We start from the raw sequence: 144179 nt of genomic DNA, 5'->3' as shown, positions 1-144179 counted from the left end.
ATTGAATGCGAAATACTCAATAGTCTATGAAAAACATTTTCTTTTTTGTTTTGTTTGCTTAATTTCTTTTATACATCGTTCTAGCTTTATTATAGTACTTGAATAGAACATGTGGCAACGATTAGATAATTCTTTAAATGATATAAATTTTGTGCATTCTGAGTTATAATATGAACGAAATATAATATTGTTAAGTGAGCCTAGAGCCAGTGTGTCGCTATGGTAAACAAATAGAGTGAATTTTAAAGAATGCATTTATTACATTGTGTTTTATGCGCTGTCGGCGAAGTAGATTTAATTGAATCCAATAAGTTTAAATGAAATGCAAGAAAAAGTGCGTATAATATAATATTCCGTACAAGAAAGTCATGTGGTGTACACATCAGATTGTTTCTTATTAATCTATCATTTTTATATCCGGCAAATAACGCGCACCCGTAAATTTTGATCTTATTTTTTGTATTAAAATTTCTTTGCACTTCGATGAGTTCATCATTCTATCAATGGGAGCTAAACTTCTAGTGCCATCTGCAGTGAAGAAGACCCAAAGGATTTGTTTTGAGGGTACTTTGCAGTTTGTAAATTATATTCAAGATTTAGTAATTCAATATACAACAATATAGAAATAATAATATTAGATGTGCAACAGTGAACAAATAATTGAGCCTAATTGGTAAACCTGAAATTTTTTTCAGTCATTTGTGGTCCAAGATTTGTATCCAAGATGTATGTATTTTTTATCCCAGAATAATCGCTTTGCTTTATTTGACATGCCAAAAGTTATTTTTAATAGGATTTATGGCCTCAAAAGCAGTGATGAAAAGTCTATACCTAATGAACGATGCGATTTGAACGATGAATAGCAATGCGAATAGGCAACAGATCGTTTTTAAAGGTTTTCGCTAGCTTTTATTGGATTAATTCCAGAGTATGAATCGATTAAATTTTCATATTCGCCCTTCCTTTCTGAAGAAAATGATCCATTTTCACTATGTGTCCTCAGTACTCGAGAAGGGCTCGATTTTTAATGACAAACCTCTGGAGCAATATTTCTTACTGTCATGGATGGATGTTTGACTGTTAAGTGCAATAATCTCTGATCCATTTCTGGGCGGTTTTTTAGTACACTGAACTTTATTTTAGTACACTGAACTTCATTTTAGTACACTGAAATAAACGAGTGTGAAACATAATAAAACATATGCAAAAGTAAATGCTTTTCAGATAAACAAGCTTAAAATTACTGAAGTGGCACTAATTTATTGCCTGAAACAGTTCTAAGTAGTCACACGCCGACATCCAGAGGATTTTAAGTCATATAAAACTACTTTGAGGGACCTGCTGGAACTAGCTGGCAACAAACTTAAAATTCTGCGCTTTTTGCCAATGAATTTACACACTGCGGTATGGAACCATCATCTTTCCTGTGCATTCTCATAAGCTAAGAGATTCATCCAATTAAGGATTTGCAGTTTTATTTTAGTATTTATATCATAGTGCCTTATTTGAATAAGGCTTTAAATGGACTCTGATGAGCTTTCTCCTTTGATTAAATTTTTTTTCAAGTGATTACAGTTTTTGATCAGATTTATGTACGAATTTTTTCTTGCTCAAAGCAATGTACTTACATTGGTTTTAGCAGAATATTTTTAAACTGTTTTTCACCAAGTGATTCATTAGTATGCAAGACAATATTTTTCAGAATAGTAATCTCGCATTTGAGCCGGAAGTCGTAGCTTTCGCAGTAGTCGTAGCAGTCGCGCGCTAGAGATAAAAATGTTTTTTCTGTACAACGTTGCCATTGTTCGTTTTGAAATCCTTGGGTTTGTTAATAAAAAATTCGCTAAAGTTTTTACAAAATATGTAAGAGATAATAAAACAGATTCCAAATTTCAAATTTGGGCTTCCACATGCCCATATTTGCAGTAGGATTACGTCATTCAAAATTCGATGGCTCTATGTACCGTTGTTTTATCACAATGCGAGAAATATACATACAGTTATGCAGATTTTTCATTATTTAATTTCTTCAAATATAATACAGGACTATAACATTTGGTGGCAACAGTTTGAAAAGTGAAACGGACATTTATAGTGAACCAATGCAAAATCGCAAAACGAAGCAATAGTCCTGTAGGGACAAAGCCTCTTTGGACTAAAAGTCTCCTAGTAAATACCCTTTTCATCATATTTTTAAAAGAAAATGAAGAGTTGCTTAAGGAGCCAGTAAAAATTTCCAAATTTTGTTAAAGATGCATCTTTGATTATTTGAGTTTTAGAGTCCTAAAAAAGAACACAATAATGTATATAACAATAAATTAAAAAAAAAATAAACTATTAAAATCAAACGCTGAGAAATATGCGTTTAAATATTCTAAAACGTAAATATTATAAATGATAAAATAATTTTTATTCCAAATAATTTAAAACGTTAGTTAATTATTAAATTATATTGTCTTATAAAGTAAATCCGAAAGGAAATGTGAGAATAATAAAATGAATGCTAAATTCAAAATCTGTCTTTTGAAAACAGCAGAAAGCTTCTAAAATAATTCTAGTTTCTTTGCAAATAATGCTTTCTAGCAGGGAAAGAGCTATAAATAAAATAAATCTTAGATAAATCTATTCGGGATGAGGAAATATAATAGGACGTATAATGGCGTCCTATTCCCGAAACTGGTGTGTCCAAGAGTAATGTCCACGGAAGAACTGAACTGTGCCCCGTAACTTAACTCATATTTAAGTTTATTTAAATCATAATTAAATCATTCTTAATTTAAAAGAAAACGAAGATTTCGTTTTGAAATCGGTGAAACTTAAAAAAAAAAAAAAAAAAATACCTTTATAACAAATTTCCTTTTGGATGCTGGACTTTTAAAAATCGGCATGAAATGATTAAAAACATCAACTGACTTTCGTAAATTCTACAAAAAGTCAGTAAATTCGTAACAAACTAAGAATAACAAATTTTTTCGCTCTATCAGATAATTAAAACAGTAAAATTCTGATAAATTTAATTTATTTGTTAAGCGAAAATATAAAATAATAACCATAAAAAATAAATCGATTCGATGAAAAGTCATTTCAGTCTTAAATTGAAAGACGTGCGTGAAACGACATGCATTTGACGTGAGTATGTGCAATGAGTACGGGGTATAAGAGGTTATAACAGCATAGTAATATAAAAATAATTAATGAAAATTCATTTACGTAAAATGAAAAAAACAATAGCTTTTACTTTGTTCCCGTATCTTCAGAATTCAAAAAACGGTACAATAGATTTGTGATGTGCAAAATGTGATAGATTTTAGACCAGGCCTCGGCAGCGGGTGACCTGCGTGTCACTGAGTGTCCCATTTCATAGTTTCAAGTGACCCACTTGAATTCCAAACATCAAATATAACACAGAAAGATAAATTACAAAACATAAATATTAAACGACAACTTGACGAATACATAACAAAATTAAAAGAAAAATAATAATAATAACATTTTTTACTACGAAGTTGTAGTAAAAATATGCATTTTCATTTTTAAAAAACAAAAATTATAACAGAATTTCAAGAAGAAATCAATAAATTTGACAACACTAGTCTATAATCTGCATTTCTAAAATCCATATTCGGTTCAGCTTATAAATGCAAGCAAATATTTTCACACATGAAATTTATTTTAAGTAAGAACAGCAACAGCTGAATTGCCAAAAATTCAGATGCTTGTATTTGTGTTAAGACGACTAACTAGACTGACTTGATTAAATAGAGGTCTCAAATTAAGCATCGTGGAAGCCACAGATATCGATGAGTAAAATGAAGTTCATTTTTATGTTTGTTTTTATAATAATTATAATTTTAATTTTAATTTTTACGTTTAAAGAGTATTGTAATTATTTTCTCAGTAAAATTATTCTAACTATTTACCATAGAATGAAACTACTATTGACCCGAAACGTCATCTTTTTTAATGCACATATTTCAGTGATTTTCACCGGCAACCAAAACCCGTTTCCGACGCCTGTTTTACACTACAGCTGCTCGAAGCATCTTGAAAATATTGTATCATTTGTAGTTTCTGATCTTACAGTTTAATCGATTAATATCTGTGCTTCTTGTGCGGCAAAATTAGTATTGAGGTTACTAGCAAGGATCATGGAAATTTTTATCTAAATTCTCACCCAAAAGCATAACACCATCAACTGCATTTGCTAACAAGATTCTGTGGAGAAAACTTACGATCTTCTAGACGATGTTAGTAGGAGACGTGAAGATCATTACCAATATTATTCGCAAATTACTTTCAAGGATATACTCTGATATATTTCACTGATTGATGTTCCATTAACTGATAAATATTCTGTTTGTTTCAGTATTAGTAATAAATTATGAGTGATTTTATTCGCGATATCGTTTAAGTGTTGATAAAAGTTACTCCAACTTGCTCTGACTCCTGAATGCTTAAAATGAGAGCTTAAGATTTGTAATCTCTTTATTATTTTCATGTCTTCCAGACGGGAACGTGGTTAGTGACTGTGACTGCCGTACCGAAGGGCCCAGGTTGGAATCCCGGAGAAGGCGGATGTAATTTATCCGTCACGTCATAGGAGGCAACGGTAGCCCACCTATTAGGTGCCTTCATAATAATGAAGCCACCGCTTCCGACCTTAGTAGTAGCCAATATCTGTAAGTGTCTAGAGCCCACCATTGAGAAAAAATATTATTTCCATTATTTAGCCAAATTTTTGAAAGCAATAAAATGTTAGATTTTTGAAGAACATAACGAACAAAATCTACAATGTGGACTCTTCAACTTTGACAATTAAAAAAATGTCATCGATAATCTTTTTCTCTTTATAATAAAATGAATGAGTTTTGTTTTTCCTTTCAAGACAGTTAAGTAAAAGATGACTAAATTCGTCTTGAAGGCTACACATTTTCATTGCTGCTCTTCAAGAGTGGTAAAAACTTGGGTCGTTACTAGCAGTTCTTGAATGGTAGTTGCTCGTGATAAAGTAATGTATAATAGTTGCTGCGAATGATTCTTATGGTACTCGAAAACAACTTCATTGATCTTTCCTCCTTGTGATTTTATGAATTGTCGTGGCACAGACAGAGATTAAGTGGAAAATGATTTCTTTCAGCAACAATAGTTTTGTTATGGATTAGAGAAACTTTGATGTTGTTCATTCTGTTGGCACTGAAAACTGATTAATATTATTACTGATTTTGTATATACGTAAATAATTTTAGTGAAATCATCTGCGAAATTATAGTACTTTTTGTATAGTGTAACATAAAATATTTGAAAGAGACGAGACTCTGCCGGAAAAATAAGATTGCAGAGGAATGTCTACTTAACAATGAAGTAAGTGGCGTTCTCGCTAAACGTCACGAGGTATTGCGAAGATGGCGATGTTTTTAATGACTAATTTTTGAAGTCAAATTTGGCGATAAATCTCCAAAAGTCGCGTTACTTGGCGATATTTTGGCACGGTCCCTTGATAACTGTGGTTGAATAACTGTAATACACCCCTGTATGTAACTGCAGCCGTATCTGGCCCTTATATATAACTTGCTTTCCAGTAATTGCGAGAAATAGAAAGTACCAGAGATTTCTTGGCGCCCGAGCGAAAACTATGTAAACCTGGAGAACATCAGTTCTCAGTTTTTGAGTTCAGAGTTGACTTCGAAGTATTGAGATTATCCCAGGGTGAGCTTCCGTCTTTAGATGCACTTTGTATTACGCTGTGTTTAACGTTCTTAGTAGTCTGGAGTTTTTTGACTATATATCAAGCGTTATTTATTAAGCATGAAAGGGGGAAAAAACATTTAATCGCTGGATGTCAACTTCATCAATCCTCTAGTCTGCCAATATCAACAGTATAGGTTTTCTTCCTTCAACGAGCAGCATTTTAGCAAATGATCTTTATCCGTCTTAAAATTATTTTAGACATTTATCTTGTACAATTGCGTTAAGCATAAACTTATTGAAATTTCTCCATATATGAAGCGAATGATTCACATTGAAATCCTCCAGTCTCTATAATGTAATCCGTGTGATAATGCTAAATAGAAATGGAGAAAGCCGAAAATATAAAGAAACATTAGATATGAAATATGGTAATCCAAGCAACGAATTTTCTATGAAAGCAGTAAAGGAAATTAAAAGCACTAAGCTTCGAACCACCATTAACATTGGCTACATGCATTGAAAAATTAAATAATTTATCTAAAATAATACAAGAAAATAACAGATGGAAAAAATAACTTGATCCGTCTTTAATTATTTATACTGGGTTCTTAAAGGACAAAACGACTTTATACATTGAAAAATAAAATAACTTGTCTTGAAATAGCTTAAGCAAATTATCGACACAAAAAGAATGTAAAAAACAAAAGGTTGATCCAGCAATCGAATTTGATACTTTCTCTGGTCCGTTACAGAGGGCTCAGACGCTGATAGTTGAGTTATTGGGAGGCAGCGTAGTTTCCTTTCATATCTCGGAAAAATAAAATTTTGGATTATAAGATACTTCTTCTTTTCCGCATTAAAGCTCAATACGTAAAGCCTTAAATCTATCAGATAGAAGCCAAATACTTCTATTTTAAAAATAGCAACCTATAATAACACTTAAAATTACTATATACCTTCTATGAGCTTCACAAATACGTTCAGACATCTCAGATGTATCAGGAAAAATATTTGGAAAAAAGTCTTAGTAAAAGGCTTTTATTTAGAACTTACAACATAATTAATGAACCTTAGCAGAAAAATAATTTGTTATATACATAGTTCAATGGAAATAACAAATTATACAATTCGCTTTACAAAATTCATCTTCAATTTTATAACATTAATAATAAGACCGTAGGACGCCTTATATATCTCGCATAATTCAAAATCGATTAGCAAAACGTTAAAATTTCTTTTATATGGGACTGCTGAAATCTTTGCACCTCCATTTTTAATTACAACCAAACGTGTATATATATATGCATATAATTTATTTACTAAAGAACTATTGATTATATTATCTCCTAATATAAATTTAGTAGAAGTATCAAAAAAGAGGGAACCCATATGTAGGAAGTTAATTAATGCATTTTCTGTCCTTGTATATCTTCATGTACATTTCACATTTTACTTTCCTATTATATATTTCATTTTTAAAATTTTTATTTGATTAGTTTTTGCAAAGATAGCATTGTTATGTTTCTTAATTTTCTCATGTTTATTTCAGTTACTTTGAGTTTTAAATTAATATGCATAACAGCGAAGGTGTTGAGGGATATTTACTCAAATATTTTGTAAATGTTGCTACAGAAATTACTTTTCACTCAAAATTTATAAAGAATCTAGTATTAGCGAAAATGCTTCATTCAGAATGAGTTCTTTGGTACTCTACTTTGGTTATAAATCCCTTTACTTTACGGAACTACAATTTTGGCCTAAATTTGCCAGTTTGGCATTATCATTCTCACTTGAGTAAAAGACGAAACAACTTCGCATTTATTAATTATTGTTCATTGAACGGAAGCTGGTTTGTTCCCCTTTAAAAGTCAACTATTTTCCGATCAATAGCGATAATCACTTGTTTTTAATTTCTTTTTCAAAGTTTGAAATTTTGTTATTTATAATTTAAATTCAAGTCCCCACAAAACGTTTTTTTTTTCCATAAACTACATTGAAGTTACTTTAAAATACAATTTTTGAAATTAAACTTCCTACATATGGGTTCCCTCTTTTTTGATACTTCTACTAAATTTATAAAAGGAGATAATATAATCAATATTTCTTTAGTAAATAAATTATTATTATCTAACTTTGCAGCTATTGCGCAAGTATTAGAAAAACTTGTTTTCAAACTAAGGGAATTTCAGATCATTCAACATTATATATATATATATAATGGTAAGAGGGTGAGTATATATATATATATATACTCACCCTCTTACCCAGCTTAAAAGTCATTACATGGTCTTTATTTTCTCAATTATTGATGGTAGTCATATAGTTCCAGTTACAGAAGTGTTTTAAATAGCAAAAATATTCATGTTTCGGCACTGTTAAATTTAAAAAATAAATTTTAGATAAATAGCGAAATCTAAATATTTTAATGCAGTCTCCAGCTACCTATACTTATGTATGAGAAAATTTTATATTCGTTATGAAATAATAAATTTATAAGGCGTTTGACTCCTGCACGACGACAAAAATTAAGCAGGATATTTAATCACAAAATTTGAAATATTTAATGACATTTTTAACTTGCATTTAGTGATCTGTTATTCAGGCTAGAATAATTCGAGGAAATAAATTTAAATGAAGTGCAGCAAAAAATGTGCCTAATTTAATAGACCGTACAAAGAAGTCGCGTGTACACAACAAATTTTATTTAAGTAATTTTATTTTTATTTTTTTAGTCTCAATGGGTACGTTATCTATTCAATTATTCAAGTGCAAACCGTTTTTAAATATTCACTAATTACTCTTTTACATCCAACAATTCTCTTACGTAAAATCGCTTTAGAATAACTTTGCGAAAACAAAAATCAGCCAAAAATTCAGAAATTAAGTAAAATTTTAATTCAAGTTTAATTTAAAAGATTTGTTTCCGGTCCATTTGATGATGCAAACACTAAAATTCTGATATTTTATCCTGCTTGTTAAACGAAGATGCGTGTGAACAATTGTTTAAATAAAAAAATTCTAAAAAAAAAAAAAAAATCTAAATGTAATATGAAAAATTATTTACATCAATATTTAAAGTTCTCTAAACAAACATGTTTTACAAACGAACCTGAATCCCTGGATATAACGAGAAAAGTTTTTTAATTACGTCCAATTTCCTAGATGCTTAATGTTACCACGTTAATATTTTATGCTATAGCAAAATTTCAAACATAAAAATCAGATATAAAGAACTTAATGAATGCCACCAATTAAAACTTTAAAAAACATCCCAATTGTTTTCCGAATATCTAGTTTTAGATGTAAAATTATAGGCAATAAAAATGGTCATTTTTAGATGATTAGGATAGCGAAAAACTGTGCTTTGCTGTTCTTTTGTGTGAACCCTCATCTTATCTTAAATTCTAAACAAAATCTATGCAAAGCAAGTTTAGTTCCCAATTCTTAAAATTCAAACACGCAAGAAGCGTTTCATCGAACATTGTTTGACGGCGAAATGATCACCGAGCGGAAGAGCTTATATGAGTTTTTGATTCTCTTTTAGTTATTTAATTACGTTGTAAGACAGAGTTTTCCTAGGCTGAAGCTAGGATGAAAGTTTGGAAACTTTTGTTATTCAAGAAAAGAAGTAATGAATAGATTCCTATGAGAGTACAGTAATGCATCAACTGGTAATATTCTGGAAATTTTGGCTTTCAAGAAAAGGAAATTTTATATTTTTATTTTTATCGATTTATTACCCTCAAGTGCTCTCTAAATGTGTGTTCGGAATTGGAAAAAGATCCTCCCTACTGTATTAGTGTAACTCTCTTCACTCAGTGAAAACTTTCTGTATCAAATATTCATTGGTATGTTGCGCTGTAAATATAAAACTTCCCGCACTGAACAGAAGGTAATTTCGTTCATATTGTTTGTTATTCTCTTTTACTGTTTTTGTATTTTTGTGGATAAAAATCATTTTTCATAATCTTAAATGTGTATGCTATAGAATGAAAATATTTCGAAACAAAGATCTGAACGATTGTTTTTATGCAAAATCTGAACTATTGATTTTAACGTATTAACATGCAGTGAAGCTGAAAAGGAGCGAAAAACAAATTTGAAACTTCTAAGAAACAATAATTTAATTATTCCTTAATGGGATTTTATTCAAATATTAAGATTTTCATTTTATTTTTTAGATGTGACAATCATAATCATTTTTTACATTTTTTTATGATATAATCAATTTTTTTAGCGGATCGAAAATAGTTTCATTTTTTATTTTTACGTATATACTTTATTGAATTTTAATTATTTCGCTACTTATTTTTTATTAATCCAAAGGGTTAATTTGTCAGAAAGACTATTAATTTCATTTTCGCATTTAGCGCTGAAATGTCGGTTCACTTTTCAAATTGTTCCTACCTAATATTAGAGCCTTGTATTATATTTAAAGAAATTAAATAATGAAGAAGCTGCATAAATGTATGTATGTTTCTCGCATTGTGATAAAAGAATGGTACCTAGAGCTATTAAATTTAAAATAACGTACGTTTTCACCCGAACATCTGGAAGCCCAAATTTGGAATTTGGAGTTTGTTTTATTATTTATTTCATATTTTGTAAAACTTTAACGAATTTTTTATTAACAAACTCAATTCAAAGCGAGCAACAGCAACACTGTACGAGGAAAAAAACACATTTTTATTTCCAGCGTGCGAGACTGTGAATTGGAAATTCTAAAGATACGCTCATTTTAAAATTATTTTGCGATATCCTGTTGAACTGAATTTTAAATTTTACGTGCGAAGAACATAATATTTAATAAATAAAGGTAACACACAAAACGTTAAAAAAAGTTACTTTGGGCGTAATGTAAAGTCTCAAAGCTTTCAGATTTTTATATTTTTTTATTTTTTCTTGTTTCCTTGTGATAATTTATTATTATAGCAACGCAGAAATGTGATAATTCTCAATAGAAGGGAAGGCATGATCACGCCATTATGGTATGATTTACCACATTCGTTGATCACGTGACTTCCTGCTAATTCAGTTTATTACGAGCAGTCTAACAAATTTTTGTAAGAAGGATATCATCTCGAGGTGCAAATATCCGGCTGATTCAATCTGTTTAGTCTGCTAGGCGAATTTACCAAGATAAAATACTCAGGGAAGGAATGTGATAAAATAATCGAATGTGATGCCGCCAAAGTCCTTTTTTTTTATGGTACACGTTTTGAAGTGTACTGAGTATGGCTGGAGATTATTGGAGACTTTAGAATGGTAGCATTTTATGCGTCATGACGTCATGTTGTTGTTAGATTCCCAGAAAGTGCAGAGAGCAGGCAATACGTCAGACCGAATTCAAGGAAGCGGTTCACCAGAACTGTTGATTACAGAGTCAACTGTTTTTAAACACCTCTATAACATTTTCCCAAAATTATTTGTAAGAATCATGAGTCTTCTTAGAACATTAGATAAAGAACTCATGAAGTATTGGGAATGTCGCTGGGTTTTCAATACAGCCAAAAGGGAACCTTGTTTCTGCTATATTTCTGTGATTAGAAGTTTCTTGAGCTATCATAAGTCGCAAATTCAAACACAAGTCAAAACGTTACTGTAAAATGTATTGCAAAATGCGCTTTGCTCACACTTTGCATTAATATTGATAAATTCAAAGAAACATGGATACGTTCTCAAATTAGCACCTAACAGTACTTACAACATGGACCTTTAACATCGTTATTTAAGTACAGGCCACTGAAAACACGATCTTTGGTTTAATATTTGGGTTTGGGTTTATAAATAAACGTGATTTAGAATAAAGATTGCTTACTGGATCCCAGCGGCTTGGCTATAATATGTATTATTAAGTTTAGTTATTTCTCGGTTTATATGGATTTTTATGCGTTATTTTGATACCTATAATAAACAGATATGTATTACTTAGAAATATCGATAGAGATGCAAATGTTTTGATCGAATACACTTGAAAAATGCTTTTGATAAACTTATCATTGCCTGGAGGTATCAGCAATGTTCCCGTTAATTTGTACTTTTACTTATATTACGAAACGATTAACGATACTAATGCGTAGTTCGAAAGGCGAGTAATAACACTTGACGATTCTTGTTCGAACGCTATTTTTGTTTCGACGATTTTGCATCAGTATAATTTTGATCTTGATTTGGTTTGGAAAAAGGGTCAGTTTGAAAACCTAGCAAGCATCGGACCACATCTTGATTTGGTATATAAAAATACATGACGATACCTTTCGTTTACATTTAATGAAAACACCAAAATATATCACAGTAATACAGACATATCGCAACGGCGAACTTACAGTTAAATAATGTAAAAACACAGAAGAATCCTTTGGGCGCAACGGCACCCTCTGTACTATGAAAAGTTCCAACAACTTAAATTTTAATAAAAAAAAACTCAATCAAATTTGCAATTTAATTTTCCTTGAGGGTAATTTATCATTTAGCTTAACTGTTGTTTTATACCGCATTTTTATTGACAAAGATAATTTGCAATAAATACAACTACGCTTTTGAAATCACTCATGTTCATTATTCTAATATATATCTATAAATATTAGCTGTACAAAACTAATTGTTCCTTTGGCTCTCGGCGTCGTCAAACATTTTAAACTGGCCCTCTTACACAAGAGTTGGTCACCACTGATTTTCAGTACAAGGGTGTGAAGTGTTGAATTTCTCTTGAGTATAACCTATCATTTAAATTAATTGTTATTTTATATTGCATAATTATTCATAAAGATAACTTGCAATAAATACAACTGCACTCATGAAATAACCCATGTTTATTATTCTAATATATATTTATAAATGTTAGCTGTACAAAACTCATTATTCTGTAGGCCCTCGGAGATATCAAACCTTTTAAATTGTCCTTTTTATACACATCAGTCACCACTGGTTTACAGTACAAGTGCAATAAGAAGAAGTAACTTCTTAAGCAATTATCTCCATTCATTGATAAACAAAATGCGAAATGTAAACGTTTTTACTTCTTTGTACGAAGTAAAAAGGAAGTATTGTAATCGCGAAAAGTTTCAGGCAGCATACTTCAACGAAATTGTCCATTTTGACCGCTATTGAATGCAAATTTAACGATGTTTTTGCGTGACATCTGTCCGTAAGGACAGAATAAAAAACTCTTTTCCTCCCAAAAAAATTATAAAACTGCTTTAAAATGAATTCTAAAGAGAATTTTTCGTATATATCTCGTATAATTCAAAAACGAGTAGCAACAGAACGTTGAAATTTTGTATATAGGACTGCTATAATATGTAGATGCGCAACTCGTACTTTGGTTGCAATCGGCCGCACCAAACGTATATAAATATTATATATGTATCCACTCTGTTACCCGGTTCAGTGATCTCAGTTTCTTTACACTTAAATGTTTGTAAATTGTGCATTTTTTGCTTTAAAAATGATTGTTTTATGTTGTTTTTATCTTCCGGATAAGGTTTTATGCCTTTAGGAAATCTGCAAGCAATATTTGCAGAATTTTCAACAATTTAAAAGCTTTTTAAGTGCGGTTAAGCCTAATTTTTAAATAACATGGCGGACATATTTGTTTACATTTGAAACAGCAGAATAGTAGATTTGTTGCCAATTTAGAGAGACTAAGCTTCGCAACAACAAAGATAATGCATTGATTTAGTATTGCGAATTAAATCATGCTTAATCTTTTCTGGAATGTTTCGAGGAAATAAGTGTTTAAGATTTAATTTAAAATTTTTAATATAGATATTTTGAGTTTTTATGTATTTTTGCCTTGTCGCGAAGTGAGAACTGAATTAATTGAATGAGAAATAATGAATCGTCTGTGAAAAATTGTTTCTTTTTTGTTTTGTTTTCTTAGTTTCTTTTATACATCGTTCTAGATTTATTATAGTATTTGAATAGAACATGTGGCAACTATTAGATAATTCTTCAAATGATATAAATTTTGTGCATTCTGAGTTATAATATAAACGAAATATAACGTTGTTAAGTGAACCTAGCGCCAGAGTGTCGCTATGTTAAACAAATAGAGTGAATGTTAAAGAGTGCATTTATTCTATTGTGGTTTATGCGCTATCGACAATTATCGACTATTTAATTCAATCCAATACGTTTAAATGAAATGCAAAAAAAAGTGCGTATAATTTAATGTTCCGTACAAGGAAGTCATGTTGTGTACACATCAGATTTTTAAATTTCATATTTCTGTTACCTGATTTGCATTAACTATTAGTAATGTATAAAATCACCTAATGTTTTACTGAAACAAGCTCTATTTTCAAAACACGTTGCCTAGAAAGAAAAAACGAAAACAAGAGTCCGGCCATAATAAATATCCCTTTCTTCCCCCGACTTTTATATTTAATGTCAGCTATGGAAATAAAGGGGTATACACTTAAATAAAATGGTATAAACACTAAAACGTTCAAGTAACTTATAGTGCAATTACTTCAGTTACTTGTATAAAGTCTATCACTTTAAGTCAAAAGCTAGAAATAACATGACTAGAACGGTCAAACAATTGGATCTCTTGCGTAAAATGTCTGTGTTTTGACAGTAAAAGTAAATCCTTAAAGAAAATGAAAAATGTTACTCTTGCAAGCAAACTAAAGATAACAAAAAACAAAAAAAAAAAAAAAAAAAAAAAAAAAACGTTTTGCTCTGTGTGATAGAATCGATGATGTCATATGTAATTTCCATCTGATTACTCTTTTTTTCTTTAAAGTTCATTTAAAATTTTAATTAAAATTTCATATTTATACGCAAAATTCTACACTTTAAAAATTATCTTTACGAAAAAAAAAAAAAAAAACAAATCACAGAACGTGCATTCATTCGTATAAATAGGTATGTTAAATAGGTTATAGGTTTTAAGTTGCTGATTTCTGGCTATGACTGTTATAGTTAAAAATGCGGAATGTTAGAATAAACTAACTTTTAATGAAAAAATATTACAAAAATTATGCTTTCTTTTTTCTGAAAGCGAATGCAAATTTTAAATTTTGTAGAAATGATATTCATATATTTCTAGGCTCTTGTAGTTACCTCATTTTGTTGTGATCACTAAACAGTTCAAATACTCTTTTATGTGAAATGTTGCAATTAATGGACCTAGTTTATTTCACGTTCGTAGAAAAACAATTTCTCGAAAATTAGACTGGACTAGAAAAGTATAATTTTAAAAAAGGATTATTGCGAATACATATGAAATCTGAAAGCACAGTTAAATACACAGGAAAGACACATCTGCGAATACAAAATCGGATCCCCCCCGCCCACCAATGAAAAAAAAATATTTCAGTTGATGTAGAATTTTATATAAAAATCTTTCGTTCTTGAGGGCGGATAATATGGGCATTTCTTTTTCAAATTTTGCACTCAATTTTTCTGTGGGGCTGATACCCGTATAAGTAAAATTTTTATTCATTTGGCGTATACGTCAAAAGTGAAATGAACATAACTTCATCTGTGCAGCAGAAATAAAATTAAAAAAAGATATTATAATTTAGAAAGCTTTTGAAAACGTCGCATTAATTTCGTTGACAAAAGTGGAATTATTTTTGTGAATATGAAAAGCTTTAAAACCTAATTCCCAAACTAAAAAACAATTTTGATAGTTTTAGCAGGAATAAAGTCAAAATTATGGTTATGGTATCAACCGCGATTAGATACTGAAGATTTATTTATTTCTTCTTTCCTAACATCAGCATTATTCCTTAATACGGAATTTGAATGTTTTCTTATTTTGGCTGAGATGTGTGAAAACATACTGAAAGGCAATGGAAAATAGAAGCTAAATGCAAGATCCAAGTCAGATGGAAATTACATCTGACATCATCGACTCTAAATTCTTCAAGAATTAAAATGGTCTTTGAGGATCTGAGAAATAAGGTCTTTAAGGATCGTGCAACGAAATTTATTTATAAGTAAGAGAATAACAAGTAAATTGAATTTGTGAAGGATCGCAGCAAATCTTTCAACTCACAGGTAAATGAAAAGGCAAGAAAAATATTGTTATGGTTTTAATAGAATAATGTCTTTTATAATGATAAAAAGAAACTGCTTTATCCTTTGTTAATAACAATGATTGAAAAGCTTCTGTAAGAAGAAGCAGACTGCAAATGAATGAGTTTCTGACTAAGAGAAAATTGCTAAGAATACGATATATTACGACGTATAACACGCACCTACAACTTCAAACTACACGTTTGAAACTTCTACAGGTATTCACCGTATAGCGCGCACTCTTTTCTTTACAAAGAAACGTGAAAGATATGTGATGCTCTTATTTTTTAAATAATTCATCTGAAAATTTTTTCCAGGCTTTTGAACGATGGTACACTGAATTGTTAAGCGATACGGAGACCAATATGTGTGTGATTGATAAGAAAGGCATAAAAACTGTTTACGTAAAATGACAGATCGCGCAAACTTTATCTCACCGTAGTGCCCTTCTGCTTAGTGGACAGTACAAAAATTAAAACCCGTGATTATTTTTAAAAGAAAGACGGTACCGAAATGCAATTTTCCAAATGGTATTTCCATTCATTTTCACGAGAAAAGATGGGTGGACGGAAACGGATAAGAAATGTTTGGTAAAAGCGTCAGGTTGCCTAGAAAAATCCAAAAGGTCTTTTAGTTTGGAACATCTTTCAATCCCATCTAACGGGATAATAACGAAGAAATTGTTGAATTGAGTATACTACAAACATAGCTGTTACTTCAGGCGGATTAACGCTATTAGTTCAACCTTTAGATGTGTGTAGTAATAAAACATTCAAAGAAAATTTAAAACGACAGTGAAATATATGAATGTTAGAAGGTGAAAAAACATTTACAAAAGGAAGCAAGTGCGTTCTGCCAGTCTAGAAATAGAGTGTGTCAGTGTATAATAAAAGCGTAAAATGAAATTAAACCGGACGTAACTAATAATTAAAAAAATGTAGTATATCTAACAAGTTAAATGGAACTTGATTAATTAATGATTAAGTTGATTATTTATTTATGGCTCAGAGTAACAGTGATGGTGAAGATGAAAGAGAATTCGATGATGTACTTGAAGTTATAACGGAAGATGAAGATGACGAATTTTTGTGTTAGCCGATAGTGAAAATTTTTAAGTTCATAAGCTATGTCATTTCTTTAAAATAAACAACACTTAGGTACATGTTGAAATATAATTTTTGTATACTTATCTTTTCCTTAATTTTAAATCTATCTTTTTTATATGTGGCATATAATGCGTACCCCTAAATTTCGATCTTTTTTTTTTTTTTTTTTTTTTTGTATTAAAAGTGTGCGTTACACGCTAGAATACAGAGTCTTGAAAGCTCAGAAAAAAAGGAGAAATAAAAGTAAAGTCTGTTCAGGAAAAAGAACAAGATTTGCTGTTGGGACAGAAGTGGATAGAAAAAGGTTAACAATATTCTGCATTGCAGAAAGCCAAATTTATTACGTGCAATTAGAATGGCAAAGAAATAGATTTTGAAGATTTCCCTTAAAACGTGAAAAGAAATACTCATTCAAAAGACTTTACAATAGGGCAGATGTGTGTTAATGTTTTTCACTACTCTTCAAAAATGTAAAAGTGTCATCAACATATCGAAAACAGAAAAAAAAAAAAAAAAAAAACAATTAGCCAAAAAAGGCCTATTAGTCTCTAAACGGGATTTGGCGGCGTACCACTTTAAATGTCTGAAAAATTTTTCGATTGATGCCGTGAAATATTATCCCCCAGTATTACCTTTAAAGAAATTAAATAATGAAGAATCTGCATGAATGTATTAAGTTTTTTGCACTGTGGAAAAATAACAGTACCTAGAGCGATCAATTTTGAATAATTTCCACTCGAATGCTTACACTTGGACTAAATTCGAACTTATTTTATTATCTATTTTATGTCTTGTATGATAGTAATGATTTTTTTTATTTTCAGCCTCAACGATTTCAAGGCGAGCGAGCTATGGCAATAATGCTCGGAATAAAACATTTTTATCTCCAGCACACGAGATTGAATATCGGAAATTGTCAACCACAAGCTGGTAGACTGCGAACTCAGCGACAGCGTTAAAAAACTTTGCAGACACTTTTGGGCCACTGTTAAAATCTGATCCCTTTTAGATTTTGCTTTTATTTGGCTTTTAAATCTTAAAATAAATAAATATGCTCGAGCAATGTATAAAACCGTCCTTTAGCTTATTATTCGATTGAGGAGCAATAATTATTTTATGGAACGAAGTGAATCTGAATCAGAAAAACTTATAAATGAAAATTTTTTTAGTGAAATTCTTCAATTTCAGCATGAGTAAAATAGAATTTTTAAAATCTAGTTTCAAAAACTTTTAGAGCTCATTGAAAAGAAATATACGATGAAAGAAATATCACATTTAAAGAATCATTGAATTCTACAGAAAACTGCTCTTGAATTTATTCAGACATTCCAGTGAGGTTCAATGAAAATTTAAATTTTTTAAGAAACATAATGCATTGCTATATTATCTATATACATTACATAATCTACGTATCTTTCTGCTCTACTTAACTTACTTTATTTATATTCAGGGTTATCATAAACAATTTTCCGATATATGAGTCCTAATGCTGTTATCACATCTATAGACGCGCGCGCTTACCCGGGACAATTCCGAGAAACGAGATTCTAGTAGCAAGGCTTTAAGCGGCAGGCTTACGAGAAATGTTTCGTCTAGCTAGGAAGAACGTGTCCCGGCTACGAGCAACATTTTAAAACTTGTTCCGGCTGGTTCCCAAAATGTTCCGGCTGGAGACCTGTTCCTCGAACGTTCAACCAATCAGACGAAAGGTCAGCTTCTGAAGGATCACGGGTAACTTTCAATATGGCGATGGCTCTCACTGTGAAGTGATGGACGGTGGAAATAGAGGCCGATTTAATTATTGCTGTATTGTTGTAATACAACTGCCTGAGTCATTTTTTAAATGTGTATATATTCATTAAATATATAATCGTGGAAATTTCAGAGTTGACAGTATTTTACGACGTTCTTGCATTTCGGATATGTTTACAAATTGTTCGTAGCCAAAAGTTCGCCAAATTTGTCGTATTTCGTGCTGATCGTGTAATATAACACTGTTATATAATAGAATTTTATTTCTTAAATTTAAGTTGAATAATTTTTTAAAATCCGTTTGTATATGCGCGGCTTTTCTCCTAATTACTTATCTTTTAAATTGTTAACTGCATAATCAGTGACACATTTTAAACAGCATAAAAGATGCATAAAAAAGAAAAGCATAGCTTATGTAATAATGAGAATACTCATTAACTTTGTCTATTATTTTATTAATAGACAGTGAAATACTTAAAAAGTATTTCATTAATACATTCAATTCAATCAATTCATTTTTTTTGTAGTATTAATGAAATACTTTTTGAATTATAAATACATTAGAAACTATACTTTTATTGTAAATGTTACATATTGAAACAATGAAAATTTATTAATTTATTATTATGCATGATGAAAAACATTTGTATATACATTCATTAATACAAATCTTATTCATTACATTAATACTAATAAATATATATTAACAACTTCTAAAACATCGCATCTCTCTATCTGTATGTAACTATATGACTTATTAGATGTGTATATATATATGTATGTATGAATACAAAAATGAACATTGCCAAGAAGTTTATTTGAAGTTACTTTTAATTCAGATAGCGATTATGTAATTGGCAGAAACTATAGTTATCAGTTCTTTGCAAATTATTATGGGTATGTAATAATCAGTTGAAAAATAATTGATGAGTATTTGAGTACTAAAGAGTGTACACATTTTGTTATTGGGTTAATTCATAATTATATCATACGTATGATCTACGTAATAAAAACATGACTAATAAATAATAAGAAATGTAACAGCTGTGCATTTATAACATTTGATTACTTAAAACAGCGCGCAACTGATTATCACCTTCATGTCTGTTTACATAATGAATTGCACTTTCCAATTAAGTGCACGGGCCTACTAGTGGCCGAAGCGTCGTTGAACACTGGTAGTTCTGTCTCAGGTTAGAATGCCGCGAACGGGCTGGCTACATGACGTTTCCTTGGTTTGCCCCATTTGTAACTGGTATACGAGCCAGTTTTAAAAAATCTTCTACAAAGGGATCCCTCTTGTTGTTATCCCTCGAGGCTTTGCGGTAATCACATAAAACCAACTGAGCCCACCAGCGGCCGAGCGGTAAAGTCGCTGAACACTGGTAGTTCGGTCCGAGGTTCGAATCCCGCGAACGGGCTAGCTGCATGGACGCTTTCGTGGTTTTCCCATTGTGTAACGTATATACGAGCCAGTTTCCCTTAGAAAGTCCTCCCCGAAGGCATCCCTTCCCTTAGGCAGGTAGCCCTATTGTGCTTTGCTGTAATCTCAATAAACCAAACCATAAAACAAACTCATGATGTGAACACCTAATTTCTAGAGTTGGTATAATTAATGTGTTTTAGGTATATTACCGAGTGTTCTATGGCTCGCATAGAACTACTCAGTGTACAGAAGTGAGAACTCCCTCAGTGTTCTAACTCGCACATGTTTGATTTCTCATGTATTCATATGCTTTATTTGATCTTCATTTTGCTGAATAGTATCTGCTGGCTGTCAGGAGGTAAATATGAGCCATATAGATTTTTGTCATTTGAATGGACAGAACAGTAATTATGAGCTATAAAGTTAGTCAGAAAATGCTTTCACCAGGTCACAAATTTTCCAGTGAGCCATCAAATTTTCATTGAAATGCAGACAACAGAAAATACACATAAGCGATGTGTGATAAATAGACTTATCCAGCACATGTTTTTAAACTATTCTTAGTGTATACAGAATTTGGCTATTACTGATGTAATTGATTGCTATAACCAGAAGTGTGTTTATCTGTTACATGAAGTGCCAGAGTGGAGATCAAAGTGATTAACTTGATAGCAATCACCTTTCTATTATCTTCCATTACTAACAATAAAGTTTAAAACGAAAAGCGTGTGAGCGATACAAAACAACACGAAGAAGCGAATGTCACTTGAAAGGAAACGTCACTTTCGCCAATCTGAGCGATAAATGATTCTTGTTTGGCTTTCAGCCTGTTTGCCAAGTGAAGATGGTAACCCTATTTCGCCAAAAGCCGTTTCTCAGAACTGTTGCTACAAACGTTTTGTCCCGGCAACAAACAGCTAATGTGATAACGCTTTTAGAGGCCTTGTTGCAACACCCTTGTATTGCGCTGTGGCACCGATTGATTCTCGTCAAGTATTTTAATCTAACCCTATAGATTTCTTTTATGTAGCAGATTAGATTAGATTAGATAGGATTAGATTAGATTAGATTAGACTATATATTTGTTTTATGAAGCAGATTAGATAGGGTTAAAAGCTAGTCTCCGACGCTATATCTAGATACTTTTGAACCAAGATTAAATACTCGGTAATAATAATGATAATCTTAGAAATTTGTTAATAAAACTTAGATTAATTTGAAAGACTCTTTATTTTGATCCGTACACGATTTATGAAAGCTTACCTTATGCATCTTCAGGCCTCAACCAGAGGAAATAAAATTTTAGATATTATTATTTTGAAAGTTTGCGTTCGAGATAGTGATGATTTAAAACAACGGTTCTCACGGTTTTCTTATAATGAAAAAAATTCGAAATTCTCGAAGAGAAGCATCCACCTTTCTCTTGCGTAAATAGAGAAGTGCATTCAAAAACCATACATGGCGGTCAACGATACACTTAAGACGAAAATTGCCGGAGTAAAATATTTGCAAAGAAGAGCATTGTAAATAGGGCTAATGACAACACAAGAGAGGAGAAGAAAATATTTCATTGTAATTACAAGCTTTAAACGTTTCAAAATAGGGTCATCTTCCGAACCTTGCAGTCTTGTAGCCATCGCAATCCCCTGACCTCACGCCGATGGATTTCTGAGTCTGGAGTTATATGAAATCTAAGGTATTCAGATGAGATCCACGAGATTTGCCAGAATTGAAAGCTGTCATAAAGTTACACAGATTCCTTCTGCTATGCTAAGTTCGTCATTGTTGTCAACAAACTTCCGCCTGCAATGCGTTGTCAACAACCTTCCGCCTGCAATGCATTATCATCTGCCAAGCTGGGCATGTTGAAAACTTCGTGATTGCAATAACAGCTTTTTTTCTTCTCCTCTCTTGTGTTATCGCTAGAGGTTTACAACGATCTTTTTTGCAAATATTTCAAGCTGATAGCTTTCGTCGTACGTGTATCGTTCCCACGCCATTTATAGTTTTCCAATACGCAAAGGTGGGCGTTACTATTCGAAAATTTCGAAATATTTTCATTGTAACCGTAACCGTGAGAGCTCTATTGCTTTAAATCATCACAATTTCTGATAACATCTTCAAATAACTTTATCTGAAATTTAATTTCGATTGTCTGAGAGGATAGGTGCTCATATGTAGGTGAGGTTTTTTTTATGACCGCCCTGTACATTCTAAATAATGGAGTGAATATAATAATTAAACAATAAATTAAATTCTTACTCGCCATGACTGCCTTTTAAAACATCTGCATTATCCCAGCCCAATCCGTAAAAATGTGCAACTTTCATGAGGAAATGGATGCTTCACATTTGAGTCGTAACCCTGCTATTAATGCTGGATCACTCTGGGAGACATCTTAGGAGGCGAAACACAAAATAGGTTGATAGATTAAACTATGGACTCTTTTTGTTTTAGTTCAGCTGTTCTCTTTCATCTTTGCTTGCTCTATCTCCATTTTCTTTGTGTCTTTGTAATCTGCCTTTAGATGGAGAAAACCAATACATTAAAATGTATAATACAGTTCCTAAGTGCTACTAAAGGAATGTGACACCACATCTTAGCAACAGGAGCCCTACACCAGTTATTTTCTATTCCAATGCGCTACTTGAAAAAATGGCAAATAATTTGTTTTACTGACGAAAGCAAGATGAAGCATAATGTTGGTTTTACTTTTGCTATTTATGAAGATAAACAAACAAAAAAAAAAAAATAATCAAGCAGTTTATTCAGGTTGAGTTCCTATGCTTAAACCTCATCATGAAATGAAATCGAAATTCTTATACTGGTTTGAAATCATTTCATGTTTTAATATACAGCGATTGTCTCTCCTCGCTACAGTTATTACGGAACAGATAAAATAGATACATTAGACGTGGGAGGGGACATCAAAAATTCATCATTGGTCACACAAGTATAGCCCGTCGTACTATCTGGTCAGTTTTCCTCCAGTTTGAGGGAGATATCTCCGGAGGGGGGGGGTAGTTCCAAGAATTTTCCACTCTCGAGAGAACTTCGATTTTGCCGTGTATTTTTGAGTGCCTTTTTTCCACACAGCCACTACATGCCTACAGACACCTGCGCCTTCTCCGTGATTCGAATCCAGGTCCATCAGCACGATAATCAAAGTTGCTTGTTGTTAAATGAGTCGGCAAGAAAGTAATTTGGGTTTGCACAAATAAGATAGTGTTATGCTCGTTTTCTTATTCTTATGTCAATATTTTTTTCCTTTTGAGATTTAGCAACTGACACTTAGAGGTTGCTATAGAAAACAATTCCGTCTATTTTTTTAAAACTATTAATTTAGGGTCAGTTTTAGCACAGTGGCCGAAAATACAAACATTTTCGACAAAAATAATTTTTTTAAATTTCGTCAAGGCAAGAAAACGGCTGAGACTCACAAAGAGATATGTGCAACTTGCTTAACAGAATGCAACTGTCCGAATTCGTTTTAAAAATTTCTTTCTGGAAATTTTGCGCTTGAAGATGACCACCGTTCTGGGACCTTCTGAAGTTGATGATGACAAAGTTAAAGCTCTAACTGAACAGAATCATTATATAACTGTTCTAGATATTGCAAAAAGGCCAAAAGTATCAAACACAACAACAGAAAATCACACAAGATGTCTTGAACTCCTTAAGAAGTCAAATATTTCAGTTCCGTATGAAATGAAAAATTTCAACGGAAATTCATCCATTGTGTTAAATCAAAAAAAATTAACACAAAGTATCAATATTAGCGATGCGCATTTCAAACATAATACAATCAAGCCTTTTTTTTTTTAAATGAGTTATCACTGGTGATGAAAAATAGATCGTCTACAGTAACATTAACCGAAATATATCAAAACCCAAGCATGATGAATCAACACAAATCATATCGAAACCTAAATTGCATCAGAAAAAGTTCACGCTGTCAATTTGATGAAATTATAGAGCTGTTGTGTATTTTGAGCTGCTTCCAAGCAATCGAACGTTCAATTCAGATGTTTACAATCAACAACTTATGAAATTGGAGTAATCAATCAAAGAGAAAAGGTCAGAATTGACAAATCGCAAAGCAGCAGTCTTTCTCCACGACAATGCGAGGCCTCACACATCTTTAGTGACAAGCACGAAATTATTGAAGTTTGGTTGGGAAGTGATGTCGCACCCTCCACCATATAGAATCGACCTTGTACCATCGGATTATCATTTATTACGAAGTTTACAATGCTTCTTAAAAATAGTACGAATTTCGGTAATAACGATGACTTCAAACCGCACTTTGTTGAGTTTGTGCTGATAAAGAGTTGAAGTTCTATGATTGTGAATGAGGAAGTTACCAGAAGAGTATCAAAAGGTCATCGTTTGTAATGAAAGATATTTAACTATATTTTGTTTTTAGTATAAAAACTGTGTTCTATTTCCTACTAAAAGACCGAAATTACTTTCTTGCCAGTCTAATAAAATTCAAGCAGTCACTAAAACCCCACTAGATCTTAATATCGGGATGTTTATGTTTATGAGCACTGTAGAAATCATGGGAATAAGGACCTTAGCCATGAAACTTTGTATTAACTTAAAATTCACTATTCCAGTTTCATATCGAAAGAGGTTTCACAGGAAGGACGATATCTGTGTATAGAACACAGGAAATCTTAGCTTACTGAAAGCACAATAAAATGCATAAAAGGATAGTAGTAGGCAGAGTAATTCGTGCGGCGGAAGTGACGTCACAGAAAAGGGGCGTGGCCAAGACAGCCGCCATATTGCATCACGTGACTGCCATCCACCATTTTGAACCACGTGGTTTTCGTCCGCCAATTTGGAACACGTGGTCTTTCATCCTCCATCTTGAATGACTCCCGCCATGTTGGATTATTTTTTAATCTAATTTTCGTTCTAGTTACTTATTAAATTAATTAAAGTATTATTTAGTTTAAATAACTTATTGAATTTTCTTCGAATAGCCGCCATTTTGAATCACGTGATTTTATTTTTTTGCTGGAGAGCGCAGATTCAAAAATCACCAGCCACGCCCGAACCCGCTATCTCGGGATCTGCAGCCACGCGATTTAACCGCTTAGCCACGGTTTACTTAGCGACGAGGTATAAAAATGAGTACTTGTAAAAAAATGACAAAGCGTTCACCGTGTGTTTCACATCCCTTTTATTTATTTTTTACTTTTTCTATGTGTTAATTTATTTTTGTTCATTTGGAGTTTTAATTTTTCTTAATGAATATTTTTAAATTAGAAAATTAAATATTTTTTTTCAATACATTTTTCTAAGTGGGTGATTTCATTTCTAATGGGAAGAATGTTTCAAAATCATTTTATTATTTGCAGCGAATGAGTTAAAAACGGTATTTTTTAAAACATTATTGGATTTTCTTAAATACATGTTGCTGCTGGCGCCATCTAGTGTACATAACATCTACTAAAGTTAACAGGATGGTTAAAAAAATGAAGAAGTAATATATATTTCCTTTCCACGGGAAATCGAACCCGCTGTCTCCGCAAAAATAAATAAAAAAGAATTGAGGGGGACCGCATCCAGTACTTTAGGCGATACCCCACAATTCCTTGGTTGAAATGGTTCTTAATTATGAATATAAGGTTTGAAACGCCATCTTCTGAATCCGCCATTTTGAAAGATTTGCTTTGGGGAGGATGACATCACCCATGTCATGTTTGTGCATGACTTTGTTCGAAAATGGCGTCTGCCTTTTCACTCCTCCTTTGGGTAGACATCCGCATAGGCGAACGAATACGTTTCTGTGGACCAATCAGAAAGCTGAAAAATGATATCATGGTCTCTTAGCCTAGTAGAGTAATGGAAATTCTCTCGTGTTGTATGCTGCAAATTCAGTACAACCTTTGCCTTGCTCTTGTGTGATTACACGTGATTATTAACAGCATATTAGTTAGTACTTTGTGTGAAATATGTCGTTATCTAAACACAAGGGTTCTAAGAATGTAAGTCTTACATTTTCTTTCTTTAAACTATTTTATTTATTATAGTTTATTAATTTACCTTATACATATATATTTAATTATTTCTTAAATTTACTCAGGTTATTTTTCTGGATTCACAATTTTCTCTCGATTCAGAAGATGATGATGTAAGTTATATATATATATATAATTTTTTTTTCTATTATCTAGTATACAAAACTGTTGCAATTAATTATTGTTGTAACAGCGTTACTTATGATATTTATGTAATACTGCAATAGGAGGTTAGTTATACACGTGGTACTAATTAATGTTTTTACTTTAGTGTATGGGTGCAATGACACAAGAGTTTGAGGAAGACATAGAGGAAGTAAGATTTATTATTACTATTACAACTTTTTTTATTTATAATGTATCTTGTTACAGCGTTACTTATGATATTTATGAAATACTGCAATAGGAGGTTAGTTATACACGTGGTACTAATTAATGTTTTTTACTTTAGTGTATGGGTGCAATGACACAAGAGTTTGAGGAAGACATAGAGGAAATAAGATTTATTATTACTATTACAACTTTTTTTATTTATAATGTATTTTTTCTCTATAAAAAAAAACTAATTTATGTTCCTTCCTTAAAAGATAATGGGTGAAACGACTCAAGATTTTGTAGAAGATACTGATGAAGTAAGGTTTTTATTACTTTTTATTTACAATGTTTTATCTTGTATTTTTTTAAAAAAAACTATAAGTACCTTTTCCCCAAAGTTAATAGATGAAATGACTCAAGATTTTGCAGAAGAGGACGATACCTTATTTCTCCCTCTCTATTATCAAGTAGGCTCAGGATTTGAGGTATATGATCAACGTACTTTATATTTTATTCTGTGTGTATTTTTGCTTGCTTATTTTTTTCCCCCGGTTATTTCACTTTATGTTTATTTTTCCAGATTCGTTCTGGTCCTTCAGGTGATGGCAAAACATTTGTCGCGGATGTAATTCGAGAAGATGTAAGTTACTTTTTTTTTATTACCTCTTTTACGCATGCCTTTTTCCTCATGTTCTTCCTAATTTTTTTTTTTTTTTTTTTTTTTTTTAAGGTTCAAAATTTTGTTATCCTCGAAGAGCGGTCGCGCAGAAAAAATAAGAAGTACCAGGGAGAAGAAATTTCCTATAAAGCAAGGATTGACTGCGAAAAATTACCTGAAAGTTTGCAGCAAACGCCCCTCTTTGCAGCCGTGAATGCTATAAGAGCTTTGTTCATGGCTTTAATTCAACGCAGTACTAATGGCTTAAGATCGTCCGATCTAATTCGTTTCTGCATACACGCTAACGTGTTGGATAAACCCATTTCAACGAAGTTAATGTCTGTTGCAGAAATGACTATTGAGAAAGTTACATCGGAAGTAGTAAAAGTATTACAATCAAAAGATCAGATTGTCTTGGATGAGGGCTTTACAGTAGATGTTCTAACGATTTCAAGGGATCTTGGTCGAGGCCCTAGTCGTATTCGAAAAGTAGTAAATGTTGAAGTTGACCGGCTGAGAAAGAAGTCAATTCTTCACATACCTGAGGATGATATAGGACTCTGTTGCGCGAAATCGATTATTTTCGCATTGGCTCATTTGGAAAACGGTAAATCTGCGATAAATAGTATGCGAGACAGTCGGCGTCCCGCTCTTATGAAGAGAGGACGTGGTCTCCACGAGGAAGCTGGTGTTCCGTTAGGTGCCTGCAACTATTCGGAAATTTCAGTATTTGAAGAGCATTTGAATGTACAGATTGCTGTTATCTCGTCTGAAAATATGAATAAGGTATTTTTTATTATTATTTAAGTGATGTTTAATTTTCCTTTCAAAGTGATTTTTTTTTTTATGTTTCTTTTTATTCCTACCTTTATTATAGGTTTCTTACAAAGGTGTTCGAAGGCCACGACTATTTAAGTGATGTTTAATTTTTCTTTGAAAGTGATTTTTTTTAATGTTTCTTTTTATTCCTACCTTTATTATAGGTTTCTTACAAAGGTGTTCGAAGGCCACGACGCATCAATCTGTGGCTACACAATAACCATTTTGATGTGATCAAGTGGTTGAAAGAATTTTATGCTTCGAATCACTATTGTGAAGAATGTGAGAAGCCATTTAATAACATAGAAGACCTCCATTGCCCAAATGCCTGCAATATTTGCAATCGATCAGAGTGTATTCCAGGTGAAATGAAGAGATGTCCAGATCGTGACCGTATTTTGCAGGTCAAGTGATTGTTTTGATTTCCATAAGTCAGTTAGGGGACAACAGATATTTTCACTCTGTGATCTAGTGAGTGTATGTTATGTATTCAATATTTCTTTTTTCTTTCTTCACATGATATTGAAATTAATGAAATGTAATATTCTCTTTTTTAAGATATATCAATGCAGAAAATGTTGCCAGGTTATACAGCGTCGTAAATGTCCACGCGAAAATCATCGCTGTGGTACCACGATATGTAATTCTTGTAAGAAATATGTGGTCGCGGGCGAACACCAATGCTTTTTGGGAAAAACGGAGCCAAAGGACCCCTCAGACCTGCACATCTTTTTTGACTTTGAGACTGACCAGACCTCGGGTGAACATGTGGTAAACCTTGCTGTAGCACAGTATGCAAACTGCCAAGAACAAGTGTTTAAGGGGTATACCTCCTGCCAGGACTTTTGTGCTTGGCTTTTTGCTCCTAATCACAAAGGATTTACGGCTATCGCTCATAATATGAAGGGGTAAGTTCATTTATATGTTTATAATGTTATTTCTGTATAAGAAATTTTTGTTTTTTAATGTTGTCGTTGTTAAAATTTTTATTCATGTATTTATTTACAGTTTTGATGGCCAATTTATAATGTCTATGGATACGGTGAATGTAAAATAGGTGGAGTTTCCGTAGATGGGTTTTGTGAAGAAAAGAAGACAATTTATCAGTTTCATGTAAGTAGTCTATTTATATTGATTCTTTGTTTTTTTCTTACCTGTTTTGAATGATTTTTTTTTCCAGGGATGCTTTTATCATGGGTGCGATGTATGCTATGATGCTGACGTGAAACAACCACTTAAGGGTGTAGCAATGGGGGTCCTTCTTCGCCAGACGAAGGAACAGACTGCGAAACTCCAAGCCTTGGGTTTTACCGTAGTAGAAATGTGGGAGCACCAATTTATCAAAGAAAGAAAAAAACAAGTGATACTCTCAAGACCTTTCTTAAAACCCACGGGCTCCAGGATCGACTAAATCCTAGGGACGCGTTCTTCGGTGGGAGAACAAATGCAGTGAAGCTATATTACGAAGGCAGTGCCAAATATGTGGATTTCACTTCGTTGTATCCTTGGGTATGATATCCCCTTAATTTAAAATTTATTCTTGTATAAATAGGCAAACTGTTTACAAAGTATTTTTTTTTCAAGGTCAACAAATACTGTGTTTATCCAGTTGGTCATCCGAAGATCATTACAGAAAACTTTGAAGACATTGAAAAATACTTCGGAATCGTAAAATGTAGAATTATCCCACCAAGGGAACTATATCTACCAGTCCTTCCTCACAGATGTAATGGGAAACTATTGTTTCCATTATGTCGAAGCTGCGCTGAAAACCTCCAACAAAGTACATGCCGTCACACGCCGGAGGAACAGGCTCTAATAGGCACATGGGTTGCGGAGGAAGTCAAACTTGCGATCCGGAAAGGATATCAAGTAACCAATGTGAGATTCTATATTCTTTTTCCTATTTATTTGAAAAAAAAAATATTTCAATTACTTTTTTATAATAATAATCCTTTTACTTTTTTTTTACTTAGGTTTACGAGGTATATCATTTTGAAGAGACTTCAACTTCGTTATTCAAATCTTATATTGATCTATTTTTGAAGATAAAACAGGAGAGCAGCGGATGGCCTGCAGAATGTCGGTCAGAAGAGCAAAAGGAGAGCTACATTAAGGAATATTTACAAAAAGAGGGTATTCGTCTAGACTCCTTAGAAATTGAAAAAAATCCCGGTCGGCGACAAGTTGCCAAATTAGCATTGAATAGTTTCTGGGGGCGGTACGTACTTTCATTTTTATTTTTTCCTCAAACTAAAAAATGAATCTCTATGAAAATCCAAAAGCAGATATCCAAAGGAGGGGCTTGTGGCGTCGTGAAAAATTTCCTGAAAGGACTTGTTTTTACCTGGAAACATCTGTCTGGCTAAATTAATCACCTGACCTTTGTCCCTTGGATTCTTGAAGAGCACTAAATAATGGGAATTTAAGTTTATATTGCGTATTTCCCTTCCCTGGTGAAATAAATTCTGAACAATAAAAATGATTTAAATATTTCGATGATGACTGCCCTTTGTAAATAAGTTGCTCAAACGCGTATCATTACCTAGCTCGGACATTAAATCATCTACTATAACAAGGGCATTTTGAATAGTATTCAAGTAAGAAGGTAGGCCTTCTTCGAAAACGACACCTTTGATAGTATTGAAATGGGGCTGAAATGCTCCGTAGCAATAAATAATTTTTTCAGGCATGGGCGAAAACATGCTATGATCTATTAGTTTTTTAACGAAAACCGACTTGCCCGAACCCGTAGGGCCACTGACCAGACAGGTTGAAGGGTGAACCAATCTCGGTAGTTCCATTATTACAAATAAAAATAAAGTGAGACTTACCTTTCTTTATATACAAGATGAAGGGGTCGGGAAACATTAGTTTTTTCTTTTCCTTCATTGGATGTCAACTTCTTATAAAAGCGTGTAATTTTTTTAATGATTATTTGGTGGCCCTGAAAAGGACCTTTTTTTAATTTTTGGTGGCCCTGAAAAGGACCTTTTTTATTATTTGGTGGCCCTGAAAAGGACCTTTTTTTATTATTTGGTGGCCCTGAAAAGGACCTTTTTTTTATTATTTGGTGGCCGTGAAAAGGACCTTTTTTTATTATTTGGTGGCCCTGAAAAGGACCTTTTTTATTATTTGGTGGCCCTGAAAAGGGCTCTTTTTTTTTCTTCTTCTTTTCTTTTTCTTCAGGGGAAGATATTTTGTAATCGACAAAGAACCCTAAAAATCAAGTGTTGAACAAATTAATACATGCAATAATGTCATACATTTTAAATTTTACCAATATAAAATGAATAAAATAAAACTTACGAAGCTTTTCTAATAACCGTAGGGAAGGGTGGTCAAGTCCGATTGTATTACTTTTTTGTCGTAAACCACTCTGTATAACTTTTTCTCAACCTTATTGACGCCTTTTCTTCTCTTCGCCTCACGGCATATTTTCATCGGGTTTTCAATTTCGATGGTGGTTATACTAGGATCCAAGCTACATACCAGACTCTTCACCGATTCAAAATTAAGTAGCTGAGAATTCCGAAAATTTAAGGTGAATCCACGGATTTTGCAACAAGTGATACCAACTTCGGTTTCAAACGCATAATTTTTCGGACCACCTGGAAAAAAAAACATATATATATATATATATATGTGTGTGTGTGTGTGTGTGTGTGTGTGTGTGTGTTTGTGTGTATACACGTATAGCCTGAGAATTATAATTCATGTAATATAAGTTTTTTATCAGTGTGAAAAAAAGTTTCTTACCAGATACAAATTTAGTAATTGTATCCCCATCTAATTCATCCGTGAATTCACCCAAAAAATTTCCTATGGGTGGGTCGTTATTACCGTCTTGGGCGTAAATTATACTATCAGTGTCGTGATATAATACTGCATAATCTAATTTCTCCATTTCGGAGTATAATTTTAGTCGAGCCCAAGCAGTGGTAAATGACGCTAAGAACACATTTGTAGTTGTGTCTTGAGATACAAATTTGTCAGTTTTTTCCCACCATATGGCTGCCACTTCTTCATTAGGAAAACAAACATCTATAACCTAAATAATAGTAAATAAAATAGATTTAAAAAATTCACATTTTTTTTAACCTATGGAAAAAAGTTAAAAATAGATAAAACTTACATTCTTGGTAGAGTCATGCAGAATCATATTGAACTGTGGCACAGAATTCACAAATGTTAATTGCACTTTGTTTATATTCATCCCCCAACTGAAAAAAAGTAAACAGTTTAGTATAAGAAAAATAGTGATTCATTTTCTATTTTGAGGAAAAAATAAAAATGAAAGTACGTACCGCCCCCAGAAACTATTCAATGCTAATTTGGCAACTTGTCGCCGACCGGGATTTTTTTCAATTTCTAAGGAATCTAGACGAATACCCTCTTTTTGTAAATATTCCTTAATGTAGCTCTCCTTTTGCTCTTCTGACCGACATTCTGCAGGCCATCCGCTGCTCTCCTGTTTTATCTTCAAAAATAGATCAATATAAGATTTGAATAACGAAGTTGAAGTCTCTTCAAAATGATATACCTCGTAAACCTAAGTAAAAAAAAAAGTAAAAGGATTATTATTATAAAAAAGTAATTGAAATATTTTTTTTTCAAATAAATAGGAAAAAGAATATAGAATCTCACATTGGTTACTTGATATCCTTTCCGGATCGCAAGTTTGACTTCCTCCGCAACCCATGTGCCTATTAGAGCCTGTTCCTCCGGCGTGTGACGGCATGTACTTTGTTGGAGGTTTTCAGCGCAGCTTCGACATAATGGAAACAATAGTTTCCCATTACATCTGTGAGGAAGGACTGGTAGATATAGTTCCCTTGGTGGGATAATTCTACATTTTACGATTCCGAAGTATTTTTCAATGTCTTCAAAGTTTTCTGTACTGATCTTCGGATGACCAACTGGATAAACACAGTATTTGTTGACCTTGGAAAAAAAAACTTTGTAAACAGTTTGCCTATTTATACAAGAATAAATTTTAAATTAAGGGGATATCATACCCAAGGATACAACGAAGTGAAATCCACATATTTGGCACTGTCTTCGTAATATAGCTTCACTGCATTTGTTCTCCCACCGAAGAACGCGTCCCTAGGATTTAGTCGATCCTGGAGCCCGTGGGTTTTAAGAAAGGTCTTGAGAGTGTCACTTGTTTTTTTTCTTTGATAAATTGGTGCTCCCACATTTCTACTACGGTAAAACCCAAGGCTTGGAGTTTCGCAGTCTGTTCCTTCGTCTGGCGAAGAAGAACCCCCATTGCTACACCCTTGAGTGGTTGTTTCACGTCAGCATCATAGCATACATCGCACCCATGATAAAAGCATCCCTGGAAAAAAAAATCATTCAAAACAGGTAAGAAAAAAACAAAGAATCAATATAAATAGACTACTTACATGAAACTGATAAATTGTCTTCATTTCTTCACAAAACCCATCTACGGAAACTCCACCTATTTTACATTCACCGTATCCATTGAGAGCATGTTGGGTTTTTATATTTTCTGTATAAGCCACATATCCAACCATCTAATACCGTCAACACTGTAATTGGTTTTATTCGTATATCCATAAACGGGGACCATGGATATGGTCTCTGGTTTTATGTGCATGTTTCTGTAAACGGCCATGCATGCGGAAGCTATTGTTACATACCTAAGGGGGAGGAAGGGGGGAAAATAGTAAGAAAAAATGACTATACATCGGAAAATAACAACAACAATAAATATGAGGAAGAAAAACTTACCGAAATGGATCAACATTGGAAACATTCAGAAACTGACTTCGAAATGCCAAACAGCATCGACGCAAAATATCCACATCGGATCTGTAAAAAAAAAAAAAAAAAAAAAAAAAAAAAAAAAAAAAAGAATTTATTATTATTTACTTTTAATCAAAAATAAATAAATAAAAATAAGATAAATTCATAAAAAAGTTACACACCTGCAATATGCCAAAATTTCAGCTTGAAAATCAAATTCATCATCTTTGTGTTCTTCATACCAAGATAAAAATGCTTTTCGCACAGATGGCATCATAGTATCTGGCCGGTAATAATCGACTTTTGGAAGAGGTCCAACGTATGTTTGATTCTCTCGCGTATTAAATAAGTGCGGGAAGAACCCTTTTTTTAACTCGGTGAGACCAAAGCATTGTGGAAGTTTGGCTGACGCCATCGGTAAAAAATTCAGAGTCAATCACTCTGATATTGAGGGTGATACTGATATTGAGATACTCATTAGCAAAGATCCATTTGGTATAACTTCTGGAGTTAGGCCTTGTTCTAAAAGCCAAGACATTATAAATTGGCCATCAAAACTGTAAATAAATAAATAAATAAAAATGTTAACAACGAAAACATTAAAAAACAAAAAAATCTTATACAGAAATAACATTATAAACATATAAATGAACTTACCCCTTCATATTATGAGCGATAGCCGTAAATCCTTTGTGGTTAGGAGCAAAAAGCCAAGCACAAAAGTCCTGGCAGGCGGTATACCCCTTAAACACTTGTTCTTGGCAGTTTGCATACTGTGCTACAGCAAGGTTTACCACATGTTCACCCGAGGTCTGGTCAGTCTCAAAGTCAAAAAAGATGTGCAGGTCTGAGGGGACCTTTGGCTCCGTTTTTCCCAAAAAGCATTGGTGTTCGCCCGCGACCACATATTTCTTACAAGAATTACATATCGTGGTACCACAGCGATGATTTTCGCGTGGACATTTACGACGCTGTATAACCTGGCAACATTTTCTGCATTGATATATATTAAAAAAGAGAATATTACATTTCATTAATTTCAATATCATGTGAAGAAAGAAAAAAGAAATATTGAATTCATAACATACACTCACTAGATCACAGAGTGAAAATATCTGTTCTCCCCTAACTGACTTATGGAAATCAAAACAATCACTTGACCTGCAAAATACGGTCACGATCTGGACATCTCTTTATTTCACCTGGAATACACTCTGATCGATTGCAAATATTGCAGGCATTTGGGCAACGGAGGTCTTCTATGTTATTAAATGGCTTCTCACATTCTTCACAATAGTGATTCGAAGCATAAAATGCTTTCAGGCACTTGATCACATCAAAATGGTTATTGTGTAGCCACAGATTGATGCGTCGTGGCCTTCGAACACCTTTGTAAGAAACCTATAACAAAGGTAGGAATAAAAAGAAACATTAAAAAAAATCACTTTCAAAGGAAAATTAAACATCACTTAAATAATAATAAAAAATACCTTATTCATATTTTCAGACGAGATAACAGCAATCTGTACATTCAAATGCTCTTCAAATACTGAAATTTCCGAATAGTTGCAGGCACCTAACGGAACACCAGCTTCCTCGTGGAGAGCACGTGCTGTCTTCATAAGAGCGGGACGCCGACTGTCTCGCATACTATTTATCGCAGATTTACCGTTTTCCAAATGAGCCAATGCGAAAACAATCGATTTCGCGCAACAGAGTCCTATATCATCCTCAGGTATGTGAAGAATTGACTTCTTTCTCAGCCGGTCAACTTCAACATTTACTACTTTTCGAATACGACTAGGGCCTCGACCAAGATCCCTTGAAATCGTTAGAACATCTACTGTAAAGCCCTCATCCAAGACAATCTGATCTTTTGATTGTAATACTTTTACTACTTCCGATGTAACTTTCTCAATAGTCATTTCTGCAACAGACATTAACTTCGTTGAAATGGGTTTATCCAACACGTTAGCGTGTATGCAGAAACGAATTAGATCGGACGATCTTAAGCCATTAGTACTGCGTTGAATTAAAGCCATGAACAAAGCTCTTACAGCATTCACGGCTGCAAAGAGGGGCGTTTGCTGCAAACTTTCAGGTAATTTTTCGCAGTCAATCCTTGCTTTATAGGAAATTTCTTCTCCCTGGTACTTCTTATTTTTTCTGCGCGACCGCTCTTCGAGGATAACAAAATTTTGAACCTTAAAAAAAAAAAAAAAAAAAAAAAAAAAAAAAAAAAAATTAGGAAGAACATGAGGAAAAAGGCATGCGTAAAAGAGGTAATAAAAAAAAAAAGTAACTTACATCTTCTCGAATTACATCCGCGACAAATGTTTTGCCATCACCTGAAGGACCAGAACGAATCTGAAAAAATAAACATAAAGTGAAATAACCGGGGGAAAAAAATAAGCAAGCAAAAATACACACAGAATAAAATATAAAGTACGTTGATCATATACCTCAAATCCTGAGCCTACTTGATAATAGAGAGGGAGAAATAAGGTATCGTCCTCTTCTGCAAAATCTTGAGTCATTTCATCTATTAACTTTGGGGAAAAGGTACTTATAGTTTTTTTTAAAAAATACAAGATAAAACAATGTAAATAAAAAGTAATAAAAACCTTACTTCATCAGTATCTTCTACAAAATCTTGAGTCGTTTCACCCATTATCTTTTAAGGAAGGAACATAAATTAGTTTTTTTTTTATAGAGAAAAAATACATTATAAATAAAAAAAGTTGTAATAGTAATAATAAATCTTATTTCCTCTATGTCTTCCTCAAACTCTTGTGTCATTGCACCCATACACTAAAGTAAAAAACATTAATTAGTACCACGTGTATAACTAACCTCCTATTGCAGTATTTCATAAATATCAAAAGTAACGCTGTAACAAGATACATTATAAATAAAAAAAGTTGTAATAGTAATAATAAATCTTACTTTCTCTATGTCTTCCTCAAACTCTTGTGTCATTGCACCCATACACTAAAGTAAAAACATTAATTAGTACCACGTTTATAACTAACCTCCTATTGCAGTATTACATAAATATCATAAGTAACGCTGTAACAACAATAATTAATTGCAACAGTTTTGTATACTAGATAATAGAAAAAAAAATTATATATATATATATAACTTACATCATCATCTTCTGAATCGAGAGAAAATTGTGAATCCAGAAAAATAACCTGAGTGAATTTAAGAAATAATTAAATATATATGTATAAGGTAAATTAATAAACTATAATAAATAAAATAGTTCAAAGAAAGAAAATGTAAGACTTACATTCTTAGAACCCTTGTGTTTAGATAACGACATATTTCACACAAAGTACTAACTAATATGCTGTTAATAATCACGTGTAATCACACAAGAGCAAGGCAAAGGTTGTACTAAATTTGCAGCATACAACACGAGAGAATTTCCATTACTCTACTAGGCTAAGAGACCATGATATCATTTTTCAGCTTTCTGATTGGTCCACAGAAACGTATTCGTTCGCCTATGCGGATGTCTACCCAAAGGAGGAGTGAAAAGGCAGACGCCATTTTCGAACAAAGTCATGCACAAACATGACATGGGTGATGTCATCCTCCCCAAAGCAAATCTTTCAAAATGGCGGATTCAGAGTAAGATGGCGTTCAAACCAAGATGGCGTTTCAAACCTTATATTCATAATTAAGAACCATTTCAACCAAGGAATTGTGGGGTATCGCCTAAAGTACTGGATGCGGTCCCCCTCAATTCCTTTTTATTCATTTTTGCGGAGACAGCGGGTTCGATTTCCCGTGGAAAGAAAATATATATTACTTCTTCATTTTTTTAACCATCCTGTTAACTTTAGTAGATGTTATGTACACTAGATGGCGCCAGCAGCAACATGTATTTAAGAAAATCCAATAATGTTTTAAAAAATACCGTTTTTAACTCATTCGCTGCAAATAATAAAATGATTTTGAAACATTCTTCCCATTAGAAATGAAATCACCCACTTAGAAAAATGTATTGAAAAAAAAATAATTAATATTCTAATTTAAAAACCAGTCTGCATCTTGGCCGTTGACTTTTGTTTAACTTTTCTGAACTGATTAAGAAAATGTTTCCGCTTGTCAGAATTTCATTAAGAAAAATTAAAACTCCAAGTGAACAAAAATAAATTAACACATAGAAAAAGAAAAAATTAAATAAAAGGGATGTGAAACACATGTTGAACGCTTTGTCATTTTTTTACAAGTACCTATTTTTATAGCTCGTCGCTATGTAAACCGTGGCTCAGCAGTTAAAGCGTGTGGTTGCAGTTCCCGCCATAGTGGGTTCGGGCCTCGCTGGTGATTTTTGAATCTGCGCTCTCCAGCAAAAAAATAAAATCACGTGATTCAAAATGGCGGCTATTCGAAGATAATTCAATAAATAATTTAAACTAAATAAAACATTAATTAATTTAATAAGTAATTAGAAAGAAAATTAGATTAAAAATAATCCAACATGGCGGGAGTCATTCAAGATGGAGGATGAAAGACCACGTGTTCCAAAATGGCGGACGAAAACCACGTGGTTCAAAATGGTGGATGGCAGTCTCGTGATGCAATATGGCGGCTGTCTAGGCCACGCCCCTTTTCTGTGACGTCACTTCCGCCGCGCGAATTACTCTGCCTACTACTAACGATTTTCCTCTACAATTTATCACAGAATAAAAGTCTGATCAATTTTCAACAGATTTTTAACTCAAATGTATCTGAAAACGGCAAATTTAAGATTTATTTAAAGTGATTTGGACTTCCTCAGAGTGCGCTGAGCAGCTGCTACAGTGGCAGTGAAGCTTTTAGTGTGTTCACATATCTAGCATGGAAACATAAAGGAACCAGTCTGCATCTTGGCCGTTGACTTTTGTTTAACTTTTCTGAACTGATTAAGAAAATGTTTCCGCTTGTCAGAATTTCAGTCTCAATTTAGACATTTAAATTCTTATTTTTAAGCAACAGAGGGGTTATTTATTAGTCTCGAAATTTTCATTTTGCCTGTATCTCTTTTTTATCCGAATCACTTTTCAGATTATTGCCCCCAAGTGTTATCACCATGTATTGTTTAAAAAAATAAAAATGAAGATTCTGCATGTATGTATGTATATATACTCCTGGCATTCTGGAAAAACAATGTCCCTTAAAGCCACTGCATTTTTAATACATCTAATCCTTTACCTGAACATGGGCACCTCGAAGCCCCAAATTTAAATTTTTAATTTATTTTGGATTTATTTTATATTTCGTACAAAGTTATTGAATTTTTGTTTAACAGACTCAGAGATTTGACAGGGTGGGAGAATTGGCAACATTGTTCGAAATAAAACATTTGTATCTCTAGTACGCCAGACTATTGCTATTTGGCAAAATTTAATTCAGTTTTAATCCACAAATTCCTCCTATTTGAAAGCAATGTGTTGCTACTACCTCGAATAAATTATTTATTATGTACCCGCATCAACGTGTTGCCAGTCAGCAAAATGTAAGATATTTAACTTTTAATTTTAAACCTTGTGTTACTGAGTAACATAGTTTTAGGTGTGTTAGGGAGCTGACATCCAAAATCGTATTCATTGCAAAGTTTTGAAACTGTCTTAGATTACAAAACGAAATCTTCGTTTCCTTAAAAAAAAGAATGACAGAATTATATTAATTAAGTGATTTTATAATTTTTTTTAAACGTACTACAGTGTTTAAAAACATGCTCTAAGCAGAATGGTAGGCTTTACTTGTTCCACGATATCAGGTGATTCTTTCTGGAAAGACCATTTTCATGGATATAACATCATACTAGTTACACTACATTTTCCCTTTTCATATAAATTTTTCTCAATGTTGATTTTATTCATTTATTTTGCTCCATTTTTCTAGAAAGAATTATTTGAAAAGAAATTAAAATTATTACAGTGGTCTTCTGACATTTTATAAATGCTTTAAAGATAGATTTGCATTTGGCACTTTATTTAATTAATCTCGTTATCATTTCTAATTTACTGTATAAAACAACAGATTTTAATGATTGATCATTGCATTTAAAATAATTTGCACTGAAATCTTCAAAGTCATTTATAATATTTTCATTTTAAAATCTTATATGCAAATTTCTCAGTATTTCCTGTTAAAAGATTATTTTATTAAATTTATTGCAATACGTAATATTAAATCATTTTTAAAAACTTTAAAATTTCAGCATCTAAAAATGTAACGGATATAAAACTTTGGACGTCCTCTTTTAAACTAAGAATAATAAAAAAGTATTAGTTGAGAGTTTTTCAACAATTTCTTTTAAATATGTTGTATTCTGAAACAAACGAAAAAAAATGAGTTTCTCGGAAAAAAAAAAAAAATTGGAGTTTGCCATTTTGGCCCACTTATCTACAAATTGGCGATATTTCTTTGCTCATTTTAGTTTCAAGTACTAAAATGCTTCCTGTGACATTATTATTACACCCAGTTTTCGAAACTAAATATTCAAAGCGATCTCTGAATGATGTTTAGGTATTTTTCTTCGCTTCATAATTTTCTTGCAATTAATTACTACTGTTTTAATTCAATTAAAATTTCATAATTGATGGCGCGTAATTGAGACTAAAAAACATAAAATAAAATGCAGTTAAAAAAGATTTTTGTGTGGAAAACTTTTATTTAAAATAAATATCATAATTAATACACTAAAAGAAGAAAAATAATTTTTCGTATAGTTTAATGAGAATGAAACATTTTAAATAATTCTATTTACAGAATTCATCTAGAATTATATATCGCGAGTAATGAAAGCGTGGGGCATCCATTATAAATTAAAAAGGATAATGGTTTATACATTTAACAATGTAATTAAATTAATAGAATATTTAGAAAGATAACTGCATGTGTATTAGGTGCCCACCAGCGGCCGAGCGGTAAAGTCGCTGAACACTGGTAGTTCGGTCCGAGGTTCGAATCCCGCGAACGGGCTGGCTGCATGGGCGTTTTCGTGGTTTTCCCCATGTGTAACGTGTATACGAGCCAGTTCCCTTTAGAAAGTCCTCCACGAAGGCATCCCTCCTCTTAGGCAGATAGCCCTAGTGTGCTTTGTCGTAATTAAATACACACACATAAATTAAATACACACGCATATGTATTAGACAAGGCAATTAAAGTAATAAATTTCGTTATTTAAGCGCCACATGCTTTTACTGTTCGTGATATAAATGTGTAGATAAATTCTGTAAATATAATCGTTTAATCTGTCGTTCTCTTTAAAATATACAGGGTGTTTCATAGATCATGGGACGAACTTGGAGGGGTGGTGAAGCGTACTAAAACCTGCATTTTTTGTATAGGAGTGTAGGGTCTAAAGTGACGGGTTTAGGCAGGAACGCAAAAAACCGACACGAGAGGAAAATGTGTTTATGTACAAAATCAACGCAAAGTGCTTCTTTGCAGCAATATAGGAGACCGGAGACCACTGGGTGAGCAGCTGTGTCGCCATGAAGATTTTCAGCTTCATTGCTCACTCAGTGGGACCACGTTTATTTAAAATTTTGTATTACAATTGATTTTGATGTATACATAATTTTGACATATACTTGACATACACTGACAAAATTCATATAAATATTAACAAAAATTTTGATGGTACATACATAGAATATAGAATGCATAATGTAGAATACAAATAAAGATATCGATACGAAATTTTGGTTATATACATAATAAATAAAATAGGATTTTGATGATTTGTTGAAATGCAATAATAGTTCACAGTTGATAAATAGTTTATAATTCATAAATAGTTCACTATTCATAATAGTTCACAGTTCATAAATCTGTTAAAGTTTATTTATCTGTTGAAGTTAATAGTTAGTCTGAAGAAGGTCTGATAAAGCTCTGATAAATTTTATAGGTAATCTGAAGTAAGTTATTTGTTGATTGAAGTTGTGCTGCCTTGAAGTGATGCTAATTATGTCGGAAAAATGCTGATGTGGAATTGCGATGCCTTAATTTATGCTGCCTTTAAATTATCACAATTTTCTACGAGATATTCCATTAAATTATGAAGTTTTTTTGCGAAGAGATTTACTTCTGAGTAGTTATTTGAACAATCCTTGGGCATCTTCATATAAGAAAGAACGAAAGTGGAGGTCTTTAGTGATTGCACATTTCAACAGGTAATGATCTATTGTTCCTGTTGATCCACATATGCAATTGTCTGTATGATAAAAGCCAAAACGAAAAAGATATGAAATGAAGGGTCCATGTGCTGTTAGAAGATATGTTATTGCATTATTTGTTGTAACCTAAATTTCGTGCTGGTTTTGGTAGAAACATAAAAGTTCGTCTGCCTGTATTATCTTGTGACCGTCTGCCTGTATTATCTTGTTCAAGTCTTGATTTTAAAAGTGATATTGGATTTAGTAAATAGGTTGTTGCTGTTATAGTACCATTTGATGCTTCTTTTGCCAAGCTATCTGCCATTTTGTTGCCCAATGTTCCTACGTGGGCACGTGTCCAATGTAGTTTAGGTTTTTGTCCAGTTCGAAAATATGCGAGTAAATATTGTATATCTTGAACCATAGGAGAGCGATTATGACCAGCTATTGCTCGAATACTTGAGGCACTGTCAGAAATTTTAACACTGGTTATTGAAAATTGCTTCTCTTATAGCCAATAGTTCTGCTCGAAATACTGAATTTGTATGATTCAATTATGTTTTCCAGGTTTGTATAAGATTATTATTTCTGAAAACGCAATAAGCACTTCCTACACCTAACTCTGTTTTTGATCCATCTGTAAAAATTTGAATTTGAAAATAATCTATGTTTGAATTTACTACTGGATTTTCTTAATATAATTGATTTGTATGTAAGTTTATCAGGTTCAATGTTCCGTCTTACTTTCTTTGGGAACATGCACAGACCTGACTCGGAACAGGGAGCTTACTAAAGCTATGTTCAATAACTGTGGGAAGTAGACAAGATACACAGGAAGGGTATACAAAACCCTTTATTTTTCACTCTTTACAATAATTTCCGTACTTCGGAATACAGAGACCAACTACTTGTGGTCTGAACGTAAGAATATAAAAATATAACTAAACTCTAACTTAAATTTGGAATAATCAACAAGGGCCTACGTATAAGATTGGCCGGATATTAACAGGAAGCCGTATGTAGTACAGAGAACTGTTAACACTACAATACGTTTAAAATTATCACGAGGATTAAACCTCTGGCCTGGAAGGCAAACAGCAACCGAGTAAAACTTCTGAGGCAAGCGGCCTGCTTCGACTAACTCCTTCCTCTCTCTCGCTTGGCAAAAAGCCACAACTTAAGTACTTGGCGTTCGCCAAGGCGTTCGCCAAGTACTTAAGTAAATTATTCGTAAATTTTGCATAAATAAGTTAACGCTTTTAATTCTGGCCGGAAGTAGAAAATAAGAAGTGATAGTAAAGATTTAACATAAAATAAACGTTAGTAAAACTTAAGATCCTTACATACTTCCCGCCAGAGTTAATTAGTTTGAAACTGAGGTCTAAAACGACCTTGTTGAAAACTTTTAGCTCTAGAATCTAACGCGAGGCCAATCTTTTACAAACATTTCTCACTAGAAACTAGAAATTAAAAAAAAAAAAAAAATTGTTTTTACAATAGCAGCTCCATGGACACCCAATTTTTCATCTATACTGCATCTAAAGAGGAGCTTTTATTCAAATCTGGTTCCTTCCAGAGATCTGGAAGGAAAACTAGTTTAATGAAATGTTACATAATGAAATGGCAAGTAACATGCATATTTATATTTCTTTTAACATTCTTATTTCATTCATGACTATTTTAATTATCTCTCCCCGTGCTCTCTGACATGTGTTGTAAAAGAACACCAAACACGAATGTGTTTATGTATACGTGTTCAACACTGCCTCCTACAATCAAAACACTAACGTGTTAAAATTCAACATGACAAGACCTCGTAACACACCCTATCTTCAACTCTAAACCCTGAGGTACTATTCTGAAAGTGGCTAACTCTGAAGTGTAGCGTCAGAGAGCCTAACTACATTCATTCAACCTTTAACACATATTCACCATAATTTGGTCTTTTTACAGTCACACGAATAAAAAAATTTTTTTGGCATTACTTTCACTTTTACCATATCACAGTATTTCTTAACATTTAAAATAACAGTTCACATTGTATATAAGAACATATTAACATGCCGTTAATTTTACGCAATTTAAAGCATACATTAGTAAGTACATTGTTAACTTCTATTCTTTTCCGAGCAAGTGCCAATTCTTCTACATTGAAATACTACATTTCAAAAAGTCTTTCAGACTAAAACTTCTTTCTTGCCAGAATGTTTTTAAATAAAATTCATACAATAACTTACAATATTTAAGTATTTACACATTCTTATTATACATCAACTTTAGTTTTAAGCGCGAGTAATTGAAAAACATAATACCAAAATCGGTAACAACTCATTTCTCACCTTTTTGGCGATAAAGGTAGACCTCACATGAGGTAAAACTTCTTGAAATCTGCCACTTGCAGTAAGAATGAAAGATTAACTTAAGTTTGCAAAGTAACATAAAATTTTACTTATCTTTGTGATATTCGGACATTCTTTTCTGAGCCCAGTCCTGGAAGGTAGCGCAGATTCTGGTTTGATTTATCCTCCTTCTTGTGCGGGCTCGTCCTTCAGTCCCTTCCTCTAGAAGCTTTCTTTTTCCTCCAGTTCGGTCACCCTTGAATACCTTCTTTTTCGCCTCTGCCTGTGGTCCTGGCCGTTTGATGGCAGCTGGTCTTGGCGGAACCGGGATACTTCTCGCTCGTTCCTGCTTGGACCTCGTTGCTGGCCGTTCAAATTCTCCTTGTATCTTTTCCTCCGCCGCTATTGGCCCTTCCGCAGTTCGGCAACATTTGCTGCGGAGAGTCCTGTCCGATGAGTTGATCTTCCGTTTGGGAGCCGGGTTATAGTTGCCGTTATTTCTCCTGGCCTTCTTTGCATTGGTCGTACTTCTCCCTTCTTCATTCTGGGGGTGTTCGTGAGCTCTCTTTTCTGGACGGTGGAACGGCTTCTTTTTCTTGTTACCTTCAATTTTCCAACGGGGAAACTTTCTTTTCAATTGCTCCTGCCTCCTAATGGCTTGTCCTTGTGCTTGACGTTGTTCCACCTCTGGAGCTTGTGCCTGCCGTGTCTGCCGTGCCGGATCCTGCAAAAGATCTTTGAAAATTTGCATTTTATTACAATCATAGTAGGGTTTTATTTGATCAATGTTTGCGGAGCATGTTTCACCATTTCTGGCTTTTAACACCACTACAGCGTGAGTTATTTTTTCTATGACATATGGTCCTTCAAATCGTGGAAATAATTTGGCAGTTTTATCTTCTGGTGCTGAAGAAAGTGAATGCTTAATTTTTAACACTTCATCCCCTACTTTATAAGTTACTCCCCGTCGTTTCATATCATAATAAAGCTTCTGTTTTCTCTGTGCTACTTCAGTATTCTTTTTTGCTTCTTTAATTAATTTTTCTACATCACCCATTTTAAATTCTGGGGCTCTTTGTTGCACATAAAATAATTTATCTAACGGCGTTATAATCTTTCTGCCTAAAAATAACTCAGCAGGAGTTTTGCCCGTTGTATCATGTTTTGCGGTCCTAAGGGCGAAAGCAAATTCATTGACATAGTTATCCCAGCTTTTATAAAAATTTTTAACATAACTACGGATAATTTTCATTATATTTCTATTGACCCGTTCCGCTATATTTGATTGCGGCCGATACGGGACCATTTTTAAATGACGTATGCCCAGTTTTTGGCACATGTCTTCAAATACATTACTTACAAATTGAGGACCATTATCCGATATAACTTTTAGGAGCGCCCCGTATTTTAAAATATATTTATTTAAAATAGAATCAGTAACTAATTTCGCGGAGGCTCGTTTTAAGGGAACAATTTCGGTCCACTTACTAAAATGATCAACCATAACAAGGAGATAGCGACTTTTATTTAACTGACTTTTTGGGAAAGGGCCCAATAAATCGATGCCAATTATTTCACTTGGAAATTCGGATTTAATACTATTTAGAAACCCGGCCGGGCGGAAATTAATATAATTAACTGCTTGACATGTTGGGCAGGACTGGACATATGCCCTTGTTAAATTTTGCAGTTCAGGAAAATAGACTGCCTCGCGTACGCGTTGTATAGTTTTTCGAATACCAGCATGAGAAGCTAAAGGGCTGTCGTACAACTCCTGCAGGTTATTTAATCTAAGACTAGCTGGGATAACAGGTTGAAATTCGTTGTTGGAATTCGTAGTTTTTGTATAAAATAATAGACCATCTATTAGTTCGTAATGGGCCGCTCTATTTCTTATCGCCACAATATCTTGGTGGCTAAAATTTTCAGGATCCTTTAAATACTCATAAATGCTTCCAAACTCAGGATCCTTACCCAGTTCGGTTATTACAGTTTCTCGGGAATTTATTGTACATGCTGTGAGCATTGCCACCTTTACAGTATTACCTTCTTCATCTATTTTAATTCTGAATAGGGCATCTGCTACGATATTTTCCTTTCCGGGGTTATGCTTGATTACCAGATTATATTCTTGTAGCTTGAGTGCCCATCTTATTAACCTTGGGGATAAGTGTTTCCCTGAGTACAATCTAGTTACCGCCGCATGATGACAGTACACTGTTATTGGCGCCTTTCCAAAATAGACTCGGAACTTTTGCACTGCTAACAGAACTGCAAGTGCCTCTCTCTCAGTCGCGGAATAATTTCTTTGTGTTTGATTTAAAGTTCGACTAAAAAATACCACGGGCTGCTGATTTTGTGAAAGTACCGCTACTAACGCATAATCCGAAGAATCCGCTGAAATTTCTAAATTCTCATCCTTTTCAGGAAATTTCAATACAGGGGCTTGCGTTAATGCTTGCTTTAATTTTTCGAACGCACTATTGGCTTCGGCCGTCCACGAGAATCTTGCCTTTTTCCTTTTTAATTTTAACAATGGTTCAGCAATAGGTGCAAAATCTTTTATAAAGGACCTATAATATGAACAAAGTCCTAGAAAAGAAGAGAGCTTCTTCGCCGTGTTTGGAGTCGGATACTTTTGTACAGCGATTATTTTTGATTCGTCTGTCTCGATTCCTTTCTGAGATATTTTGTAACCTAAATATTTTAATTCAGGGGCTGCAAATTTGCACTTTTCGACATTAACTTTTAGACCGGCCTAAGAAAACACCTGTCTTAAATCCTGTACATGTTGGTCGAGATTATCACTAGTAATAATGATATCGTCTAAATAGATAAATGTGGACTTTCCAAGAACAGGCCTTAACACAATGTCCATACATCGCTGAAATGTTGCCGGTGCCCCTGAAAGGCCAAACGGCATACGCAGGAATGCATAAGTGCCAGACTTGGTTATAAAAGCAGTCTTAGGCACGTCCTCAGGCCTAACCCCTATTTGAAAATAACCAGTCGTTAATTCTAAAGTCGTCATATATTTAGTCGATGTTATGTTCCTTAGAATTTCTTCAATAATAGGTAACGGATATAACGGATATTTAGTTATGGAGTTTAATTTACGGTAGTCAATCGCGAATCTCCACCTTTTTGGATGTGTCAATGGATAGTCATTATTTTTTTCTACATAAAACCACCGGGCTAGCATAACTACTTGAGATGGGCGTTATGATCTTTTTACGTAGCATATCGGTAATATGCCATTCTATAATTTTTTCCTTATTCTTAACATACCGGTATGCTTTGTGGCGAACTGGCATTGAATCTCCGGTGTCAAAACTATGGCTAGTAACCTGAGTAAATCCTGGAATATCACTAAATAACGAAGCAAATTCACTTACCACTTGTCGGATTCTTCGTTGCTCTTCATTAGGCAGGTGGTCAAGGTTTAACATCGGCGGTTCAGCCTTTTCTTCTCGAACTGGTTTCATCGTCAGCTTAAGGGACGCTTCATTAAAATCCAGCGTTGCTTGTGCCTCTGAAAGAAAATCTATTCCTAAGATAATATGTGCTTGCAGATTCTTTACTATGAAAAACATAACCTTTACTTGTTCGTCCTTGATACGGATGTATAGTGGTAATTTACCTATGCACTTACATCTTTCTCCTTGCGCAGCTAACACTGTCGTATTATCCGAATTATATATGCGATATTTACGAAAATACTTCCTAAAAAATCTTCTGCCGCACAGGAACACTGCGCGCCTGTATCCAGGAGTGCGGTGGTTGGGATATTATTCACCAACACTTCAATCTTCGGAAGAGTCAAATTTTTCACCATTACTGTATTTAACTTGAAGGAAGAGGGGTTTTCTTGGCCTTCGGATTTCCGCACCCTCCCGTCAGCAGAAATCCGTTTTAGTTTAAATCATTTTTCATTTCCATGCTTTCCTTCTTTTTCCACTGGCCTTGAGACTTTTTTCCTGGATTGCTATTGAACTGTCGACGTTCGCCGGCTGTTTTTGAATGCTCGGGTTTCCTTGCCCACTGATTCGCTTTGCTTCCGTAGCCGTGTGCTTGACTTTGCTGTGGTCTTGGCGCACCAAATTGGTTTCGTTGTTGATATTGGCGTCTTCTTTCAATGTCCACCGTTCTTCTACTTTCAAACTGGATTGCTAACTCAAATAATTTTTCCATTGTAGTCGGATTCCTTAATTCAATAAAGTCTTGCACTTGGGGAAGTAACCTCGGCAAAATCACTTGAATTATCTCAGGATCTGGACGGTTTCCATACAAGAGTTTGAAGAAGTGAATTTTTCTTAAAATAAAGCTTGAGAGATTTTCGATTCTTTGCTGATATATGCTGAAAAGTTCCGTTTCTAATTTCGCACGATCCCTTACGACAAGGAAGGCTTTTACTAGAGCAGTCTTGAAATTTTCGTAAGTATAGGTGGGACTTCCTGCTTGACCCAAGAGACTTCTGCCTATACATATGAACCAGTTAAGCGCTTGGCCCCTCAAAGCGCTGGTAGCTAAGGTAACTTTTTGAAACTCATGCACGGGGTAGAGCATGAAGTGGTCATCCAATTTTTCCAAAAAACTGATTACCGGTGAGTTTCCATTAAATGTTGCTTCTGGTTTCATCGAAGCGCGCATGGTCTGGACGATGTAACCAAATCCTTCCAAGGCGGCAGCTGGCATTTCTGGATTCTGAGCCGCTTCTTCAGGCAGCACGGGTTCTTCTTGAAACTCGGCCATGGTTATTTTTCTTCGTTGGGCGCCACTATCAGGTTCAATGTTCCGTCTTACTTTCTTTGGGAACATGCACAGACCTGACTCGGAACAGGGAGCTTACTAAAGCTATGTTCAATAACTGTGGGAAGTAGACAAGATACACAGGAAGGGTATACAAAACCCTTTATTTTTCACTCTTTACAATAATTTCCGTACTTCGGAATACAGAGACCAACTACTTGTGGTCTGAACGTAAGAATATAAAAATATAACTAAACTCTAACTTAAATTTGGAATAATCAACAAGGGCCTACGTATAAGATTGGCCGGATATTAACAGGAAGCCGTATGTAGTACAGAGAACTGTTAACACTACAATACGTTTAACATTATCACGAGGATTAAACCTCTGGCCTGGAAGGCATACAGCAACCGAGTAAAACTTCTGAGGCAAGCGGCCTGCTTCGACTAACTCCTTCCTCTCTCTCGCTTGGCAAAAAGCCACAACTTAAGTACTTGGCGTTCGCCAGACAAATTTTGCATAAATAAGTTAACGCTTTTAATTCTGGCCGGAAGTAGAAACTAAGAAGTGATAGTAAAGATTTAACATAAAATAAACGTTAGTAAAACTTAAGATCCTTACAAGTTTTCATTCTGTTTGAGTTCTTCATATTCTGTTAGATGATAGATATTAGAATTATAGGTGCTTGTTTGTCGTAGGCGTGCAACTTTTGTTTTCACGGCTTCTTTCTGTAAAGTCAGAGTAATTGCTGGAATATCTGAAATGATTTGTAGAGAAATGGCAGGTGTTGTTCTATATGCTTTTGTTATTGATAGCATAAAAAGCTGTTGTATTGAAGTTAGTTGTCTTTTTGCGTGTTGATTTAGATCTGTGCCCCAGGCAGAAGAGCGATGTAGAAGAATCTTTTCTATTACCCTTGTATACCAAATTTTCTGATATTGAGAAGAAATTCCCCAGTTTCTTGCTGTGGTTATTTTTATTGAGTTATTTATATTTTAAGAAGATAATATTAGAAGATGATAATATTAGAAGTTTATTTTTGATATGTTGATGCCGTGAAAGTCTATTATCAAGCATGATACCTAGGTATAGTAGTGAATTTACTGTTGCTATTTTATCCTGTGCTATTTTGATAATTGGGTTTCGAAGGTTCCTTATCTTGGTGCCCTGTTTTGAAAGAGCTTTACTCTTAAGAATTGATATTTTTAGGTGAAATTTATTTGCCCATTGTTTAAAGATTTATAGGGATTGTTTGCAGTCATCTTCCATGTCCTTGCGACTATTCGTAGGAAATCATCTGCATATGCTTGTGCGTGCGTATGAAGGATATTGTCAAAATTTTTAAATATTTCATTTGCTACTAAATTCCAAATAACTGGACCCAAACAAGATCATTGTGGGCATCCTCTTGTAATTTTATATAATGTGACTCCACTATTTGATGTATATTGTAGAGCTCTGTCATAGAAGTAATCGTTTAATAACAGGAATATTTTATTTGGACAATGGATGAATTTAAGGATTTGTATTGCATCTGTCCAACGTATAGAGTCAAAAGCTGCTTGAATGTCTAATGATATGATTAAAGAATGTTTATTTTGATTTCTGTTTATTTGTAATATTTGATTTAATTTCTGGAAAGCATGGTCTACTGATTTATTAATAATGAATCTAAACTGATATGGGTGAATGATTTTGTTAATATGCAGGTAATATTGTAGTCTTGATAGTATTAATTTTTCTAGAAGCTTTCCCAAACCAGGTAATACGCATATTGGTCGATATGATTGAGAATTATCCTGAGGCTTATTTTTATTTAAAAAGAGAACTATTTCGGCTTATTTTAGTATAGTAGGAAAAGTGGCAGTTTTCCGACAAGAACTAACAAAAGATTTTATATTTCTATTGGTATTCAAAATTTGCCTTAAAATTATATTGTCTATGCCGTCAGGTCCAGCTGCTTTTTTGGGATTGAGGTGTTTAATTATGTTTTCTATTATTATCAGAGTTGGAGAGTTATTGCAGGATGTTTTTCAAAATTTTCTGTGTTATTGAAAGCTTTTGAGTTTAAACTTGGTTGTGCTACTTCTTTTTGCAGCATTCTGTGATTGGCTGGTAATGCAGGGGTAGAGGGCCGTAGTGAGCCGGACAAACCACGATCCGATGTATCAGAGGGTCATTCGCAACACTGATGTCGAGCGTGATGGGTGAGTTTAAGCACAGGGAAAAGGCTGACATACATCTCATGTATGGTGCTACTAATGGGAACGGCAGAGCAGCGCTACGGTTGTACCAGGAACGGTTTCCGAACAGGCGTATGCCGAAGCACACAATTTTCAAGAGGTTGCATCGGTCTCTGTGTGAAAACGGGCCGTTTGAAGCCATCTCTGACACTAGGAGTAGGAGAAGAAATGCACGGCAGCCTCACATTGAAGAATCCATCTTGAACATTGTGCATGAATCATCTCAGACAAGTACAAGAGCTATTGCACGTCGTCTGCAGCTGAGTCATTCCACCTTTTGGAGAGTATTGCATGAAAATGGTTTGCACCCATACGATTTTCAGAGAGTCCAAGCCTTGCAAGAGACAGATTACCCTCTTCGAGTTCATTTCTATCATTGGTTCTTGCAGCATTGTGCAGCGCAGGCGGATTTCCCATCGGATGTGCTATTCACAGACGAAACAACTTTCTCTCAGGACGGCATCTTCAATAGCCACAACATGCACGCGTGGACAACTCATAGTCCACATACACAGTCCACATGCATTCCAAACCCGCTTTTCCGTGAATGTGTGGGCGGGGCGGGTATTGTTACTAACTCACAGGCCCATACCTCTTACCTGCACGTACAAATTTCTTATGTTATCATATTTTTCTGCAAGAGGTACTACCGAAATGGCTGCAGGATATTCCGGCTGTCGTTCGCGATCGCATGTGGTTCCAGCATGATGGTGCACCAGCCCATAATCACGTGCAGGTCCGCAATTACTTGAATGGGACATTTCCGAGAAGATGGATTGGCCGTGGTGGACCCGTTCGCCAAATTTATCCAGCTTGAATTTTTTATGGGGCCATTTGAAAAGCATCATTTACGAGACTCCCGTTGACTAACTGGAGGACCTCTTTCCACGAATATCCATTGCGTCTGCAAGCGTGCGCGAATGACCTGTCGTTTTTCAAAATGTTCGTCATTCCCTTCTGCGACGTTACCAAGCATGTATTACTGCTGGTGGTCGCAATACACCCCTCCAAGTTAGTTCTTGATCTATGAAACACCCTGTATAATAAATTATTTTTATCCTTTTACTGAATTAATCATCATATCCATTTAAAAACTTTTTTTACTATAATTTTAGCCCAAAGGGGCGTAGACTATCAATCTCAAAACGGCGTTTCACTATAAACGGCGAATTACTTTTTCGGTTGTTGCCAGCAAATGTTTCCGCCCTGTATTATATTTAAAGAAATTAAATAATGAGAATCTGTATGAATGTACACTGGTGTGCAAAAATTAAGGACGAGACGGTTTTTTCAGTATAACTTTGTACAAAAGCTTTCCAAATCAACACATTTAATACCGTAAGATCCCCAATACGTAAGGACATGAGTAATGTAAGCAACAGTTACTAAAAGAGAAATCAGAGGGATAAAAAGAAGCTTTATTGAAAAAGTAGCATGGAGCGCAATGCGACTGAAGGCCGAAACATCTCTGTGATGGGTGTCCAGCAAGAAACATCCGGTCTTTAATAGGGGATATGATCTCCCCTGACTGCTAGGCAGGTTTCACAGCGTCTGCCCATGCTGAGAATGAGGGTGTCAATGAGTTGTTGAGGCATTGCTGCCCATTCGTCTTGCAGCGCCAATCGAAGCTCCGGAATCGTTACTGGTGGTAAGGTACGAGCTGTCAAGCGTCTGCCTAGAAAATCCCATACATGCTCGATGGGATTGAGATCCGGAGATCGTGCCGGCCAATCCATTATCCTCACTCTCTAAGAGCTGTTCGGCAGCTACTGTGCGTTGACATGGTGCATTGTCGTCCATGAAAAGGAACTGCGGACCCATAGCTCCTCTAAAAAGACGCACATATGGAAGAAGAATCTCGTTACAATAACGGGTCCCGTTGACTGAACCTGCGTCGATGATGTGAAGGTCTGTACGACTACCAAGCATGATGCCTCCCCAAACGAGAACACCGCCATTTCCATACCTGTCCCTTTCAATGATGTTCGAGGGATGATTGCGGCTTCCCCGCTCTCTCCAGATGAGTATGCGATGAGAATCGCTACTCAGACTGAATTTGCTCTCATCTGTAAAGAGTACTCGTCCCCATTCATTGTCTCTCCAATTCCGGTGTTCCCGGCACCACAGAGAACGCCTTCTCCGATGGGAAGGCGTTAGAGGTACACACCGTACAGGGCGTCGTGCAAACAGACCACCACTGTGCAGTCTTCTGGCCACGGTAAAACGCGATATAGGTCGTCCAGTCGCCTGTGTCGTGTGTCTAGCGATTTCTCCCGCTGTCTGCCGCCTGTTTCTTCTGGCCTGTAAGGCAATATACCGGTCATCTGCGGGTGTGGTTCCTCGTGGACGACCACTACTAAACCCCCCGATAGCTGTTCCTGTAGTTTAAAATTGTCTCCAAAGTCTTGAAACGATGCTGTGAGCAGCAGCCACACTTGTCACACTGCGGCCTTCCTCCAACTTCCCAATGATTCGACCTCGGGTAAAAGCATCCAGATGTCGTCTAACAGATTGATTATTCGCCATTTCTCGCTGAGGCGGCAACTCGGTGTGATTTTTACTGCTATACTACGTGCAATCTCTTTGCCAGAAATACTGCTCTTACACCGACAACATGCTTTACACTACTCAGACACTCCCCCATTACGTCTACCTGCATATCTGCGCATTTGCTACCGTACATCACCTTACTTAATCTCCTGATTGCTCTTTCTGTCCGCCCTGCCTCTTCGTTCATCTGATATGCTAATTTTTCGACTTCGTCCTTAATTTTTGCACACCAGTGTATGTATGTATGTTTCTCACACGAGACGGTACCTAGAGCCATCAAATTTTGAATAACGTAATCCTTGACCATGGGCAACTGGAAGTTCGAATTTTGAATTTGTTTTATTATCTATTTCACATTTTGTAAAACTTTAACGAATTTCTTATTAACAAACTCAACGATTTAAAAGCGAGCAATAGCAACACTGTACGAAAAAAAAAAAAAAAAAAAAAGAACCATACACAATACTATCAACCATACACAATATATCTACTAATCTCGAATTTCCAAAATTAATTATAATGCAAGCTGAACTAAAATTTTTCGGTGATGTAGCGTAAGATTTCTGAAAATTGGAAAAATAACCATTTTCTAAAAACAAGAAATATTTTACTAACAAATAGAACTTTGGTATTTAGAAAAACTCAAAGAACTAAAATTTTAAAAATAAATTGTACAATACTTTCTGGTAATTTTTATAGAACTAATAATTCTATTGTAAGAAAAGCATTAAATGGATCCCATGTCACAATATCTCAAGGTATGACTAAAATCGTATTTTTCTACTTCTAAATTTTTGTATTTAATAAATTATAAGTACGAGTCAGGATATTCAGTAAAATATACATATTTATAATATTACTGGTTTAAGTGTTGCATTTAGTGGCGCTAATTTATTAAAGAAATTTGTGTGAAACTATATTCTACCTATTCTTTAATTGCATGGAAAACGAAAGTGACATTTGTATAAGAAAAATTAAGCTTAAGCGAGTCAACAATATTTAATTTTTTAAATTAATGTTTGAAAGTAATCTTAAAATTTTATCTGAATAGTATCAATCACACTCACTGAAATTAATTGCTGCTTTACAATTTTAATAGCGTACTAAACTATAGTGCTTACCAATACTAACAAAACAGGAAATTAATTTTTTCCCTCCTCGACTTAAAAATAAATAATTTTAGAAGTGATATTTGGTAAAAATTAGAAAGAATAGCCTCAAGTTGAGCAAAAATAAATTTGAAGAAGCAAAAAATAATTTTGCGCTTTCAAAATTATATCAAAATATGCTCGTCATGAAAGCCAATACTTTGCTTTTAACTCTTGATCTTTATTTACGAAAATTTTGTTTAAAGTAAATTCTTAAAATTTATTGCATCTATAAATCAAATTATTCCATACCAAACTGGAAAAATGTATTTTTTGTTATAACCCTAATATCTACATTTTATGAAATTTGTTGTTTCTAAAAAATTCTCCATTAGTTCCAAAAATTCACATTAAAACAAGTAAATGTTCACGTTTGTTTTTACCTTTAATGTTCTATTGCGCAAACAGGAAAGATGTCGCAAATTTATTTGGGTTAAGTGTCTCATAGGGGCTAGAAAATGTATCATAATATTTATTTCGCTGTAAGGTCAAGTTATCATAACGATATGGTGAAGATAAGAAAAAAAAAAAAAAAGAAAAGAAAAGAAAGAAAACTTTTACGTAGTGACAAATTGTTTATCATCACACTTTCTTTTGCGTTGCAAAATGTAAGAGATTATCACTTAAAACTAGTGTTTTCGTCTTTTCGTAATTACAGAAGATTACATTTATAATCATAGTATTATCATTTGGCAAGCTCAGGTCGGTCCAGATCGAATCAAATGTTTCTTTACTATAGATCACTGTATCAACAGGAAAAAATCTCAGCTGATCAACATTACCTAATGATCATCTATTGAGTAACAAATTATGTTTGTCCAATGAATGAACTTTGCGCAGATAGTGACGGAACCTCAATTCACGGATTTCAAATGATCTGGAAGCCTATTTTTCTGTGAAAACGCTTCTTACGCTTTCATCATCCACAATTTCGAAATATTTATTTCGCTGTAAGGTCAAGTTATCATAACGATATGGTGAAGATAAGAAAAAAAAAAAAAAAAAAGAAAAGAAAAGAAAGAAAACTTTTACGTAGTGACAAATTGTTTATCATCACACTTTCTTTTGCGTTGCAAAATGTAAGAGATTATCACTTAAAATCAGTGTTTTCATCTTCTTGTAATTGCAGAAGATTACATTTATAATCATAGTATTATCATTTGGCAAGCTCAGGTCGGTCCAGATCGAATCAAATGTTTCTTTACTATAGATCACTGTATCAACAGGAAAAAATCTCAGCTGATCAACATTACCTAATGATCATCTATTGAGTAACAAATTATGTTTGTCCAATGAATGAACTTTGCGCAGATAATGACGGAACCTCAATTCACGGATTTCAAGTGATCTGGAAGCCTATTTTTCTGTGAAAACGCTTCTTACGCTTTCATCATCCACAATTTCGAAATATTTCGGATTTTCGAAAACACTTTAGTGAGATACAAAGAGTCCTTTTCTTAACAAAAATATCTAACAAACATCTATCTTTGACTTTTTCTAAATAGGATTAACCCTCAGAAATGCTTTTTTAGACTATAGCCGTTCAGTCGCTATTCCCAATGCTTAGAATAGATGCATGTGCCCGGTCAGTATTAGTCCGAACAGAAACTCTTAGTTATTTTAGCCACGTTCACATATATTTGCGATGAATTGTTTACAATATACTGATGAAAACATAGCCGCATTTACGTGCAGAGTGCAAGTAGTAGAAAAAGGTATAACGCGGCGAGGAAATAGTAGAACGAGTGAATGGTTGCTAACACAGATTAGTGAAAATTAAATTAACAACGCCCTGTAGCGTCAGAGTGAAAAGCTTGGCATGTTTCGTGTTGTGTTGTATTTTGACATGTCTGACAGTAACATCAGAACAAGCCCACGAAATTCACCGTGACAAGGAGAGCAAGACTACATCTGCCGTTGGCAAGAGCGTTGAAAACCATGCGTGTGACAGTACGACTTCACTTAATTCCACCCCAACTTTGCAGAAAAGCACCACGGGAGAATGGGTTCGAGGGTTTCCCCCCCCTCTTACCCCACCAGCAATCTGTAGAGGTGACTTTCGGCTCGTAGCATGTTTAGAGGGGTTCCCCTCCCGCACATACCCTATACATTAAAAACATCCATGCGTTCTCTGCGATTCGAACTCGGGCTCTTCGGTATCGCAGTAGGCTCCCCTAGCCATGGAGGTAGGAAAGGGAGGAGGGGCCATTCCGCGCTAGAAGTGAAGCACTGCTTTGAAGCTTGGGTCACCAGACGGGGTGTTCTTTGTTTACATTCAGAAGCTCGCTTGACAAGATTCTGATAGTATTTCGATACACGACAGTTCCATAGAAATCGAAAAAGGGACACTCTCGCATGAAAGAAACATTTATAGTGTAATGGATAATAGCAATTTGTATAGTTTACTGACATTTACGCAAAAATCACATCTTGGTTAATTTTCGATAACTAACAACAGCGATTTTGATTATGAATTTGTTTTATAAAATTCTAAGCTGTTGCACTACAAAAATATAGATTTTAAGAAAATTGCTAAAAGAGATCTGCCAAAATTTATTTTCTAGAAGATTTGAAAAGTTTGAAACTTGATGGCTAAATGTAAATATAAAATTATGTATGTTAAAATATTTGTAATTAGGCACATAGGTCAGATTAAGTTTTTATTAAATAGAGTAACGCATGCAAGGGCTATCTACCTAAAGAGAGAGATGCCATCGTGGAGGAATTTTGAAGAAAAACTGACCTTTGAGTTAAAATAATACTTATAATTTTCATTCAAATTATATTCATATATATTTTTTATGTAAAACTTTCGGGTGTATGCTAAATTAGTGTAAATTACTTTACACGAAAAATATAGTGAATGCGCAGAAATTAAAGATTTGCACATGCCGGAAATGATAAATAGGAAATATGTATGGGTATTTATGCATGTGCTTTCAAAAAGCATGTATCTGCCTTTGACAAAATACTTAAATATTCATTAAATTATTTATAAATGTATTTGAAATGAAGAATTTATTCACTTCTAAACAACTGTGAAAGTACTGTGAAGAAACCTAATGATTAAATGTATCTAATTTATAATGATTATAAATGTTATCTAAATATATAATAACCTAATATTGAATTGTAAACATAAATTGAAATCCTGTTGACAAATACGTTATAAAACTATTTAAGCAAGAATTGTTCGTATTGGAAAGCAATCTGTTAAAAGGTATTGTAAAGCAAATGCTATGAGATGCGCACTTAAGAACGTAATAAAGAGTTTTGGAATATGTATTGTTGAAATGAAGGGTAAAAAAAAATCTGATAAGTATAATTAAAAGAATTATTCCCCTTTACATTTTATAATAACTCAGTTACAAGTTTTAAATAATACTTAAAAAAAAAAAAAAAAAAAAAAACTTATTTTATTCCCTTTCAGAAATGTTCAGAGAAAGTCAAATACTATTTCATTCCTAATAATTCTCTAATTTAAAATGAATCGAATAGAGCATTAATTATAAATTGACTTACATTTTTCGAATTTAAAAGAAGCCAAAAAATCATGTCATATTTAAGAAAGTATTTTAGGAAGAAGCTCTATAAATAGAAAAGAAATAATGCATAATTTTAATATTAATAATACAATAAACTTTGATCTTAATTTTTGTACCTTAACCGAATAAAATCGAATTACCTTAATTTTTTTTTTCTAATGTAATTAACGAAAACTTGTGAAAATATTTCATTCAAATTAAACCATTCTGAGAAAACTGTCCTGTGAAAAGTATAGCATTTAATTCCGTTCAGAATGAAATGTTGTTTAAAAATATGTTGTTTTAACATACTTAGGACTTTGAAGTGTTGTAGAAAAAGAAAATATATACATTTATATGTATATTTGCGAGGTAATTACAAAATATTTACACCCGAACGCATCAAATCTCATAGAACTCAATGGTAAATGACCCAATGTTTTGGTCACCACGTAGGGATCGCCGGTGCTTCAGAGCAGGGTACGGAGAAACTTCTTTAGGGCGACTCCTTCTTACTTCCTACCTCCATGCCCCTAGCACTATGCCGTCTGGTCGGCCGGCTGTTTCCTGAATAAAATTAAGGTATCCGACTACGTTCTGCTTGTCGATTCTGATGAAAGTTTTCAAAAATATTGTTACTTTATTTTAAAGCTTAAACATTAAGCTTTCACAAACTACTTTTATTTTTTCTCCCCGATCTTTAAAAGTAGAATTATGACTGCTCTTGTTCTACGCAATGAACCGGAAGTTTCTGTTTAAGAAACCGAAAGTTGATGTGTAAAAAGGTAAACAGACTACTTAAAATAATTTTAAAATGAGAAATTTTCATTTGAATACTTTTGGTGGTGTTCAAAAGATGATTTTGAATCTTTCTATTTGTTATTAAGTTTTTGGTATCGTGATTACTTTTAAAATTTAATTTTAATACTTGGTAAAATTTTCTTTTCCTTCTATTTGTGTTTGCATTACAATAAACCTATTTTTTATAAAAACTTTTTTTAATTTTTTGTGGTACGAAAAAACTTTTAAATTAGAATATTACTATAGTAATTTTATGAAACTTTCTACAAATATTCTTCTGTGAAATATTGAATTTATGAAACATTCTAGAAATAACTTCTGTGAAATATTGGGATTTAAATGGACTAAAAGTCTAGATTTATAGACACTTCTAAAATGTTTTCGGGCAATTTTCTAAATGAAAAGAGAAAAATGTCTCAAAAACAACTAGTGCATGTACTCAAAGCAATATATTTAATAGACAATTTACTTAAAGTTTAGTCCATTTAATTGCTTATACATTAATACATACAAGGCAGAAAAATAAAAGCAAATTATTGCTAAATAGCTTTATGGGATCATATCTAGTAATACTAAAATTTAACATGCTTTTAACACAAAATGTAAGAAAAAAACAAAAATTATACATTGATAATGTATTTATCACCTGTTTCTATAATTTTAATTTGTATTTCGTTAAATAACACCAAGGATGTTGAGCCTAGTTGAATGCCTTAAACATTTATAAGGCATGCATTTAATAGGTTCTATCCTTCTCGTATAGATAATTTCTAATGACAGATTATCATTAGAAATGACCAGTACAAGATGGAATTTATTTTCGCCCATTATCTTCTTCTTGTAATTCAAATTTTAACAAAAATGTAAAGGATAAATGTAATTTCCTTTTGTGCAAGCATCAGTAAACATCATTTAAACTTTACTACATGCAATGACTTTCATCTAAATTACTGCTTTCAGCCAAAATATGAGTATTAGCTTTAGTTATTAACCAACGTGCCTGCCAATATTACATTGAATTTTTGCTAAATTCGGACCAACTAAATTTAATTTATAAATTTTTATATGTATTAGCTCGAATTTAATATAAATGTACGCAGTTTTTAGTGGCGTAGCGAAAGGGGGCAAAGGGATCTATCATGTCCCGGGTGCCACTAACAGGTGGGTGCCAAATGGATTTCAAGGTAAACAAGATTTTCCGGAAAATTGCAATTTTTATTTTGATCGATTTATGGAAAATAAATTTGAAATTAATAATTATTGTAATGTAATTAATTATTTTCTTTCTTGAGCTGTCTGAAAAAATATGTTATAAATATTGTTTGCACTAAATCAATCAAATATCTCCGCATGTAAAACGTCCTTTCTTTTTGAACATTATTTTTCTAAAATAGTAAAACATTTTCATTTTTTAAATGAAATGCGTGTACAGCTCTCGCTTGTTATTTTAAAACGATAATAAACAAAATAATATAGTCTTTTATTGTATTATAAGCCTTTCGACATTGAACTATTATTAATTCAACCGCCAAACTATAATAATCAAGTAATAAGTGACATCAAATTAAATAAATGTTATGGACTTTTCTTTAATTCGACTCTTGATATTGCTCATTGAGAACAAATGTCGCAAGTCTTTGGGTACGCAGGTATTGATTTTACCAGCAGAAAAGTTTCTATCAAAGAATCGTTTTTGGGATTATTGAAATACATGCTAAAGATACAGCCCAAGTTTAAAATACAATTTTAGAAAAATTCAATTCCGATCACATTTCATTAACAAGCTGTACATCACAATGTTATGGTAACGCTGCCGTGATGTCGGGTCACATATCTGACGTTCAAAAGAGAATTATGGAAAAAATAATGAAACATTATTTGTAAACTGTGATAACCATTCACTAAATTTAGTAGGAGAAGTAAGATCCACTCGTTGTGCCATATTTTCGAATAATTGGAAACATATATCGGTTTTTCTCACGTTCAGAACTACGATAGGAATTAAAAAGTATTTTAGAGAAAGCTGTTAAAACATGCATCTAAATCAAGATGGAGTGCCAGAGCACAAGTGGTTATTGTTACTGTCGATGAGATGGAAGAAGTAGTAGAACTATTTGAAAAGTTAGAACAGGACACTTGTACCACAAGTGACACGAGAAGTGAAGATACAATTTGGTTGCAAAATACACTGAATTTTAATTACACAGCATAAGTCCTCATGAGAAACTCAAGTCTTCATAACTTAAGTCCTATGAACTCGTTTGGAGAACTGATCGTTTGCAGCTTAGATTACAAAATGCCCGGAAAATGCCGAAAAATGCCCGGGGCATTGGCTAGGGATGTTGATCTTTCCGCAGACATTGAAATTTCTCACGTTATGAAAAGCATTCCTGATCGTCTGCAGCAGGAAATAAGTATACGATCCATATGACTAAGTAATTGTAATTTCCAAATTTGGATATTTACCGGACGTTGAAAATTTATTAAAAAAGGATAATGTTCACAATTATCTTGAAAGGAATTGTAAAAATTTGGGTGAATATCTTACAGATTTTAATGGAACAGAACTCAGGGTCGAAAAATGTGGCTGCAAAATGTTACTCCACAGTAGAAACGAAATTGAACCTCAAACTCCATAAGGGTGTGTCTTACCTAAAGTAACCACATTTTCATTGAGACAAAGTGAAACAAATAGATTGAAATGAAAATTGTAATTTAGTTATGAAAGCAGACCAATAATTCGAAAAAGAATATATTTTATTGTATACATTCATATACTTGGCTGTAAATATGCAAAACTATATTTATTATTAGCTACTGGTAACTATAAAAATATTTGTAAAAAATTATAATTTGAATATTATGTTTTTTAATTAATTTAAAATTTTACTTAAAAAAAACTAAGATTTTCTTTCACGGTCATATTTTTTATCCAAGTGAATACTTTGCAATAGATTCGGATCATTTATTAAAATATCATAAAATTTCTCATATGAATTGGTCAAATTATATTTTACCCTTAATACAGATTTTAAAGTTTTAATGTTCAACTGCGTTTTTTCAATTGTCCATATTTTATTGACACTATAAAAAACACGTTCTGTTCCTGCATTTGTTTCTGGAAGGGAGAGGGCGTGTTCTACAATTTTCAAAATATTTTCATAATATTATTCTGTTTAAAATGAAGGAATAACTCCGTCCACTTTTTGTCTGTTTTCACATTTGCAGACAACCAACATTTAATTTTTTCTTCAGTAACATATTTTTTACTAATGACACCTCATCAAAAAGATCATTTTCGCAAATATTATTTTTTGGAAAATGGTTACTAGATTTTTCCACATATTCCCATAAAATCTCCTTCTTTAATATTCGATTTCTGCGCTTTCACAAAAATCCTTCAACACTCACAGTATATATATATATAATAAATACGAATAAATTTTTGCAATAATATTTTCAAGTTCCACTGGAAGTAAGTCAGATGCTGTTTGAATAGTGCTGTATAGAATGTGCACTGCACAACCTACTCCAATATTTTTTTGATTCAAATGTTCTGTAAGATTCTCACTAGTGTATTTCTCAGTTACTGTAGAAAGTGACGAATCTTAAGAACTAGTTAGCGAATAATCGCTTAAGGGGACTCGGTACCTTTTGAATGAATTTTTTTAATTAAGAACTTTCATTTAATTTTTATGAATATTCTTAAATGTTGTTATTAAACGTATTGATTTTTAAAAAGAAAAAAAGGTACACCTCTAATATACGCCCTAATTTCACCAAATGTGGCGATATGTGTTCTGCGCTGGTTTTTGGCGCGATTGCGTGTTCTATGGCAACCCTGTTGACGTTGAAAAATCTTTCGCTGGAGCTCGTTGGTTCGCCTCTGTGTCTGAGAAGATGGGAGGGAAAGATAAAATGGTAGTTGTTGAATTGAAGTTCGGCAAATGTAAATATGATTGTGGCTATTCTGTTGAGGGGTAGTGGGTATTTGAAACTGTGGAAAGAGGGTCTGGAAGATTATTCTTAATGGCAGTGCATGATAGAAGTAGGGATTTGTGAACCATAGTATACATTTTCTGGATAGTGTGTCTGGCTGTCATGTAAATACGATACTGATTATGTGGCGGCATGTTAAAGGCGGTATGAAATTTATATTTCTGCTATTCGAAAACACATTAATTCATGGTACGTGCATTTTATTTTATCCTTGTTCTTATTTTGTAGAACGTTATGTTCATTAGTTCTTTAGTATGGATTTCTGTCGTTATTGTTGTTTTTTTTAAATTTTTTGAAATTTATTTTAGTTTATTTTGTTGTTTAGTGTCTAGACTGTACAATTCGTAGATGCTTTTTAAAGTTGAAACAGAACGCTGTGTACATGGTATTATTTGAAATTTATTGTTGTTATGTTATTTTATTAAAGTGAGGAGTGCGTAGATCGTAGATTCCTTCCTTGCCTAAATTGTGCAATTCGTAGAATTTTTTTAAAGTTTAAACAGGATGCTGTGTACATGGTATTCTTTGAAATTTATTGTTGTTATGTTAATTTATTAAAGCGAGGTCTGCGTAGTTTGTAGATTCGTTCGTTGCCTACATTGTGCAATTCGTAGATGTTTTCTTAAGTTAAAACATGTCGCTGTGTACATGGATTCTTGTCAAATATTTTTGGTTAGAAACTTTACGTTTTTGCTATATAAATTTTTTGTTTTTGTTTCGGATTTTTAGCTAAATTGTGTGTTCAAAACGTAGTTTTTGCATGTGCGAAAACCACGTTTTTGGAGACATTTTTAGGCTAAAAGTTCAAAATGTAGACAAAAAATTTAGATAGTAATATGGCAGCGTGAAGTTTCTCGCCAAAAATATTTGGCGAGAAATTTGGCGACTTGAGGGCGCATATCAGAGTAGTTCCGAAAAAAAAATTAGTGGTAATTGTTGTGTAGAGAATTGTCTGATCGCGTTATAAAAACTAGGTGAATGATTTCTGATTTAAGAAATTTTAATTTTATTTGATTCTGAATTTTTTATTTTAATGCTTTAATTTTGGGGAAAACAGATGCTTCTAAGAATATTATTTAGTTTCAAAGAATATTATTTATTTTCCTTTATTTGCAATTTTTTTTCCAAGCTTTGATTCATTGGGAAAAGAAGCAGGGAAAGGAGGCGATTTTGCTAAGTCATGATTTCGCGCGCTTTGTCCTTTAGAATGTTCTAGAAGAAATTTGATTGTGCAATTGACCTTAGGACATGAACTACGTGACAGAAGGGTCAGAGGTTGCCACTTAATCTTCGATGTAAGTCATTCAGGTTTTGGCGATCGGAAGGTCCGGTTGTTGGCTAAGTGAAGAGGGGCGCGCATGCGCAATCACCCTTATTTCCTCATTCAGGGGTTGAAACGCAAATTTTGCCCAAATTAGGGAGGCGATAAATGAAGCCACTGTGGGAGCCCGCGTTTGTGAAGGAGACTAAGAAAATTCGAGTTTGAATCACTTACTCTTGGAATCACTTACTGTGTAGACTTACTGACTGGCTGATCTTACTTTGTGGATGTTACTTTTGAAACTTGCTCTTGGGGTTGAGCAAGAGAAAACGATGTAATTTACGAAGAGAGGTGTTTCCCGGCGGGGAGCGGCAAATATGCTCCCCGGCCGCGTTTTGGATAAGAGGCGAGATTGAAGAGGTATGAGTATTTGCTGAAAGACTTAAAAGACCTTACTCACTTACTCTTGGAATCACTTTTTCGTGTGACATTTCGTGCGAAACTTGGCGAGACGTACTCTCTTGCTGAACTTACTTTTGGACGTTACTCTTGAAACTTGCTTGAAAGCGATAGACAAGATGTAATTTACGAAGAGAGATGTTTCCCGGCGGGGAGCGGCAAATATGCTCCCCGGCCGCGTTTTGGCTAAGAGGCGTGATAAGTGTACGAATTCTGCTGAGAGATTTAAAGACTTTTGGGACGTTACTTTTTGCCCGACTTTGGATGAGTTTTGTTGAAGGATTTGTTAAGTTTCTGTGGATGAATAAGTGGTGAGTCAGGCGGATCACGGCGGACACTATTCGGCCGTCGCCTTGCTGTCGAAAAGAAAAAAAAATGATCCAGCGAGTATTAATTTCCAAAATTATTGGCCAAGTTCCACCCCGGCCAACGTGAGATTTTATGCTCGACATCCTGACTGCGAGCTTGAAGATTCTGCTCGGGTGCTGGTTCGAGGGCTTGTTTTCTGCAAGGCTGTGCGACCTGCGGCCAGTGACACCGAAAAGCGTGAGACTCCTTAGACGCCTGTGTTCCCCTTACGGAATGAATTTCCAGAATTTATGGTGGGACTTATAATCCTTTGAATTTTCTTCCAGAATGCAAGGCCAGCCCAATACCTTTCGGGGTGCGTTTCAAGTCGTCAAAATCACAGATAAGTGTTTTCTCAATTTTCCTTAGAACTTTTGGAAATTAGAACTTTACCTAAAATTGAATCTTAAATTCAGTCTACTGAAAATGAATTGCTTCCTTTTTCCCCTTCTAAATTACCGAGACAAACCTTAAGGTTTTTATATGAATTAGGGTGTAATAATAATAGTTGTTTGTGTAATCTTCCTTAGAACAGATGTGAATTGCAAATAATATGTTTTCCTTAAACTCTTAGAAATTATAGATCGGGTACCCGTTAAATTAAAAGAGTCATGTAATAGATTTGCAAATCATGAATTTAAAATGTAACAAAAGAAAATGACAAATTGATGTATTCCCTGTGTCTAAAATAAGAAAATTGTAACTGTAACAAAAATAAGAAGTTAGGATAAGATTTAAGTTTAATTGTGAGGAATTTGAATAAACTGGTATTTCATCTGGAAACCTATTACTTATGTTTTCTTTATATCTGTTATGTGTTTTTCTTATATATTGATTTTACATGTTGTTTATTCGATCCTCTCACGGCGCGGTCCCGGATGCATTTTCACAACGCAATGCATTACCGTTTTACCTATACGATCACTAAAAGTTTGGTAATTAGCAAACTCTTAATAGTTTAGTTTCGCAGTAGATATTTAGCCAGTTACGGTTTCACCTGTCTGTTTCTGCATTAGTTTCCTCCCTAAGAGGAAGTAGTAACACTGCATTGGTGCCCATGATTTTTACGGCAAAGTATAGAAACAGAACATTGGTGCAAGTAGCTATTTAACATAATTTCTTTTTAAAATTTCAATTAATTTTTAAAAAATTAAAAAATTTAAATATCTTTCTTCTTTTTCAGTTTTCAATGTTTCTGCTCCCAAAATTTTTAAAACATTTATTAGAATGTTCTTTAAAACTTCAAGGATCGATTTTGCAATTAATGAATTAGTTTTCAAGAAAAAAAAATAAAATACATCTACATACGTAAAAAACTGGAAAAAAAAAACCATGATTTCCATTACATTTTTAGTTGTAGTATTTTTTTTTTCCAAAATATTGCAAAATCCATCCTTGATTCTGTTACATTATTCATAATAACCATTCAGTGAAAATATCATTCAGTTTGGTGCATATTTTCACAGTTTTAGGAATTTAAGTAAAAGGATTTATTGAAAAAGTGGAAACTGAGAAAACGCAGTTTAAAGAATGTAAAGTCTTAAAATGGTTATAAAAACCTTTCGAATTTTTTAAATATTTTTTATACTTAATGTCAGTACATATATTTCTAAAATTAAACTTATTGCAATTCCATTGTGTAATATAAACAATAATTATAAGCTTTTATTTAAAATCTTATCAGAAATACCACATGAAAAATCATAAAATGTAAATACTACTTTCCTTTATCAGTTTTCATTCATTATCACATACTCAAAGCAATTTTAATATATGAATCAATTGTAATATTACGAATAATACATTTCCTAACTATAATAATAATATTAAGTGGTTGTTTAATTCAACTTTTTAAATTTTAATAATCGGAGCAATTTTAATAAAGCATTTAAATTATTTTAAATTTTAGTTAAGCACAGAATAAGCATTTACAGAATTATTTTGTTCAAAACTGTCCAGCACCATATGTGATTCCTTCCCTTTTTTTAGCCACTTTGTCTCGTCTACGTATCGCCATTTTAACTAATTTACGAGCAAGCTGGTTTCGTCTCTTTCTAAAGGAAAATTTGCGACTATCTAAAATAGTCGCAAGTTTTTTTGTTGCATATCCCATAGATACTCCTAAAACTTTTTGCACTTCTTTCATAGTGCGTACTGTTCCTTTATTAAATTCGCAAACTGCTTCTGTTACAGAACGTTTCACACGTAATTTATGCACAAATATTTCTTTTGGACACTTGGCCCAAATCATACTATGTAAACTTTCGTTAGCATTTTGCGTTCTGAAACCTACGCATCTTTCTAGTAGTTCATTTGAAGCAAGCCTCTGATAAATTGGAAGAATTTTTGGAAGATATGTCTCATTTATTGGTGTTCCAATTTTCAACTTATGCTTGTCTGGAATTTCACCTTTAGCTATTGCTGACTGGTAAAAGCAGGGAGAATTTGCTCCTGTGGGACATTTCGAGTGTTGAGGTTTCTTATCTGTGGAAATGCTATGATAGAGCGTCGCATATATCGCTGTTTTCATAGCATTCACATCCCCCTTATGTCGCAGAATAGCGTTTTGGTAATACCTAGTCAGCTTTTTAATCGTTGCTTCTTTCAAGCTACCATGAGACTTCCCTCCTAACGTAACGCCTTGCGCATGCCAGTCTTTTACAACAGTTCTCAATCATGTTCCTAATCTTTTACTGGCATGGTTTATGCATTCTTCCTTTCTTATTTCAACATCAGAACCGTAAACCTTTTTATCACATAAGTAATTAAAAGTTTTACAGTCACCATCAGATAGTAGAGTTACGTATCGAAATCCTAACGATACGGATCGTTTCCAGAGAACCAACGCAGCCTCCATTTCCATTGAACCAGATGATCCCGTGTGATTTAAATCATACTCACTTTTATGGCCATCATACCATATTTTAAATTCTGCACTGGATTCCTTGAATTCCTTCTTTGCTAATGAACACTGACGGCACATTTTGCTCATTACTTCAAAATCGATCACGTAACCTGTGAGGATATCAATTACACATCCTACTCCTATGAGTGACGAATGTCCACGCGTTAGCCACCTTCCATCAAAGGAAACACCTATATCTACAATTTCTGTAGATTTTGGCGAGATTTTTAAATATGCAGTTTTCACCTCCTTACGAACTTCCGCAAATATATTTTGTGATGCGATGGAATATGCATAATTTAAAAGTCTTACATATTTGGTGTATGTCTTCGATGAAAAGGGTAGGATATTCATCACCAAACTTTTTCGATGGCTGAATAGTCTTTTCCTATATGAGAGAAGGCGTTACACGCAAATTTACGTCATACCCAGAGTTAGCTGTCTTCCTGCAAGAGTTTACGTACATTTTTTTCCTCACATGATACACAAATCAAATTCAAATTATAAGATAATTCTAATTTACATCCAAGTTCAAGCTTTAATGTCTGTTTTTCACAATCAGTACACTTTACAAAACTGAATAGCTTATTAATTTGTCGAAAATCCACAATAACAAAATGTTCGGCATTAGATGCTTCATTCTTTTCTACAACAGATAATTTCTGTAGCCTAGTATTGCCTCCAATATTAATTTTCCGAACCGCTGCAGTCAGCAACTTCATCACTTTTTACGCCACCGTTTTCTACTCATTTCCATCGCTCGCAAAGTCTTACGTTTCTGTCGAGGCATATCAAAATTTAGCTGATTAATATAAACAAATATATATTCTGAGCTGAGCAAGAGAAAAAAAAATCCACAAGTCAAAACAGATTGCAATTTCAGTGACGAAAAATGAAAGGAAATATTTATTCAAACTGCACGCCACATGTAAACAAAGTTTGCCGATAGTTACAGTCACAGTTAATCGCGTACCTCTTCTTCTGCGCTTATAATTAAGAAATAAATATATAAAATAATAATTAAAAGAAAGTAAACACTGGGGTGGGCGTGGCATTTTAAGAGCTGTCAAAATTATTAAAGTACTTTTTATATCATTTATTAATGTCAGATTGCTTCAAAACTTCTTCTCAGCGTACCAATGATATTAAACAACATTTTTAGCAAAAAAATTAGAAAATCGTTATTTTCATCGTTTTTCGACAAACTGAGGGTACCGAGTCCCCTTAAGTTCGTAAACAAAACTCCGTCTTGGAGTGTATAACAAAAGCCGACACTTGGGCTTGAAATTAAGAGACTAAGAAGTAAACTAAAACTAAGATTAACTAAAGAAGTATAGCCGAAGCTATCAAGATTCTAATCGAGTTGGCCCCTTAACTCTATTTGACTACGAAGCTTATCAAGGGCCCGAGTACGGCCGAGCGTAATAACGGCTTTGAGAGAGAGAGTAGCCAAAAGGCAGACGCGCGCAAATCAGGAACTCTGATTCTCTCTAATTCTGCAAGTAGACTTCGCGGTTTAAATACCGCTCCTCCTTATTAAGTATTCAGAGTGATTCCAAAACTGCGTTCTGGCCGGAAGTATAAGTTGAAGTTTAAGAATTTGACAGGAAAGGAACTTAAAATTTAACTGCTAATAAAATTAATCCTTACAGTTCGTTAAGTTTCGTTAAAACGTTATTGATGCCTCTTCTAGCTTTTCCACCAAAATTTGCGTTAGTGTTATCCTCACAATAGGCGATAATATTATTGTTCAAATTATTCATTTTTAAAATAGTACTTATTGAATCAAAAACTATTCATGAAGTTTCACCCGGCAATGAAACAAAATCTAATATTCTAATTTTAATTCCTGTTTCGGGATCAGAAAGTTTAACAACTGTGGTAAATAATTTTAAATCTCTGTGGTTGGAAGCATCATAATGTATGGATATAAATGTACATATAATCTAATTCTTTCTGCAATTGTGAAAACGATTATGGTGAAAAAACATTAAAAATAATTGCTTCGATTTTTGTCCTTCCACATGCAAATTTTTTGTTGTACAGTGTTTTGATCGTTTGCGACATGCAATCAATTGATCTGAAACTTTGATAGTGGTTTATGGTGTAGAAAGCAAATAGCCCTTCAGCTAATGCTAGCTGTTCCTTCGTTAATAATATATATTCCTTGGCAAGACGTAACGACAATGATCGAACACCACCGAGTAAATCTAACTTGTTAAGTCACCTAATTTAGTTAACTCTGCATGCATTTTATGTGTTTTTTTATTTATATATTTTTTATTTCTTTATATTTACTATAATAATTAATAAATAATAGATAATAGACTTTCACAGTACATTTAAAATAAGAAATGCAGATGTTTTCTAAAAAGCCGGACATTTTAAAAAATCGGCGGGACGCGGGACAGTCCTCCAAAAAGCGGGACTGTCCCGCCAAAATCGGGACCTGTGGTCACTTTAGTCTTACCTTTATAATTTTGTATGAAGAAAGTGTTTTTCCAGACCTGAGAGTTGCACTTCAAACACTCATTACTATTTTAGCACTACTTCAAATATTCCTTACTATTTGCTAGGTTTGAATGGTCGTTCAGCAAATTAAATTTAATTTGGACATATCTACGATCAACGATGGGACAAGGTTGCCTAAATGACCTAGCCTTTTTAAATGTAGGAAGAGAAAAATTTGAAATCATCGACTCGTCTCTAATTTCTGCAATTGATAAATTTGCTTCAAAGGCAAGAAAATGTATTCATAGTAATTAATTATATTATTGTATTACAATACTATATTATTAGTAAATTTATCTACTTATACATTATAGATATTAATATTTTCATTGTTTAAAAACTGTATGTTTTTTAAAACAATTATATATATATGTAAAACAAATAATATCTTTTTAATTAATTATATATGAGCATATGGTCTGATTTTTCCACTGGCACAGAGACATTTCCGAATCCAATTCCAGTCTTGATTTCTTAACCAGAATTTTGTGTCTAAAATTTAAAGCCTAAACTGAGCCTGTTATCCCGAAAAACTGTATAGCATTTCGTAGAAGTGTAGTTAGGTAGTGACTATGCGTAATATGTTAGAGTATTTGAAGACAGATACTGCATTTTATTACTATTTGCATTATCTTCTTATTACGAGTATCTGCTATGTATTATATTACTATATGTTTCTTGGGCGGGGGCGCCATAAAGGTATTGTGCTCCGGGCGCCAGTTATGCTGACTACGCCACTGTCAACCTGATTCACCGTTAAGGACTTACAAGGAATAAAAAAGGCTTCACTTGGATACCGCGAAGAGTGCCAGTCAAACTTGATCAGGATAACTGTGGCGACGGCATGAAATCTCGAACCATATCATCCAAAATTAAAAGGCTTATACTAAAAGGGAAACCAAAATGTATCAGCATTGTGTACGTCTTGTTTGGACGCGAAACGTTTTGTTGATATACAATAGTTTTTTGGAATACAACTCGAGTCTGATGAGTTACGAGTGATTGAGTGCACTACACTTGTTTGCCTCTTTCGAGATAATGTTACGAAAGCCCATCAGAGTCAATACGCCTGTTGTACCACTCAGTAAACAACCCGTGCTAAAACTCTGAATTTTCAAGTGATTCTGTGTTTTTTCGAGTAAATGTTTTGTAAATTCATTAACAATGAGTTTTAAGAAAGTTAATGAGAAAAGTCAATGAAGAAAACTTTTAAGATCAAGATGGAGATTAAAAAAGAGACTATTGGAAAGTATGAAAATGACATGTGTACCCGGAACTTGGTTATTGAATACCGTAGGTCAAGTGCGATGGTGTCTACAAGTGTGAAAAATAAAGACGCTATTAAATCGGCTAACGTTGCGAAAGGGGTTAAATCGATTAACAAACAAAAATTAGAGACGTTAGAATATGCTGAAGAGATCGTTTTGGTTTGAAAAGGCGAAAAAGATTCATGTACAGTGCTATGCAGTGCTTATTTATGCAAAGTGTATACATTTAATCCACTGCATCTGTATTTTAGTATTAAATAGTTTTATAATAATAACAATAGTACATTTTAGAAGAACGGATGAATTATTTTCTCTTTATTGGAAAAGTTCGTTTGGTATACGTCCAAGGATTTGGAGCAGATTAATGACATATACCAAGATGCACCACTCACAAAATGGGAGGACCCAGTTTTTTATTGTGTGTGTGTGTGATTATAGCAAAGTCTCGAGGGCTATCTGCCTAAGGGAAGGGATGCCTTCTTGGAGGACTTTCTAAGGGAAACTGGTTCGTATATACGTTACACATGGGGAAAACCACGAAAACGCCCATGCAGCCAGCTCGTTCGCGGGATTCGAACCTCGGACCGAACTACCAGTGATCAGCGACTTAAGCGCTCGACCACGGATGGGCGCAGCCTTTTATTACTCGTTCGATTGTGCTGGTCGACGAATTTATGCTTGAGCTTTTTTTTATGTCTGGAATGCTCTAATTAAGATATATATTATATTTATATATAGCTTAACATAGGTATTTTGTCAGAAAATCGGACTGTTTCTGAAATTATGTACCACGTTTTTGAGAAGAGGATTTTTTATGCAGTGTCCATATTATATTTTAGATTTTATGCCAAGTAATTTCTTCTTGTGTGGGGTTTTTCAAGGATATTATCTTTGTATCCTTCCATTTCCTGCTAATATGTAAGATCATTGGTACTGCAATCCTGCTCGATCGTGGTATATTGACAAGTGTGTCCGATAAAAGAGATTATTGCACAGATGTTTCCCATCTCAGTACTCATACATTTAACACTGTCAAACTGGAAGAAATTATTTTAGTTTAATTTATTTCTATTTCAGTATAACAAAATTTGGCCATCTTTCGTATAATTCATTTATTATTAGCCCAAAGGAGCGTGAGCCCAAAAGGGCTACTACTCTCGAAACCGGATTTTGCGTTGAATCACTTTTAAAATTTTTGTCATCAAATATTATCTCCCTGTATTATTTTAAAAGAAATTAAATGAAGGACAATGTACATGAATGTAGATATGTTTCTCGTATCGTGAAAAAACGGCGGTAAAGAGAGCCATCAAATTTTGAGTAACGTAATCCTCCAGCCGTGCATGGGCACCTGGAAGCCCGAATTTTGAATTTCGAAATTTTTTTATTATCTGTTTTGCATTTTGTAAACCTTTAACGAGTTTTTGATTAACAAACACAACGATTTCAAAGCGAGTAATGGAAACATTATACAGAAAAAAACATTTTTATCTCCAGCGCGCGAGACTGTCTATACGAAATTATTCTGCGATTTTGCTGTTGAATTGAATTTTATGTGGTTTAAGTTTGAAAAACATTATGTTTAATAAATAGAAGTGACACACAAAACGGTAAAAAACGCGCTCTGAGCGTAATATAAAAACTGAAGGTTTTCAAATTTTTAATTTTTTGAATTTTTTAAATGTTTCACGAATTTACGATTAACGCTGCATTTGCGAATGCTTTATGTTTACATTTGAGATTTACTCGCCTTTGCGATACTCTTAAGTTATGGATCACGTGAAGTAAATTATTATTGTAAAATTTGGGAAAAACGTTTTACTGTTCATCAAATTCTTATTGTTAACAAACTCCAAATGCTTTTCCTTTGAGTTTTGATACTGATTCATTTTACCATTAAGTTTGTTTTGAAAAACTGTAGAATTTCAGAGTTCAATTAATGCTGCTGTGACTAAATTTAAAAAAACATTTGCGCCAAACAATAAAAAACATTTAGAAAAGTGGTAATTGTCGCATTGGAAGGAAGAAGTTAGGATTTGCAATTATTTTCTGAAGAAGTATGGAGATAAAATTTGGCTTTGGTATTTCTATTTTTTAGACAGCAAATTACAATATACACAATTTATTAATTGAGGGCTTGTTAAGCTCATTTTTCTCTGAAGGCCATATGATGAACGCAATGTCATTTACTCCTTTGGACTGTGTCGCTCAACAAAACTCTCTCGCATGCAGCAGCTGCAATATATAAGTTAGAGTAGTTGTGGACACCTAAGGTTTAATTAGATGCATCACTAATAAATACTGCCAATTAATATTTTGGCTACAAGATAATGTTTTTATTTACCTTTTATAATTAAAGCCTGAAACTTATTGAAGTTATCAGCTACGTCTTAATCTCCCGAGCTCATGTAGCCAAAATCAGAATATCGAATTGTAAGGTCCAGGTGGATTAACTTCTGTCTGGATACAGGAGTAGCAGGAAACTACACAGAAGAAGGGTTCAAACCCCTTAATTAACTCTTTAAAATTTACACTGCGTCAACTCGATGCTATCAAACTTCGCCTCTACTTGGGCAGTAACTGAAAAGCAGGTAATTGAAAATTAAACGTTGAAATGTTTAACAAGTGCTAAACTAACTTACAGGGCTCAGCGAGATCCCGAACTTCAACCCCCTTTCTAAGCTAGTGGCAGCAAAGCAAATTAAGCCACTTGAACCAGCAATGAGCAAACGTACTTAGGCAGAGACGGCAGCTAAAGCCCAACTCTCTCTTCCTCCTATCGAAACTCTGTTGTTAACTACTTCCTTCAACATATAAAATTTGCGTGCGTTCACGCACGCTATAACATTTAACTATTCTGGCACTGACAATTAAGGGAATGAAGGCCTATAGAAGAATTTGAACTTAAAATTTAAAATGTTAGTTAAAATAAATATAAATCCCTACAAAATAATTTATCAGCACTTACATTCTGTCCCAAAAGTTTATAGACTCGACTATATTAAGTGTTTTACGAAAATGGAAAGGAACACAAACATCAAATAAAAATCTCTTTATTTACATCCCGTGTGACTTGCATTCCAGTAAATATTCAACTAAGCGATTTTTATTTTGGAAAAAAATAAACACACAAAAGAATATAATCCAAAAGTTTACAGAATGTTAACATTTTAACAACTTGTGATCAATTTCAAATGGCTTAATACTTCAAAGCAATCCCATTATTCCATATGACGTCGAATACACGATTCTTCATCGAGAGAACTGAATTTTGTAAATAACTCTCATTCCACATTGTACCATGCACTCTCGATGGCTGCTCTTAAGGCATTCATGGAAGAAAACTGTCTTCAATTCTCGTAAATTCTCCGAGACATAATACTCCATACGTTATCGGTCGGATTAAAATCGGGGCTCATTGTTGGCCACTCAAGAACAATGGCATTTTCCACGTCTAAGTATTTTTTGCAGAATTAGAGGTATGAATGGGAGCATTGTACATCCAATTCCCCTGTTCTCCAATGTTTTTTGAAAATGGCATAAGGCGGTCTCTTTGTGTTTCTATGTATTTAAACGAATCTTGCCGATCTTCTAGAGCACTGAAACCCACTTGCCGTTGAAACCGAAAGCTGCCCATACCATAACTGATCCCCCTCCATTATTCCTACTGAAATAGCTCCGAAGGCTCTGTTCGTATGTCATGCCAGTGATAAAAATACACGTCAAGATCATCTAATTTCTATTTATTTCGTCACTAAAAAATTACAGAGATCCATTTGTTACCATATACAATGCGATTACGAAACCATCGCAATCTTTCGCTTGTGTTTCGTCTTTCTCTTGTTTCTCATTCGTTTGCGATGTTTTGACAGCGGTAATGATCGAGCGATTTTAAATAAATTATATAACCAGCTATAACCTAGGAACATGTTTTGGGATATTTTGGATCCGCAAGCACATAGTCTGGAAAAACAACTTTTTCTGTGTAGAAACTTTCTTTGTATTCTCCTCGTCGCTGTGATTATCCGTCACTCGGGATCTTCCTGAACGTGGTTTTGGCTGATGGCGTCTTATGACACATTACATGATAACTCATGCTTATAGATAGGTTCAGAAGTTTCAAAATTTCTTTAACAGACCTACAGTGCAATTTAAAGTTCAGAATCCTATTAACTTCAGCACCAGAAAGTTTCGTAGCTTTAGGCATATATAAAAGAAATTCAAACGATCCTTCCTTTTTTTTAATTGGATGTTTGAATGAAGACATTATCATTTAAAAGGCTGAAGTTCTCCATCATGTTATTGCTAATCAATTTTCATAAAATTGCATTTGTCTATAAACTTTTGGGACATAATATAAACTTTATAAACTTTTGTCTATAAACTTTTTTGATTCTTCTCATAAGATAAAGTGATATTTTTGTTTAATATGTTTTGCTCAGATGGAAGACCCATGTGTTTCAAATAAAAATATTTTAATTGGGTAATTTATACATTTCTATTTTTCTTAAACATGTAATTTACTTGAATCTATAAACTTTTGGGACGGAGTGTAATATGTTAGTCGGACAAGGTAGTTTAGTCGTAAGAAACTGGCACTCAAAGTTTGTTGTTCTTAGTAAGTTCTTGTATGCTTAAATAGAGGTTTGAAGAGACAGGTCGTTTCACAAAGGGACTAAACTTCGAGCTTTGGGCATAACGTTTCCGTGTGCGTATATTGTAAATATATTTATAGCTTATTATTATTGAAATATTTGTCGCCTTTGTGAGGATGAGCTAGGTAGAATATATTATTATGAAAAATAAAATGAATTTATCTTTTGCCAAGTTATAAAAATTCAGGGCCATTCTTCAAGTCAAAGGAATAGTGCAAGCAATTGAAGATATTGTCTCTCAAACTATGGCAGTTTTTTTGCCTTTCATATTTCTTATAAAATAGTTTATTTTGAAGATTCGGAATGTTCAAGGATGTTACCAAAAGGTAAATTAAAATTATCATTCATAGTCTTTTTCATAAGAGTCTTTCATACTCTTCGTTGAACAAATTTAGAAATGTATTTAGTTCAATTTGACGTATCCCGATGACGCCTTAGGTGTGAAAAACATGTCAAATTGCTGTACTAATAATTTAAAAGTATAAATTTTATAAATTTTTGCATACCTCTAAGGATTTCCATAATGAAATTAATAACAAGTCCTGTATGATAATCTTGAATTACATCAATCATTCACCAGCATTTTTATGTTTAGTTAAAACACACTTAATCCAGTTTAATTGAAACTGTGAAGAAAAAAGTACAGTTGGTCCTGAAATATTTTTTTTTTTTTTTAGTTTAATTCATTTCAGGTAAATGTGTAGTATTCTGAAACAAAACCAGGTATTTACAGTGCGCAAAAATAGTGAACTGTGAAATATATGTCTACATAAAAATTTTCCTTCCAGTACAGCGCTCGTCAAATCGTGTAAATAATTAACTATTTGCATTCGAATGTTTTTAACTATATGCTTTAGAAATGTTTTAAAATTTTATCTCGAAGCACCTTTTGCAATATGAAACTTATCAACAAATTGTCTTAAAGTAAATAAGCCTATTGTTTTATGATTTAACAAATAAAACTAGAGTACTAATCACTTTGGTAATAAATATCAAAACATATTAATTGCTAAGCAACTTAAACAACCTAAGTATCATCAGACTGAAAATTATAAACAAATTGTAACTTACTAAATTTGTTAGCAATACTTAATACGCGTGATCTGCACAGTCAATGGCATAATCAAATCTTCTATTGCCCAAGGCCATTCCTGAGTTTGTCGCCTGAGGCAGTTTCACAGTTTCTCCGCGAAACACAAAAGGAAAGCTTAAAAAATACCTAAACTACATATATAAAGTAAAACGTTTATTTTTGAATTCCAACATAGGTAAGTTCTATTTTCTGTTCACAAAATCATCGAAGACATTGTAGAGATCTACTTTCCTATTCTTTCCTGTTCTGTAGAAGGGTTTCTTAAACGTAAAATATTCAATTGTGGGTATCAAGTACTTCTTAAGCGATTTTTATTTAGGAAACTCTTCTTATAACTAACAACATTTACAGCAATTACCAAGAAATTTCTGAGTAGTATTACAATATTTTTCTGTCGATTGCATCTTATAATAAATTGCGGAAACTCAAAATGAATACTCTTCCACGTTTCTAATTAGTTTTGCCTAGCAATAACTAAAGTAAAAGTCTAAGATCAGTTTTTCTTAACGAGGAATAATTCTTAGTAATATCATCACTATCATAATTTGGTTGATATTCTTATTTTTCATCCATGCATTTCGATCGAACAAGGAACGTATAACTAGACGCATGTGGCTATTGAAATCTTGTAATGGTTTCTTTGAGTACTCTCTATACCTAGCATCAAAAGAGTTTCTGTTATCAATTTATTTCTGTATTAGAATTCAGAATCTCGTTATTCTTCACCTGCTTTTATGATTCTTGTGACTTCCTCTACAGAATTTTGTTTCGCGAGAAAAATGGCGGTACGTTAAAACAATTTGTCCCCTTCCAGAGTGGACTACCCCCAAAATCATGGTAAAACTAAAAATTTTAGTGTTGTAAAAATTAGTAGATGATAGACTTCCTACTCTCACTGAATTCTTTGCACTTTTAACTGTTAAAATGTATAAATATGAATTTATTAATATGAAAAATGTTTAAGAGTTTATATTTATAAATATTAATGATTAGTTAATGAAACATAAATTAAAATCATAATTTCGAAAAAAAAACTGAATACTCTTTTTGCACGATATATTTTTATCTTCCTGAATCAGTTTAAAGAATTTCTTCTTAACAGTCTTTTAATCGAAAGCTATAAAATATCCAGAGAATATTCCTATGATTTGCATTTACAATTAAGTCGTCGCCGTTTTGTTCACACTTCTTGAAGTGGTTTTAGCTGAAATGAATTGAAAATGTAAAAAGAAACAGTAAGTTTCCAGAATTCTTCTCATCGCATGAATTACCTGGAATTTTTCTAAGTTTTACATTCAATTCATATTATGTTATTCGCCTTTATGTTGTTATTGCTAATGCTCACTTGTCTGACCTATAGTCAGCACAAGACCACAAAATTCCTTGTGGCAAGGAGCACAAGATACGACTATCTTTAGCAACAGCCTTGTGCACCTTACAGGTGACAGTACGATTTAGCTCAGTTCAGCCCCCCAATTTTGATGGGGAGGGTCGGTTCTGAGGGTTTACCACCCCTCTTTCCCTACCATCAACCTCTCGAGAAGGCATTCGGCTCGCCGCATATTTAGAGCTCCCCCATGTCACACGGACACTATACATTTATAAATATCCATGCCTTCTCCGGGACTGGAAGCGGGCCCATTGCTACGGCAGTCAGCGACGTTAACCACTATACCGGTTGGGCGGGCTTCTTTAAGCATTTATGAGTATTTAGATAACATATAATCCTCTTCAAAACGAGAAAATCATATCACATGCGTGAATCTTGCAATAATTGCATTACCTGTTAGGGGCCATGTTAGTTCATGTTACACAGGACAACACTGGGGAGTTTGCTTATTTTTTAATTAATATTGGACTGTTAATTTATCACGAGTCTATATATATGACTTAGGCCTTGAATAGGTAAGGAAGAGAATGCCATTTGTGCTGAGTAGAAAAAAATTCTTTGAAGGTGATGTCCATATGTTACGTCCCTGAGCCTGGATATCAATTGACCAGATAACAGTACCCTTAGTATAGTCACGAATATCTTGCGGTGTGGTCTGTAGCTCAATATTACAGAAACCAAACATTTTGTTTTAAATTCATCTGTAGGAAAAAGTGTGTATCATGTAGGTGCAACGATTAGAATTCGCTGTATTTGCTCTAACCTCCTCTTAAAAAATACGGGTTATAGCGTTACGCTAGGATATCACCCATCAGCAATCAGCACTGCCTGACGGGCCCAATGCAAAGGGCGTTCATGCTGTTGTCTCTGTTTTTCCGGTGTCCGGTACCTGAAAATTTGTTGATTAACGTACCCATCACTCTCGAAACATCCTCTGGTGATCTCACTGTGCTTTAAGCACCTACTGGCAGTGTTGAAGGTACAGAATTCTGTAGTCCGAAGCTGTGTAACCCATTTTAAGAATTTTTCGCAAGTCGGCCTACCTCAAAGTGCCGGCGTAAAGATCTCCGAGTTGCGAAAACTGAGCCCCCGTTTCTAACACAGTCATTGTAAGTGAACATGCAATGCACCACCGATCCCGGTTCCATAAGAAATAAATAAATGTAAAACTAAGGGCATTAGTTCACATGCGTTTTACGACAACACTAATGCAATTTGGCATTATATTACCTGTGTAATATTCAATCAAAGTGAGTACATATATCTGTGCTACACTCTGGTATGAACGGAATTAAAACATCTTTCTGTTAATTAAGACTCAATAACACCCCGAACAAATACTAATTCAGAAGTCAAACAACAAAAATCAGCGTTATATTTTCAAAATTTTCACAGGACTAGTTTCGATGGTTTTACCGAACCACCATCCTCAGCTGCAAACCGCATTTGTTTGACTTCTGAATCTTTCTGTTATTCAGCCTCTTGCCGCTTTATAAACAAATAGCATTTCAGCAGAGGAGATCGGGTTTCTTTAATCAGAACTAGATTCCTGTCAATCCGTATCTATCCTTATTTGCCAAATTTCTCATCCTCTTACTACATATTTCATTTTACCTATATCGATTCTACGGAGTTAACGTTTTCAGGTAATTCAGATAGTCTAAAATGACGAAACAGTCATTCTATGATAAATATCAAAAAATAATTTCCTATTTTTCTAGGAATAACCGGAATTTCCTGTTTTTTCTAGGTATTTAATTTGACGAAGCTATTATCTCTTGTTGGTTCTTACAACGGCCAAGCAATATAAAGATGCTATAGAAAATATTGGAAAGCAGGATACGCATACAAAGATCACAGCGTTAAATAAAGAATGCACAATAACGTTTAATTTGTTTTTACTTCAGATATAATAGAGGTGGGCTTTACGAGAGTTGGAGATGGATGGTGAATATTTATGTGTAAGCATATGATAATGGGAAAGAAGTGTAGGTATATAGTCCTTGCACTACCAAAGAAACAGAGGATAAACTAAATCAGGGTGACTTAGCGTCAAAGGAAATGTTAGCGTTGTTTCAAAGTCCACGCAAGATTAGCTTGGCAGATGACTAAACTAATAGTTTCCATCCGCAGGCACATAAAGCTATGTATGACTCTATTCTTCAGTACATAGAGGAAACTGGACTGTAACACATTTCTGCCTACTAGTCAGCTTCTTCTGCCGCTATTTAGTGTATTCTAGACCTACAACCATGTCAGAATTTTGTCGGCACCCCGCAGCCCGGCTTCCATTAAGAATTAAAATACTCGTTCATTATATCTCCTTTCCAGTACTGCGCAAGCTTAAACAGGAACGTAAACTTCCCGCAGAAAATCTATGCTTAAATAAATAAAAACCTAATCAAAATTTATTAAAGACTTAATTAGATTTTGCTTGAAACCATTACCGTTTGTGATTTCCCTAAGCTTCCCTGTAAGTAACCGTGTATATTTTATCAGCACTGCCTTTTTCTTATATGGTTTTATTTTCACCGTTTTCTGTGACCTATCTATCGTACATTACAATAGAACATTCTCTTTATCATGGTAAACTTAATATAAAATGGAACATTAAACTTGGGGAGGGGGAGAAATTAGCAATATGAAGACTTCATGTTATAGTCTGCCATTTTCATGTTACACTAACATGTATGGGTACGAAATTAAAAAACATTAAAAGTTTCATCATTGTTTTTGATCTGCTCTTTAACATATAGCGTAGGAAAATGTCCCCAAACTGCTCATGTTAATAAAAATTATCAATGACATTGTTTATAGATGAAAATTATTTTAATTCATGTCAGTTAGAAAGATTACAAAAAGCAGAAAACTTAATATTTAAATTACGAAAAATTGCTTTTATTGTTTTAAAATTATTTGTTCACAAAAACTATCAATCGTATATACATTATGAATTATACGTATTTTAATTTGTATCAAATATAGCCGCTTGTAAACAAAAGTAAATTAAAAGTTTAAATTTTTAAGAAACGCGTTTGTGCTTATTACCTTGTAGGGTTTATATTTATTTTAACTAACATTTATTTTAAGTTATCTTTCCTGTCTAGCCTTTACTTTCCCCTAGAATTGCCAATGCTAGTATGTAAATTGTAGTAGAGTGGGCAGTATATTCAAATGTAGCAGAAGTAAGTTGAGTTTAAATAGAAGGGAAACGAGATTGTAGGTGTGCTTCTTGAATCGCGAACGTGAATTTCGCTCGGTAGAATTTAAGGACCGCGCGTGTCGGCCTGTGTGCCTATCTATCTGTGTAAATTCACACTTGGTAGCAGTCACTGCCACAGTTTGCTGACAAGTTGGGGCCTCTCGATATCACATTTGGCGCCCGAACATCTTACAAACTCAAATGGCCGATAATTGGATGGAAGCTCCTGTACATCTCCAACAGCAAGAAATGGCTAACCAGTTAGAAGGATTTGGATACTTGGTCCAAACTCTGAGAGCATCTATCAAGCCAACCGTCAATTTTGATGGAAAAAATTCGGTGGCGATATTTATAGAAGGCCTCGAAAATCATTTTCAGTTATATCCTGTGCCCGAAAGGCAAAAAGTTGCCATTGCCACGTCTGCACTAAGAGGACAGGCCTCACTATGGTGGAAGAGTATAGGGAAATTTTTATTAGGAGAATTCGGAGGCCAAGCATATACCTTTGAAAATTTTAAAGCATCATTATTAAAGGCCTTCCCCATAGTGAAAGACCGAGCAAAGCTAGAAGACGAACTTTATAGTTTTTATCAACGTAATATTGAAGAGAAGATTTGACGGACTTTATTCTGCGAAAAGTTAAGCTGACAGACATGCTGTATGGAAAAAAACCCGACACGGAGGTAATTGAAATAATATTACCAAGATTGCTACCTGCTGTCCAAGATTACTTGGAAATCCAAAATCCAAGCACCTTGCAGGAACTCTTCGAGTTGGCGGTCAAGTTCCAAAACCGACGAATAGCGGAAAAATCTAGAGGGGCATCGTATTCTCAAAGTTCTCGAAGACAATTCTCAAATCAACCGGTCGGTAACACAAATCGCTCTTATGGGGAAAAGAGCTATCAAGCCAACTCATCGAAGCACGAAGGTCAAGGCGCGAAGAGGAAATTCGAAAACAAAAAACCGTCCGCGTATCCAAAAGACTGAAGTTGAAAAGAAATCTTTAAACGATTAGAGGGGCCTGTAAAAGCGAGGGTCCAGACCCCTGAAGTTTCGCAAAATCCCTCAAGAAGATACCTAAACACGGTCGTGGTAAAGAATTCACAGTTACCAGTCATCCAAGTCCTGGTTGGCGATGTACCGGTGGAAGGCCTCATTGATACAGGGGCAGAAGGCAACTTTATGAGTGATAAATTTTTCAATAAGAATTTTAATATGTTACGGTTATTTAAAAAAAAAACACAGAAATTATAGCCGCCCAAGGAAAAATCTGCCAATGTGTCGGAAAATTATCATTAAGAGTGCAGATAAAAGACGAAAGCCTTAAAGTATTAATTTTTGTGGTGAAAAATTTACAGAATCCAGTCATTTTAAGCATGGAGTTCTTAAAGGCCGCGAAAGCCAAGCTCAATTTTCAGGATAATTCGATCGTGCTGGAAATGGATCGGAAGGTGGTGGAGCCGGTGAAAGAACCTCAGGTGGACTTAAGCCATTTGAATTTCGAGGAAAGCCAAGCCATCCAGCAAGTGGTGAGTACTTTTTCGACCTTGTTTTCAGAACGGCCTGGTAACTGTCAAATTGTAACACATGATATACAACTAACTGCTGATAAACCCTGTAGGGCTAAGCCCTACAGGTATGATCAACAGAAAAAACACATTATTGAGGAACACATTAAAGAAATGCTGCAGACACAGATAATAACGCCCATAAATAGCGAGTACGCGAGTCCAGTCGTACTATGTAGGAAAAAGAGCGATTTTCCCCCTTCAGATAAATGGGCTTGGAGGTTTGCTATCGATTACAGAAAACTCAATAGTATTACTACACTCATGTCCATAAATTAAGGATAATGCAAAATCAGGCAAAGGAAGAGTTAGAAGCAAAACAAATTTGACTTATTTGTAAAGCTTATTTATTAAACAAAAGGTAAAGAGCAAAAAAAGGTGCTATATGTTTGATATTATTAAAAAAAATTAGCGAATTTTTCTCCCTGGAGCAAATTACAAAAAAAAAAACTATTTACAAAAGACCAATATTACATGATTGGTATGATTGTTAATACATTGTATGTCTCCCAGACGATGCAATACAGTCCGTACAACGCCTAGGCATGCTTAGTATCAAATTATCGATCTGATCTTGGGGGGATATTACACCACTCAAAAAGCCTGAAACTCGTCGGCCAAGCATGTCCACACGTGCTCTACTGAATTCAAGTCCGGTGAGAATACTGGCCACTCCATACGGGTGATATCCTCCGATTGAAGGCATTCGCTTACGATGTTTACACGGTGAGGACGGGCGTTGTCATCCATAAACACAAATTGTGCGCCCATGGCGCCCCGAAACAAACGTACATGTTGTTCCAGAATGACGTCCCGATAGATTTGGCTTATCATGGTTCCAATTTGAACATGCAGGTCAGTTCTGGAACCCAGAATAATTTCACCCCCAAACGAGTACTCCTGCACCACCGTAACGGTGTCAATGATGTTTTCTTGGTGGTAACGGGTACCTGGAGCTCTCCATATGAAAGTCCGGCGAGAATCAGACTGCGAGCTAAATCTGGATTCGTCGGAAAACATCACACAAGCCCACTGTTGCCGTTTCCACAATGCATGCTCTCTATTCCAGGCTAACCGCAGGCGACTGTGAGTTGCAGTAAGTGGAACGCATCTGAAGGTCTACGAGCATATAGACCAATCTGCCCTAAGCGTCTGTACACGGTCTGTCTTGAAATTGTCGTACCAGTGGCTGAAGAGAGCTGACGAGTCAGGTCTTAGGCTGTGCTCCGCCTGTTTCTTCTGGCAGTAACTGCCAAATACCGGTCCTCATTCGGCGTTGTAACTCTTTGGCGACCTGTGCTGTAACGTCTACTCACATTACCCATCATCTTGGAATCGTTGCCAAAGCCTGGAGATGACACTCTGGGCAATTCCATGTTCGTCTGATACTTCCAGTTGGGTACGCCCACATTCCAGACGGCCGATAATTCTACCATGTAAAAAATCATCCAAATGCGTCCTTTGTGTCATAACTATTCGGTTATTGCTCTGAAATGCTTAGAAAGCGCCTGCGAACAATTTTACTTCTTTGCCTGTATTCCTTATATATCACTCTCTTACACTCTCGTCATTGTCATACCATCGGTGTCATATGATTACTTCCTGAAATTTGCGTATGATTCTTGAAGATGTGTGTAGTGATTTTACAGGTGATATATTTATTTTAGAGTTCGATTTCCGCGTGACTCCGAATTATCCTTAATTTATGGACATGAGTGTAAATTCCCGGTTTGCTCTTTGCCGGTGATTGAGAAAATTATTAGAAAGATTAAGTCTACGAGATATATGACTACGTTGGACTTAACATCTGGCTACTATCAAAGAGCTATGAAACCAGAAGATATACATAAAACCGCGTTTATCACAAATTCGGGCACTTATGCATTTTTACGCATGCCCTTTGGGTTGTGTGGGGCCCCGTCAACATTACGGGGGGCTATGGACATTGTTCTAAAGCCTGCCCTAGAAAAATCGACTTTAATCTATCTAGATGATATAATTATAACGAGTAGTACATTAGAGCAATATATTAAGGACATGGAAGAGGTTTTGTATTTATTAAAAGAGGCCGGTCTTACAATTAACGCATCGAAATGCAAGTTCGCGACAAAAGAACTTAAATACTTGGGATATAAAATTTCGGAAACTCAGGATTCAAAAATAAAATCACCTCACAATTTCCCACCTCACAATACCGCTAAGAAACTTTCTTCTTTCCTTGGGTTATGTTCTTATTATCGGTCGTTCATAAAAGATTTCGCTAATATTGTTGAACCGTTGTTAGTAATTAAAAGAAAAAAAAAGTAAGTTTACGTGGACAGCAAAAGCAAATACAGCTTTTGAAAAGTTAAAAGAAGCGCTCATCAAAGCCCCTGTTTTGAAATTCCGGGAAGGGGACGAAAATTTGGAAATTGCAGCCGACGCGTCGGACTATGCCGTAGGTGCGGTTCTCATGCAGAAAGGGCATCCTTTAGCATTCGTTAGTAAGATCTTAAATTCTACTCAGAGGAATTATACAGCTACGGAGAAAGAAACATTAGCCGTATTATTGGCTGTAAAGAAATTTCGAGTTTATTTCGGCAAAGCGGCAGTAAGTCTTTTCGGATCATGCGGCTGTTGGTAGACTTTACTCGGGAAAAACCTAACGCCCAGGTTAATAAGATGGGCTTTAAAACTTCAAGAGTATAATCTAATAATTAAGTATAAACCAGGAAAAGAAAATAATGTCCCTGACGCACCATCCCGAATAAAACTGGACGATGAGGGGAGTGAACACAAATGCGCGGTGTTGACTTCTAAAATTTTAGATTCTAAAGAAACAATTATTGCTGAATTGAAAGCTGATCCTGAATTTGGAAGTATTTATGCTTATTTAAAAGACCCCAAAATCTTTGAACATACAGATGTCGCCGCAATAAGAAGTAGAGCACAAAACTATGAAATAATAGATAATTTATTGTTTTATACAAAATCAACAAATGAAAACTTTGAGTATAGGCCAGTCATCCCAGCCTCGCTCGGACTGAGCATTTTGAAAGAATTACACGACGCGCCAACATCGGGTCATTTAGGGGTCAGAAAGACTATAAGAAGGGTACGCGAGGCGGTATATTTCCCGCAATTATACAAAATAGTAACTGCGTATGTCAGGTCCTGCAATCAATGTCAATTAATAAATGATATTAATTACAGCCCGACCGGGTACTTAAATAGCATTCGTGCTACATTTCCGAATGAAATATTAGGCATAGATCTCCTTGGTCCTTTTCCCCAGAGTGAGTTAAATAAAAATCGTTTTCTTTTAGTAATTGTAGATCATTTTTCAAGTGGACAGAAATTGTTGCACTTAAACGCGCGTCAGCCAAAACAGTTGCAGATGCATTCTTACACAGGTACATTTTAAAATACGGTGCACAGATAAAAGTCATTGGCGATAACGGTTAACAATTCGTTAGCCAAATTTTTGAAAACCTTTGCTCTGGACTTGGCATACGCCATATCAAAATGGTTCCGTATATTCGTTAGCCAAATTTTTGAAAACCTTTGCTCTGGACTTGGCATACGCCATATCAAAATGGTTCCGTATATTCGTTAGCCAAATTTTTGAAAACCTTTGCTCTGGACTTGGCATACGCCATATCAAAATGGTTCCGTATAGACCACAGGCAAACATCGCAGAAAGAGTTAATAAAAATATTGTAAAAATAATTAATAAAAATATTGTAAAAATAATTCGAAGTTATGTTAGCACACATCACAAGCGCTGGGATGGCTACATAAATGAGTTAACTTATGCTTTAAGAACAGCAAATCATGATACTACTGGAAAAACTCCAGCAGGATTATTTTTAGGACGTAAGTTAATTACGCCACCAGATAAATTATTCTTTGTGCAACAAAGGGAACAAGAATTCAAACAACAGATGTACAGAAACTTATTGATAAGGCGGTTAAAAGTTCGGATACGGCAAGAAATAGACAGAAACTTTACTGTGATCGAAAACGCCATGAAGCAGATTTTAAAGTAGGAGATAAAGTGTTAAAGTGGAAATTTTCTTTATCAGGTGCCCCAGACAATTTCACTGCAAAATTGGCTCCGAAGTTTCAAGACCCGTATATAATACAGGAAATCAAGGGAGTCGTATTGTACCTTAAGGACGAGAGAGGGGAAACCTGTAAAGCAAGTCCCGACCAGGTGAAAAAATATTATAATCAAAATGATTTCGAAATCCTTAAAAGTTTCTTGCAGGACTCAAGTGCAAAAGAAGTGGAAATTCCAGAATTAACGCCGCCCGTTCCACCACCCAAGAAGCAGAGAACAAAAGAGGAACCTAGACTTTCTACAAGTCATTCTAGGGTCCCGAAAAGAAGGAAAGAGAATAGTCAGACTCCAGCAGTAAAGAAGTGCAGGAAATCAACGCCGCCTCGTAAAGAATCAATGGTAGACAACAATAGAAAAAGACCAGGTACAAAATCCCACAGTAGAAAATCTGCGTCAAGGAAACCATTTCCAGGGCCAGATAGTCAAAAACAAACAAGGCCGCCGTTCATGAAAAGAAAGAGACATCAAGAGGAACGAAAAGACTGGGACCAGCAGAAAACATTCAAGCAAGAATCCAGACCGGAGCCCGCTAAGACCAGCCATTCAGGGGCCAAGCGGAAAATACAGGAACCCGAAAACTACCACCCCAAAAGGCCGGCGTACAGAGGGCGAAAGAGGAAAGTGACCATGGAGGAAATTGGAAGAAATCAAAGAAGGAGGTTAACTTCCATTCTGTAACTTGAGATCAATTCTGCCAGAAGAGGATGTCGGAGTTCCAAGGATCGAAAAGTCAAAGATAAGTTAAAATCTTCTATAATTTTTCTTTTTTAGTTCTGAAGTGTTTTGTGTAAATAGGAAGTTCTATGTGTTGACGGAAGTCAATTTCTCTCGGTTGAGACTTAGCTTTGTTTTACTGTATTTAGCTAAAGCAAAAGCATTATTTTCATTAAGTGTAATATCTAAGAACAAGCAGTTCATGTTGGTCGAAAGACTAGTTCTGTTATGTTAAAGCCAAAATTTGGCCGAATGTAAAATAGCTTCGTATTGTTGTATTAATGGAAAATTTAGTTTCAGTGCCGCCAGCTTGGCGAAGAAAGCGTGAAGTAAAATTTTATTTTCTCTTATTCATCTTATTGTAAATTGTAAAAATCATATGTATTAGAATTTTGTAAATATAGGTAAATACTTGAAAGTTATGTAAAAGTAGAATTTAGTGTAGAAGCATAAAATTTTAGATGCTAAAAATAACTGCTCAAAAGAAATGAGTTAAAACTTAAATGTTAAACAGTACATAAAATCATGCTTTAGAGCGAAAGCCTGCATGTGAAAAGATGAATGAGGGGGGAATTAGAATGAATGTGGTTTTTAGGTTTCTCCACCCACACTTGAATTTAAGAATGTTAAACATAGCTCATTGAGTTTCAGTATGTTCCAATAGGGTGTGTCATAATCGGTCGATTGAAGTCTAATAGATCATTGTGGTTAGGGGAAGTGTTGAAATACAAAAACATGAAGATTCCCGTTTGACACCACACATAGTGGAGAACCAGGGTAAAGTTAAATTCATGTTTGAATATTTGAATGAATGTGAATTTAAGCAGTTAAATAAAAAAAAAAAAAAAAAAAAAAAAGAAAAAGAAAATGATCGAAAACTAAAATACTACCGAGTATTAAGAAAGTGTAAATCATAATGTATTTGGAATATACTGATACTTATTCGTTTCAAATTCTGGAAGGAAGAGAAAAAGATTGAATGACGAAGAACAACAGCAGAGAGTATCCTGTGAGAAGATATTGTATTGTAATCGTCTACAAAAACTATTGTAAAATTTTGTTAGGCAAAAGTTTGTTTTATGTAAACGGGGCTCTTGAATCTTAAGTTAGAATGTGGAAACTTGTCAACAGGTCGTTTCAAGGACCTGCTTCCAAGTTTGCCAAATTCTGGCAGCGACAAATGTAGGGTTTATATTTATTTTAACTAACATTTATTTTAAGTTATCTTTCCTGTCTAGCCGTTACTTTACCCTAGAATTGTCAATGCTAGAGTATGTAAATTGTGGTAGAGCGCGCAGTATATTCAAATTTAGCAGAAGTAAGTTGAGTTTAAATAGAAGGGAAACGAGATTGTAGGTGTGCTTCTTGAATCGCGAACGTGGATGTCGCTCGGTAGAATTTAAGAACCGCGTGTGTCGGCCTGTGTGCCTGTCTCGGCAGATTTTGCTGGATCTTTTAACTGCTTAATCAGTAAGCTCGCAGAATCTCAGCGGTAATGTTAGAACGCGGTTAGGTTAGTTTAAGATCTCAGAGCCTCGTGGATAGTGATCTCGCTATTTATTCTTCCAGTCATTATTTCTCAGTTCTACGTTCCGTTTCAGTTAAACCGCCGGGTTAGCACAGTTTGTGATCGTCATGTTATTTTAAATCTGTTATTTTAAAAGTTGAATAAAAAGGGCTTGAAACCCTTCTTACGTTTCTGTGTAAATTCACACTTAGTAGCAGTCACTACAACAGTTTGCTGACAAGTTGGGGATTCTTCGATATCACAAGCTCAGTAGCAATAGTTCGTACTTTCCTTTAGCATGGCATCCATACCAGACAGATTCACTTGAAACGTTCCCCACGAAGGTATTCCTCTCTTTAAGCATATAGTCCTCGTATGTTTTCATAAAGTAAACAAATTTTTGCTTATTTCACTCAGTTTGTTAATCAGTAACATATTGTTCAGTAACATATTTTAATTTGAGAGCCACAGTGACCATGCTGATAAAACTAAACACAAGCAGTTCGACATGGCTTCAAATTCTGACGAAAGGGGTGACTGCAAAGGAGTTATGTCTATATGTTTTTTATACTATTACATGAATACGAAGTGGGTTACTTTATAAAGTCCGCCAAAAGACATTCCTTCCCTTAGGCAAACAGTACGAGTATGCTTTGTCATAATCAAATAATCCAATGAAATCTTGATTCAGTTTGAATGATACGCACCGACGAAAAGAAAAACTGAAAATCCGCTATGAGCCAGAACACTTCGAAGATGTTTTAAATAATTCGTCATTCTAGCAGCACTTACTAAGGCTACTTCTAGATTTTTTTCTCTGTTTCCATCTGTCAGTTTTCGATTGTGTCTACAAATTTTGTTTTATTAGGATTTAATTTTAAATGTTAAGAAAAATGAGACAATTTTTGAAGCGTTAAAAAAATATTATGTTTTCGCCACGTTTTTTACTTTTTCCTTCACTATTACAAAATTAACAAATTTAAAAATTTAACTGTGAAAAAAATTCTGGATAGCTGAGAAATATATAAAAATTTTAAATTTTCATCAGAAAGAATTTAGAAGAATCTACGGAAATAAAAGTAAAAATATCGTTTAAGTGAAGTTTTAATGTTACGACCGAAATTAAATCTAGTGGGAAAAATACATTTATTTCTAAATAAAAATTTATATTTTTTGTTTTCTATAGCTGATAATTTGCCGATATTTTGAAATCTCAAAATGATATCAGTAAATACATTTCATTATCGTATTATCTCGTTTCTAGAAAACGTAGAAAACTGCCTCAAACGTCGGTAAAAGTTGAAGGAGATAGTTGTCTCTCATATTTTCTGAGAACTAATTCAGAAAATATCTGCGACGCTGTCCGGCGCATGGAGGGAGGTTCAAACAAACTTAGACCACGCCTTCCCCAAAACTTGTCTAGTATATGAGGTATAGATTGGGAGCCGAAACGCATTTTCTTTTTTGATCTGGGACCAGAAAGGCAACAAGTTTCTCTACGGAAGAGCAGAAAATACTTATTTCTACATCTCAGGGGTAAGTTCTCAATATCTTACTCATGTACAAAATTGTTGAGAAACTGTTAAATAAATAGCAACTTCTTCTGTTGGTTGCCAAATTTTTTCCTAATCATATTGTTTCTGATAAATGATACAATTCCTTGAAAATAAGCATGATTTTTCTTTCAATACTGTTTTAGGGTGCTTTCATGTGATTCACTTTTTAATGCAGAATTTTATTTTTCGCTTCAAGACAACCTCTTTTGAAGTCGTTTATATAGTTCTTCGTGTATTTCATTTCAGTTGTTTTAGTTTTAAATTTAACAAATGCTACCATTTCTCTTCAGTGTGATTCATTGAAAATTTCATCTGAATAATAAATATTTAATTACTTAAATTATTAAAAACTCATTGCTTAAAGAAAAGAGACAAGGAAATAATTTACAGCATTTTAGTAATGAAATCACAGTATTGTCAATTATCACTGTCATTTGTTTGTTTTAGAAAGATTTAAAAAATAAGTAGATATATGTGAAATAACCAGATCTAACATAAGTAAAATGTTATAAGTTAGCTTTTGAAAGAAAAAGTTATTATTAATCTCGGAATATTAACTACAGTAAATATTAAGCTATTCATGTTGTTACTATTATTATTATTATTATTTATTACTTTAGTATGAAACTTATTTTGACTTCAAAATTTATCTTTTGTGTAATTGAACAGGCTTCAGATCATTTCAGGATAAACGTAGAGAATAGTTTCAAAACGTTTTGTTTTATACTTATCAAATTAAGATATTTTATTACGTCAAAGATTTTTTTAAATAACCATAAATATTTTAACGAATTTATTCATAATAATTTGGAATTATTTTTAGTAATACTGTATACTAATTTGATGATTAGTTTAATTTCTAGTTGAGTCAGGCATTAAATCTTATTTATTTTACGCATATTTTTTATACTGCGTGTAGCATAAGTAGCAAGCAACAATTTCCGAAAAATGTATATTACTTATATAATAATTTTTCTGCATACAAATGCTATTAATATATGGATATGCCAAATATTTTATTAAAGTAAAATTTTAAAGAATTTCGTTAAGTATTAATATGACTCATGACGTTCTAATATATGGTGCTTTATTTTTGTATAATAAAACGGTCACATAAACATTATACTTTTTGGAATAAAATGATTGATTTCTTTTCCTTTCAATAAAACGAACTAAATTTAATCTCTCAAAAAAATAATGTTCTAATGAATAATGTCTTTCAAGTATTCATACAGCATATAAGAAATGGATTATTTATTAATTTTTAACGATAATTTATTTACCGTGAAAATGTCCTTTGTTTCCATAATAACGGTATTCTATGCGTGGGTTCCGTATACTATTCACTAATTGGCTCGGATTTTATTTTGCGGAAGCGCTTTCAGCAATCCAACAGCTCCGCTAAATGTGAGACAATTCCGCAAACAGTGGTCAGCCCTCTATTTGAATAAATGTTGCGAAAGTGATAGTAAATGATAGTATAGGCTATCGCGAGTTGTTGAAGATTTGAATCTCCTCCACCAAATTTAAACTATAAAACGATGTCCATGTACTGGCATACCTCGAGCTACTTCAAATTCACATAATTGTTTTGATGTTCCATTGCTTGAGTAAGCTATATTTAGATTAAGCAAGTTGTATCCTATTAAGCAATAAGGCTTTCTTATGTTCTTATCCCCCCAGTTCCATGCACCTTTCAGTCGCAACTGTAAATATCGTTCAATATTTTTTTCCTTCTTCAATCTTGTTTTTCAACTTGGTTTATTGCTTGATGCAAGAAATCTAATTGATAACCTATGTCTGCATTTAACATACCTTTCCTCAAAGTAAAATCACGTCTTTTCAAACGACACTATTTTACGTAATGGTCTTTGACAATGGCATTTGATCATTGTACATTTGACATAGGATTGATCCGATGATTCCGATCAATCCTATGTCAAATTTTAAACTCATTTTTTCTAGAATGCATATTAGAAAATTGATATCATACTTTATTGCCGTTCGAGACTCTATAAAGCTTGCGGTGGCTTTGCCAGATATAACAATAAAAATTTGGGAACATTTTATTCTGTACTTCTGCATTTAAAATGCAATAGCAGAAAATATTTACTATCCAAATGTTTTATTAATTCACACTTTTTTGGCTATCTTACATTTATTGACATTGGTAAAATGCAGTTATATTTAAGTATGATGGCATTTAACTCTCAGTCACCGAATACTTTCAATTCTGGAAATTGTACTTCTATACCTAATAAATTACGTTTTGTTAAACGTAAAATATAAATACATCTCTAATTTCAATTGCTGTTTTAGAAAATTACTATGTTTTCTAATTTCACATCCGATTCTTATCAGTTAAGTTTAATAACGTTTAAATCTGGCGTTTATGAGGTTTTGAGTACTTCAGAAAAATTAAATAGAAAAAGTGTCATAACAGTTTGCTCTTCTCAGGACTTTGGCTTGTAACTGTTTTCAGAGGTTAAGTTTCTGGGCTTGATTTAAAATTCCCTCCTAAGACTTCAGCATTTTTGTACTGATTGCATTTCAACGACTCCTTTAACACAGTATGATGCGATGTGTTCCAATATAAGAATCATGACAAATTTCGAATGCTTACTCCATCATATATCAGCTACCATATGCAGTGATACTACTTCATGTTTTATCACGTTTTCAAATATCTTCGTGTTCAGTATCCTCTTGATATTATTGCTTGACATTTGTACATACGGACATATATACGGATAATGTTTGTACATACTCATTTTCCAAAAAAGATTCTAAAATGGATTCAAAAGGCACTTTTTTCGTTACCTGCGTGTACGTACACAAATATGTATTTATCTCACATAACTCAAAAATGATTAGCCGTATAACGTTAAAATTTTGTGCATGGGACTGTTGTGACATCTAGTTGCGCATCTTCTTCTCTTATTGCAATCGACAGCATCAAGCGTATGTGTATGTGTGTGTGTGTGTATACTCACTTCCTTAATCGGCTTAAAAGTCCTAACACGCCCTTTATTTTCGCAATCGTTGGTCGTTGTCATATACTGCAGAACAATTGCAGAAGTGTTTTAAAAGACAAAAATATTCATGTTTTAGCAATCTCAAATTAAAATAATAATAATAAAATTTAGGCAAATAACAAAATATAACTTTTAATGCTCTCTCTCTTTTCCTATACTTGACATTATACTAAAAGTTTTATATTCGTTATGAAAAAATAAAATTATAAGAAGCTTGACTCCTGTACGAAAAAAAATTGAACGCGACATTTAATTTCAAAATCTGAAATTTTTCTCTCATTTTTGACTTTTTTAGAGTATCCGTTAAGGAAGTTAGAATATTTCGAGGAAATACAGCAATTTTAAATGAAATACAGCAAAAAATGTGTATAATTTAATAAACCGTTCAAGAATGTCATGCGGTGTCCTCATGAGATTTTTCTAGCAACCAATCAAAATTCCTGTTTACTTACATATTTATGTAACGTCTGGAGGTTTAACCCAAACACTCACGACATCCCATCTTGGCTACAATATAATTTATTGCGTAAAGCTTCTGTAGGAAATTGCATGAAATACTCACTCAAGAAAGGAAATCCGAGCTAATATAAAATCACACCTCCCTTCTCCTGGCAGAAGATGTTAAGATCTTCAAACTGGCAACGAAAGACTCCTGATGCTAAGGAAAAATAAATAAATAATTAGATGAAAGCATTTAAAATAAGTTAGCCACAAATTAGTTGTTTATTTATTTTTACCTATTTTGGTACAAAAACAAACATTGTTTTGATTGATAAAGCCCTAGAAAATCGGGACTATTAATAGAATCTTATGCAAGTAACCATGAGAAACTTGTATTATTCTTCAAAAATAAGGTTACTTCTTATATGATCTGTTTAAGGAACGTATCACAAATAATTTCTCAAAAAATATAAGATAAGAACTTAATTTTATTTTTCTAATGAAATTAAATTAAATACTGAAGAACCGAAAGAGTGGTTTGCAAGAAAAGAATTCCATAGTTATCAAGAGATATATTACTAATGAATGTATTTTAGCAACGTAAATAAAGTATCTTAAAATCGCAAAATATGCCTTCTTATAAAAATAAAAGTAAACAGACTATTCTAAATTTTTCTTATCAAATAAAATTTAACATCTAAATTTAAGTAGCAATAATGTTGTTGTATAATATGTTACTATGATAAAATTTAATTTTGTTTTGGAATCTCGTTTATCATCTGCACAAAGTTTGCAATTTAATTTAACAACTAAACTATTAAAAAATTACAAATTTTTTAACATTTAATGCGCAGGAGTCTTTTATCTGAATCATTAAAAAGTATATTTAACGTATACATTACAGTGCAACAGTTTAAAGGAATATTAGAAATTTCATGCCGAAATCTCTAAAAAATTTAATAATATTAAAATCTTATGACAAAGAAATCAATTACATGTGCAGCTGACAATATTTAATGCATTTAAAAAGTAAGACCACCGAATTCGCCTAATAAAACTATTTTGTAAAGTAAATTATATTCCTGTTTAATTATTTTTGCATAAATTGCTCTCTTAAAAGTAACTGCCGATTAGAAAGATTTAATTTGAAACTAATCTTAATTTCACTGAATAGTAGGAATTTTATTACTTTGCGCTTTCCTCAGAAACAAATCTCAAATTAAGTTATGCCATTATATTTTTGAAATAATTTTAATATTAATGTGTTATACTAACTATAAGTACTAACGATAAATATATAACTATAAGTAATGCCTACAAAAATTATTCCGATTTTTTTAACTTGTTTTCCAAAAGCTGCCACAATGCATTTGTAATTGTTAAGGTTTCTAAACTTAAATTCTAAGGCATTAAGTTTTCACAATTATCCAGCTAATTTGTATTTTATTCAAAAATTAATTCCTGCAAATTTTTTTTTTCGTTATAGAAACCAAAAGAAACAATCTTGTCAAGTATACATCATATACTTTGAAAAGCAACACTAATTTTTCATCATCTCTCACTCATCATTGACAAACTATTTATTTGGAAGAGTTGTTAAAGCAGCATAAATTCTCAAAATGCCACCCACTTTGTTGAAAATCTTCTTACTGTATATATGTGGGATGACAATGGCTGTATTGTCGACAACAGTGAACGAAAATACTATCAACAGTCTTCCAGAAGTCATGCGACTATCGCCTTCACCACTAATTCATATCATAAACTCTTCTTCCGCAACAGCCTTGCAGGAAGAAGCCATTGCCAATTTTTCAAATTCTGTGTCCAATACAAGCCTTTCTGATATCGAAAGAGACAACCTAACGCAGTCTTTGCAACAGCGCTACAGAGAGAGGTAAGAAAGCTTTATGTATTTATTCAATTATTAAATTTTCTTCCTCAACGTACCAATTTTCTATAAATTTAAGCAAGACGAATATAAAGTTAAACCTGCAATGATAGAGCTATTGTAAAACCGTTTTGCTAGCATATTTTAAAATTCTGAGGTGAATGCTTGTTGTTTAATATAGTTCATTTTTAATGAGCTCTATTAAGCAACAAGCTTTGAATAAATGAGTTCTTTTTTAATTAAGTGAGTTATTTTATAAATTATTATGTGTCTTTTTAGCGTCCAGTACTTAAAAGAAAAATTTTTAAATGGCTGAGCAACACCTAACGAAACTTCATTTAGCATTTTAATGAGAAAACATTTTAGACTGTTTAGTTTCTTAAATTTATATGTTTTAGTTTCTTAAATTTATATGTTTTAGTTTCTTAAATTTATATGTTTTAGTTTCTTAAATTTATATGTTTTAGTTTCTTAAATTTATATGTTTTAGTTTCTTAAATTTATATGTTTTATGAAATTATTTCAGGTTTGCGATGTATTAGTACCTAGAATGCATTTAATAATTTAGCACGTTATATTCCAAAAACTAATTGTTCTTATGCAGGATAACAGATAAAATTTGAACTTTGTGAACTTAACAGAATTCAGTTGGGCATAATTATGTTCATAGATCATTACATTCAGACTTTTACAGAAAATCAAATAATAATAATAATAATAATAATAATAATAATTTTCTGTCACCATATAATTTTGTTTATCTTTAATAATATTTTTTGTAATAAACACACAAACACTATCTATATTATATTTTTCTCTTCACGAATGTTTTAATGTAATATCCCAAATGTTTAAATGTTTTAAGCCGATGTTGTTTAATGAGAATAACTTATAAAATTTCTTTCGGATGTTTTTCTTGGATGACTCAAAATTTAGTTATAGGACATTCCAATCTTAGAATCTTATGAATCCTTAAAAAAATTTATATTCAAACTTTGCTATTTAGTGTTTATCTCTGTAAACATTTGAAGGAATCTCCTCTTTTCTAGACTTGATTTGATTTTAAAATGTTGTGGAAAAATGTAAAAAACCTAAATTATTATTCAAATACTTTTTTTTTTTTGAAATTATACTAAAAATTTGAAATGTTTCTGAATTTAACGGTCGCCCAAAAGGATTCTTAAGGTTTTTTTTGCGCTCTGCTGAGCTCGCAGTCTACCAGTTTGCTTTTACACTCACTCTTACTAAGGAATTTTTTTGGACCTTTCTAGTTTTATGATTAAGGATCGTTTTCTTCACACTTATGCCATATACCATTTAACAGGAAAATTACAAAAATTTTAAAAGCAGCATAGCAGTATACGTTTAGAATTTCGGATGCAGCGTAAAGTGTTGCATTTTCCTGTTTTATTCAGCTTTATCTCAGATATTTATGTTTAGTTTTCTTATTAAGATGACTTTGCAAAACACTTTTTTCGTCTTTTTATTATTAACGGTTCTTTTAACTTTATTTAAATATCACGCTCTTGACGCTTACGCCACGTAAAATTCTATTCAACAGCAAAATTACAAGATACTTAAAAACGGTCTATCTTTAAAATTTCCGATAGACAGACTCACGTGCTGGAGATAATTTTTTTTCATAGTACAGTATTGTACTATGAAACTTCGTAGTAGTTTCATGTAGGTAACATTTGTACTTCTGTATCAGCCAAAAAAGCAAACCTTTTGATTAACTTTCTCGACGCAGATTTGTTCAACTATTTTAAAGTTCTTCCTTAATATGTTTATTAAGTAATTTAATATTCTCGGTCTTCCCTTTCATTTTCGACTGGCGTGAGCAAGTGGAGTTAAACTTGAACAAGAGAAGCAATTCTGAGTTTTCCGAGCAAGCGGCCAACAAAAAGTGCAGCGCAAGGAAAAAAGACTACTACAAGATCGAGCTGAGCCAGACACAACAAGAATGGTTGTAAAAATAAAACTACAGGAGGGTGGGGACGTCCTCATTGCACTCGTGAACGTCTGGCGTGCTGAAGAGCACGTGCTGGGAAAACAAGCTTCGACGCTATTACGAATCCTAAATTGGCGCTTCTGCCAGGGTTTGTAACTCACTCTTGTACTATGCTTTTCCTTTTCCACCTGAGTCTATGATTCAACTATTTTGTAAAAAACTGCAAAAAATCTTCAATTTATTAATTTTGTTATTTTTACTTTGTTGAAATAACAGCTGTCAGGTAGACAAAAGTATTGACATTACAAATGTCCTTAGCAGGGTGTCTCGAAAATGTTTGGACCATTTTACGTTAACGTTACACTGCTTTCCATTTATCATCTATTCCAGGGGTTCTCAGCCGTTGGTACGCGTACCACTGGTGGTACGCAAGAGAAAAATAGGTGGTACGCAAAGAAGCAATGTATTTTTAACTATTAAATTCAAACATTAAAACCCCAATATCCTGATTGAGCTTTTTTCCCTATCACTCGTAAATTTATACGATCTGAGCTTTGTTCAAGAATGGTGGTGGTAGTAGTACTTTGTAGTGATGGTACTAAAGGTTTTCGAAATTTTTTTTAGGTGGTACGCGTTAGTCAAAAGGTTGAGAACTGCTGATCTATTCACATTGGCAAGTGTTACCACCACTGGGAGAAACTTAATATCTTCCATGCCGCCTTCCGCGTTATTAGTTCTCGGAGTTCAACAAAATAATAAAATATTTAATTTATTTTTTGATCAGTTTACATAGATTTTAATAAATCACTTAAAATACTTTTAAATAATTTTAATTTCTATTTTATTTATAATAACAATTAAACTTAATAATATATAATAACTTTATATACTAAATTAAAACATATTTATAATTTATATAACATAATTCGTATTAACATTTGTTACATTATTATAGTCAATTCTTGCGATTTTTTTTCCCAAAAATTTCAAACTTTGATAGCAAAAAAGAAAATAAACATTTTTAAGAACAAGAAAATATGTAGACATTGAATAATATAGTTTTATCACTCGTTTAAAGGAGTTATCCGAATCCGAATTAATGCTTCAGTCTCATTAATAATATGGAACATAGGTAAGCAAAGCGATATTAATATGAAAATGTAATAACTTGCGTTAAAGCTAATGACAGAAATGAGTCTTATGTTACTCTAATGAGATGTGTATGAAGTTAAGGTGTCATATTTCATGTGACATAAAATGGTAAGGATTTCTTTACAATCTGTAATGCAATTTTCTTTCTCAATATTAAAATAAAAAACAGTATGTCGATATTGGGAAACAATATGTCGAATATAAAAACAATATATCGATATTTGGAAACAATATATCGATATTGTGAGAGATTATGTATTTTGCCGCGCGTGCGTCTGCGATTAACTAAATGTTTAGCATTTCCACCTATCATTGGGAAATCCATCGTCGCTGTTTTAAATATCATTTTAAATGCTAAATATGCAAACGGCTTTAAACATTATATATCCTAAGTAGTCATACGTAATATCAATTCCCCCCCTCCGATTGAAAAGAAAATTTAAAGAAATCTTTCGAGTCTAAGAAAATGATTTAGGGCAGCGGACGAACGACGAAAGTGCTGAAGTATGGTATATCGACTCGGACTTCAAATCTGGGTGAACAGAATGGCGGTTAATTTAAATTTTTTCCTATATGTAAGAGAATGCGAGCGAATTTCTTTTAAGAAGGCGCCTATGGGATCATTCCACCGCAACAAATAACCCTTGGGTGCTTCGCCGTAATCTAATTTATAATCCATTCTCTAAGTTTGTCATTTCACTTAGTAATTATATGAATTTCTTATGCATATAGTTATAAACGATGATTAATAATAGCAGGCGTTTAGCTGTGCAAGTCTTACTGCGTGATTCAGGCACAGTTAAAACGCTGCCCTACTTTGAAAAAAGAATTGGAAAGGTTAGGTTAGTTGATTTAAGGTAAAGCAACTCGAGGGCTATCTGCCTCTAGGAAGGGATGATTTCGTGGAGGATTTTATAAGGGAAACTGGCTCATATCCATGTCACACATGGAGAAAACCACGAAAACCAACAATAAGCCAGCCGATTCCCGGGGATTCGATCCCTGGTCGAACTACGAGTGTTCATCGACTTTACCATTCAGCCGCTGGTGGGTCATATTTGACTAGAAGATTATGTTTTAGGATATGTAACTAAATAATTTTAGCACCAGTTTAGATAACATCAGATATAGCTAAAAGACTTACCTCCTAAAAATCATAAAGTTGTTGAATATTACACGCATCCCGCTTACTAGCCTATCAGATAATAAAAATGGATGGTGTTAACAGTCCGAACCAGTTACTTTTAATTTCAGCTCACGAGATTCTTTAAATCGCTCTAAATATAATAATAAATCATTCAATATTGACTAATTATTAATTTTTACGCTTTTGAAACGGAAGTAAATGATATTGTGTAATTTAAAATTAGGCATAAAAGTGACTTCAGATGGGTGTAGATTTTCAGTAAAATCCTTTCACTTTCAACTAAGAACTCCTTCTTTTTTGGAAATGGAAACCTTCCCAAAAATGAGAGAAGCAAATAACCAAATATATTCAAAATTTAGTGGATGGAACAGAGAATAAATGAACGTATCGCCATTTGAAAATATATCTAATGTTGCTACTTTTAAAATTTAAGCTTGCCAATCTAAAGTCGCTTCTTGCCTAATTTTAAATTCTGTATTGGCGTCTTTGGCCTTATATAAGATTATTAATTAAATTAATTAGGAACACTTTCGAAGTTAAAGATTTATCACTTTTTGTTTGATAGGTATTTGTCCTAGATTTTGTTTGCTAAATTGTTAACTAAATTAATTAGAAACACTTTCAAAGTTAATGATTTATCACTTTTTGTTTGATAGGTATTTATGCTAGTTGGTGTTTGCTAGCATACAAGTTAATTATTAACTTCTGGTTGTTCGGTATGAAGCTACAAAGAATAAACCATTATTTAAATGTAATAATATTCACAGTTGTGTCACTTAATTAGTTTTCTAGTAAATCAGTTATTTATTTTGTATTTTTTAACGTTTCTTTTAGACAAATCGAAATCTTTGAATGATTATCAATATTTTGCTTAAAATTTTAGATGCATTGTTAAATTTAAATGCAGTTAAAAAAATTAGAATTTCTTATAAAGATCAGTTTCTATTTTTGTGCAAAAATATATTTACTGGACTTAAATAGTCCTTCGCCTCGAAACAAATTTCGCAACGAATTCGTGGAAGTAATTTGTAGAAGTAATTCATTTGTATTTATGTCTTACTAGAAATGTCGTCTGGGAGCTAAAAACATCCTAAAAACAAGGATAAAGTTTTTTTTTTCCTGTCAACCTTTTTTTTATCATTATACAACATTGACGTCTGCGATGTTAACACTGTAGCACTTTTCAGAAACCGTAGCCACCTGGCAAACAGCACAGACTGTTTTTTGCGTGTTTTTGATTCGGTGTCTGCTGAGATCAGAACAAGATATCTTTCTTTCTGACTATCCGTTGCGTCATTCTTCAGCTGCTACACAGTCACAGAGAAAAACAATCTGCTAGCTTTTTTTATTTATATATATATAATAAATTAGTCCGCAAACGGAAAGGCATTGTCAACGCTTGTCGCTCAAACTAAGTCAGACTTGGAGGCAAAAACAAAAGGTTCAAATAACACTTCCGCGCTTTCCTAGCTAAGATTTGCTTTTTTTGCTTTAATAGTCAGTTAGACCTGTATTAAAAGCATGGTGCTTTTAATATAGGAACTATTTTAGTCATCAAAGAGGATTGCCAACTTCGTGGCTTCTGCATAAACTTCAAAGTATTACAGATTTTATATTATTATGGCCGAAATGATTTATTTTACATAATTACTGGAAGTAAGCATTTTATTAGTTTTAGAAATTTATGATAATTTAATATTTTCAGAAATATGATCTGACATAATTACATTTGTGAGAATACAGAAGAGAATCGACAGTTGCTCTACGAGCACTTAATTACTGGTATCAATCCTGTTCAAGTAATCCAAAGAAAAAATAATAGATTGTCTTCTTGTCTTCTTAATTACATATCTTTAGTCTTCGGATAGACAGACGGGCGTATTTTGAGTTTTCATAAAGGAAATGTTGGTGAACACCAACTTATAAGCACCACGCGCATTAAACCCATTTTATGTTACGGTACTCCAGCATGGAACACTGCAACAAGAGAACCAACTTTACAAACTACAAGTAGTTCAAAACAAGTTCCTACGCATCATTACCGATTCTGACCACCTGATCAGGAATGAACCCGTTCATAGGGATTTAAATATTGATACTATCTTTGACTATATCAAAAGGACAAATGAGAAGTTTTTACTAAAGCTGTCCAATGTGACTTCGTCAACTATTCACAAGTCCTTAACTACGAGATACTATATGAAGATGGAAATATTAGACCTCTTGCTGCACATACTATCATTGGTGGCGACCAGAATTTTGTTACCTAGCTCTTCAGCCGGTGGTTGCCTATACTTTTCTATTTATCTGATTTCAACCTCGGTTGTGTTTTGAGCTTGTTTTGAATTTTTTCTGCATTTGAGTTTTTATTGATTATATTTACTGTTTTCATTGTAAGGCTCGTATTTGTATGTATTCTTATAGGTTGTATTTTGTATATTGTGTCTTGATTATCTGTTGTACTTAGTATAGTACTGTTCTCGATCATTGTATAACATTTGGTTATTTTTCAACTCTCATCATGCATTTCGTTTTGGCTTTGGTCCTCTTAGGTCACCCTTCTTTTTCTTTTACCTATCCTCCGATTTCTCTTCAGAGATTCACTTGACGTCCAAAGCTCATTATGTCATGTCCCTAGGGCATCATTTAGTTACGCAGGCATCGTTGCACCTTGCAATATCCCGGTCATGATATCGAGTCTAAGTCTACCAGCTTATAAAAAAAATGGATTTAAGAATGTAAGTTAGAATTACATGTATTCGAAAGTTGGTTATATTATTTCCATATTAAAAAAAAAAAAAAAAAACTCAGTGGCGTAACAGCTCTAATGGGCCAAGGCCTGCAGTACCCTAAAATCTGCTTTCTTGACCGTGGGCCCCGGGTTGCGTAAGCATATGCCCTGAAAAAGTGGTCAGCTTGTCGCAGGAACCCCAGTGTTTAGTCCCTAAGCGAACTTTGTATTCATTTTATCGACCCAAGTGATGGAAATCAAGGGATGAAAGGCTGAGTCGACCTTGCCCAGCCCGGGAATTGAATCCCGCACCTATGGTGCTGCTCTGCGTTGCACTAGCCACTGCGCCACCGGGCCTTTTTCAATATTAATATATAGTTAAATACTGCACAACATTTAAATTAACAAGAAACAAACATTCAAAATAAAATATTCATCAGATTTTAAGTCTGAAATGCTGATATGGAAATTTTCCAGATAAAGCTTGCGAACAGTCATAATTTAATTTTGCAAGACTGATGCATATCGCACAATGATTTATTTCGGAGTATAATCAGTAAATAAATTACGTTAATATATATTTAATTCATTCTAGTGCAAGTTGAACACTGGTACAGTTAACTTTCATGTTGGCAAAATCAGCGACTATCTTTTAAATTTCACTTAGCGTGTTACGAATACTTATTGGTATTTACAAATAGTATAAATTTAGGTTCAAGATTATTTTCAGTCTCAAGAGAAAAACAGAGATCATTCTGTTCAAATGATTTGCAAGACTGGTGTTAGATATATTTAATAAAATTTCGGATAAATTGGAATTAGAAGAAAGAAATTTCTCCGCTTTGAAGACATTTCGCAGATTCGCTTATTATTAAAATCAAGCTTTTCACTTATTTTCTTGCACATATTACAGTCTCACATTGCAGATAACTGGTTTCACATCTTTTGATACTCATTCTGCTTGGAGGGGAAAAAATCACTATTTCGTTTATAGGTTATTCACATGATTTAAGAAATATTTATGCTAAACTGTGCCTACATTTTCTATTTTTACTTAAATTTATCAATTTTTACGTAATTTTTATCTGTTTTGAAACCAGCAAACGTATTAAGCAGTAACACTTCTTTTTTGAAGGCATATGTGTAAATCGATTTATGAATCAATTTAATGTTTCATTGCTTTTATTATCGTATCTTATAGATATTTTTATTTGCCTAATTTACTAAGGATTTATTCTTTACCGCTCATATAAGAAAAGCTGTAAATGTGTTCTAAATACTACAGCCAGGACTTAATTTTGAAAATTAGAGCTGCATATAATGCCGACAGAAAGGATAACGAAGAATAAATAACTAATCTAACAGATAATGAAAAAATATTTTGCGTCTTCCCGTGAAAATTGAATTTCTTATTCTACTACTAGTACCAATACGAGTTTTACTAACTTCTAAATAGAATATGTCATTAATATATTCTATTAATCACCCAGACTGTGTATTAGTTAGGGGAACTACTGCTATGCCAAAGGGCCCGGGTTTGATATTCTTGGACAAAATTAATTTTTTTCGTTTTCAAATATTTTCTGTTAATAGTATTTTTCGTTATTATTGCAATTCAGGTGTACAATATATTTTGTCTCTCTTAAAGTATACTCTGGTTAGAGTTAATGATAGCACAGAAAATATTGAGACTGAATTCAGGTCTTGTTCTGGGCGAAATTTTTCATGCATTATACACACTGAACTTTTTCACTTTTTTAATGTCTTATATCCCACTGAACTTGTTAAATTTATAGCTAACAAATGATCATGGCGAAAAAAAATCTTTCTTTGACATCATAAACTATTAACTAGTTTTCATGCGTTATGTAGTTTGAGTACATTTCCTGTTTACCTTTCTATTTACTGCAGATGCCTGTTAAGTTTTATCATTTGAAAATAATTTTTATTAATTTATTATCATTTTTAAATAAGTTTCAAATAATTTTTTCATTTGAATAATAAAATCCTTTAAATGTCCCTGTACTTCATCTTCAGCTAAGCTTCAGATTTTTCAGAAAAAGGTCTTCTTTTAATATTACAGGCCTAATACATTGCCCTGCGATATTTTGGAAGCGCAGAAATAAGAATAAGCATCTATAAAATAAACCAAGTGTGATTGGACAACTTTAAGCAAAGTGAAACAGCTCAAGTGTAGGCTTTGAAACACAAACGACTCGCCTTTACATAATAGCAAACCTTTAAACGTAATTTCATTAATTATTAGAATAAGAAAAGAAAAAGAAAAATTACTTTGGGACGAGTTTTAATTTATAGATTGCTCCATTTTACATAACTTTGTACAATAATCTAGATATAATTCCGATGCATGGCTCTCTAGAAAATTCATTGGCTGCTCCCTGAAAGAGACGAAGGAACTTTAAACAATTTGATATATTTTACATCAATTTTATTATGATTTATTAATTTTATTTAATGATATTTTGGGTCAGTTTTGAATAGTTTTTGCTTTAATTTGATATGTATGTTTCCTGTTAGCATGTTGCGCACCTTTTTATGATCTTTTTTTACTTAATTTTTATCTTTTGTTTTTATATATGTACTCGACAAAGTATGAAACGCTGGCATTTTATAGAATGCCTAGGCATTGTATGTAATGCCGGACCTTTTAGGCAATTTATGAAATATTAGAATTATTATATATTTTGCCTAGGCATTGTATATAATACCTAGGCACTCTATAGATGACAAATGCTCTTTAGGCAAAGTATGAAAAAAAGTTTGTGATTAGGCTCTTACTTAAAAGACGTTCATTCCTCAAAAATACAAATGTTATTTTAAAAAATTAATAGAAGAGTGTCATTAAAAACTGTTATTCGAAATATGTAAAAACAAATAGTGAGATGATCTTGATACAATATAATCATTTTGTATTTTCTATCTGGCTGACACTGGGAATCAGTAAGGTCTATCTAATAGCGGGAATTAAATTCAAAACCAATCATAAGTTTCACATCAACGGTCTTTTTAATACCTTTTTGTTATGCTTTAAGATGATGTTAAAAATTTTGAAGTTATATTTTATAGTTTATATTTTATAGTTTATTTTATAGTTATAATACAAAAATGTTTTCGAAAAATTTATAAAAGTATATCAAAATACAAATTTTAAAATTAAATTATAAAATATGTTTGGTTTGGATTAAGCCTAAATTTTGAATTCTGGAAGAAGGAATCAAGTATGTTTAATAAAAAAAGAGAAATTAATAAATATGTATCAAATTAAATTAACATTGAGGAGCTAAAAGTTAGAGAGCTAATTTTTTAAAACCTACTCGTGCAATTTTTGCAAAACATAGAAATTTGGCATAATTTAAGTCGTAGAATCGAAATATGGAAAAAAAATAGAATGTCATTTCAGAAAACGTCCGATTTTGTGTCAAAATACCTATATTAGAACAATGCTATATATATCTAATACATATCCTATGTCGCGCTTTCGAGACATGAAAAAAACAAGTTGAATTTCGTAAATCCGCCCAGTAGAACGGGAGATACAGAACTGCCCCCTCTTTTTTTTTTTCGCAGTGTACATCTGTTTTCCCCAAACAGCACACCCTAGCAATTCAGCAGTTCAGTAGTCCCGTCGTTCCTTCTTAGTAGTCATTTTGGCTTTTTTACGTCATTTACTAACTTCTGATAAGTAGCTTCGCTTCTTCGAAATGAATCGGAAATGTATTTCATACTTTGCCGGCTTGTCATTTGCGTATATAATGCCTAAAACTAACTGGCAATATATGAAACGATTCATATTTCACACATTTCCTAGCCATTCTATAGAATGCCGGATTTCAAACTTTGCTGGTAACATATATATATATATATATATTACCGAAATCTCGTGTAAGACCGAAATCTGGAGAATGTCGATATTTGCCGGCGATTGTCAAAATTCACAGATTCACTTGGTGTTATGTGCGAAATATTTTATAAATATCCTTATTTCCTACTTACACCGGGAAATGTTGACATTCACCATACACTGATGGTGAAATATCTTGTTACGTTTTCAAATCATATTTCATTATTAAAACATATTATGATATATTTCAAAATAGGAGAAAGCTTAAGTAAAGCACATTGTAAGTAAACTGTTGAACTTAAAGCGAGCATTGTATTTTAAATTAGAAAAAAAATAACACAAATAATAAACTTATCTAATAATGTACTAACTTTATACAAGCCTTATTTATTAAAAAAACTTAAGCTGCTTTGAATTAAAACTTAAGCTGCTTTGAATTGCCCAAGAGTCTCTTGCTTTTACAACACCTGTCTCTCTGTCCTCTCGGCTTCTCATTGCGACCTCCATCAGAGCATATCAGTGCTTCTCGACATACACCGATTATAGACCGCATGTATAAGAATATAACCAAATATTCTATCTTTCACCGACGTATTTAGTATGTATTGACATTCACCGGAGCACGTCGACATTCTCCAATTTCGGTCTTTCATGGTAACATATATATCTAATATGTATGTTACCATGTTATACATATATATGCATATCACCATGATTTTGGGGATATAGCGCAAAAAGGTTTCTAGTTAAAAACATAACTATTCAAAGTATTTTCGCTCAATATGCTGCTAAAAATTGATCAGTATAGACAAAAGTAAGAAAGTAAGAAATTTAGAACCAAATTTACATTTTCGGGAGGGGAGGAGGATCTACAAGAATCCTTCTCTGATTTATTCTTATTTTAATCTATTAATTTCAGCTCAATTTAAAAATAAATAAATCTTTACGTTTATTGTAAAAATAAGAAAATATGATTAGGTAATGATATAGTATGCGATCCAACGCTTTTTTTATTTATATTTTTTGTTATATGTTGTTGTTTTTGTTATTTACATTTTTATGATATAGCATATGATCTACCATTTTTAATCGGTTATTTATTTCTTAGATGGCGCCACTAAAATTCTGTTTATAAATGTAAAAATAAATACAAATATTTAAGAATACATAAATGGAAGTGATTCCATTAATTATTTTAATAAACTATTAAATCTACAATTCCATTAAATATGACATTTCAATTTTGCAAAACAAAAGAAGTTGTGGCCCTTAAGAGGGCACTTTTTTTTTAGTCCTTCAGTTATTGTCTTGCAGCATGGCCAACAAATAATCATCACCAGGCCCCGGATTTTGATAACCTAAAAATTCACTGAAAATGCCCTTAAATATGCGAGCGGTATATGGCCTGGCAATATCTTGTTAGAAAATGGCCCCAGGATGACATGCCGTGAAGGGTAATGCAACCGGCCGCAGTATGATATCAGACAATTTCCTTGTAGCAACCGTTGCTGCCAACTTCTTTGCACAGCAGTGTCTGTACGCTGCAGATACGGCCTGCTGCTCGGTATGGCCACACAGCTACACGCAACACTATAATGCGACCACGTTCGAAGTCGTTGTCTGTAAGATCTTCGATATCGTCGTAATGGCATCTTTAGTTGCTTCTTTGCGGAATTACGATGGCAGCAACAAAAAAAGATAAATTTTCCGCTTCTGTTACTGGTTTTATACTTTGCGAATTGCGCACTGGAAATGCGCGCTATGATCTCAATTTCTGTTCATTTGCCTTGAAACTTTGATCATTTGCATGTTCGATCAAGGTGTTTTTGCATATCAAATTTCGTCACGATAGCAAAAGTCCTTCTTGGTGCTTCGATTGTTTTGCAAAAGAGTATATAAATAAGTAACTAAAAGCGATAGATCGCATATTACATCATTACCTATGATTAAATTAATTTATTTCATTAATGAGAAAATATGACAAAAACAGTTTAGTTAATATCAAAACGTATTTATGAGAAAAATATTTTATTAGAAATGAAATGGCAATCCTTAAAATATAATAAGTTTTTATCTAAAGTATGTTTAAGAATATTTGTGGCTTTGTAGCTCTCGGGAATTTTAAAGATATACTATTTTTAAACATTTTGTAATTTTGCTGTAAAACTGAATTTTAGGAGGCGTAATTGCAAAGAATGAGATCGCAAATAAAATTAACGTAAAAAACGTTAATAATAAAAAGACAAAAAAAAATTTTTTTTTGTAACCCATCTGACTAAGAAAGCTGAATATTAGTATGATGAACTGAGGAAAGACTGAAAAGTGTAAAAAAATGAGTGTCAATAGGTAGTTGAAAGAGTGTCAATAGTGTCAATAGTCCATAGGTAATTCTAAACATGTGTTGCCGTGCAGCTTTTAAAAAATTTGTTACTTTGATGTTGATCTGTTTGTGGGGTAAATGCGCAGAAAACGATGCTTAATAATAAGCTAAAAATTTAAAAAAAAGTGTTTAGCGGAAGTGACTGCAAAAGCAGACTGGTAGACTACGAGCTCAGAAAGAGCGCAAAAAAACTTCACAAACATTTTTTGGGCACCTGTTAAAATCGAAAAGCTTCCAGGTTTTTTTTTCGCATTTCTAAATGTGCTTTATTAAAGAAATTATTCTGTGGTTAAAAAGTATGAAAAAAAAACTGTATATCCTTCATTTTACAGGAAGAAGCAAGAAAGAATTATCATCATCCAAGCGAATATTCTTCACAGGCTACGTATGGATCGACAACCCAATATTACGTCATCTCATTTATCTGAAGACCAGCAAAAGAAATTGGCCATAATTGTCGAACACATGAATAACAATAGTCAAATGGACGAAATGCCTTCAAGCCCTGATAATATGTACACGATGCAGCGCTTGCAGAGTTTTTATCCGTCATGTAAGTACATAATACTTATTGAACGATTTTTTTTTATTAAGACGAATTTTACATTCAAAGTTGTTTCATTTACTATTTAAAAATGTAATATGATTAGAAAATTGATTGCCTAATAGTCTTCACAGAAATGACATCAAATTAGAATTACTTCCCATAAGAAATGTACCAATTTTGATGAAACGCATTACCTACAACAAAAAAATTCACCTTTCCACTTCTAATTCTAATTAAAAATTACGTTTTATGATAAACGTACAGCAGGAAATTAGAAGCTTGCTAATTAGTTTCCCTGCATATGCGTGCGAAAAAGAGATGTTTAATGACTTCTGAAGACCTATTTGTACGTCTTATGAAGTGCTGTGTGAATAACTATTTGAAATCAGAGTTCTACAATCGGACTTCGAAATGAGTTGCTGAGAGCAAAATTTTGGTCTGTATAGTTAGACTGTGTTAACGCAACCTTGGTTGGCATTTCCAAAACACTTAGGATCTTCCAGGACGGTTGTTAATTGCGTGCCTCAGTGTGAAGATGTCACATGAAAGGTCCTTCTTATCCGGAGAGAGGAAATTTTCTATGGAAGGAAGAAAAGTCCCCGTGTACATCGTGTGATCCTGTCATCAGTTGTCTTTCGTGCCCGGAATTTCATATAACCGCTAAGATTTCACACTTGTGTGCAACGCTGGAACACAGAGATGTTGAATTTCCCCTCTACCCATAACGTATAAAGTAACGTGATATTTGCCAGTATTGTGATCTTTTATCCAAGAATTATTTTGGTTCTTTTTTCTAAACTAAATTTGATTTTTACCCCATACTTCAACTAGTTTAATAGCGCATATGAATTTTAACCCCAAAATCAAAAAGAAATAGAATAATGATTTAATACAGTATAGTTAAATAAATATTATAGTATAATCAAATAACTATAATAATCATTTAGTATCTTAAAATTATTCTAACTTATTATTAAGGCATTTATTTTTTCAGTGTAAATAAATGTATATATATGTTACGGTGAAAGACCGAAATCAGGAGAATGTCGACATTCACCGGTGAATGTCAACATTCAAATAGTCTCTTGGTGTAGTCCGAAATATTTTCCAAATACTCTTATTTCTGACTTACACCGGTCAATGTCGACATTCACCATGTACTAATGGTGAATGTTGAACATATAACAATATTATATTTTCTTCTCCGTAATTCAGTAGCGAATAAACGCACTTGAGACTTGAAATAAGAACATGAGAACCTAAAACACACAATACATTCAAAATGAGAAAGGAAAATAATAGAAGTTAAAAACTTACTTAATTATACAGTACGTTCTAAATGAGAAAATAAAATAACAGTAATAAAAAACTTACTAAAACATGTGATTCAAATACTATTTATTGCAACAACTTAAACTATTATGGCACTTTATGACCTCCCTTTTCGACTTACACCAGAGCATATCTGTGATTGTCGACATACACCGGTGAGAGTCCGAATATACAAGAATGTACCGCAATATTCGATCTTTCACCAACGTATTTGGTGAATGTTAACATTCTCCGGTGAAAGTCGACATTGTCCAATTTCGGCCTTTCACGGTAACATATGTATATTTTAATTCAAAAATAGTAAAGATATATAATAATTATTAATTATAGTATTAGTACAATAATTATTTATTATTGTTAAATTAGTATAATTAATTAAAGTAATTATTATATAATGCATTCCAATGAAAATTATACAATAAAATATAATAACTAAACAGTTACAATAACAATTATAATTATACTTTTTCATAAAATGTGTCCATAGCAAAATCAAGCTTTGAAAACACTCATAATTTTGCCAATATATAAATAAATAAATGTACAAAATTAAACACAATGTAATCAAACAGTAAATTACAAATGATGATCAGCATATTATCTTAGACTACGTAAAAGTAATTTTCTGCCTTCTTAATTCGGTGCTCTTTGTGCGCAATGAAAATAGAAAGGGAAAAAGTGAGAACGGAACAGAAGTCCCTACTACATGATTCATGTCCATGCCACCCTCTCTTCAATAAATCGGTCTGAATGGCCCGTGAATGCTGGATCGCGGCCAATGCGGTTAAATTAAATCATTATTGCTCCAAAGATTTTCTCAGATAATGTGTAGATATTGCAAGAATATTGAAAATTCACTAGTAGATTTGGTCAAATGAAAACGGGGCAACGACACTCAAAGTTTCCCCATGATGATAAGAAGTAAGCAGTCCTTTTTAAATATGCTTACTTATAAGGCATTTTCTCCCTGCTTTCCGCATCCCTTGGTGCTGTAATTGTCGAAGCGTATTCGAGAGGTCCAAAGTTCGAATCCGGGCGAAGGCACTGCACATTTTTCATCTGCCCTGCTATAAAAAAACCCTGGTGACTCTGTAAGTGGCGTCTGAATTAAAAGGTGGTGGACGATAATTCATCACCACCAGGATTTGGCGATTGGGTCCTCTAATCCCCAGTCGTCCTTTAAAAGAGGCATACTCGAAGCGTATTCGAGAAGTCTAGGGTTCGAGTACCGACGGGAGCAATGCACATTTCTAACCTTTCCTGCTTTAAAAAAAAACGCAGTGACTCTATACTATATCCTTAACTTAGCCTCAGATATTACGTCAGAGAAATAAGTTCGTGACGTCGGGTAGGTAAAAGTGACAATGCGCTATAGGGTACAGCCGATAGTATTGGTTTGCTTTCAATGAAATGACAGGTATTTTTGACGAGTGAGCTGCCTGAAAACAACGTATCAACTCCTTGTGAACTCCTAGTTTTAGGGGTATATGGAGACGATCGTATTTCACAAAAAACTGCTCCCCCCTTTCCCCCCAAAGCTGCGAAATCGTTGTTGCACGACGCAATATCCATACATTTAAACGTAAGCTTTACACCATAACATATAGAATAAAATCATTAATACGTCTAATTAGATTATAAAAGTTTCGTGATTTAAACCTATTTTAGGCAGCACACTTACCACACACATTTGTCATCCGAGTGAAAGCGAATCAGTTCTACGCACTAGACGCATTCCGCGAGGAATGATATCAAGAACCTGTTTCGCTCCCATCACACGTGGCTACATGTGAAAATCAATGTTTATTTGTACCCTAACGAGGGGAATTTTAAGCACTGCTGTCCACTTTTCATTTGATTAAAACAAGTATCATCCTTGGTGGAGAAGTTGCAAATAACCATAAGTAAATGACTTAAGTTGTCAATTTTCGTAGCTTAATTAAATAATCATTTAATAAATTTCTCATCTATTTTGAAATAACAGTTACTAAAAACGTGACATCTCATAGCCATGACGTCAATTCTCATTAAAATTAATATCAGAGAAATTTTTAAATAACGCTCAAGTGTGCTCTTCTGTTGTCGCAGATGCTACTCAAAACTAAATTCTTATTCACATATTCATTATTTATAGGTGGCTTGTTAAACTTGTATTGTCTCAAAGGTCAGTTTATTACATTTATTTTTAATTGGCAATTAGTTTATAAATATTAATTAGTTTCTAATAAAAGTGTATGTATTTAACTCGTTGTTTTGAGACTTTTTTTCCTCTTCTTCCTTTCTTCTTTCATTTTTCTCCTTCCCCCTTTAAAAAAATTATACTTAGGTAATTCGTGATACTCACGCTCGCTACTGTACATATGTGGGTAGAGGTTAATCATAGATATATATATTGTTACGGATTTTGCACGGATGTAAATAATTTTAGTGAAATTATATGTGAAATTGCAGTAATATTTCTACAATGTAACATGAAATGCTTGAAAGATACGAAGCTCTACGGGAAAAGTAAGATTACAGCGGGCAAGTCTATTTTTAGCATCAAGCAAATGGCGATTTCACTAGATTGGCGAGATATGGCCCAGCTGGCGACAATTTTGAAGACTAATTTTTGAGATATATGGGACAGCTTTGCCTTTTAGATGCGTTTTTCTTTGGGATGTGTTGTATGTTCTTAGTAGTTTTAATAGGAGTAACTACTGATTGTGTGATACTGAGAAAAGCTGTATAAATATTTCTGTGGAAGGTTCCAGAAATGTAAAATGTTTCTTTTGGTAAAATAAATTTTATCAATCTATACTGCATTATAAATTCAAAATTATCGGTCTAAGTGAGAATAGTTAATTGAAAGTAATCCTAAATAAGAATATTAACGTCAAAATTAAAAATAGTCTCACAATATTAATGTCAAATTAAATAATTTTGTTTATAAAATTTAGATTCCTCTCAGAATTAATTTTTTCTTCTGGCATAGTACAGCAACTTCCTGTGCTGTTTCATTATTTCCATTATAATAATTTATTGTTTCTCAGTTTTGTATTAGTTTAAAGGAAATATTTTTTTTCATTTCTTTTCAGAAAGGTAAAACTTTGTTCATCTTTTCAAAAACGGTTTTAACAAAGATGAGAAATTTATTTTATAATACAATTAATTTTATTATTTAACAATTTAATAACAAATGTGGATAATTTAAAACTGAAAAAGTAAAATTTTATATAATAAGTACGCAACATGCAAGTTATTCAACAGATTTTTACATTTTACGTAAATGCTTCTACATTAAACAAATTGCTGAAGAGTCTACACTTACAGACATTAAACAATAATAGTTGCAGCAAAACAAGTTGAATTTATTATTTGAACTATGAACTAAAAGCTTTTCACAGCAATTAAAGCTATACACATGAAAAACTTAACGATTAACCAGTTATTTAAAGAATTCAAATCTCAAATATAAGGGACCGGACAGTTAAGCTCGTTTAGGAAGCTTGCGATTGTTATGTAGGTAAAACTCACAACAAATAATTTTAAATTGATTTGAACTTACCCAAGATGAATCAATCGTGATTTCGAATGCTTATATAGTAACAGCTAAAGTTACTTTACTAAGTACTCCAGTGCCTCAATAAAAATCATTCCAAAGAAACGATAATTAAACAAAACTTAAATAGAAACCTTGGAACCGAAAATATCTGGCCTCATCCAAAGCACGATGGACCAAAAGGTTTTTTTTCCTACAATTTTTCACAGAATAAAAGTCGTTCAATTTTCAACACATTTTAAAGTAACTCGATTTTTGACTGGGTATGGCAATTTTAAGAGATTTTTAAAGTGATCTGTATTTGCTTTAAGTGCTTTGTGGAGCTGTGGTAGCGATTGATGAAGATGTAAAGCTTATTCTTCTTGAATGCGTTCATTATGTCCAGCAGATATGTCATCCAACTTTGATGAAGGCCACCAATATTTTCTGAGCTTTTTCGGTATAAATGGAAAATTTCTGCTTTTCGGAATTTCATTCTCACCTTAGATTATTGAGTTCCCCTTATTTTATTACTTTTCTTTACTTTTCCTTTTACTTATTTTTTATTTACTTTCTTTTATTTATTTTTTAAATAATTTATATCTCATCTGCAGCGCTATTATACATTTGTTTATTTATTTTTAGTGGCATAACTTACTTGTGTACGCCTCGTGGTATAATTTGTGGAAGTGGAAGAGTTAAAATTAGAATTAGCAAAAACACAAACACAGACACACAAAGAAAAAAGAAAAGAATAAAGAAAAGAAAAGAGACCCTTTAAGAAAATAAATAAATAATATTAAAATCAATAATAAATGTCTCTAAAATTTATTTTTGCGACCTCATCATTTATGAAAATCCACAAATACCACGAGCCAGCCACTTGAGTAATATTTGTTTCTTTAAAATACCAACCAAATATTTCATCAACATGCATTTAACTCTTTCACAGATACTTAATTTATCTTGAAGTGATGTATCTGATAACTTCAGCTTTTGAAAAGTTGTTTAATAAAAGATAAAGCATGGTTGTTTTTAATCTGTTTTCTCAACCGATGACTTGCGCGCGTGTGTTGATAAGCCGAAAGAAACGAAATAATAAACTATAATCGAAATAATAAAAATAATAACGAATAATAAAAATATAATATAAACGAAATTAATAAAAATATAATCTCTTTGTTAGAGATTGTTTTGTCGTAACTGTTGAAAATGATGATGAAACCCTATTTGGTGATTTTCAAAAAGAATAGAAAAATAGAGAATAGAACTCTGAAGATCCTCGCTTCAAATGGCAGACAATGCTAATCTAATAAGTTTTATAAATTTGTAGTAATTATGCAGTGAAATCTATCATGAGTTTAAAATTCCATGCTACTATTCGGAAGTTCAATAGCGACATGAATAGCGTTCAATAGCGTCACAGTTTTTCAAAATCATTTTAATCAAACAGTTCTGAAATTAAATATTTTCATAATCTTATTTCATTCACTTTTATGATTAAAGTAAGATTCTGATATTAAACCCTCCATTGTTTTATTAAAAGTGCTGCATTTTTATCTGATTTCGCTAACCCGATGATAATTTTCGCTATTACGAAGGGGCAAGGGAGAAAAATGAAATTGTCTTTAGAATTTAGTTTTGAAACGGAGAGTTTAGAATAAGTTAGCAGAATGCTTTGTTGCTCTTCTCACATCTGTGTAAATAAAAAATCTATGTACTTCCTCTTATTCATTTTAAGTTATAAATTCTTGCTACATTTCAAGTCAAGTTCTTTTTGCATTTCAAGTTAAAAATAATGAATGTTTGTCACTTTTCTCGTAAAAAAAATATTATTACTCATTACTCGCTTCTTCTTTCCAGGTTCATTACCAAATAATACAGACAGATCATCCTGGGAAAATCCTACAGCATTTAGAATTTACTACGACATACCCTTCAATCGTCATTCTTCTACTTCCTTGATAAATATTATGCTGGCTAAACTGAGATTGTACAAAATAACGGGAAACACTGATCCTAACTTCGTAGCATGGAACCCCAATGAATCCACTTTACCTCGCCATGATCTGTTGGAGAGGCTAGTCAATAGTAGAGCGGCTAATGGAATTAATGTTTCTATTTACCGATACCTGAAGCCGCTCAGAGCAAATAGAAGAGGTAATTCTTTATTTGCTAATATTTTGCTATTATGTGCTACTTTGTTAAACACTTTGAAGCAAACGTCTTCGATGTGTTTATTGTTTTTTGTTAGCGGATTTCGAGTTCAGAGAGTATAGGAGGAAATGTACATTGAATATACAAAGGTTATAGGATTAATTTTTTAACAAATTCCAGGAAACCCAAAATGCAAGCAGATGATACTTTCATACCCCAAAATATCATTTGCTTACATACATAGTTTGTTTTTTTTTCCTTATGAAATTAAATAGTTTACTTTGATTCGGTAAGCATCTACTGCCATGGATAGAAAGCTGGCTAATGAAACATTTTATTGCAAATTGCGTACAGTAATCTCCAATTTTTAAAACTGATTATAACCAGAGATGAAACTTGGTGCTTTGCTTATGATCAAACAGCAATCATCGGCTTGGAGTGGATTCGCTATGGAGACATCATTGCAGAATCTTCGGTTTCAGAAATCTCAATTAATATTTCTTAAGGACGTAATGAACAGATTTCTGAAGAAACTATAGGGTCCGCCATTTCGGGAAACATACTATAAAACGAGACTCGGATGGAGCTAAGTATGTCCAGTAAGAAAATAGACAGCGTAAGAGAGAATGTAAAAAAAACCTTTTATTAAGAACTCAAATAGTGGAAAAGAAGGCACTCCTGGAGCTTACAAAACCAGCCAGCATTTATGGTGTAATAATATTAATTTAAATAAGGGATTTCAATTTAAAACTACGCTAAATCCTAAGATAGTCAAGGACTACACAGAAAATTATTAACGCTCAACTTGGCTCTAATCTATGCTGCATGACCAACACTATTGGCAAGAATAAAGTAACGCCCAAGACAGATATTGCTATCGTATAATTCCAACTAATAACATGACCTTTAGCAAAAAGAATACGTTTTGTCTAAACAATCTAAAATCTTATTTTAAATACTATCCTTTTATACCTCATTTGAATACACCCGAACTGAAATTTGCATTCTGTCAGAAAAACGGAAAGGCAGAATGACAGTAAAGATAGTTAGCATAAAATAACTGGTTAGCTAAAATAAAGAAATACTTTACGAAACTTCAGAGCCTTAGGCCTAAAAAAGCTGACTGGTTTCTACTGCATAACAGTTTCATTCTCCTCAAGCAGTTTCTAGCAAGGAAAAGTGGTGTAATTCCCAACCCCTTCCTTATTCCGCTGATTTGGCAGCTGCAGACTACTGGCTGTTACTTAAAGTGAAGGACTGAAGGGATTTTAACAGCAGTGAAGAGACTAAGGGAACAGTAACCAAAAAAGGAATTAAATGACAATAAAAAGACAAAAAAGGCATTATTCTATAAGATGAGTCCTATGAAGGAATGAAGCCGCTTTACGAATGTAGCTAGAGCAAACATAGGAAACTAAAGTTAAAATTTCCGAAAATATCCTCCAAAATTAAGTATTACTGAGAAAGTAATTATTTCGTATCTAATATTAAAGTGTTATTAATGCCCTGGACTTAATTATCACTTAATTATGATGAAAGTGGAAGAAATATGCTGGAATATGCACAAAAATGCATACACACAGAAAATAATTTTTCTTCAAATCAATTTTAATGTTTAATTTAATGAATGTCTTTTTAAAAGAAACGCATGCCAAATTATAAATTTTAAATTACTAGCAAGAAATATGTATAACATATATGTGGTATGCGAGTAATATATATGCGGCATATGTGCTTGTAAGTTATACTTTATCTATTATTTCAACGATTTTTCAGATTAGTCGCTCCTAGTAATGATTAGATGTGTTCTACCGGAATTGGTAAAGACCATTATGTAGCTTCACATAGGATTCACAGTTATAATGTCAATTCTGAAAACTAATGCGACAGCACTGGAATATGAACAAAACTGCGAATCCTTACTACAACAAAATTTGCACCTATAAAGATTTTTCTTTAGCGTGACTATTGACAGACCTTCTCGTCTATCAGCACAGCCTCGCGACTGTGATTTAGATGACAATATGCTTACTATCCATTGAGGAAACAATGGATTCTGTTTGGGTTATCACTCATCGTTTTCCTTGCACGTTATTTATATCAGCTGTTATTTCTTCAAGCAGATATTTCACGTTTTGTGAATATATATTGCTTTATTTTGCGATAATTCAATAAAAAGTGTGTGTTGCATGTTAATCACACATCCCACAAAAAGGTTTTTTTCAAATTAATCATTATGAATCGCATTACAGAAAACAAATGGTTGTCTAGATGCATCGTTGCGAATAGTTTCCTTTCTGGCACATAACGAACAGAATTTCAACTAAAATTCAATGTAGATGGATAATGATCAAATATTATTTTTGCTGAATAGCTCCACATAGTCAAATATAAGACAATATCCTGCCTCCTGTCTCGACATAAGACAAAATGGTGCAAAAATGTGCTTCCCTCTTTCTTCAAGACTCACGAAAAATCTTATCGTCCAAAGTAATATTTTTAATAGTAGACTGCAGCGACGTCCACTTGCACACGTCTTATAACTTCTTTACATCATAAAAGAGTATGAAAAATGGAAGAACTCTCTTTTGAAACCGCAGCTTACGACAAATGAAGAACAATTTCACCGCAGCGACACTCCTCTCTCCTATCTCGCCAATCAAGGAATGGGAAAAAATGGTCAGAACATATATTTTTACCAACCGCCACTGCAACGAAGTGGAATGACCACATGATGTCGTACTAACTCTGTAAAATTTATATATTTGAATTTTATTTTATTTCGTAGTTCATAAACAGATCCGAAACTGTACAAGTAGCTTTTTTACACGATCATAACAAAAAGAGCACGCTGAAGATCACTTTTAGATATACTTTAACAAAACGAATTTGTGTAAATTGTATAAATTTGATGGATTAGAGTTTCGAAGATTAAATAGAATCTTTCTTTTTAACTACGGGAATGAAAATGACGAAAGGGAAACATGAGCTCCCGCAATAACAACAGACAAAAAGGAAGAGAAATCAAAGCCATTGGCATCGTCTATTAAAAAAAGTGAAAGCAGCAAGCATAATTTTGCGAATTTTATATTTAGATAGATAATTTAAGTATAATTATAAATAAAATTATTGTACTTTTCTGTTTAATATAGCGCGAGACAAATTTTAAGAGAAAAGTATACCGGAAAAGTAAAAATACAGGGGCACGTGCATTTAACATTGAGTCAATGGGCATCTCGGTATTTTGTATTTAAATTGAATAAATGTAATTGACCTCTATGTTAGCTGTAACCGTAATTCCATCCTCGTATTGTTTTCCAGAAATCTCGAGAAGCAGAAAGTACTAGAAATATCTCTCGGGCGATTGAAAACTATTTATGGACGAAGAGAGAGCATCTGCTCTCAGTTGCTTAGTTATTGTTGCGAGTTGTTTAGCTCCACGTGAACTGAGATACCCGAGTTAGCTTCTTCTTTAGATGCGCTTTGCATTGCGTTCTATTTAACGTTTTTAGTAGTTTGAAGTATAACTACTGTTTATACTGCGTGATATTGTGAACACTTGTACGAATATCTCGAGGAAAATTCCAGAGTTCTGATACATTTCTTTTGATAAGAATAAATTTTATTAACCTATTATCGGGCTTGCGCATTAAATCTATTACGAACCCTTACGCACGTAACAATATGTTTCCCCTTCATATTTTCACTTCCGCAGCTGAGGGAAAAGACTCTATCAAACCTTCAAATTTATCAAGCTCTATCAAGTACTGCAAATTCACGTGATTTAAAACGAATCCTGTGTTTATAGTTTGTTTAGCAATTCGTAGCACGGTGTTAAAGGAAGAAAATGTGCATTTATTTTTAAACTACTATTTAAAATATTAAAATTTAAGGAGACTTTGTCTACATCAAAATTCAAATAGTTAATCACAAAAATCTGATAAAATATATAATAAATATTTAGAATTTTTTTATATATACAGCATTTTCACAGACATCATTTATTTATTTATAGAAAAGAAGCGTCTCGTAGATTCCAGGACTATCTCCGTCGACGACGAAGGTTGGGTTGAGTTCAATGTGATGGAGCCGCTCAATCATTGGTTGCATCACAGTAACAAGAATTTTGGATTCGATGTCGAAGTTCAGGATGCCTATGGAAACAAACTGAATCCTAATTTATATTTTCAGAACTTGAATTGCTCATCAGGAACTCGTAAGTTTGTATTAGTGTTTACTCTACTAATAATTTCACTCCCAAATTGTGTCTCAAATATAGTAAAACACAAATTGTACAAGTAAATAATATAAAAGTTATCATTAAAGTCATTACCACAGGTTATTTTCCTCAATTATTACTTTAAGAACATTTTTGCGTTTAGAAGACATGCGACTCGAACTTTGATGAGATGAAAAATAGAAAAAAAGAAAAGATAAGGGAAGGGAAGGGGAAAAGAAAAACGGCTGCGAAACATGGATTGTTTGGGTCATACCTGTATATTACTTTTAACTTTAACCTTCTGACTTTTCAGTCATTGCTGGCTGATCGCACACTTCATTCACTAGGCAAAAATTATGCGGATATAAGAATATATTCTGATTTTTATACCAAGAATGTGTGCCATTTTGAAAGATCTATTATTGAAAGACCTAACCAAGATGTTTCAAACAAAGAAATCCGAAACGTTCATCGTATCATTAGCATCATAATAAAATGTCATTGATGACGCGAAGCATAATGTCAGAATGGTTGATTACTCTTGATCAAACAATGCCTGAAAACAAAAAAACAAAAAAAAAAAAAAAAAGTTGAGATTCTGCTATTATTTGACAATTTGCTTGCTCATTCAACAAAGGTAAAATTGAAATCAGTGAAATTAGGGGCTTTCCACCTAGCCTTTGAACCGAGATATAATTAGAAGCTTATGTTTTTACGGCGTGTGCTTTGGTCAAGCTGCTTGCAGAAACAGCGATCAGCTTGCAAAATCTGTCAATATATTGAATGCCATTCAATGGATAACAAAGTCTGATAAATTCGTATCACAAAATTTTGTTAAGCACTGTTTCAAGAAAGCAGGCTTTGAAATATCTCTTTTGAGTGCCTTCAGTGAAAGTACTACTGATGAAAATGAATTGTTTGAATTTGTCAAAGTCAGTAGCAGTGCCTATATGCAAGAATATTCGGAAATCGATATCTTCCGAAGACACCAGTGATGGCGTAAAATCTTTTATTTCCAACTTGAGCGTGATGTAAACTTTAATAAAAATGGCTTGGGGAGCAATGAGGAAGACGAAGAAAAGTCAGACAAAGTGTAACACAAAAACTAATACAGATGCCTTAAAATACCCCTCCCAATAAACAGAAAAATCCATGATAACTGTTGGTGACAGCGAAGCACATACAATCGTCAGTGACTTTAACATCCACGTGAAAAAAAAATGCTTGTAATGTACCGATTTTCAAACAAACTAGCGAAAAGCATTATTTCTGTCAGTACAAAACACTGTTGTTCAATTCGCACATTTTTGCAAAAGTGAACGTTTTTAATTATTAAGACTTATCTTCATTAACTTCAAATTCAAATAAATACCTGTGACTATGTTACTTATTTATATGTAATTTATTTAAAGCTTGATGCAAACTGAATTTCTGATTAAATTATACATGATTTTGGTATGTACCCTCTGAAGAAGGGACACTTCTATTTAAAGGACAAAATGTCTGATCCGGTGGGTGTCTATTATTGGGAAGTAATGCCGTACCTACAGATCGTAGAGTTTTAAATGTTGGAACAAGGTGTGCCTATAAGGTATTTCTCCCGCCTTCTTAGCATGCCTTCGTGGTGTAATGACCAGCACACTTGGCGCCTAGTTGAGAGTCGTTACCTACGTTTTTGCGTTAAGGATTAAGTTAGTATTAGAAAGATTCGAATGATGAAAAAGCGCGAAAATTAGAGTTTTTCGAATCTCTTATCTTTCGCTGTATTTATGGGATTGAAGAATATGAGGATTTAGTTGCCCAATCTATTTTAATGTTGGTATTATGCAATGCATTGTAGCATCAAACTAATTAATAAAAGATGATAAGATGTTTTTAGCGTCATAAGCCTTGTCTATTAAATATTTGTTTAATCGTGTAAATAATGTTCGTATTTCCTTACGAACACATATGTAACATTCCTTCTGTTATAATCCTGCATATACACCTGAATGCTAGAAGATACATTTATGTTTATTGAGCGCAGTCTCAGGTGACGACAAACAATACTCTCCGCTAACAAACTGAGTCTAGAAACACTGAAATCAGCAACAGAAGCGTTTAGAAACATGTTATTGGATTAACGCTCAGAAACATCTGGAAAAGCAATCTGAATACGTTTCGTTCCTTAATTCTCATTATCAAAGTCTGTTAGCAAGAGACCTTACAGGACTATAAATTCCTGGAGGAAACAATGCCAGATTGTGATGCAGGCAAAGATTTTGAGAGCTTCGACGAGGAAGAGTTATTTTTTTTTCCTTTACTTCTTATCTATGACATTCTGTCTCCAAACCAAACTATTGGCTTTCAGTTTGACAATGAAGATTTGGAGGAGTCACTGAAAGATTATAAAAATGAGCACAGTAAGAAATAACTGGAATAACTTCAGAAACTGGCACAAACAAAAGGCAATTACGGGAAAAATGGCAAATATCTTCAGAGTGAGTGGAAGGCAGAAAAGATGAACCTATAACTTTGATTTGCAAAATTTGCTCAAAATGGTGTTATGTGCAAAGTTTTATGCAACAATAAATATAAGCCAAATGTATCAAGCAACAAAATAAGCATTTTCAGTGACAATGATGTGCCTTACTTTAAATATATTTTAAAAAACGCGGGCAACAACATATTACACTGGACAAGTTATAAAGTCTCATTCTCTTTTGGTAAAACAAACTGAATGAAAACTATGATGACTCAAGGGACTTCTTGTTATGGCTTGTAAATTACAACAGAGGCTTAGAAAGTGTGTAAAAGACCATTTTATTAACTCAGATAATTTAACAGAAGGCACAGTTTGTGCTTACAGAACCAGCCAGAACTTACGGCGCAAAACAAAAGTAAAGAACTGAACGTAGTAAATTGCAATTAGCCCAACGGCTACAGAGACAGAAAAACGCACAAAGTTATCTCAGATCTAATATCGAATATTCTTTAAAAAATATATCTTTCTACCTCATTTGAGTAGGCGAGAACTAGAAATCAGCGTTCTAGCAGGAAGGCGGAAAGCAAGAAAGACGGTAAAAATCATTAAACATAAAATAACTGGTTAATAAAAATAAACGAATACTCTACAAGGATTTGAGTGGAACGGAAGTCCAGTGAGTCTCAAGCAGAGTCGAGTGATGCTAAGAGACAAAGAAAATGCGAAAGAAGAGGCCTAGAAAGACAGTTACGTGATGATTTACGAAAGGGACTCCTCATACAAACAATATCATCTGTTCTTTTTCCCTTCATCGTAACTTTCAACTTCTGCCTGACAGTTCCCTTCATACGGGCACGGGCACATTAAATTAAATGTTTTGTCTGTTTTATCTGTTTACATTTTTTTGGTCACAGAGTTAATGGTTTTCGTTAGTTTTCGGTTATTAACTTAAGCACTAAGTATTGGTGTGGTGTAAATTTTAACTAAGCAATTACCTGTGTTCAAATAAAAAATTAATTCATTTAGCATTCATTTTTGTGGAAAAATTGGTTTTGACTCCGAACATTTCGAACGCGGATCGCCTATCAGAAGCTAATTAAATATGTGAACAAATATTTCATTGTACTGTAAAATGGTGTTAATTTATATCTTTCTATTATGTATCTTTCTCTTTCTTCCTCGAGATTTCTTGTAATATACTTTTATTAGCAGCTCAAGAACCACCCTTCCCAAATATTGTGGAACTGCATCCAGAAATGGGAGAAAATGAATCTTCCTTGTTTGACAACGAAACATATCCTACGTTGGACTTGCAGACAGCAGAAATCCCACTGGATTTTCCAGAATTTGATGTACCAGCAAGCAGGTTAAATGAAAGGGTCATCAGGAAGCGGTCCAATAGAAATGATGTACAGAACATGTGCCAGAAGGAAGAAATTTATGTATCATTTGCTGGTAAGTAACGCAGTTAGTTCAATCTAGTTTTATAATAATTTAAAACTTGCTAATATTGTTTTGTAAAATATTTAAGAATAAATTAATATTATTCGGTAAAATTCTTTAAAACCCAGTTAATGTTATTTGCTAAAATACTTTAGAATCACTTAATATTGTAAATAATTTAGAATTAATTAACACTAATGTTTTTAAACGAATTAATTTTACTTTGTAATACAATTTAAAACTAGTTAATATTATTTTATAGAAAATTTTAGAGTCAGCTAATAATATATAAATAATTCAAAATCAGTTTATATTACTTTGTAGAATACTTTAGAACCAGTTACTATTATTTTGTAAAATACTTTAGAATCAGTTAACATTGTAAATAATTTAGAATTAACAAATATTAATGCTTTAAAATGAATTACTTTTACTTTGTAATACATTTTAAAACTAGTCACTGTTATTTTGTAGAATACTTTAAAGTCCACTAATAATATAAACTAATATAAACTAGTATAACTAAAACTACTTTAAAGTTAGTTTTACTTTAAAGTTAATTTAAAATCAGTTTATATTATTTTGCAGAATACTTTAGAACTAGTTAAAATCATGAATACTTTAGAATCAGTTAATATTATACTGAATAATATTTTATAATCAATTGATTCATATTGTAAAGTACTTAATAATACTTTATAAATCCTCTTTGATAAATAATAAATGGATCTTTTTTATAGCAGTCATTTAAAGGCATCCAAGATTCATCTATTTTGACATTAGTAGGGATATCTTGACATTAGTAGGGACTTTTCCATTTTTTTTTCCAGACAAATGTTTCTCATAATGAATTCTCCAGGGCGTTCTGCATTCGCACTAGGTCACGAAGATAGACCGTGCACATTATGTTTTTTCACTATTCTAAAATTCAAATCAGCATTAATCACTTTGCTTATAGTTGACCTGAGAAGTTAAAGGATTTTACAACTGTCATTTGACTTAGCGGATTTTCCTTTAACATTAAAGATCTTACCTTTGCAACATTCGAAACATTCAGCAATTTTTCCACTTGAAGCCAAACTTTCAAGTTTTCTTCTTTTATTGTTGACAATATTAACTATCGCAGATTTAGATATCGAAAAACCATGGCTTTCATAGCACATTTTTACATAACTAGCTACGAAATATTTTCTTCGGAAAGAGTATAAGCATAGCCTTCCATTGCTTCTATAAAAGCTGCATTTTGCATGTAAACAAAACTTTCAAGTAACAGACCATAATTTATAGGTTCAAAACTATAGTAGCCGTTAAAAAAATCAAGCAGATTTTTTCTAGCAAACTAAAACCTCTTAAAAGATGTGCGAATAGCCTCAGTAGCTCAGAGTTCATAAATAAATCAATTAATATTATGAATTTTTTATGATCTGTCAATATTACTTTGTGAAGTACTCAAGAACCAATAATATTTACTTCATGAAATACTTTAGAACTGTTGAATATTATTCAACAATTACTAAGAAATAGTTGCACACTTGCAATAGCAAACAGTATTCATTTATCCTTTCGTGTAAATTAAGCATTATTCTTTAGAGTAAATTCTGTTTCTCAGTTCCAGGAAATGCTTTAGGGAAATTCAATGAAATAGTTTAGGTAAATTTTAAGTAAAAATGTTTGAACAAATGGCATTTCACTCAGAAATAGCGCTGGCTGAAATATATCGGATTTTTTAGGTGTTATATCTTTTAAAAATATTTTTCAGAACTTGGACTAGACGAGTACATATTATGGCCTCAGGGAGTTCTCTGGACATTTTGCAATGGTGGTTGTAGAGGGGTTCAAATTCCACGTCAACGACATGTTGCTTCAAAAATGGATTCAAATTCAAAATGGATAGCTAATCTTCTTCGAACAAAGATAGATGATTCGGCAAGTATCATTTTTAATCCTTCTCTTAAATCGACTTCAAAATAACAGAATTAATTTTCTTGATGCTTAAATGAAAAGTCATTTAAGTCATAGGATAAGTAAATAACAGCCGTGTGATTGTAAAATAATCCTAAGCAGTCATAATTATGCATTTTAATTTAAGCATCAAAGCTTAGACGGTGCAACATCTCGAGATAATTAAATCATTTCAGTTCTCCAATTTGTTGCTGTTACTAGCTAATTTTAAATTTTTACTTGAAAATCAAAATGCATATCTCCAATAAAAATTCATTAAATGTATATCTACATATGGTACATTCAAAGTATGAAATATCGGCATTCTATTGTTGCGTTCTATAATTGACAACACTTGACGAAGAATGAAAACACTATTTATTCGCCAGTATTTTACAGGAGAGTTCCAAAGATACGTTTACAATCGTCGAAAGACTACGATAAACCCGCTGAAAAATCAACAACACAGCCTTTCTGCTATCAGGCTATAACGGTGAAGACAGCTTCACGGCAGAACATTAAATACAAGTCCCCCACTCGGTCGATCGCTCTCGAACTCAAGACACTCTTCACGATAAAACTCACGACACAATGCTACTCCGTGTACAGGCAGGGTTCATATAGCTTTTGGCCTGCCTTCAAGAACACTCCGGGGCAAACTGGTTGGAATTCGTTCCAGAATATTCTCACTCCGTCTATGGCATATCTCCAATTTTGTCGCCAAATGTTGCCAAATGGACGATTTGGCACTAATTCTGGCAATCTTGCCTTTCCTTGCTATTTTCTGGCAACCCTAAAACCTCTTTGCGGGGAAGGTAATTTACTGCAAAGCGGGTTTAGGCCTCTTTGATCAAATCGTAACACTGTAGAATACCTAGGCATTTTATAGAATGCTTGGCGTTTTTAAGCAAATTATGAAATATGAGAATTATTACATATCTTACCTAGGCAATGTATAAAATGACTAATGCTCTTTAGGTAAAGTATGACGAAATGGTCATGATAAGACTATTATTTAAAGACATTCATTCCTCAGATACAAAAAGTGATCTTGAAAAAGTAATGAAAGAGAGCCATTAAAAAATTTTAAAAAATGTATTAAAAAATTAAAGTTTCACGAAACAAAATTTATGCCTTTATTAATAAAAATTAACAAAATCTTCACATAAAAAGAAAGAAATTAAAGTTAACCTATTTGTTGCAACATGGTAGGCTTGAATGACATTTCGAATTAATTTCATTACTTTTTTCACACAAAGACGTTGCATGGTTCGGTATATTGTTTTGCACATACACTGTACGAATCCTTGGCCGTTCCCATTGGACTGAACAATTGCAACTGACTACAGAAGAATTTCGTGGTCAGGAATTCTGAGCAAGTTCTTAGAACATAAAATAAACTGTGATCTCGTATATAACTTTTAAAATTCTTTCAGAAGTTCCATGTTGGTAAAGACTATCCCCTGTCACACTCATTACAACTGCCAATATATTGCACGAATTATTATTTACTTTTCCTAGGCACTGTATGTAATATGGAGATGTAGTTTATACTTTGGAGTTTTGTCATTTGGCATTCTGTAAAATGCCTCGGAAATGTGTGAAATATTTAATCCTTTCATACACTGCTGGTCAGTTTTCGGGTTCAATAAAGTAGCTAGGTATTCTTTATAATGGCCTGATTTTATACTTTGCCGTTAACATATACATATATTTACATCTCAAAATGGCCAACAAACTAAGAGATTTAAAAATAATGTGTTGCCCCTGAGGATACAAATACCTTTATTTTCCACTAGAAGTTGCTCATGTCTAGTTATTAGAATGTTGTCCTTCATATAAGATTGCTCATTTATCTCCCATATTTAGTCATTCTATTATTTATTAACAAAATCAGCGAACTATATATATATATATAGTACATATATATATATATATATATATAAACGAATAATTTATAAGAAGAAAATTTTATATGGAAAACTTTCTTATTGTAAATATATATTATTATGAATTATTGGTTTACTAGCAGCTACCCTGCCAGCCTTCGTCTGGTTTTTAAATGTACAGAAAAAATGCCTGAAGGGAACACCAAATGTTAAATTTAAAAACTGCGCAGAATTTTACTCTGAAGAACAACTTCATCAAAAATAAATAAATAAATAAATAAAAATAAATTTTAAAATAAATCTGAAAATTTTCACATATTAAATTTCGTCTAAAGAGGAGTTTTTTTTAACGTTTTGTGTGTTACCTTCATTTATTAAATATAAAAAAGTATTATATATATAAAAAATGACAATGAAATATGCTAACCTCTTAAAAACAGTGACACAAGAAATACGATGAAAAATTCTTGCCAAACCCATATTTCTAAAAGAATGAAACTATTCAAAATGATCTGATTTCATCAAAAATCTATCAACAACAATAAGAAAGGAAAATTGTTGCCAAAATCACATTTTTAAAGATGCAAGATATGAGAAGTGTACTCGGAAGCTTCATTTATTTTTTTTAAATACTAAATATTATCATTTTTCCAAAATTCTTTTTGTAAAAGCAGTCGCAAGGATGAAAGTTTAACGTGTCTGTACTATGATTCTAAACTAATAAGTGGACTGTATAGCAAAAGAACTAACTAATTTATTTACAGTAATTAACTATTCAGATCTAATACATGCTCTGGCATGTTGCTTAGCCGAATCCTGATGGCCAAGTGAGAGTTTCTCTCCCTATCCAATAGGTGGCGCTATATTCTAACTTAACATGCCGCCGCTAGTTGAAATTACAAATTTCAACATGTAAATTACAAACAAACATACAATTTAACAAATCAAGAACAACTAATTCTACAATACAATATGAAAGCTGATAGATAATTTCATCATGAATATAATATAAAATAATGCAACATTTTAAAAACATAAACATTCACTATTCTACAATCGAACTTATTCTTTAAACAGTTCCATTTTAATGTAAAGCACAATTTTCAATAAGAACATAATAATGTAAACTAAGCATTATTATCCTGGATAGGTAATAAACAAATTTTACTAATACATCGAATATACACACCATTTGATGTTTTCACTTTAACAACTCTGGCCTTATTATCTTTACCAGGTAAAACTTCTAGAATTCTTGCTAAAGACCATTTAAATGGCGGAAGATTATCTTCCTTTAACACAACTAACATACCTGCCTTTAAATTTTCTTTATTAATAAACCATTTGGTGAGTTATTGTAGATGATTTAAATAATCAGTTTGCCAAAGTTTCCAAATAACTTGAATGAATTTGGTAATAACTTGCCATTTAGAAAGTCTATTATCTGTAAGATGAGATAAATCTGGTTCAGGATATGAAGTAATGGAACGTCCAATTAAAAAATGACCCGGCGTTAAGGCTTCAACGTCATTCGCATCTGTTGATAAAGGTAAAATTGGACGAGAATTGAGAATACCTTCAATCTGTGTGACAACAGTCCAAAATTCTTCTAAAGTTAATTTATAACTGCCGATTGTACGTTGAAGATGATATTTAAATGACTTAATACCAGCTTCCCATAAACCACCGAAATTTGGTGCTCTAGGTGGAATTAGTTTCCAATTTATACCTTCAGATGTTAAGAAATCTGCTATATCAGAATTAGATTTAAGGACAAAGCTATGCAACTTTTTCAGTTCTGATTTTGCACCAACCATATTAGTACCATTATCTGACATTATGGTATTACATTTTCCACGTCTAGCAATAAATCTTTTAATAGTAGCAAGTAATGAATCTGTGGTTAAATCAGTTACTACCTCTAAATGTATTGCTTTAGTAGCTAAACAAATGAATATAGCAACGTAAACCTTTGCATAATTACCCTTTCTCTGATTTTTATACTTGATGAGGAATGGACCAGAAAAGTCAAGTCCACACGTATTAAATACAAACCCTGGATTAACTCTCTGACTAGGTAAATTTCCCATAAGTTGTTCACATACAATTGGTTTAACCTTAAAACATGTTACACATTCATGTACAACCTTTCTCGACCATTAATAACCCAAAATTTACTACGAACCTGATGCAATAGTGCTTGAGCACCAAGATGTAAATATTTAACATGGTAATACTGAAAAATTAATCTAGTAAATACATGATCTTTTGGCATTACATAAGGAAACTTTTGGTTGTAATTAAGATTACTATTGGCAAGTCTGCCTCCTACTCTCAGAAGAGAATCATTATCTAGAAATGGACATAAAAATTTTAACTTACTTTTGGAAGAAACACAATTCTTATTTTTTAAAGACAGAATATCCTTGCTAAAATGCTGTAACTGTACATACCTGATAATGATTTTCTCAGCGTCATCCAATTCTTTAACAGTTAGAGAACCTATTAAATGTTTTCCCTTACAATTGGCTAAAAATCTACAAACAAAACTTAACACACGAATAATACGAATATAGTTATTACTAATGTTAAGAATATGATCTAAAACAAGGGAATTAGAGTTCACATTTAGATTAACTAAGTCATTATCCTTAAGTTTGAGTTCTTTGACGTATTCCACATTATCCATATCAAATGAAATTACTTCACAAGGATTAGTCAGAAACCTCTCCTTAGTCAAGAAAGTTGGTCCACACCACCATAAATCATTATGAAGAAGATCTTTAGGTTCAGCTCCACGTGATATTAAATCAGCTGGATTATTGTGAGTGCTAACATGGTACCACTCATGAATCGCAGTCATGCTTCGAATAACAGATACTCTATTAGCAACAATTGTCTTTAGTTGATAAGGTTCCTTCTTAATCCATGCTAACACTATTGACGAATCGGTGAAGTAATACACCTTGACTATAGGTAGCTGAATGGCCTCTAGTATTCTTTTCATTAGTTTTACCAACAGAACTACACCACAAAGTTCCAAACGAGGAATGGTAATTGACTTCAGAGGTGACACACGAGACTTGCTGCACAGAAGTCTTGATGAACATTCATTTGAAGATGACATACATTTCACATAAATTGCAGCACCATAGGCTTTCTGACTAGCATCACAGAATCCTATAATTTCTATTTGTTGTAATCCATTGGTTAGAACAAATCTGGAGATGCGATAATCGTTGACTATTTTGAGACTATGCTGAAATGCCTTCCATTCTTCAGAGTAATTTTTAGGAAGAGGTGTATTCCAATTTAATTTTTGAAGCCAAAGTTTTTGTAGAAATATTTTAGCTTTTATCGTAACAGGTCCAATTAAACCTAACGGATCAAAGAGGCGACCTATCGTTGATAAGACATCTCTTTTCGTGCCTGTTTCTTCAAAGTCAGGTATCTTTAAATCGTAAGAAAAACAGTCTGTAGATGTATTCCATGACATTCCTAAGGCCTTTGTAATCTGAGGCTTATCCGTAACTTGAAAGGAGTAATCCTGAGTAGCACTTTCTTTATTCTTCAATAATTCTGGATTGTTTGAACACCATTTGTGTAACTGCATTCCACCACGTTCTAGAAGACAGGTTAACTGTGTCTGCAACTCCTTGGCTTCTTGCATCGTATTAGCTCCAGTAATAATGTCGTCCACGTAACAGTCCTTCAGTATGGCTCTTGAGGCATGAGGAAAGTATGTCGCTTCATCTATTGCTAACTGCTTCAGAACCCTTGTTGCAAGGAATGGTGCACTTGCTGTTCCGTATGTTACAGTCCTTAGACGGTAAGTCTGCACAGGACTACCAACTGATTCCTTCCACAAGATCAACTGCAGGTTTCGTTGAGATGGTTTAGTAAGTATTTGTCTGTACATCTTCTGAACATCAGCTCCTAATGCATAGTTGTATTTTCGAAATCTAATAATAATAGAAAATAAATCTTCTTGAGGTATTCGCCCTTTCATTTAATATTGAGTTCAGTGACTTTCCATTGCTAGTAACCGCGGATGCATTAAACACAACGCGAAGCTTGGTAGAGGCTTTCTCTGGCAGATAAACTCCATGATGACTAAGATAATTGCAAGTGGATGTTTCAATTTCTTGAACTTCTTCCATGTGATTTAGATCCTTATATTCTTTAATAAAACTCTTATATAATGTTTTCATCTTCGAATCGCTTTCTAGTCGATTCCACACTTGATGCAATCTTTTCTCAGCCAGCGTTTTCGATTCTCCTAATTCTACACCTTCCCTTATGGGTAACTGAACTACGTATCTTCCATCATTTTGTCTATAGTGAGTACGCTTGAAATCTTCTTCACAGTATTTTTCTTCTTCACTCAAAGCATCCTCGATATTTTCAATGGATTCAACTTCCCAAAATCTTTGCAAAATTTCTTCAACTCTTTCTTCACTATTTAGAACTAAACCACAATAATTTACTTACTTCTGAGTCACTCTTGCATGCACCAGACGCGATATATCCAAAAACTGTTTCTTGAAATATCAGCGGTTGATTTTCTAATTGAAATTTTCCTTCTTTTAAAATCTCAAAGAACAATTCGGCCCCTAGTAACATATCTATTTTATTAGGTGTTCCAAATTGCGGATCCGCTAATTCAATATCAATGGGAATATTTAATGACTTCACATCTAAACACCTTGATGGAGTTACATTGGTTATTTTAGAAATAACTAAGCAATTAACTGATCTTACATATGTTAAATCCTTATTCGAAATCTGTACATCTAGTTGATAATTAATATTTATAACGTTCTCATTAATTCCGGATACAGATGCATAAATTCTTTCTTTCTTTAAATTTAACAAATTAGCAACTCCTTCACACAAGAAACAACTCATGCTGCCGTTATCAAGTATTGCGCGAACTGGGATTCTTTTTCCTTCGGAATTGCAAATATATATTATTGCAGTCGCCAATAAGACGTTTTTTCTGCGTGTCAAAAGACAACTTGATTGATTTTTATTAGAGACATCTGCGTTCTTGTTTATAATTTCGTCACTCGTTGCTTCCGTTTTTGTTTTGTTTAACTTATGTTGAATGGCGCCATTTCTGAGCAGGCGATGTATTAATGAATGGTGTTTTTTATGGCATTCCGAACATCTGAACTTAGAAATGCATTTTGCGATTAAATGCTCGTTACTGAGACAGTTTAGACACAATTTATGGGTTTTAACTATTTCATATCTTTGATTTGGATTTAATTTCAAAAATGAATCACATTTATGCAGTGGATGAATTATTATTTTTGCATATAACACAAATCGAAACACTATCGGTTTTAACCATCAGAGCCTTTGATTTCGAACTTTTTTCTAAGGGATATTTCATTTTATTAATAATACGGTTAATGTTATCCAATAACTGACATCTTTTCTCTAAAAACGAAATTAATTCATCAAAAGTAGGAACTTCCGTAGCATTAATGCTTAGTTCAAACTGTTTGCGCGTTCCAAAATCTAGTTTCTGAAGTACGATATTTAATAACAGAATATCCGATAAATTATTTTTCTCATATTTTAAAACATTCAAAGCCCTAACGTTTTTAGTAACATTATCTATTACATATCTTATTCCTTTAGACGATTCGAATGTTAAAGTACGTAAATCCATTATTGAATTTATATGCGTCTCAATTAATATTCTTTTATTTTCATACCTATCTTGAAGAGCTTTAAATAGAGAACTAAAAGTATCATCAACAGTTTCAAGATTTTTTGCTTCATCAGTTAATGCAGCCTTTAAATAGCAGAGTTTCTGAACTTCTGTTACTTGCGTGTTATTCGCTATGATGTTTTCGAATTGAAGCTTAAAATTATTCCATTCGGTATATTTACCAGAAAACTTAGGAATTGGTAATTCTGGCAAACGTATTTGTACTTTAGGATCAAATTTACTACAATCATTTTCATTTTCAGAATGTGCTATAGATGATAGAATTTCCATAATTCTTACCTCCAGAACTTCAGTTCTTTCTTCCATTTCGGCGATTTCTTCATCAATAGCTGTGACATCTTTTTCATCAACGCTTTCGAAATATCTATTCCTTAAGTTTCTAATATCCATTTGAATGCTTTGAAGGGATCTATACTTTATTTGAATTTCATTCTTATTCGAACTATCATCATATTCCTTCACTACATTTTCTAACCTAGTTAGTTTCGCTTTTAACGAAGTTTTGTTTCTATCTAATGCCAGCATTTTGTTCACTTCTCCGGCTCTGCTGACCACGTACTATGATTCTAAACTAATAAGTGGACTGTATAGCAAAAGAACTAACTAATTTATTTACAGTAATTAACTATTCAGATCTAATACATGCTCTGGCATGTTGCTTAGCCGAATCCAGATGGCCAAGTGAGAGTTTCTCTCCCTATCCAATAGGTGGCGCTATATTCTAACTTAACAGTGTCCAAAAATCAAAGAAAAATAAACTGTACATTTAAAAATAAACTTTTTTAGAAAAAAATCCTGTTGGAAAGGTGTTAAGCTCACCTTGTTAAATAAATTCGTATTTAATCGATTTATTGAAACACGAAATTTATTTTAAGTTCGTAAAATGTGAAAGTGCCTACGTTTCATGACGATGTGAAAATGAAGTGTTTAGAGTAAAATCTTGCTTTCCTATAGCCCATTATGTCTCAAAATGACGCGATTTCGTCACAAAACATAAATAAAAAAATTCGAATTTCGAAAAAATCGCTTCGAGGTGCACTGGCTCTTGTCTAGATGCACCTATGTACCAAATTTCGTAGCCGTGGATCTATTAGCTTAAGTGCAGCGCAAACGAAAGACACACAGACAGACTCTTTCTTTTATTATCTGTAGAGATTACTTTGCAGCTTTAGCGCAAGTCATAGGCTCAAAAAGTGTGTGTCTCTCATCGAGAGTGTGTGTGCCTCGTCTAGCGAGCTGATAGTCATTGAGCGAGTGTCTCGAAGTCTAGTGCCGAGGTGGTCATCGAGTGCATCGAGAGAGTCTTTTAGTGCATCGCAAATTAGTGCATCGCAAATTAGTGCATCGTCGAATTTTGTCATAGACTGTGCTGAGTCGAGAGCTATACTCTTCTGTATCGTCGAGTGCACCGTGTGGAGAGTCTCGAGAGCACGTGAAGTTCCGAGAACAACCAACCAGAGTTGGAAGCTGTACTCGGGTGCTTTGCAGTGAAGCTGTCTCCACCGTTATTGCCTGACAGTGGGAAGGCTGTGTCACTGATTGTTGCAACGTGTTTATAGTAGATCCCCGACGACTGTAAAAAGTGTTTTTAGAGCTGTCCTGATTAACATTGGCTAAATAAAGCGTGTTTCGATACTACATCAAGTCATTATTATTCACTCCAAATCCACGAACCCCGTACGAAAGTGAAGGAAGAAAATAACGCAACAACTGATGTAAGAAAAGAAAAAAACGTAACAATAGATTGAAGATTATTATTTAAATAAAAGTTTAACATTTTTTAACAGATTTACGAGTTTTATTTAATTAATGAAAACGCGCAGTATATTTTGTTTTGTTTTCAGTGTTACAGTAGTAGAGTTTTAAATTCCAATAATAAAATTAGCGAGCATTAATAAATCAAAATTATTAAATTGTTAAATTTTATTGAAATGAAAAATTTTAATTAATAAAAAATTGATCTAAAATCACATTTAATTATGAGTAAATTAGGGTAGCATCCAAAAGCCAATGCATTTTGGAAGCACAAAATAGTTTTCCAGAAAATTAAGAGAAGATGTAAAAGAAGATTTTGTAAAGGAAATCGTTTTCCTTGCTGTTCTAAAAAACGAAATCCGTGAAAATTGGAAATAAACTCTTTGTTCTAAATTATTAAATCTAATCAACCCAGTGTTGAATAGTAGGAAACACTGGTAACTCTGTTACCAGAATGATGGATAGAATTACTAGTGTTCAGGGCATTAAAAGCTTGTAATTCTGTTTTAGGGGAGGGGAGGGGAAACTAATGCTGTAGCAATTTTATTCAACAGAATATTGGGTAAAACTGCCCAACACATGCTATGTTGTTAAGTTGTTCATTGCCCAAATTTATATGAAACGTATCTTTTTTTTTCCTTTAAATTGAATTAAATATCTGGTAGCCAACAAGTATTAAACTTCCTTAAAGACTATGCAATTTATTGCTTTATTTTTAAGGTCTATTTTTAAATATTCTAGTTTTTAATCCTTTCCACGTATCTGTTTTAGACCTCAAGTTGTGCTGTTACAAGCAAAGAATCACTGCCTGTTATCCTTTATGACGGAGAGCATCAAGTGTACGAAACAGTTTTGGAAGACCTTGTACCAACCAGTTGTGGCTGCAGTGACTCGTAGCATTGAACAAAGAAAGATGATCTAAGATTTAAAAAAACAATGCGAAGCTTGTGTCCGGAAGACAGAAGATTAACATACTTCGGTCGCTTCGCACGGGTATCTGTCGACATGCATCCAACATCTACCTCAAAACTTTATTCATCTATATCTGAACTGTAGCTCTGTGTCGTATCATAAAGTCTGAAAAATGTGTCCGTGAAGCATCCATGTGCGGCTAGCATACCTCAATATACTGCAAGTTAGGTTCCAATCCAGGACCATACGCAAAATATAGAAATAAAAAATTATTCATATGAGTTTTGCGGTTCGTCAACAATCTATTGAATATATATAGTATCTTGAATTTTCTAAGATTTTAAACTTTTTATTTAAAATGGAACTTACACGACCGTTCTTCTGTCTTGAATATTTAATGGTGATTAGAATGTATAATATTGTAATAATAATTACCAAAATGTTATCCACACACAGAAAAGGAGTAAATGTGCTTGGCAAAATAACTGATAAAATCCTGACAATATCCTGAATTCATACAGGAAACGTTCAGTTATAAGAAAAAAGATTTGTAACTGTAATAACGGGGTATGCCTGAACATGAATTTATGTATACTGAGAAATTCGAATGTACTAATTTAGAATAGCAAAATGTGCCTTCACAATATTGCATTTTATAATAATTTAAGCTATTATTTGAACAAAATAAGAAAGAAATCCAAGTTCACCAGTGAATGGGCCTGAAAATCTACACTTTTGTTTTATTTCGAATTCAATTATATATCTGACTAGGTGTACCCGCCCGGCGTTGCCCGTGCATTTAGAAAATGCAGATAAGTGAATAGCGCAGGAATAGTAGTGTAGGACATGTAGACTGTCTCTCTCTCTTCCCCCCCACCCACAAGCTACAAAAAAGAAATGAATTGTAATTAATCGATTTAATGTATCGTCAAAACAGCAAACTAACGCTAGAATAAAGAAATCAATTGTTACAATCGAACGTTATTTGAAAACAAATAATAATATCAGTGAGTCAAAAAAACCGTGATTAATTAATTATAAATAATTTTTTTTTAATTTTTCTAATTCAAAAATCGAAAATCGGGCTTCGAGGTCTGGTGGCCAGCCCCTTTGTGCTTCCGTATAAAAAATTCCAGGTCCCTGCGTGCGATAGATTTGGCTGGAGAGCTCGGTCAGACAGACAGACAGACACATTACACTTGCTTTTATTATTATAGATAATTCTTTATATAGTATTAATAAATTATAAAAAAGCATATTTAATTTAAGGCTGAAATTGGGCAATTTTACGTCCTCACATATCCCTAATCATTTCGAAAAATTTGCAGACTTGATAATTGAAGTGATTGCAACAAAATATGAAGCACTACAATTGATCTTATTTTTTTTATATAGGAGGTAGTAAGGTAGAATTTGCACACCGGAAATATTATTGTCAAATATTCTTGTTCCTATTTTGCTAAAGAAATGTATATATTCTTGGTATAATATCATAAAACTTGATTTAAGATTTGAATATTTCTCTAATTCTCTTCTACAGAGAAATAATCAAATCTTAAATCAAGTTTTATAACATTATACCAAATATATATATAATTTTGCAGCATATTGCGCAAAAATTTTTTTAGACCAAATAGGTATTTTTTATATAGTAATTACTACTAAGCTTTTAAATTATATATATATATATATATATATATAGGAAAAGGAACAAGAACATAAGTTCTTGAAATGATATGAAAAGGAAAAAGAACATGAAAAGGAACAAGAACATAAGTACTACAAAATAGGAACAAGAACTTATGTTCTTGTTCCTATTTTGTAGTACCTTTTGTATTCATAGTAGATTGAAAATTCTGATAAAACGGTAGGTATATCACATTTTGAAAACTGCTGTGATTATTTAGCAAAATTAAAACTAAAATTAAAATTGAATTCAGAAGTCATATTTAAATATACTAAAATAAAACAAAAACTAAATTTGCTCAAAATAGTGCAAACAATCGTTGCATTTTGTCGTAAAATTAAAAATCAAAGTTATAATTAAGAGCAATTTCAAAAAACAGGTAACGCAAGGCAGAATTAAAGAAAACTTAGTCAAAATAGTGCAAACAACCACTTCATGAATTCGAGAAATGTGAAAAATATTTTTTAATTAAAAACTAAATGATTTTTCCCAGGACATTTTGAGGAATGATTTCGCGAGAAATTTAACAGCCATCGTTTTGAAGGGATTTCGTTTTTTCTTTGCTTTAATATATCTGAATGTTATTTTTGAATTTGTTTTGGATTTTAATTATATGGATATCATGTATGTATAATTTAATTGATAAAATCTTTAACATTTTTTAAATTCGGAAGTTTTACTCATTTTTTGTAAATATAGATTAAAGAAATGTATAACATATATTTTCATTATTATAGATTTACTAAATAAATACTCAATGCTCAAATTTTTAATTGTGTAAATAAATTATTAATTTTTAATTAAAAAATTATAAGTCCGTATCATAATTTCAGAATTAGAAATGCTCAAAAATTTATTTTTATATTATTATCTTACCGTTTAAAATATACTTATTGAACAAGACTTCATTTTCGTGCAGAAAATTTAGATAGTCGTTTGGTGTCCTTTTCCGTAATTATTTTTATGTCTCAAAGTAAAACATTTAAAATCGTTTGACCAAAAAATAAATCAGATCATAATTCATAACGTAGAGTTTAAAAATATTTATAAAAGTATAATCTAGGTTCTTTGTTTTCAATCTTGAGAGCACATTATTCATAATTATCAAATTTGTCCTATTGTGTTTCGCGACATTAAAATATTGTTACGGGTATGCTGATATAGACCAATTTAAAAAAATCTGTACCATTGATATTGGGACTGAGTGATTTTCAAGAGAGGTATCTTTTATGTAAGAAACTATGCGACTGCATTTTTCATTGTTATGTAATTTCATCATTGTATTCTGCATTTTTGCATTTATGCTGTATATTTAATTTTTATTCATGCTCACTGGTTTTAAATTGTATTAGAAATGAAGTTTTCAAACTGTAAGTAATTTTCGGAAATACTATGATGTTTGTCATATTTTCTGCAAGATACTAGAGTTTAACTTTATTTATATACAATGAATATGTACATTTTATGTATTAGTACGATAGATAATCCACACTTATTTCTTATTAATTTAATTCAGTATTTATGTAACATAACAGAGAAACATTGATGGTTAAATCACTGTATAGTATGGTTAAATCACTTTTCTTTCAAGAGAAAACTCTGTTTTTGTTTTACATACTGAAAAATATGCTGTAAAGACATCCAAGGATATAGATTAAATAGAAGAGTGTTAATTTGTTGGAGCTAACCAAATGCAAGAATTGTATTATTGGATTATTATTTGTATCGTTGTTATAAATAAAGGGCTCTATAATCTTGTATTTAATGAATATAGTTATTGAATTATTTAATAAATGTAATTTTTTCTGATAATACTGCCAATTATTTCTTAATTCTTTATTTATTCTTTTATTTCTCTTCTAGACTTCGTATTCAATTTTCAACACTACTTATGGCCATAAATTTGCTTTTTATAACTAATTAGAATTTAACAGTTTATTTTGTTAAATTGTATTTTATTGAAAGTCCAAGAGAGAGTATAAATTAAATGTCTCCAAGGTAGTGCGCAGTCTATCTGACTATGATAAAGCTCGCGAATTTTTTCCAGAATTTCTGCAAGTTTTATACCCCCCCCCCCGAAAAAAAAATTCTAATACTTAAAAATCATCCACGTGTAGAATGTTAGGCTCCATATTCCATCTGTATAGAAAAACATGTTTAACATGTTATTGGAGGTGTTAATAATCAGTGTAATATCCGTAAATTTGTAGGACTAGTTTCGATGATTTGAACATAAAACCTTTCTTCATCAGTAGAAGTGCAAATGATGAAAGAGAAGCCTGTGCTCAGGCAATAACAATGAGAGGAAGAAGTCAAGGTACTGGCGCCATATATTGATGAAAATTGAAAACAACTATGAAATAATTTCCTTCAAAGCTAAGGGTAAAGATGGATTGGAATTAGGTCGGTTAACTAGAACTGAAAGATTTTTATGAATTTTTATGAAACATCTATAGAAAATCTAATAGGTCAATGAAAAATATTTGAATAATTTTAGCTACTAAAAAATGGAAAACATAATTTTTTAACCAATAGTGCTGGGCAACAGGAGTTTACATGTTTCTTTTTTTCCTAACGTATGTCTCATGTTTCTCAGAGCCAAATTTTAAAGACCCGTTGGTTTTGAAAGGTATGAAGTTTCGTATTCTTTGGTAGCATCAAAAGTGACTTATCAAAGACTCTTGTAAAGTACTACAGAGACTGAGAAAGAGCTTAAAAGACCCTTTTATTTAACTCAAATAAAAGTTAACAGAAGGCACTAATCGTGCTTGCAGAACAGCCAGCATTTATGGCTTAAATCAAGAGTAACGTATTTAAATTTAGAATGAAGTTAGCCAAAAGGCTACACAGACAAAAAAAATGCGCAAGTTGACTATGATGTAGGTGTGGCAAGTCTAAAGGGGAGAGCAACGCAACGCCGCAAAATACTGCCCCCAAGAGAATTTATTAGAATGCGTTGCCTTCAGCAGGTGAAACGCTCTAATTCTACCCTTCTAAAACCTTCTTTTTAATATTGCTTCCTTTCTACCGTATTTAAATACACGCGAACTAGAAATTTACATTCTGGCAGGAAAATGAGAAGTGAGAAAGGCTGTAAAATAATTTATAGCACTCTCTGTGGTTATCTTTTTTAATTTATGCCACAGTCTTTGTACTTCAGTGTATATTTGTAGATTACATAAAATCCACTAGATTAGATCTTTAATTACCTAGATGCTAGTAGCCCTGCTGTCAGGTATTTAATAATAAAATTTAAAACAGCTTTTTATGATAATTTATAAATAATACAGCTCCTTGTTAGAACGAACGTTGCATGCACAGCCAAAGGGGCAATTTGCCCAGAAGGGCTATTAATTTCGTTTTAGCATTTTGCATTGATTCACAACAAATGGCGAATTAGTTTTTAAATTTTTGTCACCAAATATTAGAGCCCTGTGTTACATTTAAAGAAATTAAATAATGAAGAATCTGCAGAAATGCATGCATGTTTCTCACATTGTGATAAAACAATTGTGAATAATGCAAGTCTCCACCCGAATATGGGCATCTGGAAGCCCAAATTTGGAATTTGGAATTTGTTTTATTATCTATTTCATATTTTGTAAGGCATTTATGAGTTTTTGATTAAGAAACTCAACGATTTCAAAGCACGCAATGGCAACACTGTGCGGGAAAAAAAAATAGCGCGCGAGACTGTATATCGGAAATTCTAAAGATATGCTCTTTTAAATATTTTGTGATATTGCTGTTACATTTATTTTTATAGTTTAAGTGCGAAGAATATATTTAATAAATAAAGGTAACAAACAAAACTTTAAAATAAACGCCCCTTCGGGCGTAATATAAAATCTGAAAGCTTTCAGAAATTATTCGAACGTAGAAAGAAAACTGAACTAGTATCAGAAAAAACTAAATGATCTTCAACACGCAGGAAAAAAAAAATATTTTTTGAACCTCATATTGCATCAAATGGATTTTAGGGAACAATTCGTAACTCAGGGAAAAAGTTCAATTTAATTATTTAAACCAGAGATTTCCGAACTTGTTCTTGCATTCGACCATTCAAAAGTATGATTTTCTTTATTATACGCATGCAACATAACCATAATACATAGAATTACCGTTAATTAACTTAACGGTAACAATGAACTAAGAACATGAACAAACTTTTTGAAAAAATGGTTACTTAAATTTATGTTTTATTATTAAAGTGGAGCACCGTTTATACACTCAAGAGCCAAAACATTATGACCACCTGTCAGTAACGAGTTGGGCACCTTTGGCGCGCAACACAGCTTCAATACGCCTTGGCATGGATGCCTCAAG

General features: G+C 33.1%; 1 protein-coding gene across 2 annotated transcripts; it reads left to right on the top strand.

Annotated features, from left to right (window-relative positions):
• Positions 1 to 91480: 91480 nt before the first annotated feature.
• LOC118195506 (uncharacterized) lies at positions 91481 to 141665 on the top strand. 2 transcript variants are annotated; one of them, XM_035366832.2, is made up of 8 exons: positions 91481 to 91637; positions 96620 to 97027; positions 110577 to 110797; positions 117507 to 117803; positions 121816 to 122016; positions 125696 to 125938; positions 127686 to 127852; positions 138026 to 141665. In XM_035366832.2, the coding sequence occupies exons 2-8, from the start codon at positions 96753 to 96755 to the stop codon at positions 138149 to 138151; spliced, it is 1530 nt and encodes a 509-aa protein (XP_035222723.1). In that variant the 5' UTR covers positions 91481 to 91637; positions 96620 to 96752; the 3' UTR covers positions 138152 to 141665. The 2 variants fall into 2 exon arrangements, with proteins under 2 accessions (XP_035222723.1, XP_035222722.1); XM_035366831.2 differs by having other exon boundaries at positions 125693 to 125938.
• The last annotated feature ends 2514 nt before the right edge of the window (positions 141666 to 144179 follow it).

Source organism: Stegodyphus dumicola, chromosome 6, assembly GCF_044657685.1.
Source record: "Stegodyphus dumicola isolate Sdum_Otavi_A_Nest chromosome 6, ASM4465768v1".
NCBI classification, from domain to species: domain Eukaryota; kingdom Metazoa; phylum Arthropoda; class Arachnida; order Araneae; family Eresidae; genus Stegodyphus; species Stegodyphus dumicola.
Note: the sequence above shows the minus strand (reverse complement) of the source record. Positions and strands in the feature narration are given on the sequence as shown.

Bases quoted from the DNA above. Each gene is read 5' to 3' on its own strand.
- LOC118195506 (XM_035366831.2), top strand. From the start codon at position 96,753: ATGCCACCCACTTTGTTGAAAATCTTCTTACTGTATATATGTGGGATG. The intron at 110,798-117,506 runs GTAAGTACATAA...TCTTCTTTCCAG, and splicing joins GCAGAGTTTTTATCCGTCAT to GTTCATTACCAAATAATACA. The intron at 122,017-125,692 runs GTAAGTTTGTAT...TACTTTTATTAG, and splicing joins GAATTGCTCATCAGGAACTC to CAGCTCAAGAACCACCCTTC.